Source organism: Salmo trutta, unplaced genomic scaffold (genome assembly GCF_901001165.1).
Source record: "Salmo trutta unplaced genomic scaffold, fSalTru1.1, whole genome shotgun sequence".
Taxonomy (NCBI): Eukaryota; Metazoa; Chordata; class Actinopteri; order Salmoniformes; family Salmonidae; genus Salmo; species Salmo trutta.
In genome coordinates, this window is record NW_021822911.1 from 18,426,233 (window position 1) to 18,570,411 (window position 144,179).

A 144,179-nucleotide genomic window follows, 5' to 3' on the forward strand; every position below is an offset into this window, starting at 1 on the left:
TCTCAAGTCAGTGAGTCAACACAGGAAGGAGCAATGGATGGATAGTTCATTTATTTCCAAAGCTGCAATGATGGGACACACACAGTATGGATGAATGATCAGTAGTGACGGGATATAAATAGCACTCCGATAGTAATTCTCCACAAATCTGCCGTATAATATACTAACTTTTTTGTTGTTGAAATGTCTATCAAAGTTTTTGTGAACGCATGGTGGATTTAACAATTCCTACTAATTCCTAATGTACTATAATAAAATAAATACAACATCAGAATAAACTGTCATCCATTTTAGTATCAAAATATATCAAATTAACCTGGAATATTACTCAACGTACCCCTCTGGTGGTGAAGAAGTATAATCCACCTAAACTAACAGAACCGGGCTGATAAACTGGCTGGTGTTCATGAGTTTATTAAACACATACTTTATACATGTCATAAATTACCTGCATTGATGAGACACACAGTGTGGATGAATGATCAGGATATAAATAGCACTCCTATAGAAGATGCAGTGTGGATGAATGATCAGTAGTGACAGGATATAAATAGCACTCCTATAGAAGATGCAGTGTGGATGAATGATCAGGATATAAATAGCACTCCTATAGAAGATGCAGTGAGGATGAATGATCAGGATATAAATAGCACTCCTATAGAAGATGCAGTGTGGATGAATGATCAGGATATAAATAGCACTCCTATAGAAGATGCAGTGTGGATGAATGATCAGTAGTGACAGGATATAAATAGCACTCCTATAGAAGATGCAGTGAGGATGAATGATCAGGATATAAATAGCACTCCTAAAGAAGATGCAGTGTGGATGAATGATCAGTAGTGACAGGATATAAATAGCACTCCTATAGAAGATGCAGTGTGGATGAATGATCAGGATATAAATAACACTCCTATAGAATATGCAGTGTGGATGAATGATCAGGATATAAATAGCACTCCTATAGAAGATGCAGTGTGGATGAATGATCAGGATATAAATAGCACTCCTATAGAAGATGCAGTGTGGATGAATGATCAGGTTATAAATAGCACTCCTATAGAAGATGCAGTGTGGATGAATGATCAGGATATAAATAGCACTCATATAGAAGATGCAGTGTGGATGAATGATCAGGATATAAATAGCACTCCTATAGAAGATGCAGTGTGGATGAATGATCAGGATATAAATAGCACTCCTATAGAAGATGCAGTGTGGATGAATGATCAGGATATAAATAGCACTCCTATAGAAGATGCAGTGTGGATGAATGATCAGGATATAAATAGCACTCCTATAGAAGATGCAGTGGGGATGAATGATCAGGATATAAATAGCACTCCTATAGAAGATGCAGTGAGGATGTATGATCAGGATATAAATAGCACTCCTATAGAAGATGCAGTGTGGATGAATGATCAGGATATAAATAGCACTCCTATAGAAGATGCAGTGTGGATGAATGATCAGGATATAAATAGCACTCCTATAGAAGATGCAGTGTGGATGAATGATCAGGATATAAATAGCACTCCTATAGAAGATGCAGTGTGGATGAATGATCAGGATATAAATAGCACTCCTATAGAAGATGCAGTGTGGATGAATGATCAGGATATAAATAGCACTCCTATAGAAGATGCAGTGTGGATGAATGATCAGGATATAATAGCACTCCTATAGAAGAATGCAGTGTGGATGAATGATCAGGATATAAATAGCACTCCTATAGAAGATGCAGTGTGGATGAATGATCAGGATATAAATAGCACTCCTATAGAAGATGCAGTGTGGATGAATGATCAGGATATAAATAGCACTCCTATAGAAGATGCAGTGTAGGATGAATGATCAGGATATAAATAGCACTCCTATAGAAGATGCAGTGTGGATGAATGATCAGGATATAAATAGCACTCCTATAGAAGATGCAGTGTGGATGAATGATCAGGATATAAATAGCACTCCTATAGAAGATGCAGTGTGGATGAATGATCAGGATATAAATAGCACTCCTATAGAAGATGCAGTGTGGATGAATGATCAGGATATAAATAGCACTCCTATAGAAGATGCAGTGTGGATGAATGATCAGGATATAAATAGCACTCCTATAGAAGATGCAGTGTGGATGAATGATCAGGATATAAATAGCACTCCTATAGAAGAGCAGTGTGGATGAATGATCAGGATATAAAATAGCACTCCTAATAGAAGATGCAGTGTGGATGAATGATCAGGATATAAATAGCACTCCTATAGAAGATGCAGTGTGGATGAATGATCAGGATATAAATAGCACTCCTATAGAAGATGCAGTGTGGATGAATGATCAGGATATAAATAGCACTCCTATAGAAGATGCAGTGGGGATGAATGATCAGGATATAAATAGCACTCCTATAGAAGATGCAGTGTGGATATGATCAGATATAAATAGCACTCCTATAGAAGATGCAGTGTGGATGAATGATCAGGATATAAATAGCACTCCTATAGAAGATGCAGTGTGGATGAATGATCAGGATATAAATAGCACTCCTATAGAAGATGCAGTGTGGATGAATGATCAGTAGTGACAGGATATAAATAGCACTCCTATAGAAGATGCAGTGTGGATGAATGATCAGGATATAAATAGCACTCCTATAGAAGATGCAGTGTGGATGAATGATCAGTAGTGACAGGATATAAATAGCACTCCTATAGAAGATGCAGTGTGGATGAATGATCAGGATATAAATAGCACTCCTATAGAAGATGCAGTGTGGATGAATGATCAGGATATAAATAGCACTCCTATAGAAGAGGCAGTGGGATGAATGATCGGATATAAATAGCACTCCTAAAGCTCCTGATAATAACACTCCTATAGAAGATGCAGTAGTGGATGAATGATCAGGATATAAATAGCACTCCTATAGAAGATGCAGTGTGGATGAATGATCAGGATATAAATAGCACTCCTATAGAAGATGCAGTGTGGATGAATGATCAGGATATAAATAGCACTCCTATAGAAGATGCAGTGTGGATGAATGATCAGGATATAATAGCACTCCTATAGAAGATGCAGTGTGGATGAATGATCAGGATATAAATAGCACTCCTATAGAAGATGCAGTGTGGATGAATGATCAGGATATAAATAGCACTCCTATAGAAGATGCAGTGTGGATGAATGATCAGGATATAAATAGCACTCCTATAGAAGATGCAGTGTGGATGATGATCAGGATATAAATAGCACTCCTATAGAAGATGCAGTGAGGATGAATGATCAGGTATAAATAGCACTCCTAGAAGAATGCAGTGGGGATGATATCAGGATATAAATAGCACTCCTATAGAAGATGCAGTGTGGATGAATGATCAGGATATAAATAGCACTCCTATAGAAGATGCAGTGTGGATGAATGATCAGGATATAAATAGCACTCCTATAGAAGATGCAGTGTGGATGAATGATCAGGATATAAATAGCACTCCTATAGAAGATGCAGTGTGGATGAATGATCAGGATATAAATAGCACTCCTATAGAAGATGCAGTGTGGATGAATGATCAGGATATAAATAGCACTCCTATAGAAGATGCAGTGTGGATGAATGATCAGGATATAAATAGCACTCCTATAGAAGATGCAGTGTGGATGAATGATCAGATATAAATAGCACTCCTATAGAAGATGCAGTGTGGATGAATGATCAGGATATAAATAGCACTCCTATAGAAGATGCAGTGTGGATGAATGATCAGGATATAAATAGCACTCCTATAGAAGATGCAGTGTGGATGAATGATCAGGATATAAATAGCACTCCTATAGAAGATGCAGTGTGGATGAATGATCAGGATATAAATAGCACTCCTATAGAAGATGCAGTGTGGATGAATGATCAGGATATAAATAGCACTCCTATAGAAGATGCAGTGTGGATGAATGATCAGGATATAAATAGCACTCCTATAGAAGATGCAGTGTGGATGAATGATCAGGATATAAATAGCACTCCTATAGAAGATGCAGTGTGGATGAATGATCAGGATATAAATAGCACTCCTAAAGAAGATGCAGTGTGGATGAATTATCAGGATATAAATAGCACTCCTATAGAAGATGCAGTGTGGATGAATGATCAGGATATAAATAGCACTCCTATAGAAGATGCAGTGTGGATGAATGATCAGGATATAAATAGCACTCCTATAGAAGATGCAGTGGGGATGAATTATCAGGATATAAATAGCACTCCTATAGAAGATGCAGTGAGGATGTAATGATCAGGATATAAATAGCACTCCTATAGAAGATGCAGTGTGGATGAATGATCAGGATATAAATAGCACTCCTATAGAAGATGCAGTGTGGATGAATGATCAGGATATAAATAGCACTCCTATAGAAGATGCAGTGTGGATGAATGATCAGGATATAAATAGCACTCCTATAGAAGATGCAGTGGGGATGAATGATCAGGATATAAATAGCACTCCTATAGAAGATGCAGTGTGGATGAATGATCAGGATATAAATAGCACTCCTATAGAAGATGCAGTGTGGATGAATGATCAGGATATAAATAGCACTCCTATAGAAGATGCAGTGTGGATGAATGATCAGGATATAAATAGCACTCCTATAGAAGATGCAGTGTGGATGAATGATCAGGATATAAATAGCACTCCTATAGAAGATGCAGTGTGGATGAATGATCAGGATATAAATAGCACTCCTATAGAAGATGCAGTGAGGATGAATGATCAGGATATAAATAGCACTCCTAAAGAAGATGCAGTGAAGATGATGATCAGGATATAAATAGCACTCCTATAGAAGATGCAGTGAGGATGAATGATCAGGATATAAATAGCACTCCTATAGAAGATGCAGTGTGGATGAATGATCAGGATATAAATAGCACTCCTATAGAAGATGCAGTGTGGATGAATGATCAGGATATAAATAGCACTCCTATAGAAGATGCAGTGAGGATGAATGATCAGGATATAAATAGCACTCCTATAGAAGATGCAGTGTGGATGAATGATCAGGATATAAATAGCACTCCTATAGAAGATGCAGTGTGGATGAATGATCAGGATATAAATAGCACTCCTATAGAAGATGCAGTGTGGATGAATGATCAGGATATAAATAGCACTCCTATAGAAGATGCAGTGTGGATGAATGATCAGGATATAAATAGCACTCCTAAAGATGATGCATTTTCCAGTTTGCTACCAACTTGAAAGAGGGAACTTCTGCATATAACCCACATGGAAAACTGAGATTCGGCAAATAACATATAAAGAGAGGCCAAACCAACAACAGAAGTTACTAAAACCTAAATTGCTAATGTATGATTTAAAAGGTGGATTTTATGATGTAATGTCAACTTCATACATTTCTATCCCAGGACCACTCAATTTCCAAATTCTCCATAAATCTGCTGTGGGTTACCCAGAATCCCATACCTTTATCACTGACTGTAATGTAAACACACGAGCAGCAGTCTAAGGCCCTGCATCTCAGTGCTAGAGGCGTCACTACAGACCCTGGTTCAAAACTAGGCTGTATCATAACAGGCCGTGATAGGGAGTCCCATAGGGCAAGCACAGTGGTCCAGCATCGTCTGGGTTAGGGTTTGGCCGGGGTAGACAGTCATTGTAAATAAGAATTTGTCCTTAGCTGGCTTGCCTGGTTAAATAAAGGTTAAATACATTTAAAAAATCTAACTTTATTACACCGTTACACTGGCATACAAACTCGGTAGCATAGAGTTGATCATCCATATGACGTTGAGAAATACTGCATTGTGGGTAGTTTAGAAGATTTCCCGAAATAAGTTAATCAATTTGTAATAATGCAAAAACATAACTGTTTGTACTTATAGGAAACCAGATCGTGGCTACAACTAAGTTACTAAGTCTTTAACCACACTGTGTTGTTACACTGGTGAGTAAAAACTCATGCTTCCTACCCTTTAACTTGTTATCTGAAGATAAAATGTACATTTTACTGAACTGCGTCCAGTCAGCAGATGGACAGATGCCTCTTAGGCCGCCCATTGTGACTCCATCAAGAATTCAGCAGAGCAAGTTTGTATGAAGGTCTGGTTATTAAATGGGTACATAGTTCAATAGTAATATCCTCTAAAACGCCCTGGTGACAAACTTTACTGCCCTGTTTCCAGTTGTCCACATGTCTGGGAGAACCTATTCAAGTAATTAAGTAAGTAAATAGATTTTGAAAATGTAAAAAACAACAATGTATTATTAGCTACAGTGCAGGCTAACTCAAATGAGCTGCTAAATGAGCTAGCTAGTTGGCTTGCTAGCTATCTAACCAACTTCAAATACTGTATAGATAGATAGATAGCTAGCTAAGTGAATTAAATATCAGCATCTACCTAACTTCATATTAGCTAGCTATCTTGATGTATTTATCACTGTAAAAAACAAACTCCAAATGCATTTGTAGGTAGCTAGCTAACAGCCATGGAGGAGGGTGAAAGGATAGCAGCCCCAACTGTCAGTGAGAGAGGAGGCTATTCTGGATAGGGCAGGTGCTTTTGTGTAGTTACTGTCCCTAGAAGTGAGGACGGAGATAATAGTAACATAATATTCTGTGTGGTGTAATTTGACTATAATGAAGTCTGTTTCTTGTGAGGTTTTCTGTCCTCAGATAAAGAGCTCTATGAAAGCCAGTCTACATATGAAGAGGTCCCAATGAAGAGCAGTGGTTCTCAGTCCTGGGGACTCAAAGAGGGGCACATTTTTGTTTTTGCCTTCACACTGCACAGCTGATTCAAATGATCAACTCATTATCAAGCTTCAAGTGGTATTTATGTATTCATTTGTGCTGCTGTCCTTGATATGATCCTGTTATTGTCACATGCTACACATGTACATATGTGTGCCCATGCATCTATCAATCCAATGTTATCATGATTTGTTATCAGGGATATTATACTTTAGTAATCCACAATGACCTGGTGATGTAACAGTCTAATAATTACATTGCCTTCCATATTCCTACAGATACCTTGTAACTGGAGATTCCTTCAGAACGATTGCCTACAGTTACCGTGTAGGGCACTGCAAGGTTGGGTGACCAGGGTCATCTGGGACTGCCTCCAGGAGGAATTCAGGTGTGTGAAGGCTACCTGTGTCCTGCGTAACTTCATGAGGATGGACACGAGGACCAGGAGGGGATCTGCAGCTCTCCACTGTGTGCCAGAGGAGGAGTCTGCTGCTCTGCAGGATGTTTCAAGGATGGGGTCCAACAACGCAGCAAGAGAGGCAATCCGTGTGCAGGAGATCTTCACCTCCTACTTCTTCAAAGAGGGTGCTGTTCCCTGGCAACACCATAGACTACACTATGCACAACCAAAGGCTCTTTTAAGAGCCATTCACATTGCAATAAGAGTATTCTTCCATTTACTGAGCTATGTCAACTGCAGTTATTCAATTCACAGTTTCTCTCCCTTTGATTTCTACTTCTCAGGTGAGGGTGCTGTTTAGGTAAGGGTGTGATGTCTGTGCAAAAACAAAACAGGCTATTTTAAATCCCCCATATTGAAAAAATGTAGAACAATTAGACACCCTATAACCCACACCTACACACTCATGTATCAATCTGATTGATGGATTGTGTTGTGCAGTAAACAGGCTCAGGTGTATAACTGTGGCTCCTTCCACCTTCAAAGAATAGGCAAGAGGGCCAACCATGGAGAATAGTAAGACACTTCATTATTTCTATAACTACGCTATATTGTTTGTCCTCCTGTGTCCGTTCATGTTTTTCAGCATAAAGTCCTCTGCAGCCACTTAGTGTGGTGTGGACACCAGGTGAGGCCACACAGAGATTCCTGTTGAACACTGTCGCTTTAACTACCTTATTTTCTCAATAACAGTCTCTCTCCTTCACTTCATCCCTCTCTCCCCTTCTCCCAAAATCCTCTAGGTTATATCAGCTGTGTCGGTGAACCCCTCCTGCATCTGAACTGGCTACATAGAGGGCACAGCATGATCAGAGGTGAGAGGTCACTTGGTCAGGTCAACAGGAAGTATTATTAAAGAGATGCTTTACATTGAAATACAGATAGAAATGCAGTCGTCCCAGAATTAATGATCCAAGGTCAGTTTTTTATTTCACCTCCTGATTGATGACTAACAATGTTAGAATAAAAAATATAAACACAAGGTTTAAACATGCTCTATCTCTCTCCATCTGTCTCTCGTCTGCAGATATGTTTTGATTTGAGAGGATGCCAACCCCCAGTCCCATCATCACCACCTCACCTGCTTTTAAGAACCTTTGTGCCGACGAGAGACACTATTATGTAATTGTGATGAACTGAGAGAATATTTATGTAGCACTGTGATTCATTAATCATGTGCTGCCTTCCCTGCTCCTATGTGCTTACCTCTTTCCCTTTCTGTCTTTTACACCTCTCTCACCACCTCCTCTTTCTTCCTCTGTTTTTATAATGCTCAACAGATGTGCATTGAAGTACAGATTGAACTTGTATTTATAACACTTGTATAATGAGCTTTTCAATAAAGCGTTTCACATTCTCTACTGGTTGAAATGAAGTGTAATGTGATGAAATACTCCACCTATCCTGTGTTTATCAGATCAATGCAGATGAAGGACATTAGATGTTGAGATGAACCAGTGTTAGAGTATTTACATGATGCATAGGAAGTGTAGTGTTCTGTTTTTTAACATTATATTTCTGTATATATGAATTAACTAGTTAAATCCTGTTTCTAGTCTATTAGTTACAATGTGTAACCATTGATGTCCCAGGACCAAGATTGGTAAACACTGTTGAAGTGTATAATTGTAAAACACATGCAGACACAGCGTCATTCAAAGACTGGAATTTGATACTCCTGGTATTGGATATGACTGAAAAATAATCTCAAAGACATCCATACCTAAACTGCACCTTTATTTGCCAAGGTAGAGTACATGATCAGTGAATATATTAAATGTACAGGCTACAATGTGGGGATCTCATGCATGGTAATAACTACATGTATATACGACTTGCATCCTTGGCATAAAGTTACATTATATTCTACTCAATCCATAGGCTTCATTAATGTCATTCAGGCTGTTTTGAAGTTGATACAACTGGCTATGATAGCTGAGGTTCATAGGTTCTGAACTAATATGTATACCAAACGTTTGGGTTCATACACAGATCGGCTAGATAGCTAGCTACACATCCATAGGCATACAGGTATTATAATCATCCACTGCACAATAAGCAAGAACATAGCTAGCTACGTTATTTCATCTATCTGCATGGCAAATATCAGCAAGGCAAGCTAACACAATTGTACATTCAATTTGCAGTAAATTCTTCAGCTAGCTAGATTCTATACATCCACTGTTTCACAAAACGACAGCCTGGTTTGCTGGTTGTTTCAGGAGTCCCTAAAACAACCAGAATTACAATTTCATACTCATGTCACAACACCCATAAAGCTAGTCAGCTAGCTGGCTAATGTTAGCTAGTCAGCTAGCTGGTTAATGTTAGCTAGTCAGCTAGCTGGTTAATGTTAGCTAGTCAGCTAGCTGGTTAATGTTAGCTAGCTGGCTATTGTTAGCTAGTCAGCTAGCTGGTTAATGTTAGCTAGTCAGTTAGTTGGTTAATGTTAGCTAGTCAGCTAGCTGGTTAATGTTAGCTAGTCAGCTAGCTGGCTAATGTTAGCTAGTCAGCTAGTTGGTTAATGTTAGCTAGTCAGCTAGCTTGCTAAATCGCGATTTTCGTAAATGAACTTTACGATTAAAAAAAGCATAATCGTTTGTCTCTACATTAACTAACATTCCTGTAAACTGTACATGTTTCTGCATGATTCGTTATGACGTTATAATCCCTTACATTTGCTTCCATCCTAGTATATCTGTCCGCCATCTTTGATCCGGTTCAGTTCTGTGTAGGGGTACCCCTCTCTCCTAGTATTTCTGTCCGCTGTAATAAATATATTGCATAAGCTGGTCTATTGCGCAACACTTATCTGCTGATACAAAAGACACATTCTGTGTTGAACGGATACTAGCTATACACGCACACCCAGAAACAGATGGCCGACTTAGACCTTACACAGCACTGATAAAACAGGAAATGCCCTGATCACAGGGGCCAGCGGCCAGTCTCGCAATAACATCTTGTGACTACAGAGACACACAGACAATGACTCAGCACAAAACACACACGTACACACACACACAAACCCATCCCTGAGGGCTGGGTTAGAGGAACAGAGAACACACTCATGGACCAATGGGGAGTCGACACCGACCCGAGACCGGATCAACCCTCCACTCAACGACCAGTCAGGAGGACGAATCTACAAGACTCAACCTACGTCATAGCATTACAATCATGTTGTATAAAACAGATGCACACTATGTTTTGGGGCTCTCTTCTGCTAGTTCCCTAAGAGCTAAACGAACGAGTCCGTGCACGCTTTGCCAAATATCTTTGTCTCTTAATAAAACTGCCTTACTATAATTGAATCCACCCTGTCCAGCGTCTTGACTTGGTCTCCTTCTCAAGTAACTGATCATCAACAAAACTTGGTAGCAGAGGATGGTTTCATACTTCTGAATTCGGTCCATAAATGGTTGATGTGAGAGGAGACAAGTCCAGGACAATCTCGTGAGGACGGGTGACCTGTCCGCAGGAGCCATCGGCGATTCTACTTGCCCCGGGAAACTGATCAACGAGCTCGACTAAAAAAAGGTAAGCAGAGCCTGTTAAAACAAAATCTGCATATTATATTATAGTCTTTATCCAAATTTTGATCAGTAGTACTGGGCGTGAGTATGAATTGTTGTTAAATTGTATGTAAATTGTGTTAACAAATGTTAAGGCTGAATACAAAGATATTTGACTGAATAGAGAGCCTGTGTGGCGATCCTGTGTGGATCTGTGAGCCTGTGTGGCGATCCTGTGTGGGTCAAAGTCTGTGTGACTCCCCGTGTAGACTGTGAGCCTGTGTGGCACGTCATTGATAGAATATATCCGTTAACTTGGGAGGGCTACTGGAATGGCAACCAGATGAGACCACCCATGTACATGTGGAGGAATTAAAGTAAATATAACTCATTGTAACTAACCCTAACCCTGATGACTGCATGATTTGGGGGTTCGTTCCATGAGACCTCCAATACCAAGGTGATATTTAAACAATTTGAGGGCCGCCGTGCTGTTGGGGTTGTGGGGAACAAATAAAATATAACCACATAACACTTTGTTTACGAGGGTGGGACACCAGAGATAAGTCGGTGTCCGCGCCGTGAATACATCGCTGGTCTTTACCAGCGACGGGCTAAGTATACAAAGATAGAGAGACACTTATACAGATAATAAGATGGCAACTACTCCACCAACCAAGCTCAAATTTAGTGAATATTTGGAACAAAAAATACAGGATAGAGCTGGGGGAAAGGAACAGTATAAAGCAATTGGTGGGAGAGATTCGGGATTGTACACAAATTTGGGCCGGTGTGCAGGCCCCAATCTCAGGGCCTCGTGGAACGCGCCAATCAATCCCTTAAGGCTAAAATAGCTAAGGTATGTGCAGGATCGAAGTTGACTTGGGTGGAAGCCCTGCCCCTGGCGTTGATGGCTATGAGAGCCTCTCCAGGTGCAAGCACCCATCTCTCTCCTCATGAGATAATGACTGGTAGAGTCATGCCTGGTCCACCAAGGGAGGGAGGTCATATGCCCGCCCTTGATGTACAACATATTGCAATGTCTGACTATGTGAGAAAACTGACGGAACTTTCTGCAGCTCTCTCCACACAGATCCGCAAGGTCCAAGAGGGGGAGCTGTCGGGAGATTCGCCACCACTGAAGGTAAAAGTTGGGGACTGGGTGAGGGTCAAAGTCCACAAGAGAAAGTGGCTAGAACCCAGGTGGACTGGACCGTACGAAGTGAAGGAAGTTACTTCACACTCTGTCCAGGTCAAAGGTAAATCAGGCGCGCCTTGGCACCACCTTACACACTGCACTCCGGCCCCAACCCCTTCCAGAACTTTGACTGAAACCAGGGCCGATTTGCGCGCCCTAAAATTCGATTCCAACCACTGAAACCTTAGTTGGGGAAAATGGGACCACAGCTCCCGTTTCCACGACCTAAGGCGCCACGCCCAGGGTCGGGTTATCTCCCTCCCTGGGAGAGGCTGGGGATATCAGCTCCCCTGTTTGTTATTTTCATAATCATTGCCGGAGTATCCTTAGGAACTCTCACTGGTGGGGATTTGAACATTGCATGGAAAAATATTAAGTTAGTAAAGTGAATTGCAGGTGGAGTTAATTTTATTTTTACAGGGACGGTGCACATTAAACACAGTTGTGTATAATGGCAGGGTATTCTTAGCAAACAGAAATGGGCCGGTTTGCAGACAAACTGAAGGGGTTTAAGGTTTTAAGCAATCTTGGGTTAAATTAGTCAAGTAGTATGTTAAAGTAGGGGAGTTTAATAGGTTTGAAGTACAGTATTGTATCCAAGGGTAGCGCATGTTCAATTAAGTTTAAAACTAATGATTGGGGGGAGTATAATGGAATTATAAAGTATTTTTAGGTTTTGTTTGTAGTTAACGTTTGGGTTTTTGAATCGGTGTAGTATGAGGAAATGCTGACCAAGTGGTTATTTTATGGAAAAGGGAGCGCTTAACTATCTTTGGGAAAAATACCTAGGGACAGGATATCTTAAAGGGGTATACACACATGGCATTTTGAAGTTTTGGTTTCTGAGTTTTAATTAAGCACGTGAAATTCCTCTCATAGGGATTGTTCTGGGAAATTGAGATACAAAATGTAGATAAAGTTCTTAGCCTTCATTTGTCTAAATGTAGTAAGAAACACGGTTCTGAAAGGGTGGTAGGACTTTCGACCCCTCTGGTGACTTTTCCTTTTGTGGTCTGATCAGCCGCAATGAAAAGCCATTTGGGTGGTGAATTTAAGGTCATTTGTGATACTGACTTTAAGGAAATTTGTAGAACTGGTAATTATGATGGAATTAAAGTTTTTACACACAATTGGATAATTTGAACCAATGAGAATGACGATAAGGGTACAATAATTTTTCTTTGTGGAGTAGTTCAGATTAGTCATTTTGATCTGATTATGTTATGTGAATATCGTTTGATAATTAGGGGTACTTTTTACATTATCTAGATAAGTTTATTTTCCCTTAGAAAGTCAGCGGTGGTTGTATTCAGTGTAAGAGATTTAACACAACAAGGCTATGGAATCGACATAATAGTATTATTATATTTTGTTGTGAATAAGTTTAATAAGGGTAGACTTTTGTCAACAGGACAGGAATATATGACATCAGTAGGTAATCCAGGATCATTGAGGGTATCGAGATAAATTTAAGTAGCTATGGAATAAGACAATGAGACCTCTAGTACTCCCCTGCACTGCTGAGACCTTGATGGGTTGGAAGCAGGAGGAGAGCATAAGCAAGGAAGAGAAGATAAAAGGGACACAGAAGAATTAGATAACAGTTAGTGAGTGGAGACCAGCATAGTTAAATTATAAACAGGTGAGGACAGAAATAACACTGGGAGAGACAGAAAAGACATAAGAATAGAAGATAGAAGGATAATTTAGTTAGGTTCATTTAGTTAGGATATTAATACATGGAGAGACTATCGGCTCCATAGGCATGTATTATAGTTTTGATTTTAAGTTATGTTTGGTAAAATTCGCTAGGAAAAGATATGATAATTTAGTGGAAAGTAGGTAAATCTTAAAGAAGATAAGACACTTGATAGAGGAATGCACAGGGTAGCTAAGGATGAATGCCCCAGGGAGAATTGGACATGTGGTAAATGGAAGGGGGCAATCCTAAAAGAGAAGGGCTGACATAAGGATAATTTACTGATCTTACCAAAGACATTGTTAAGAAATGCAGCAGAATTGATACATGGCTTGAGCCATGTATAAAAAGGGGGAGTATAGTAGAGCAGGCGATAGAACAGGATAGAATTACTACTTGAACAAAAACATTTTTGTAGAATGTCCATTCCAACATTTGGAAATGGACTTATTGAACTATTCCGAATTGAGGGGAAGAAGGGGTGTTTAACAATAACAGATAAGTATAGCAAATGGGTAGAAGCGTTCCCAACTTACTTGGTGGACATGATTATGGTAGCTAGAATATTAGGACAAGAGATCCCAGTATCAACACTAGGGATTATATCTCTTTAAATGATGGATGACAGTTTAGCTAATCAGGTAGAGCCTATAGAATGCCAGAGTTAGAGAGACCAGAACAGGTAGACATATAAGTTAAAGATATACTAGCAGAGCACATGAGAAGACTGTTAACCAAACCCGTATGTCCAAGATTTTGTGTCCAACAGGTGAATTACAGGAGAAGGTGATTCACTCAATCCAACTAGGAGACTGGGTGTGGATCCACTCCCTGAGGAGAAAAAACTGGAAGCAGTCCCGTTGGGAAGGCCCATACCAGGTGCTATTAAACCATTGCCTTTGCCAGTAGGAAAGCTGAGAGAGTCACATGGGTCCACGTTACCCACTGCAAGAAGGTATGTACACATATGAGCACTGATGATCACACACAGAGTTAGGAGAAGAACCGAGAACCAATAAGGTCCGGGGGTTACCTCCTTAACGAAGATTTCCTATCCCGACCGTTCATCACTGTGTGTGCTCCTAGAGGTGTGAGTATGGGGTGGTACCTAGCAGATCGACTAAGGGCAGGAGAGGGTTGACGGTTTTTGGGAAGAGTAGAGGCTCTGAGCTGCATCATAATCTAATCTTTCTGATACATTCAGATCCAACACCTTCGGGTACTAATCATACGATACCGTTGTCATTGAGAAGAAGTAGAAGATAAACTATATAATACACTGATGAGTGATGTACAGAATAAGGAATCAAAGAAGATCAAGATGTAGAATTTTAGGTGAGCATTAAACAATTCCTTGGGGAAGCAGACAACTGTACAGGAATTGGGGTTGGCCAGATTGAAGTACTCAGCCAACCCACCTCGGTTCACCTGGATTCCTGATGAGCACCAGTGTTATAGATACAAGAATGGCGCCGAGAATTGAGATGATTTTAACGGCTGGAAAGGTAATCGTTAATGTGACTGACTTAGGTTTGAAAGCACAGGAGAAAATGTGTAACCTCATAGCACCTATGGCTGATGAAGGGTGGGCTAGTACCAGCAAAGGACGCATACGACAAGAATTACCACAAAGGGTGGTTAGGAACTTGCGCCCTGGGGTTATTGGTCCAACCAGTTTGAATTAGTGATAAGAGACCAGTTATAGGAGGCTAAAGTAGGTACAGGAGGAGTTTTGATAAGGATGGGAATGGCTTTGTCTAGATGGATGCTATTGGCATCCTCAGGGAGGTTCCAGATGAATACAAAGTTATGAATCAAATATGTGAAGGCTTTAACACTACATTATGTTGGTTGTTGACAATAAATAATAATGTGGATTGAATTAATGACATCATTTAATCAACAGAGATTCATGAATGAAACAGGGGATGCAGTAAAGAGGTTCTCTGACCAATTATCCGCCACCTCCCTCATGACCTGGTAAAATAGACTGACTCTCGATAGGTTACGGGCAAAGAGGATGGTGTAGGTAGAATGATTAGGTTCATTGCTGTACGTACATTTTTGATAACACAGCTCATGTTTGGGAAATGGAAAAGTGTTGCAAGAACTGTATTATGGGCTGCTTTAACCTGTATGAGTGTGTTTGGGTTGTGTGGTTGTTGTTTGGTCCCGTGTGCAAGAGGTTTAATAACCAGAACTTTAGAGAGATGATAACGGAGCAGATGGTGAGCTACGGACCGAGTGAAAGTTCAGATCAATGAGACGACAAGTACCTACCGCCGAGCAAGCCTGTTCCCCTTTTTCTTTGTCACGTCTTGCAGACGTGAAGAGGGGGATTTGTAATAAAGATAATCTAACGTTTTACCTAATGATCTATAAGGAGGGCATTTGCACAACATGCTTCACAACAGCACACAACAAAATTCCAGAGACATATTGAGCAACCAACTGATACCAATCACGACCACACCCAGAGACAGATGGCTGACTTAAGCACTCACACAAAAATGTCAAGACATGAAAGCGCACTAGCCACACGAACTGACCACTGGTGTAAAAAACAACATTCCATGAATATCGTAACCAACCAGACACGAATTAGCAGAAAAACACACTTAGGGGTGTTGGACTCCGAGGACAAAGGACACTGCCCAGGGCCAATGGGAAGTCGACACCACCTGGAGAATGGACCGTCCCTCCACTCATCGACCAGTCAGGAGAGCGGACCTACTAGACTCAACCTATGTCAAAACACTGTTATTTCATTGTATAAATTGGATGCACACCATGTTTCGGGGCTCTCTTCCGCTAGTTCCCTATGAGCTAAACGAAGGAGTCCGTGCACGCTTTGCCAAATATCTTTGTCTCATAATAAAATGCCTTACTATAATTGAATCCACCCGGTCCAGCGTCCTGACTTGGTCTCCATCTCAAGTAACTGCTCATCAACACGTGTCAAAGAGCACTGTTTCCGCCCGGTTTCGAACCGAGGACCTTTCGCGTGTTAAGCGAACGTGATAACCACTACACTACAGAAACCGCTGCTCGATCTTTCTGCAAGTGGTAAACCGAATTTTACCGATATTCATGGCACGTATTCGAATTTCCAACATAAGGTACTAATGAATTTCTCTGTTACCACTATGATACTTCTTGAATGTGTCAATGAGCGTTGTCCCCGCCCGGTTTCGAACCAGAGACTTTTCGCGTGTGAAGCAAACGTGATAACCACTACACCACAGAAACTGCTGCTACATTTAGCTACAAGGAGTAAACCGAATTTTACAGATATTCATGGCACGCGTTCGAATTTCCAAAATTAGGCATTTATGAAAATAACTATTCTCTGTTAAAAGTACAGTACCTACTGCACGTGTCAAAGAGCACTGTTTCCGCCCAGTTTCAAACCGAGGACCTTTCGCGTGTAAAGCAAACGTGATAACCACTACACTACAGAAACTGCTACTTAATTTTTCTGCAAGGAGTAAACCGAATTTTACAGATATTCATGGCACGTATTCAAATTTCCAAAATAATGAATTTCTCTGTTACCACTATGGTACTTCTTGAATGTGTAAATGAGCGTTGTCCCCGCCCGGTTTCGAACCGTGGACTTTTCGCGTGTGAAGCAAACGTGATAACCACTACACTACAGAAACTGCTGCTACATTTAGCTACAAGGAGTAAACCGAATTTTACAGATATTCATGGCACGTATTCGAATTTCCAAAATACAGAATTTATGAAAATAACTATTCTCTGTTAAAAGTACGGTACCTACTGCACTTGTCAAAGAGCACTGTTTCCGCCCGGTTTCGAACAGAGGACCTTTCGCGTGTAAAGCAAACGTGATAACCACTACACTACAGAAACTGCTATTTAATTTTTCTGCAAGGTGTAAACCGAATTTTACAGATATTCATGGCACGTATTCGAATTTCCAAAATAAAGAATTAATGAAATTCTCTGTTACCACTATGATACTTCTTGAATGTGTCAATTAGCGTTGTTCCCGCCCGGTTTCGAACCAGGGACCTTTCGCGTGTGAAGCAAACGTGATAACCACTACACTACAGAAACTGCTGCTTGATTTTTCTGCAAGGAGTAAACTGAAATTTACAGATATTCATGGCACGTATTCAAATTTCCAAAATAAGTCATTAATGAAATTCTCTGTTATCGCTATAGTACTTCTTGAATGTGTCAATGAGCGTTGTTTCCGCTCGGTTTCGAACCAGGGACCTTTCGCATGTGAAGCAAACGTGACAACCACTACACTACAGAAACTGCTGCTTGATTTTTCTGCAAGGAGTAAACTGAAATTTACAGATATTCATGGCACGTATTCAAATTTCCAAAATAAGGCATTAATGAAATTCTCTGTTACCGCTATAGTACTTCTTGAATGTGTCAATGAGCATTGTTTCCGCCCGGTTTCGAACCAGGGACCTTTTGCGTGTGAATCAAACGTGATAACCACTACACTACAGAAACTGCTGCTACATTTAGCTACGAGGAGGAAACCGAATTTTACTGATATTCATGGCACGTATTGGAATTTCCAAAATACAGAATTTATGAAAATAACTTTTCTCTGTTAAAAGTACAGTACCTACTGCACGTGTCAAAGAGCACTGTTTCCACCAGGTTTCGAACCGAGGACCTTTCGCGTGTTAAGCAAACGTGATAACCACTACACTACAGAAACTGCTGCTACAGTTTGCTACAAGGAGTAAACCGAATTTTACAGATATTCATGGCACGTATTCGAATTTCCAAAATAAGGCATCAATGAAATTCTCTGTTACCGCTATAGTACTTCTTGAATTTGTCAATGAGCGTTGTTTCCACCCGGTTTCGAACCAGGGACCTTTCACGGGTGAAGCAAACGTGATAACCACTACACTACAGAAACTGCTGCTACAATTGTCTGCAAGGAGTAAACCGAATTTTACTGATATTCATGGCATGTATTCAAATTTCCAAAATAAGTCATTAATGAAATTCTCTGTTATCGCTATAGTACTTCTTGAATGTGTCAATGAGCGTTGTTTCCGCTCGGTTTCGAACCAGGGACCTTTCGCATGTGAAGCAAACGTGACAACCACTACACTACAGAAACTGCTGCTTGATTTTTCTGCAAAGAGTAAACCGAATTTTACAGATATTCATGGCACGTATTCGAATTTCCAAAATTAGGTATTTATGAAAATAATTATTCTCTGTTAAAAGTATAGTACCTACTGCACGTGTTAAAGAGCACTGTTTCCAGCCGTTTTTTCGAACCGAGGACATTTCGCGTGTAAAGCGAACGTGAAAACCACTAGACTACAGAAACTGCTGCTTGATTTTTCTGCAAAAAGTAAACCGAATTTTACAGATATTCATGGCAGATGTTCGAATTTCAAAAATAAGGCATTTATGAAAATAATTATTCTCTGTTTAAAGTACTGTACCTACTGTATATGTCAAAGAGCACTGTTTCTGCCCGGTTTCAATCCGAGGACCTTTCGCGTGTAAAGCGAATGTGATAACCAATACAGTACAGAAACTGCTGGTACAATTAGCTGCAAGGAGTAAACCGAATTTTAAAGATATTCATGGCAGGTATTCGAATTTCCAAAATAAGGCACTAATGAAATTCTCTGTTACCACTACGGTACTTCTTGAATTTGTCAATGAGCGTTGTTTCCGCCTGGTTTCGAACCAGGGACCTTTCGCGTGTTTTTTTTTTTTTTTTTAATTATCAAAAATGTTTGTTTACAATATTTACAGTACAATCTACTGTTTACAGTACAATCCACAGAGAACAATACAGAAGACACTAGACTAACAGAAGCTGGTGAACAATTCACCCCCTATCAAATTCAAGGGACCCAATGAAAAACAAAGTAAATATCAAAACAGTGCTTTCAAAAATTATAAGTGATACCTCCACTCTCCTCTCGTGAAATTAACCCACTCCCTTCAACAAAAGATTGATCAAAATGTTCCATCCCATAATTAAACAACATATCTATGTGTTTACTGAACAGTGCTATAAAGATACTTCACACCTGAACCCTCTTTCTGAGGAAAAGAAACATAATTCCTCCTACAAAAAATAGCATACCTCACAAAACTCAAAACCATATTCAACAAACACACATTAACACCCTCACATTTACCAGACACTCCAAATAACAAAAGTTCCTCCCACGCATACTTTTTCACGAAATCTCCCCCCCAGGGACCTTTCGCGTGTGAAGCAAACGTGATAACCACTACACTACAGAAACTGCTGCTACAGTTTGCTCCAAGGAGTAAACCGAATTTTACAGATATTCATGGCACGTGTTCAAATTTCCAAAATTAGGTATTTATGAAAATAACTATTCTCTGTTAAAAGTAAAGTACCTACTGCACGTGTCAAAGAGCACTGTTTCTGCCCGGTTTCGATCCGAGGACCTTTCGCGTGTTAAGCAAACGCGATAACCACTACACTACAGAAACTGCTTCTACAATTAGCTGCAAGGAGTAAACCAAATTTTACCGATATTCATGGCACATATTCGAATTTCCAAAATACAGAATTTATGAAAATAACTATTCTCTGTTAAAAGTATAGTTCCTACTGCACGTGTCAAAGAGCACTGTTCCAACCCGGTTTCGAACCGAGGACCTTTAGCGTGTTAAGCAAACGTGATAACCACTACACTACAGAAACTGCTGCTACAGTTTGCCACAAGGAGTAAACCGAATTTTACAGATATTCATGGCACGTGTTCAAATTTCCAAAATTAGGTATTTATGAAAATAACTATTCTCTGTTAAAAGTAAAGTACCTACTGCACGTGTCAAAGAGCACTGTTTCTGCCCGGTTTCAAACCGAGGACCTTTCGCGTGTTAAGCGAACGTGATAACCACTACACTACAGAAACTGCTGCTTGATTTTTCTGCAAGGAGTAAACCGAATTTTACAGATATTCATGGCACGTATTCGAATTTCCAAAATAAGGCATTAATGAATTTCTCTGTTACCACTATGATACTTCTTGAATGTGTCAATGAGCATTGTTTCCGCTGGTTTCGAACCAGGGACCTTTCGTGTGTGAAGCTAACGTGATAAACACTACACCACAGAAACTACTGCTACAATTAGCTGCAAGGAGTAAACCGAATTTTAAAGATATTCATGGAACGTATTCGAATTTCCAAAATAAGGGATTCATGAAATTCTATGTGGTACTAATTGAATATGTCAATTAGCGTTGTTTCCGCCTGGTTTCGAACCAGGAACCTTTCGCGTGTGAAGCAAACGTGAATTTATATATTTTTATTTATTTTTTATTTTTTTATTATCAAAAATGTTTGTTTACAATATTTACAGTACAATCTACTGTTTACAGTACAATCCACAGAGAACAATACAGAAGACACTAGACTAACAGAAGCTGGTGAACAATTCACCCCCTATCAAATTCAAGGGACCCAATGAAAAACAAAGTAAATATCAAAACAGTGCTTTCAAAAATTATAAGTGATACCTCCACTCTCCTCTCGTGAAATTAACCCACTCCCTTCAACAAAAGATTCATCAAAATGTTCCATCCCATAATTAAACAACATATCTATGTGTTTACTGAACAGTGCTATAAAGATACTCCACACCTGAACCCTCTTTCTGTCAAAAGAAACATAATTCCTCCTACAAAAAATAGCATACCTCACAAAACTCAAAACCATATTCAACAAACACACATTAACACCCTCACATTTACCAGACACTCCAAATAACAAAAGTTCCTCCCACGCATACTTTTTCACGAAATCTCCCCCCCAGTTTTTACATAACATTTCCTTAACTTTACAAAAAAAATATTTTAAATCCTCACATTCTATAAACAAATGCATTAGAGTTTCCGGGAAACGTCCACATACATCGCATTCCCTTTCTATCTCACCATTAATTTGCTTTAACACCACCTTTGTAAATATTCTATTATGTCTTAATTTGAAATCATTATTTTCACACTCCTTACTATTATATTTTACATTTAAATTTTCCCATATCTTTTTTTCATCTAATTCCGGAAAAACTACTTTCCAAAATTTCTCAGCAGCCGGCCTTCTACACACTTTTCCTACCATTATTCTATACAATCTTTTCACTGGTATACTAGATAAATGTACTTTCTTCTTACTGCTACCAATGAACAAATTAGGAAATACAAATAAATCTTCTCTTTCAACTTCACTATTTATTAAATCAACCCATTCTCTTGGTATACTATTCTTTATCTTGTTATACATATTATTCACTGTTCCCCTTCCCACCTCTTCATCCCATTCATTGATTATGTCAAAAATAGCTTCCCCAGGTAAAAACCCTGGAATTACCTCATATGTATAATCTTTTATTTGCCGTAGACCTGCACTCATAAATACTTTATTATACAAAACTTTTTCTTTGTTCTTGATTTTCTCATTCAGAAATAGAGGTTGATTCATAATCAGGTCAATATGTCCACATTCATAATATACATTAGGCAACAACTCTGCCCATGCATTTAGCACCTCTTTATAAAAATCTGGTACCTTTTCAAACATTGCCCTTTTAAGCCCCATCAATAAACCATTATCCTCACAACCACCACTCTCCTCTAAGTAGACTTTAAAGAAGTGTTTCCAGCCATAATCTTCACTGTCATACAAATATTTCTTTACTGTTTTTATCCTAATAGCTTTTCTTTTGACATCTAAATCTACAAGTTTTAAACCTCCATCCACATAGTCAGCAATCAATGTTTTCTGAGCTATTCTCACTCCTTTACCATCCCATATAAAATTTGACACCACATTATTCAATTCATTTAGGACCCACTCCGGCATGTCCAGGACTCCCAAAACATACACACATTTGGATAATACCAAAGCATTTGCAACAATTACTTTCCCTTGTAACTTAAGTTTTCTATTTTTCCAGAAATTCAACGTTAGCTTGACTTTATTAAGGATCCCAGTCCAAGTTATATCTTTTGACTCTTTCTCCTTTACACCAATGTTTACTCCCAGCACTTTAATAAAATCCTTTGCGCTCTTGAATGGAATCTCACACCCTTTTACATTGATATCCCCAACAAACATTATTTCAGTCTTCTCTATATTAACTTTAGCACCCGATGCCTTGCCATATATATCTATGATTTCCATAATGCTTCCAATACTTTCTATATCCTTCACAGTACAAGTAGTGTCATCAGCGTACTGATGTACAACACTGACACCGCCACCTGGGATTCCAACACCCCTTACTTCTTTATTACTATTTATCAATGTAGCTAACGGTTCTGTAGAAACACTGTACAGCAGAGCTGACAAAGGACAGCCCTGCCTTACTGACCTCTCCACAGGGAAAGTATCTGTTAACACTCCGTTACATTTCACACAACTTTTAGCCCCACTATACAACAGGTTGATCCAAGATACAAACTTTGGCCTAAACCCAAACCTCTCCATAGTTTGTAATAAAAAGCTGTGCTCCACTCTATCAAAAGCTTTGTTAAAATCCAAACTTAAAACTATACCACCTTCATTTTTCATTTGATTAACAACATCCCTAATTGTACAAATTACATCTGCAATATCTCTTCCAGGTATGCCGTAGGCTTGTGTTGATTCAATAATACTCCCAATCACCTTTTTCATCCTATTCGCTAACACTTTAGTCAGTATCTTATAGTCCGAATTTAGAAGGCTAATAGGCCTATAATTTTCTAACTTTAATCTACTGCCCCTATTTTTGAATAAGATCGTTAACATTCCAGTTGACATAGACTCAGGGATTTCCTTATTCTCTTCCATATAATGAAACACCCTCACTAAAATGGGTGCCAAAATATCTACAAAGACTTTATAGAACTCATTTGTTAAACCGTCCAAACCCGGACTTTTATTACCTTGCGTGCTAACAATTGCTTCCTTGATTTCCATAATCGAAATCTCGTCATCACACATCATTCTCTCTGCCTGCGATACTTTGGCACTAATTGTATCCAACACTTTTACAACACACACTTTATCAAATCAAATCAAATGTATATATATGGCCCTTCGTACATCAGCTGAAATCTCAAAGTGCTGTACAGAAACCCAGCCTAAAACCCCAAACCCACACTTTATCTACATCATTCTTTTTGTAAAGATTTCTGTAAAAGTTTTCAACTGTCTCTAAGATCCCAACAAAATCGTTTACCTTTACACCTCTTTCATCTTCCAACTCTACAATGTAACTCTTAGTTTGTTTTCTTTTTTCCAGACCCAAAAAAAAGGATGTACATTTCTCTCCCTCCAAAGCGTACTGTGCCCTGCTCCTAACAATAGCACCCAAACATTTCTTTTTTTCATAACTACCCAGTTCTGCATGGATTTTCAAATAATTCACAACATCATAGTCTGGATCCATATCAGCCTTTTCAAGTTCATGCAACATCCTATTCCTAAGCATTATTTCTTTCTGCTTATCTAACCGGTTATGATTTTTTGCGTACCTAATACTCCTATTTTTTACTTTTACTTTCACTTCCTCCCACCATAAACACACATTCTCTTTTAACAGTACATTAGACTTTTCATCATTAATACATTCAACAATTTCATTTCTATATCCTTCCTCCTTTAACAGACTGGCATTTAAACACCATACACCTCCCCCTCTCCTCTCCACACCAAAACCCATTTCAAATGACATTACTGCATGATCACTATATGCTGTAAAGGTATATGACACCTTCTTAACATTCTGCACCAATTCTTGTTTTGCTAGACATAAATCAATTCTGCTTTGTTTTAATTCCTTTAGAACCACCTGCCTTCTAGAGAATACTCTTCTGTTTGGATTTTCAGCCCTCCATATATCTACTAGATTCTCCTCATTCATAAGTTTCCATAATGCATTTCTAGAAGAGTCATATCTGAATTTAGCACAACTAGAGGCATCCATTCTACTACACCTCACATTAAAATCTCCTATCAGTATACAGTTTTCTGAGCACAGTGTTTTTAATTTGTGAAACATTTCTCTCCTTTCAGATTCAATATTTGAAGCATAAACATTAATTAAACGAAAAACTACATTTTGAACTTCAAATTCAATTACAATAAGTCTACCATCATTGTCAGCATATATTTGTTTTACATTCTGCACCACATCATTTTTTATCAAAATAGCCACACCACATGTTTTATCTCCTCCATGACTACAAAAAATTAAATCAGACCATTTACTCTTAATCTCCTGCATTTTGGATTCTGTCCAATTGGTCTCTTGAAAACACAACATGTCTGCCTTAACAGACACTAATACCTGCTCAAATTTTCTCATGTTTCTCAAACTGTTATCGTTTAGGGATGCGACTGTAATCATTATTAATGTTTGCAGAAGTATAATCAGAGTCAAACAAGTCCTTTCAAATCCTACTTTTTCTTTTTTCCAAATCCCATCATCTCCCTGGTTTTCGACAATGACCTCTTATTTTTTACAAACAACTGAAGATCCTCACCATCTATTTCATCATCCGTCTCTTTATTCGGATTTTTTGGGGGGAGCGGCTGTGAAGCCTTTTGAAAAGTGCGCTTTAACAGTGCCCGTGACTTCAGTGGACCCAACCCACTCTTTGGTGTAATTCTCACACAGGCTTAAAGCTGGCTCAGGCACCTGAGAAGCACCTTGCACCATCTCCACCTATTTCACCCATCATGTGCTGCTGTTCCACCTTGTCAGCAGCAGAGACTAAAACCCCGTCTCGTGCTTTGCCATAAGACATTACAGGCTCTTCAAGCTTATCTGCCATTGTCTCTGGAGTCACACTCTCCATGTCACTCTCATCCTCTCTCTCCATCGGCACACTCCCCTCCCCTTCCTCAGACGTGAGGTCCATTGTTTGCAAAAGTAAGTGATCTTCTCCCTTATTACAGCTACATCTAACTTTGGGTCTGTCACACATTTTGCACACATTTCCTATGTTCCGACATTCTCTGGCATAATGCCCTTGTTCACTACATTTGTGGCATGTGAATTCCGGACATTCCTTTAGTATGTGCCCCGGCTGAATACATAATCTACATACCTTCACTTGATTGTCGTGGATTACACGAAAATATTCAGATCCCTCGACAGTGTTAAATTTAGTAGAATATGGCAAGGATTGCACATTGTCTGTAAACTTTACCTTGCAAAATCTCGTCCCATCTACAATGTCCGTTCCTGGCCACATCCTCCTCTTGATTGGCGTGGTCGCCTTCACATTCCAGCCTTTTAGTTTCTCTTCTATCTCCTCATCCGTAATGTATGCGGGCAAGTTCAAAAAGGACACCACTAGCTCATCGTTCCCTAATTCTTTAGCCATGATTTGACAGTTCTTTATCTTTAGCCCGTCTATTAGTCTTTCTTTTCCATTTACATGAGACATTGTTATTTCATACTTATTTCCGTCTTTCATTCGACATCCCAGTATTGCTCCGCAAACTTCCTTTATTCCTCTCAGCAATTCCATTGTTGTTATTTTCCCTTTTCCACTTATTTCCACGTTCACCGTCAGTTCCTTCTCATATGTTCTTTTTTTCAGTTCTTCGTTTAACATTCTGATTTCACTGTTGTCCTTTCTCGTCGTCGTTTGTATTCTTGATGTCGAAGCCATGTTGTCTGTCCGGTTATTTTAAGCAATATCCCCCAAACAGCTCACGCTGATGGGGGACAATAGCAAAAAAGTTTCACAGAAACTTCACTACAGTCACTCACAAACTTTCAAACTTATAAAGCAAATAGACCTCCAAAAACAACGATATTCTCTCTCAAGCACTCAGACACCTGCTTCTCTTCCACTTCTGAAACTCCAAAAAGGGGCGTGTGAAGCGAACGTGATAACCACTACACTACAGAAACTGCTGCTACAATTATCTGCAAGGAGTAAACCGAATTTTACAGATATTCATGGCACGTATTCGAATTTCCAAAATAAGGCATCAATGAAATTCTCTGTTACCGCTATAGTACTTCTTGAATGTGTCAATGAGCGTTGTTTCCGACCGGTTTTGAACCAAAGACTTTTCGCATGTGAAGCAAACGTGATAACCACTACACTACAGAAACTGCTGCTACATTTAGCTACAAGGAGTAAACCGAATTTTACAGATATTCATGGCACGTATTCAAATGTCCAAAATACAGAATTTATGAAAATAACTTTTCTCTTTTAAAAGTACAGTACCTTACAGGACGTGTCAAAGAGCACTGTTTCCACCCGGTTTCGAACCGAGGACCTTTCGCGTGTTAAGCAAACATGCTAACCACTACACTACAGAAACTGCTGCTACAGTTTGCTACAAAGAGTAAACCGAATTTTACAGATATTCATGGCACGTATTCGAATTTCCAAAATAAGGCATCAATGAAATTATCTGTTACCGCTATAGTACTTCTTGAATTTGTCAATGAGCGTTGTTTCCTCCAGGTTTCGAACCAGGGACCTTTCGCATGTGAAGCAAACGTGATAACCACTACACTACAGAAACTGCTGCTACAATTAGCTGCAAGGAGTAAACCGAATTTTACCGATATTCATGGCACGTATTCAAATTTCCAAAATAAGTCATTAATGAAATTATCTGTTACCGCTATAGTACTTCTTGAATTTGTCAATGAGCGCTGTTTCCGCCAGGTTTCGAACCAGGGACCTTTCGCGTGTGAAGCAAACATGATAACCACTACACTAAAGACACTGCTGCTACAATTATCTGCAATGAGTAAAGCGAATTTTACAGATATTCATGGCACGTATTCGAATTTCCAAAATACAGAATTTATGAAAATAACTTTTCTCTGTTAAAAGTACAGTACCTACTGCACGTGTTCAAATTTCCAAAATTAGGTATTTATGAAAATAACTATTCTCTGTTAAAAGTAACGTACCTACTGCACGTGTTAAAGAGCACTGTTTCCGCCCGGTTTCGATCCGAGGACCTTTTGCGTGTTAAGCAAACGTGATAACCACTACACTACAGAATCTGCTGCTATAGTTTGCTACAAGGAGTAAACCGAATTTTACAGATATTCATGGCACGTGTTCGAATTTCCGAATTAAGGGATTAATGAAATTCTCTGTTACCACTATGGTTCTTCTTCATTGTGTCAATGAGCGTTGTTTCCGCCTGGTTTCGAACAAGGGACCTTTCGCGTGTGAAGCAAACGTGATAACCACTACACTACAGTAACTGCTGCTACAATTTTTGCAAGGAGTAAACCGAATTTTACTGATATTCATGACACGTATTGGAATTTCCAAAATACACAATTTATGAAAATAACTATTCTCTGTTAAAAGTACAGTGCCTACTGCACGTGACAAAGAGCACTGTTTCCACCCGGTTTCGAACCGAGGACCTTTCGCGTGTTAAGCAAACGTGATTACCACTACACTACAGAAACTTTTTCTACAAGGAGTAAACCGAATTTTACAGATATTCATGGCACGTATTCGAATTTCCAAAATAAAGCATTTATGAAAATAACTATTCTCTGTTTAAAGTACAGTACCTACTGCATGTGTCAAAGAGCACTGTTTCTGCCCGGTTTCAAACCAAGGACCTTTCGCGTGTAAAGCGAATGTGATAGCCACTACAGTACAGAAACTGCGGGTACAATTAGCTGCAAGGAGTAAACTGAATTTTACCGATATTCATGGCACGTATTCTAATTTCCAAAATAAGGTATAAACGAATTTCTCTGTTATCACTATGATACTTCTTGAATGTGTCATTGAGCGTTGTTTCCGACCGGCTTCGAACCAGGGACCTTTCGCATGTGAATCAAACGTGATAACCACTACACTACAGAAACTGCTGCTACAATTATCTGCAAGGAGTAAACCGAATTTTACAGATATTCATGGCACGTATTCGAATTTCCAAAATACAGAATTTATGAAAATAACTTTTCTCTGTTAAAAGTACAGTACCTACTGCACGTGTCAAATAGCACTGTTTCCACCCGGTTTCAAACCGAGGACCTTTCGCGTGTAAACCGAACGTGATAACCACTACACTACAGAAACTGCTGCTTGATTTTTCTGCAAGGAGTAAACCGAATTTTACAGATATTCATGGCACGTATTCGAATTTCCAAAATAAGGCATCAATGAAATTCTCTGTTACCGCTATAGTACTTCTTGAATTTTCAATGAGCGTTGTTTCCGCCCGGTTTCGAACCAGGGACCTTTCGCATGTGAAGCAAATGTGATAACCACCACACTACAGAAACTGCTGCTACAAATATCTTGCAAGGAGTAAACCGAATTTTAATAATATACATGGCACGTTTTCAAATTTCCAAAATTAGGTATTTATGAAAATAACTCTTCTCTGTTAAAAGTAAAGTACCTACTGCACGTGGTAAAGAGCACTGTTTCCGCCAGGTTTCGATCCGAGGAACTGTCGCGTGTTAAGCTAACGTGATAACCACTACACTACAGAAACTGCTTCTACAATTAGCTGCAAGGAGTAAACCGAATTTTACCGATATTCATGGCACGTATTCGAATTTCCAAAATAAGGCATGAACGAATTTCTCTGTTACCACTATGATACTTCTTGAATGTGTCATTGAGCGTTGTTTCTGACCGGTTTCGAACCGAGGACCTTTCGCATGTTAAGCAAACATGATAACCACTACACTACAGAAACTGCTGCTACATTTAGTTATGAGGAGGAAACCAAATTTTACTGATATTCATGGCACGTATTGGAATTTCCAAAATACAGAATTTATGAAAATAACTTTTCTCTGTTAAAAGTACAGTACCTACTGCACGTGTCAAAGAGCACTGTTTCCACTCGGTTTCGAACCGAGGACCATTACCATGTTAAGCAAACGTGATAACCACTACACTACAGAAACTGCTGCTCAGTTTGTTACAAGTAGTAAACCGAATTTTACTGATATTCATGAAGAGAAGTTCATGAATCCCTTACTTTGGAAATTCGAATACGTTCCATGAATATCTTTAAAATTCGGTTTACTCCTTGCAGCTAATTGTAGCAGTAGTTTCTATGGTGTAGTGTTTATCACGTTCGCTTCACACATGAAAGGTCCCTGGTTCGAAACCAGCGGAAACAATGCTCATTGACACATTCAAGAAGTACTATAGCGGTAACAGAGAATTTCATTAATGTCTTATTTTGGAAATTCGAATACGTGCCATGAATATCTGTAAAATTCGGTTTACTCCTTGCAGAAAAATCAAGCAGCAGTTTCTGTAGTGTAGTGGTTATCGCTTTTGCTTAACACGCGAAAAAGGTCCTCGATTCGAAACCGGGTGGAAACAGTGCTCTTTGACACTTCCAATAAGGTACTGTACTTTTAACAGAGAATAGTTATTTTCATAAATTCTGTATTTTTGAAATTCGAATATGTGCCATGAATATCTGTAAAATTCGGTTTACTCCTTGCAGAAAAATCAAGCAGCAGTTTCTGTAGTGTAGTGGTTATCACGTTCGCTTCACACGCGAAAGGTCCCCGGTTCGAAACCAGGCGGAAACAACGCTCATTGACACGTCCAATAAGGTACTGTACATTTAACAGAGAATAGTTATTTTCATAAATTCTGTATTTTTGAAATTCGAATATGTGCCATGAATATCTGTAAAATTCGGTTTACTCCTTGCAGAAAAATCAAGCAGCAGTATTTTGGAAATTCGAATACGTGCCATGAATATCTGTAAAATTCGGATTACTCCTTGTAGCTAAATGTAGCAGCAGTTTCTGTAGTGTAGTTGTTATCACGTTTGCTTCACATCCGAAAAGTCCTTGGTTCGAAACCGGGCGGAAACAACGCTCATTGACACATTCAAGAAGTATCATAGTGGTAACAGAGAAATCCGTTAATGCCTTATTTTGGAAATTTGAATACGTGCCATGAATATCGGTAAAATTCGGTTTACTCCTTGCAGCTAATTGTAGAAGCAGTTTCTATAGTGTAGTGGTTATCATGTTTCCTTCACACACGAAAAGTCCCTGGTTCGAAACCGGGTGGAAACCAACCTCATTGACACATTCAAGAAGTACTATAGCGGTAACAGAGAATTTAATTAATGCCTTATTTTGGAAATTCGAATACGTGCCATGTATATCTGTAAAATTCGGTTTACTCCTTGCAGCTAATTGTAGAAGCAGTTTCTGTAGTGTAGTGGTTATCACGTTCACTTAACACGCGAAAGGTCCTCGGATCGAAACCGGGCGGAAACAGTGCTCTTTAACACGTGCAGTAGGTACTTTACTTTTAACAGAGAATAGTTATTTTCATAAATACCTAATTTTGGAAATTTGAACACGTGCCATGTATATCAGTAAAATTCGGTTTACTCCTTGCAAGATAATTGTAGCAGCAGTTTCTGTAGTGTAGTGGTTATCACGTTCGCTTTACACGCGAAAGGTCCTCGGTTCGAAACCAGGTGGAAACAGCGCAATTTGATGCGTGCGGTAGGTACTGTACTTTTAACAGAGAAAAGTTATTTTCATAAATTCTGTATTTTTGAAATTCGAATACGTTCCATGAATATCTGTAAAATTCGGTTTACTCCTTGCAGATAATTGTAGCAGCAGTTTATGTAGTGTAGTGGTTATCATGTTTGCTTAACACGCGAAAGGTCCCTGGTTCGAAACCGGGCGGAAACAATGCTCATTGACACATTCAAGAAGTACTATAGCGGTAACAGAGAATTTCATTAATGCCTTATTTTGGAAATTCGAATACCTGCCATGAATATCTGTGAAATTCGGTTTACTCCTTGCAGAAAAATCAAGCAGCAGTTTCTGTAGTGTAGTGGTTATCACGTTTGCTTCACACGCGAAAGGTTCCTGGTTCAAAACCAGGCGGAAACAACGCTAATTGACATATTCAATTAGTACCACATAGAATTTCATGTATCCCTTATTTTGGAAATTCGAATACGTTCCATGAATATCTTTAAAATTCGGTTTACTCCTTGCAGCTAATTGTAGCAGTAGTTTCTGTGGTGTAGTGTTTATCACGTTCGCTTCACACACGAAATGTCCCTGGTTCGGAAACAATGCTCATTGACACATTCAAGAAGTATCATAGTGGTAACAGAGAAATTCATTAATGCCTTATTTTGGAAATTTGAATACGTGCCATGAATATCGGTAAAATTCGGTTTACTCCTTGCAGCTAATTGTAGAAGCATTTTCTGAAGTGTAGTGGTTATCACGTTTGCTTAACACGCAAAAGGTCCTCGGATCGAAACCAGGCGGAAACAGTGCTCTTTGACACGTGCAGTAGGTACTTTACTTTTAACAGAGAATAGTTATTTTCATATATACCTAATTTTGGAAATTTGAACACGTGCCATGAATATCTGTAAAATTCGGTTTACTCCTTGCAAGATAATTGTAGCAGCAGTTTCTGTAGTGTAGTGGTTATCACGTTTGCTTCACACGCGAAAGGTCGCTGGTTCGAAACCGGGCGGAAACAACGGTCATTGACAAATTCAAGAAGTACTATAGCGGTAACAGAGAATTTCATTGATGCCTTATTTTGGAAATTCGAATACGTGCCATGTATATCAGTAAAATTCGGTTTACTCCTTGCAAGATAATTGTAGCAGCAGTTTCTGTATTGTAGTGGTTATCACGTTTGCTTCACAAGCGAAAAGTCTTTGGTTCGAAACCGGTCGGAAACAACGCTCAATGACACATTCAAGAAGTATCATAGTGGTAACAGAGAAATTCGTTCATGCCTTATTTTGGAAATTCGAATACGTGCCATGAATATCGGTAAAATTCGGTTTACTCCTTGCAGCTAATTGTAGAAGCAGTTTCTGTAGTGTAGTGGTTATCACATTCGCTTAACACGCGAAAGGTCCTCGGATCGAAACCGGGCGGAAACAGTGCTCTTTAACACGTGCAGTAGGTACTTTACTTTTAACAGAGAATAGTTATTTTCATAAATACCTAATTTTGGAAATTTGAACACGTGCCATGTATATCAGTAAAATTCGGTTTACTCCTTGCAAGATAATTGTAGCAGCAGTTTCTGTAGTGTAGTGGTTATCACGTTTGCTTCACACGCGAAAGGTCCCTGGCCCGAAACCGGGCAGAAACAACGCTCAATGACACATTCAAGAAGTATCATAGTGGTAACAGAGAAATTCGTTAATGCCTTATTCTGGAAATTTGAATATGTGCCATGAATATCTGTAAAATTCGGTTTACTCCTTGTTGCAAAATGTAGCAGCAGGTTCTGTAGTGTAGTGGTTATCACGTTTGCTTAACATGCGAAAGGTCCTCGATTCAAAACTGGGCGGAAACAACGCTCATTGACAAATTCAAGAAGGACTGTAGTGGTAACAGAGAATTTCATTAGCGCCTTATTTTGGAAATATGAATATCTTTAAAATTCGGTTTACTCCTTGCAGCTAATTGTACCAGCAGTGTATGTACTGTAGTGGTTATCACATTCGCTTTACACGCGAAAGGTCCTTGGTTTGAAACCGGACAGAAACAGTGCACTTTGACACATGCATTAGGTACTGTACTTTAAACAGAGAATAATTATTTTCATAAATGCCTTATTTTGGAAATTCGAATACGTGCCATGAATATCAGTAAAATTCGGTTTACTCCTTGCAGCTAATTGTAGCAGCAGTTTCTGTAGTCTAGTGGTTATCAAGTTCGCTTAACACGCAAAAGGTCCTCGGATCGAAACCGGGTGGAAACAGTTCTCTTTAACACGTGCAGTAGGTACTTTACTTTAAACAGAGAATAGTTATTTTCATAAATACCTAATTTTGGAAATTTGAACACGTGCCATGAATATCAGTAAAATTCGGTTTACTCCTTGCAGCTAATTGTAGTACTAGTTTCTGTGGTGTAGTGTTTATCTCGTTTGCTTCACACTCGAAAGGTCCCTGGTTCGAAACCGGGCGAAAACAACGCTCATTGACACATTGAAGAAGTACTATAGCGGTAACAGAGAATTTCAATAATGCCTTATTTTGGAAATTCGAATACGTGCCATGAATATCTGTAAAATTCGGTTTACTCCTTGCAGCAAAACGTAGCAGCAGTTTCTGTAGTGTAGTGGTTATCACGTTCGCTTAACATGCGAAAAGTCCTCGGTTTGAAACCGGGCGGAAATAGTGCACTTTGACACATTCAAGAAGTACTATAGTGGTAACAGAGAATTTCATTAATGCCTTATTTTGGAAATTCGAATACGTGCCATGAATATCTGTACATTTCGGTTTACTCCTTGCAGATAATTGTAGCAGCAGTTTCTATAGTGTAGTGATTATCATGTTTGCTTCACACGTGAAAAGTCCCTGGTTCGAAACCCGGCGGAAACAACGCTAATTGACACATTCAAGAAGTATCATAGTGATAACAGAGAAATTCATTAATGACTTATTTTGGAAATTTGAATACGTTCCATGAATATCTGTAAAATTCGGTTTACTCCTTGCAGGTAATTGTAGAAGCAGTTTCTGTAGTGTAGTGGTTATCAAGTTCGCTTAACACGCAAAAGGTCCTCGGATCGAAACTGGGCGGAAACAGTGCTCTTTGACACGTCCAGTAAGGTACTGTACTTTTAACAGAGAAAAGTTATTTTCATAAATTCTGTTTTTTGGAAATTCTAATACGTGCCATGAATATCAGTAAAATTCGGTTTCCTCCTCGTAGCTAAATGTAGCAGCAGTTTCTGTAGTGTAGTGGTTATCACGTTCGCTTAACATGCGAAAAGTCCTCTGTTTGAAACCGGGCGGAAATAGTGCTCTTTGACACGTGCAGTAGGCACTATACTTTTAACAGAGAATAGTTATTTTCATAAATTCTGTATTTTGGAAATTCGAATACGTGCCATGAATATCAGTAAAATTCGGTTTACTCCTTGTAGATAAATGCAGCAGCAGTTTCTGTAGTGTAGTGATTATCATGTTTGCTTCACATTCGAAAAGTCTTTGGTTCGATACCGGTCGGAAACAACGCTCATTGACACATTCAAGAAGTACTATAGCAGTAACAGAGAATTTCATTAGTGCCTTATTTTGGAAATTCCAATAACTGCCATGAATATCTTTAAAATTCGGTTTACTCCTTGCAGCTAATTGTACCAGCAGTTTCTGTACTGTAGTGGTTATCACATTCGCTTTACACGCGAAAGGTCCTCGGTTTGAAACCGGGCAGAAACAGTGGTCTTTGACACATGCAGTAGGTACTGTACTTTAAACAGAGAATAATTATTTTCATAAATGCCATATTTTGGAAATTCGAATACGTGCCATGAATATCTGTAAAATTCGGTTTACTACTTGTAGCTAAATGTAGCAGCAGTTTCTGTAGTGTAGTTGTTATCACGTTTGATTCACATCCGAAAAGTCCTTGGTTCGAAACCGGGCAGAAACAACGCTCATTGACACATTCAAGAAGTATCATAGTGGTAACAGAGAAATTCGTTAATGCCTTATTTTGGAAATTTGATTATGTGCCATGAATATCGGTAAAATTCGGTTTACTCCTTGTAGCTAATTGTAGAAGCAGTTTCTGTAGTGTAGTGGTTATCACGTTTGCTTAACACACAAAAGGTTCTCGGATCGAAACCGTGCGGAAACAGTGCTCTTTAACACGTGCAGTAGGTACTTTACTTTTAACAGAGAATAGATATTTTCATAAATACCTAATTTTGGAAATTTGAACACGTGCCATGAATATCTGTAAAATTCGGTTTACTCCTTGCAGCTAATTGAAGCAGCAGTTTCTGTAGTGTAGTGGTTATCAAGTTTGCTTCACATGCGAAAGCTCCCTGGTTCGAAACCGGGCGGAAACAAAGCTCATTGACACATTCAAGAAGTACTATAGCGGTAACAGAGAATTTCATTGATGCCTTATTTTGGAAATTCGAATACGTGCCATGAATATCTGTAAAATTCGGTTTACTCCTTGTAGCAATATGTAGCAGCAGGTTCTGTAGTGTAGTGGTTATCATGTTTGCTTAACACGCGAAAGGTCCTTGGTTCGAAACCGGGCGGAAACAACGCTCATTGACAAATTCAAGAAGTACCGTAGTGGTAACAGAGAATTTCATTAGCGCCTTATTTTGGAAATATGAATATCTTTAAAATTCGGTTTACTCCTTGCAGCTAATTGTACCAGCAGTGTCTGTACTGTAGTGGTTATCACATTCGCTTTACACGCGAAAGGTCCTTGGTTTGAAACCGGACAGAAACAGTGCTCTTTGACACATGCAGTAGGTACTGTACTTTAAACAGAGAATAATTATTTTCATAAATGCCTTATTTTGGAAATTCGAATACGTGCCATGAATATCAGTAAAATTCGGTTTACTCCTTGCAGCTAATTGTAGCAGCAGTTTCTGTAGTCTAGTGGTTATCACGTTCGCTTAACACGCGAAAGGTCCTCGGATCGAAACCGGGTGGAAACAGTTCTCTTTAACACGTGCAGTAGGTACTTAACTTTAAACAGAGAATAATTATTTTCATAAATGCCTTATTTTGGAAATTTGAATACGTGCCATGAATATCAGTAAAATTCGGTTTACTCCTTGCAGCTAATTGTAGCAGCAGTTTCTGTAGTCTAGTGGTTATCAAGTTCGCTTAACACGCAAAAGGTCCTCGGATCGAAACCGGGTGGAAAAAGTTCTCTTTAACACGTGCAGTAGGTACTTTACTTTAAACAGAGAATAGTTATTTTCATAAATACCTAATTTTGGAAATTTGAACACGTGCCATGAATATCAGTAAAATTCGGTTTACTCCTTGCAGCTAATTGTAGTACTAGTTTCTGTGGTGTAGTGTTTATCTCGTTTGCTTCACACTCGAAAGGTCCCTGGTTCGAAACCGGGCGAAAACAACGCTCATTGACACATTGAAGAAGTACTATAGCGGTAACAGAGAATTTCAATAATGCCTTATTTTGGAAATTCGAATACGTGCCATGAATATCTGTAAAATTCGGTTTACTCCTTGCAGCAAAATGTAGCAGCAGTTTCTGTAGTGTAGTGGTTATCACGTTCGCTTAACATGCGAAAAGTCCTCGGTTTGAAACCGGGCGGAAATAGTGCACTTTGACACATTCAAGAAGTACTATAGCGGTAACAGAGAATTTCATTAATGCCTAATTTTGGAAATTCGAATACGTGCCATGAATATCTGTACAATTCGGTTTACTCCTTGCAGATAATTGTAGCAGCAGTTTCTATATTGTAGTGATTATCACGTTTGCTTCACACGTGAAAAGTCCCTGGTTCGAAACCCGGCGGAAACAACGCTAATTGACACATTCAAGAAGTATCATAGTGATAACAGAGAAATTCATTAATGACTTATTTTGGAAATTTGAATACGTTCCATGAATATCTGTAATATTCGGTTTACTCCTTGCAGGTAATTGTAGAAGCAGTTTCTGTAGTGTAGTGGTTATCAAGTTCGCTTAACACGCAAAAGGTCCTCGGATCGAAACTGGGCGGAAACAGTGCTCTTTGACACGTCCAGTAAGGTACTGTACTTTTAACAGAGAAAAGTTATTTTCATAAATTCAGTTTTTTGGAAATTCTAATACGTGCCATGAATATCAGTAAAATTCGGTTTCCTCCTCGTAGCTAAATGTAGCAGCAGTTTCTGTAGTGTAGTGGTTATCACGTTCGCTTAACATGCGAAAAGTCCTCGGTTTGAAACCGGGCGGAAATAGTGCTCTTTGACACGTGCAGTAGGCACTATACTTTTAACAGAGAATAATTATTTTCATAAATACCTAATTTTGGAAATTTGAACACATGCCATGAATATCAGTAAAATTCGGTTTACTCCTTGTAGATAAATGCAGCAGCAGTTTCTGTAGTGTAGTGGTTATCACGTTTGATTCACACGCGAAAGGTCCCTGGTTCGAAACCGGGCGGAAACAATGCTCATTGACACGTTCAAGAAGTAACAGAGAATTTCATTATTTCCTTATTTTGGAAATTCGAATACGTGCCATGAATATCTGTAAAATTCGGTTTACTCCTTGTAGCAAACTGTAGCAGCAGTTTCTGTAGTGTAGTGGTTATCACGTTCGCTTAACACGCGAAAAGTCCTCGGTTCGAAACCGGGCGGAAACAGTGCTCTTTGACACGTGCAGTAGGCACTATACCTTTAACAGAGAATAGTTATTTTCATAAATTCTGTATTTTGGAAATTCGAATACGTGCCATGAATATCTGTAAAATTCGGTTTACTCCTTGTAGATAAATGTAGCAGTAGTTTCTGTAGTGTAGTGGTTATCACGTTTGCTTCACATGCGAAAAGTCTTTGGTTCGAAACCGGTCGGAAACAACGCTCAATGACACATTCAAGAAGTATCATAGTGGTAACAGAGAAATTCGTTCATGCCTTATTTTGGAAATTCGAATACGTGCCATGAATATCGGTAAAATTCGGTTTACTCCTTGCAGGTAATTGTAGAAGCAGTTTCTGTAGTGTAGTGGTTATCAAGTTTGCTTTACACGCAAAAGGTCCTCAGTTCGAAACTGGGTGGAATCAGTGCTATTTGACATGTGCATTAGGTACTGTACTTTTAACAGAGAATAGTTATTTTCATAAATGCCTAATTTTGGAAATTTGAACGCATGCCATGAATATCTGTAAAATTTGGTTTACTCCTTGCAGATAATTGTAGCAGCAGTTTCTGTAGTGTAGCGGTTATCACGTTTGCTTCACACGTGAAAAGTCCCTGGTTCGAAACCGGGCGGAAACAACGCTCATTGACACATTCAATAAGTATCAAAGTGGTAACAGAGAATTTCATTAATGCCTTATTTTGGAAATTCGAATACGTGCCATGAATATCAGTAAAATTCGGTTTCCTCCTCGTAGCTAAATGTAGCAGCAGTTTCTGTAGTGTAGTGGTTGTCACGTTTGCTTAACATGCGAAAAGTCCTCGGTTCGAAACCGGGCGGAAATAGTGCTCTTTGACACGTGCAGTAGGCACTATACTTTTAACAGAGAATAGATATTTTCATAAATTCTGTATTTTGGAAATTCGAATACGTGCCATGAATATCAGTAAAATTCGGTTTACTCCTTGTAGATAAATGTAGCAGTAGTTTCTGTAGTGTAGTGGTTATCACGTTTGCTTCACATGCGAAAAGTCTTTGGTTCGAAACCGGTCGGAAACAACGCTCAATGACACATTCAAGAAGTATCATAGTGGTAACAGAGAAATTCGTTCATGCCTTATTTTGGAAATTCGAATACGTGCCATGAATATCGGTAAAATTCGGTTTACTCCTTGCAGGTAATTGTAGAAGCAGTTTCTGTAGTGTAGTGGTTATCAAGTTTGCTTTACACGCAAAAGGTCCTCAGTTCGAAACTGGGTGGAATCAGTGCTATTTGACATGTGCATTAGGTACTGTACTTTTAACAGAGAATAGTTATTTTCATAAATGCCTAATTTTGGAAATTTGAACGCATGCCATGAATATCTGTAAAATTTGGTTTACTCCTTGCAGATAATTGTAGCAGCAGTTTCTGTAGTGTAGCGGTTATCACGTTTGCTTCACACGTGAAAAGTCCCTGGTTCGAAACCGGGCGGAAACAACGCTCATTGACACATTCAATAAGTATCAAAGTGGTAACAGAGAATTTCATTAATGCCTTATTTTGGAAATTCGAATACGTGCCATGAATATCAGTAAAATTCGGTTTCCTCCTCGTAGCTAAATGTAGCAGCAGTTTCTGTAGTGTAGTGGTTGTCACGTTCGCTTAACATGCGAAAAGTCCTCGGTTCGAAACCGGGCGGAAATAGTGCTCTTTGACACGTGCAGTAGGCACTATACTTTTAACAGAGAATAGATATTTTCATAAATTCTGTATTTTGGAAATTCGAATACGTGCCATGAATATCAGTAAAATTCGGTTTACTCCTTGTAGATAAATGTAGCAGCAGTTTCTGTAGTGTAGTGGTTATCATGTTTGCTTCACATGCGAAAAGTCTTTGGTTCGAAACCGGTCGGAAACAACGCTCATTGACACATTCAAGAAGTACTATAGCGGTAACAGAGAATTTCATTAATGTCTTATTTTGGAAATTCGAATACGTGCCATGAATATCTGTAAAATTCGGTTTACTCCTTGCAGAAAAATCAAGCAGCAGTTTCTGTAGTGTAGTGGTTTTCACGTTCGCTTTACATGCGAAAGGTCCTGTGTTCGAAACTGGGTGGAAACAGTGCTATTTGACACGTGCAGTAGGTACTGTACTTTTAACAGAGAATAGTTATTTTCATAAATGCCTAATTTTGGAAATTTGAACGCATGCCATGAATATCTGTAAAATTCGGTTTACTCCTTGCAGATAATTATAGCAGCAGTTTCTGTAGTGTAGTGGTTATCACGTTTGCTTCACACGTGAAAAGTCCCTGGTTCGAAACCGGGCGGAAACAACGCTCATTGACACATTCAAGAAGTACTATAGCAGTAACAGAGAATTTCATTATTGCCTTATTTTGGAAATTCGAATACCTGCCATGAATATCTTTAAAATTCGGTTTACTCCTTGCAGCTAATTGTACCAGCAGTTTCTGTACTGTAGTGGTTATCACATTCGCTTTACACGCGAAAGGTCCTCGGATTGAAACCGGGCAGAAACAGTGCTCTTTGACACATGCAGTAGGTACTGTACTTTTAACAGAGAATAATTATTTTCATAAATGCCTTATTTTGGAAATTCGAATACGTGCCATGAATATCTGTAAAATTCGGTTTACTCCTTGCAGATAATCGTAGCAGCAGTTTCTGTAGTGTAGTGATTATCACGTTTGCTTAACACACGAAAGGTCCCTGGTTCGAAACCGGGTGGAAACAATGCTCATTGACACATTCAAGAAGTACTATAGTGGTAACAGAGAATTTCGTTAATGCCATATTTTGGAAATTCGAATACGTGCCATGAATATCTGTAAAATTCGGTTTACTCCTTGCAGAAAAATCAAGCAGCAGTTTCTGTAGTGTAGTGGTTATCACGTTCGCTTTACACGCGAAAGGTCCTCGGTTTGAAACCGGGCGAAAACAGTGCTCTTTGACACATGCAGTAGGTACTGTACTTTTAACAGAGAATAGTTATTTTCATAAATGCCTTATTTTGGAAATTAAAATACGTGCCATGAATATCTGTAAAATTCGGTTTACTTCTTGCAGAAAAATCAAGCAGTAGTTTCTGTAGTGTAGTGGTTATCACGTTTGCTTCACACGCGAAAAGTCCCTGGTTCGAAACCGGGTGGAAACAACACTCATTGACACATTCAAGAAGTGTCATAGTGGTAACAGAGAAATTCATTAATGACTTATTTTGGAAATTCGAATACGTGCCATGAATATCTGTAAAATTCGGTTTACTCCTTGTAGCTAAATGTAGCAGCAGTTTCTGTAGTGTAGTGGTTATCATGTTTGCTTCACACGCGAAAAGTCCACGGTTCGAAACCGGGCGGGGACAACGCTCATTGACACATTCAAGAAGTATCATAGTGGTTACAGAGAAATTCATTAATGCCTTATTTTGGAAATTCGAATACGTGCCATGAATATTGGTAAAATTCGGTTTAGCACTTGCAGAAAGACCGAGCAGCGGTTTCTGTACTGTAGTGGTTATCACATTCGATTTACACGCGAAAGGTCCTCGGTTCGAAACCGGGCGGAAACAGTGCTCTTTGACACGTGTTGATGATCAGTTACTTGAGAAGGAGACCAAGTCAGGACGCTGGACCGGGTGGATTCAATTATAGTAAGGCATTTTATTATGAGACAAAGATATTTGGCAAAGCGTGCACGGACTCCTTCGTTTAGCTCATAGGGAACTAGCGGAAGAGAGCGCCGAAACATGGTGTGCATCCAATTTATACAATGAAATAACAGTGTGTTGACGTAGGTTGAGTCTAGTAGGTCCGCTCTCCTGACTGGTCGATGAGTGGAGGGACGGTCCATTCTCCAGGTGGTGTCGACTTCCCATTGGCCCTGGGCAGTGTCCTTTGTCCTCGGAGTCCAACACCCCTAAGTGTGTTTTTCTGCTAATTCGTGTCTGGTTGGTTACGATATTCATGGAATGTTGTTTTTTACACCAGTGGTCAGTTCGTGTGGCTAGGGCGCTTTCATGTCTTGACATTTTTGTGTGAGTGCTTAAGTCAGCCATCTGTCTCTGGGTGTGGTCGTGATTGGTATCAGTTGGTTGCTCAATATGTCTCTGGAATTTTGTTGTGTGCTGTTGTGAAGCATGTTGTGCAAATGCCCTCCTTATAGATCATTAGGTAAAACGTTAGATTATCTTTATTACAAATCCCCCTCTTCACGTCTGCAAGACGTGACAAAGAAAAAGGGGAACAGGCTTGCTCGGCGGTAGGTACTTGTCGTCTCATTGATCTGAACTTTGACTCGGTCCGTAGCTCACCATCTGCTCCGTTATCATCTCTCTAAAGTTCTGGTTATTAAACCTCTTGCACACGGGACCCAACAACAACCACACAACCCAAACACACTCATACAGGTTAAAGCAGCCCATAATACAGTTCTTGCAACACTTTTCCATTTCCCAAACATGAGCTGTGTTATCAAAAATGTACGTACAGCAATGAACCTAATCATTCTACCTACACCATCCTCTTTGCCCGTAACCTATCGAGAGTCAGTCTATTTTACCAGGTCATGAGGGAGGTGGCGGCTAATTGGTCAGAGAACCTCTTTACTGCATCCCCTGTTTCATTCATGAATCTCTGTTGATTAAATGATGTCATTAATTCAATCCACATTATTATTTATTGTCAACTACCAACATAATGTAGTGTTAAAGCCTTCACATATTTGATTTATAACTTTGTATTCATCTGGAACCTCCCTGAGGATGCCAATAGCATCCATCTAGACAAAGCCATTCCCATCCTTATCAAAACTCCTCCTGTACCTACTTTAGCCTCCTATAACTGGTCTCTTATCACTAATTCAAACTGGTTGGACCAATAACCCCAGGGCGCAAGTTCCTAACCACCCTTTGTGGTAATTCTTGTCGTATGCGTCCTTTGCTGGTACTAGCCCACCCTTCATCAGCCATAGGTGCTATGAGTTTACACATTTTCTCCTGTGCTTTCAAACCTAAGTCAGTCACATTAACGATTACCTTTCCAGCCGTTAAAATCATCTCAATTCTCGGTGCCATTCTTGTATCTATAACACTGGTGCTCATCAGGAATTTAGGTGAACCGAGGTGGGTTGGCTGAGTACTTCAATCTGGCCAACCCCAATTCCTGTACAGTTGTCTGCTTCCCCAGGAAATTGTTTGTTTACCTTAAATTCTACATCTTGATCTTCTTTGATTCCTTATTCTGTAAGTCACTCATCAGTGTATTATATAGTTTATCTTCTACTTCTTCTCAATGACAACGGTATCGTATGATTAGTACCAGAAGGTGTTGGATCTGAATGTATCAGAAAGATTAGACTATGATGCAGCTCAGAGCCTCTACTCTTCCCAAAAACCGCCAACCCTCTCCTGCCCTTAGTCTCTCTGCTAGGTACCACCCCATACTCACACCTCTAGGAGCACACACAGTGATGAACGGTCGGGATAGGAAATCTTCGTTAAGGAGGTAACCCCCGGACCTTATTGGTTCTCGGTTCTTCTCCTAACTCTGTGTGTGATCATCAGTGCTCATATGTGTACATACCTTCTTGCAGTGGGTAACGTGGACCCATGTGACTCTCTCAGCTTTCCTACTGGCAAAGGCAATGGTTTAATAGCACCTGGTATGGGCCTTCCCAACGGGACTGCTTCCAGTTTTTTCTCCTCAGGGACTGGATCCACACCCAGTCTCCTAGTTGGATTGAGTGAATCACCTTCTCCTGCAATTCACCTGTTGGACACAAAATCTTGGACATACGGGTTTGGTTAACAGTCTTCTCATGTGCTCTGCTAGTATATCTTTAACTTATATGTCTACCTGTTCTGGTATTTCTATTCTCCCTAACTCTGGCATTCTATAGGCTCTACCTGATTAGCTAAACTGTCATCCATCATTTAAAGAGATGGCTCTTAGTAAACCAACTCTAGGGATAATATCTTGACTTAATATTTTAGCTACCATAATCATGTCCACCAAGTAAGTTGGGAATGCTTCTACCCATTTGCTATACTTATCTGTTATTGTTAAACACCCCTTCTTCCCCTCAATTCGGAATAGTTCAATAAGTCCATTTCCAAATGTTGGAATGGACATTCTACAAAAAATGTTTTTGTTCTAGTAGCATCCTATCCTGTTCTATCACCTGCTCTACTATACTCCCCCTTTTTATACATGGCTCAAGCCATGTATCAATTCTGCTGCATTTCTTAACAATGTCTTTGGTAAGATCAGTAAATTATCCTTATGTCAGCCCTTCTCTTTTAGGATTGCCCCCTTCCATTTACCACATGTCCAATTCTCCCTGGGGCATTCATCCTTAGCTACCCTGTGCATTCCTCTATCAAGTGTCTTATCTTCTTTAAGATTTGCCTACTTTCCACTAAATTATCATATCTTTTCCTAGTGAATTTTACCAAACATAACTTAAAATCAAAACTATAATACTTGCCTATGGAGCCGATAGTCTCTCCATGTATTAATATCCTAACTAAATGAACCTAACTAAATTATCCTGTAATCTTCTATTCTTATGTCTTTTCTGTCTCTCCCAGTGTTATTTCTGTCCTCACCTGTTTATAATTTAACTATGCTGGTCTCCACTCACTAACTGTTATCTAATTCTTCTGTGTCACTTTTATCTTCTCTTCCTTGCTTATGCTCTCCTCCTACTTCCAACCCATCAAGGTCTCAGCAGTGCAGGGGAGTACTAAATGTCTCATTGTCTTATTCCATAGCTACTTAAATTTATCTCGATACCCTCAATGATCCTGGATCACCTACAGATGTCATATATTCCTGTCCTGTTGACAAAAGTCTACCCTTATTAAACTTATTCACAACAAAATATAATAATACTATTATGTCGATTCCATAGCCTTGTTGTGTTAAATCTCTTACACTGAATACAACCACCGCTGACTTTCTAAGGGAAAATAAACTTATCTAGATAGTGTAAAAAGTACCCCTAATTATCAAACGATATTCACATAACATAATCAGATCAAAATGACTAATCTGAACTACTCCACAAAGAAAAATTATTGTACCCTTATCGTCATTCTCATTGGTTCAAATTATCCAATTGTGTGTAAGAACTTTAATTCCATCATAATTACCAGTTCTACAAATTTCCTTAAAGTCAGTATCACAAATGACCTTAAATTCACCATCCAAATGGCTTTTCATTGCGGCTGATCAGACCACAAAAGGAAAAGTCACCAGAGGGGTCGAAAGTCCTACCACCCTTTCAGAACCGTGTTTCTTACTACATTTAGACAAATGAAGGCTAAGAACTTTATCTACATTTTGTATCTCAATTTCCCAGAACAATCCCTATGAGAGGAATTTCACGTGCTTAATTAAAACTCAGAAACCAAAACTTCAAAATGCCATGTGTGTATACCCCTTTAAGATATCCTGTCCCTAGTTATTTTTCCCAAAGATAGTTAAGCGCTCCCTTTTCCATAAAATAACCACTTGGTCAGCATTTCCTCATACTACACCGATTCAAAAACCCAAACGTTAACTACAAACCAAACCTAAAAATACTTTATAATTCCATTATACTCCCCCCGGTCATTAGTTTTAAACTTACTTGAACATGCGCTACCCTTGGATACAATACTGTACTTCAAACCTATTAAACTCCCCTACTTTAACATACTACTTAACTAATTTAACCCAAGATTGCTTAAAACCTTAAACCCCTTCAGTTTGTCTGCAAACCGGCCCATTCTGTTTGCTAAGAATACCCTGCCATTATACACAACTGTGTTTAATGGGCACCGTCCCTGTAAAAATAAAATTAACTCCACCTGCAATTCACTTTACTAACTTAATATTTTTCCATGCAATGTTCAAATCACTGGTGTCAATTAACGAATCAACATTCTCCACCAGTGAGAGCTCCTAAGGATACTCCGGCAATGATTATGAAAATAACAAAACAGGGGAGCTGATATCCCCAGCCGCTCCCAGGGAGGAAGGTACCCCGACCCTGGGCGTGGCGCCTTAGGTTGTGGAAACAGGAGCTGTGGTCCCATTTTCCCCAACTAAGGTTTCAGTGGTTGGAATCGAATTTTAGGGCGCGCAAATCGGCCCTGGTTTCAGTCAAAGTTCTGGAAGGGGTTGGGGCCGGAGTGCAGTGTGTAAGGTGGTGCCAAGGCGCGCCTGATTTGCCTTTGACCTGGACAGAGTGTGAAGTAACTTCCTTCACTTCGTACGGTCCAGTCCACCTGGGTTCTAGCCACTTTCTCTTGTGGACTTTGACCCTCACCCAGTCCCCAACTTTTACCTTCAGTGGTGGCGAGTCTCCCGACAGCTCCCCCTCTTGGACCTTGCGGATCTGTGTGGAGAGAGCTGCAGACAGTTCCGTCAGTTTTCTCACATAGTCAGACATTCCAATCCTCAGCACATCAAGAGGGGGCATATGACCTCCCTCCCTTGGTGGGCCAGGCATGACTCTCCCCGTCATTATCTCATGGGGAGAGAGATGGGTCCCCGCCCCTGGCGAGGCCCTCATGGCCATCAGTGCCAGTGGTAGGGCTTCCACCCAGGTTAGCTTCGAACCTGCACATACCTTAGCAATCTTAGTCTTAAGAGTTTGATTTGCACGTTCCGCTAGGCCCTGAGATTGTGGCCTGTACACTGACCCGAATTTGTGCACAATTCCAAACCTTTCCTCCACCTGTCTCAGGTGTTTATTGCTGAAATGGGATCCGTTTTCGGAACGGATTTGTCTCGGAACCCCATACCTAGGGATGAGGTCTCTTTGCAGCCATTTGATGACTTATTTGGCATCTTCCCGTGCCGTTGGTATTGCCTCTACCCACCTAGAGAACCTGTCTACCATTACTAACAGGTACCTTTTTCCTCCCCCCCCGTTATCTGCTCCCATGTCTGTGTAATCTATACTAATGTCTTGGAAACAGGCATTGGGTACTGGGTAAGCATATCTGGTTTTTTATATAGAAGCGCCCTTCTAGTCTCCTCTATAGCCCAAACTCCTATTCTCAATTCTGCTTCTGCCTTTTCTCTGTTCTTAGTCCCTTTTTTCTTAAACATATGCTTTCTGTTACCTTCTATCTCACCTTCTATTCCTTTCTGAACTGCCTCCTTCAAACCTTCCTCCATCACCATCAGCTGGCCTTTAGTGGGAGCTCCCCCGCTAAAATAGCCCGCATGTGTCCATCTCAACTTCACTTCCTCCCACACTTTTCTTATTACTTTATATTGTTCCTCTCCTCCAGCTCTATCCTGTATTTTTTGTTCCAAATATTCGCTGAATTTAAGTTTGGTGGGCGGAATAGCTGCCATGTTATTATTTGTATAAATGTCCCTCTATCTTTGTATACTTAGCTCGTCGTTGGTCAAGACCAGCGATGTATTCACGGTGCTGACTCAGACTTATCTCTGGTGCCCCACCCTCGTAAACAAAGTTTTTTGAAATATTAGGACTAATATTTTGAATAGGCTAAAACATTAACCTGGTCAATACCAACTCCCCGGTGATTACCCCAATTTGGTGTTCAATGTTATTTAGGTCCCCCGCAGTACTTGCAAATCAAATCCTCACTCAGTTCTATAGACAGACAGATCGCACACCCGGGCTGAAACCCAAACAATTGGTATAGTTTCGAACCTTCGGGGTACGTACAAACAAGCACACTCAAACAGGGCTGGAAACAAATTCCAGACGCACTGGAGGCGCACAAATCCCTCCCTAAACAAAGTCAAAACCGGAACTATTTCTAGATCTCCGGGACGAAACTAAACACGTTATTACAATGTACAGGACTTCCGACCAAAATCGGTTTATCTACCTACTTGCTACTTCAATTATTCCCTAAGCAAAGTCAAAACCGGAACCAGAATAAATTCCAGATCTCCGGGACGAAACTAAATAATTTTACAATGTACGGGACTTCCGACCAAAATCGGTTTATCTACCTACTTGCTACTTCAATTATTCCCTAAGCAAAGTCAAAACCGGAACCAGAATAAATTCCAGATCTCCGGGACGAAACTAAAAAATTTTAACAGGATTAATATGTTTAAGTTATATTTACTTTACTGAATCCGCTTGTTCTGAGTGTTCCCTTCTGGTCAGCTATTCCAGTAGGCCTTCTCTAGTTAGCAGATGTATACTATCAATGTTGCGCCACACAGGCTTTTAATTTAGCATGGGCGATCGACACACGGTCTCTCTGTTCACTCTATTCACTATCCACACACGATCTCTCTATTCCATTTTTATGTATCCGACTTTCTATTGATGTCCCTTATCCACACGCCACGGTGAATGGTCATAATCTCACGGTATACATTTGTACCAATCCCAGTTTCTACTGATGCTACTTGGTATCAAGCCTATTACCACAAATATCCTTGTACTCAGCCCTTACATTTTGTTATTACAATCCTATACAATATTAACAGTAATTCATACTCACGCCCGGTACTTCTGATCAAAATTTGGATAAGACTATAATACAATATGCAGATTTTGTTTTAACAGGCTCTGCCTACCTTTTATTAGTCGAGCTCGTTGATCAGTTTCCCGGGGCAAGTAGAATCACCGATGGCTCCTGCGGACAGGTCACCCGTCCTCACGAGATTGTCCTGGACTTGTCCCCTCTCACATCAACCATCTATGGACCGAATTCAGAAGTATGAAACCGTCCTCTGCTACCAAGTTTTGTTGATGATCAGTTACTTGAGAAGGAGACCAAGTCAAGACGCTGGACCGGGTGGATTCAATTATAGTAAGGCAGCTTTATTAAGAGACAAAGATATTTGGCAAAATGTGCATGGACTCGTTCTTTTAGCTCTTATGGAACTAGCAGAAGCGAGCCCCTACACATAGTGTGCATCTGTTTTATACAACATGATTGTTATGTAATGACGTATGTTGAGTCTTGTAGATTCGTCCTCCTGACTGGTCGATGAGTGGAGTGACGATCTGGTCTCGGGTCGGTGTCGACTCCCCATTGGTCCATGAGTGTGTTCTTTGTTCCACTGACCCAGCCCTCTGGGATGGGTTTGTGTGTGTGTGTACGTGTGTATTTTGTGCTGAGTCCTTGTCTGTGTATCTCTGTAGTCACAAGATGTTATTGCGAGACTGGACGTTGACCCCTGTGATCAGGTCATTTCCTGTTTTATCAGTGCTGTGTAAGGTCTAATTCGGCCAATCTGTTTCTGGGTGTGCGTGTATAGCTAGTTTCAGTTCAACACAGAATGTGTCTTTTGTATCAGCAGATAAGTGTTGCGCAATAGACCAGCTTATCAAATATATTTATTACAGAGTAAACCGAATTTTAAAGATATTCATGGCAGGTATTCGAATTTCCAAAATAAGGCACTAATGAAATTCTCTGTTACCACTACGGTACTTCTTGAATTTGTCAATGAGCGTTGTTTCCGCCTGGTTTTGAACCAGGGACCTTTCGTGTGTGAAGCAAACGTGATAATTTCTACACTACAGAAACTGCTGTTACATTTTGCTACAAGGAGTAAACTGAATTTTACAGATATTCATGGCACGTATTCGAATTTCCAAAATAAGGCATTAATGAAATTCTCTGTTAACGTTATAGTACTTCTTGAATGTGTCAATGAGTGTTGTTTCCGCCCGGTTTCGAACCAGGGACCTTTCGAGTGTGAAGCAAACATGATAACCACTACACTACAGAAACTGCTGCTACAATTATCTGCAATGAGTAAACCGAATTTTACAGATATTCATGGCACGTATTCGAATTTCCAAAATACAGAATATATGAAAATAACTTTTCTCTGTTAAAAGTACAGTGCCTACTGCACATGTCAAAGAGCACTGTGTCCACCCGGTTTCGAACCGAGGACCTTTGCGTGTTAAGCAAACGTGATAACCACTAGACTACAGAAACTGCTGCTACAAATAGCTGCAAGGAGTAAACCGAATTTTACAGATATTCATGGCACGTATTCGAATTTCCAAAATAAGGCATCAATGAAATTCTCTGTTACCGCTATAGTACTTCTTGAATATGTCGATGAGCGTTGTTTGTGCCTGGTTTCGAACCAGGGACCTTTCGCGTGTGAAGCAAACGTGATAACCACTACACTACAGAAACTGCTGCTACAATTAACTGCAAGGAGTGAACCAAATTTTACAGATATTCATGGCACGTATTCAAATTTCCAAAATTAGGCATTTATGAAAATAACTATTCTCTGTTAAAAGTACAGTACCTACTGCACTTGTCAAATAGCACTGTTTCCACCCGGTTTCGAACCTTGGACCTTTCACGTGTAAAGCAAACGTGATAACCACTACACTACAGAAACTGCTGCATGATTTTTCTGCAAGGAGTAAACCGAATTTTACAGATATTCATGGCACGTATTCGAATTTCCAAAATAAGGCAGTAATGAAATTCTCTGTTACCGCTATAGTACTTCTTGAATGTGGCAATGAGCGTTGTTTCCACCCGGTTACGAAACAGGGACCTTTCGCGTGTGAAGCTAACGTGATAACCACTACACTACAGAAACTGCTGCAACTCTTATCTGCAAGAAGTAAACCGAATTTTACTGATATTCATGGCACGTGTTCAAATTTCCAAAATTAGGCATTTATGAAAATAACTATTCTCTATTAAAATAACAGTACCTACTGCACGTGTCAAAGAGCACTGTTTCCGCCCGGTTTCGAACCGAGAACCTTTCGCATGTTAAGCGATCGTGATAACCACTACACTACAGAAACTGCTGCTTGATTTTTCTGCAAGGAGTAAACCGACTTTTACAGATATTCATGGCACGTATTCGAATTTCAAAAGTAAGTCATTAATGAATTTCTCTGTTATCACTATGATACTTCTTGAACGTGTCAATTAGCGTTGTTTCTGCCTGGTTTCGAACCAGGGACCTTTCGCGTGTGAAGCCAACGTGATAACCACTACACTACAGAAACTGCTGCTACATTTAGCTACAAGGAGTAAACCGAATTTTACAGATATTCATGGCACGTATTCGAATTTCCAAAATACAGAATTTATGAAAATAACTATTCTCTGTTAAACGTATAGTGCCTACTGCACTCGTCAAAGAGCACTGTTTCCGCCCGGTTTCGAACCGAGGACCTTTCGCGTGTTAAGCAAACGTGATTACCACTACACTACAGAAACTGCTGCTACATTTAGCTACAAGGAGTAAACCGAATTTTACTGATATTCATGGCACGTATTCGAACTTCCAAAATACAGAATTTATGAAAATAACTTTTCTCTGTTAAAAGTACAGTACCTTAGTGGACGTGTCAAAGAGCACTGTTTCCACCCGGTTTCGAACCGAGGACCTTTCGAGTGTTAAGCAAACGTGATAACCACTACACTACAGAAACTGCTGCTACATTTTGCTACAAGGAGTAAACCGAATTTTACAGATATTCATGGCACGTATTCGAATTTCCAAAATAAGGCATTAATGAAAGTCTCTGTTAACGTTATGGTACTTCTTGAATGTGTCAATGAGCGTTGTTTCCGCCCGGTTTCGAACGAGGGACCTTTCGCGTGTGAAGCAAACATGATAACCACTACACTACAGAAACTGCTGCTACAATGATCTGCAATGAGTAAACCGAATTTTACAGATATTCATGGCACGTATTCAAATTTCCAAAATACAGAATATATGAAAATAAATTTTCTCTGTTAAAATTACAGTACCTACTGCACATATCAAAGAGCACTGTGTCCACCCGGTTTCGAACCGAGGACCTTTGCGTGTTAAGCAAACGTGATAACCACTAGACTACAGAAACTGCTGCTACAAATAGCTGCAAGGAGTAAACCAAATTTTACCGATATTCATGGCACGTATTCGAATTTCCAAAATAAGGCATCAATGAAATTCTCTGTTACCGCTATAGTACTTCTTGAATGTGTCGATGAGCTTTGTTTCCGCCCGGTTTCGAACCAGGGACCTTTCGCGTGTGAAGCAAACGTGATAACCACTACACTACAGAAACTGCTACTACAATTAACTGCAAGGAGTAAACCGAATTTTACTGATATTCATGGCACGTGTTCAAATTTCCAAAATTAGGTATTTATGAAAATAACTATTCTCCATTAAAAGTACAGTACCTACTGCACGTGTTAAAGAGCACTGTTTCCGCCTGGTTTCGATCCGAGGACCTTTCGAATGTTAAGCAAACGTGATAACCACTACACTACAGAAACTGCTGCTACAATTATCTGCAAGGAGTGAACCGAATTTTACAGATATTCATGGCACGTATTCAAATTTCCAAAATTAGGCATTTATGAAAATAACTATTCTCTGTTAAAAGTACAGTACCTACTGCACTTGTCAAATAGCACTGTTTCCACCCGGTTTCGAACCAAGGACCTTTCGCGTGTGAAGCTAACGTGATAACCACTACACTACAGAAACTGCTGCAACACTTATCTGCAAGAAGTAAATCGAATTTTACAGATATTCATGGGACGTATTCGAATTTCCAAAATAAGGCATTAATGAATTTCTCTGTTACCACTATGATACTTCTTGAATGTGTCAATGAGTATTGTTTCCGCTGGTTTCGAACCAGGGACCTTTCGTGTGTGAAGCGAACGTGATAAATACTACACCACAGAAACTACTGCTACAATTAGCTGCAAGGAGTAAACCGAATTTTAAAGGTATTCATGGAACGTATTCGAATTTCCAAAATAAGGGATTAATGAAATTCTCTGTGGTACTAATTGAATGTGTTAATGAGCGTTGTTTCCGCCTGGTTTCGAACCAGGGACCTTTCGCGTGTGAAGCGAACGTGATAACCACTACACTACAGAAACTGCTGCTTGATTTTTCTGCAAGGAGTAAACCGAATTTTACAGATATTCATGGCACGTATTCAAATTTCCAAAATAAGGCATTAATGAAATTATCTGTTACCGCTACAGTACTTCTTGAATGTGTCAATGAGCATTGTTTCTGACTGGTTTCGAACCAGGGACCTTTCGCGTGTGAAGCAAACATGATAACCACTACACTACAGAAACTGCTGCTACATTTAGCTACAAGGAGTAAACCGAATTTTACTGATATTCATGGCGCGTATTCGAACTTCCAAAATACAGAATTTATGAAAATAACTATTCTCTGTTAAAGGTATAGCGCCTACTGCACGTGTCAAAGAGCACTGTTTCCGCCCAGTTTCGAACCGAGGACCTTTCGCGTGTTAAGCGAAAGTGATAACCACTACACTACAGAAACTGCTGCTACATTTAGCTACAAGGATTAAACCGAATTTTACTGATATTCATGGCGCGTATTCGAACTTCCAAAATACAGAATTTATGAAAATAACTTTTCTCTGTTAAAAGTACAGTACCTTCCTGGACGTGTCAAAGAGCACTGTTTCCACCCGGTTTCGAACCGAGGACCTTTTGCGTGTTAAGCGAACGTGATAACCACTACACTACAGAAACTGCTGCTACAGTTTCCTACAAGGAGTAAACCGAATTTTACCGATATTCATGGCACGTATTCGAATTTCCAAAATAAGTCATTAATGAATTTCTCTGTTATCACTATGATACTTCTTGAACGTGTGAATTAGCGTTGTTTCCGCCTTGTTTCGTACCAGGGACCTTTCGCGTGTGAAGCCAACGTGATAACCACTACACTACAGAAACTGCTACTACGTTTTGCTACAAGGAGTAAACCGAATTTTACAGATATTCATGGCACGTATTCGAATTTCCAAAATACAGAATTTATGAAATTAACTATTCTCTGTTAAACGTATAGTGCCTACTGCACGTGTCAAAGAGCACTGTTTCCACCCGGTTTCGAACCGAGGACCTTTCGCGTGTTAAGCGAACGTGATTACCACTACACTACAGAAACTGCTGCTACATTTAGCTACAAGGAGTAAACCGAATTTTACTGATATTCATGGCACGTATTCGAACTTCCAAAATACAGAATTTATGAAAATAACTTTTCTCTGTTAAAAGTACAGTACCTTACTGGACGTGTCAAAGAGCACTGTTTCCACCCGGTTTGGAACCGAGGACCTTTCGCGTGTTAAGCAAACGTGATAACCACTACACTACAGAAACTGCTGCTACATTTAGCTACAAGGAGTAAACCGAATTTTACTGATATTCATGGCGCGTATTCGAACTTCCAAAATACAGAATTTATGAAAATAACTTTTCTCTGTTAAAAGTACAGTACCTTACTGGACGTGTCAAAGAGCACTGTTTCCGCCCGGTTTCGATCCGAGGACCTTTCGCGTGTTAAGCAAACGTGATAACCACTACACAACAGAAACTGCTGCTACAATTATCTGCAAGGAGTGAACCGAATTTTACAGATATTCATGGCACGTATTCAAATTTCCAAAATTAGGCATTTATGAAAATGACTATTCTCTGTTAAAAGTACAGTACCTACTGCACTTGTCAAATAGCACTGTTTCCACCCGGTTTCGAACCGAGGACCTTTCGCGTGTAAAGCTAACGTGATAACCACTACACTACAGAAACTGCTGCTTGATTTTTCTGCAAGGAGTAAACTGAATTTTACAGATATTCATGGCACGTATTCGAATTTCCAAAATAAGGCATTAATGAATTTCTCTGTTACCACTATGATACTTCTTGAATGTGTCAATGAGCATTGCTTCCGCTGGTTTCAAACCAGGGACCTTTCGTGTGTGAAGCGAACGTGATAAATACTACACCACAGAAACTACTGCTACAATTAGCTGCAATGAGTAAACCGAATTTTAAAGATATTCATGGAACGTGTTCAAATTTCCAAAATTAGGCATTTATGAAAATAACTATTCTCTATTAAAAGAACAGTACCTACTGCACGTGTCAAAGAGCACTGTTTCCACCCAGTTTCGAACCGAGGACCTTTCGCATGTTAAGCGAACATGATAACCACTACACTACAGAAACTGCTGCTTGATTTTTCTGCAAGGAGTAAACCGAATTTTACAGATATTCATGGCACGTATTCGAATTTCCAAAATAAGGCATTAATGAATTTCTCTGTTACCACTATGATACTTCTTGAATGTGTCAATGAGCATTGCTTCCGCTGGTTTCAAACCAGGGACCTTTCGTGTGTGAAGCGAACGTGATAAATACTACACCACAGAAACTACTGCTACAATTAGCTGCAAGGAGTAAACCGAATTTTAAAGATATTCATGGTACGTGTTCAAATTTCCAAAATTAGGCATTTATGAAAATAACTATTCTCTATTAAAAGAACAGTACCTACTGCACGTGTCAAAGAGCACTGTTTCCGCCCAGTTTCGAACCGAGGACCTTTCGCATGTTAAGCGAACGTGATAACCACTACACTAGAGAAACTGCTGCTTGATTTTTCTGCAAGGAGTAAACCGAATTTTACAGATATTCATGGCACGTATTCGAATTTCCAAAATAAGGCATTAATGAATTTCTCTGTTACCACTATGATACTTCTTGAATGTGTCAATGAGCATTGCTTCCGCTGGTTTCAAACCAGGGACCTTTCGTGTGTGAAGCGAACGTGATAACCACTACACAACAGAAACTACTGCTACAATTAGCTGCAAGGAGTAAACCGAATTTTAAAGATATTCATGGAACGTGTTCAAATTTCCAAAATTAGGCATTTATGAAAATAACTATTCTCTATTAAAAGAACAGTACCTACTGCACGTGTCAAAGAGCACTGTTTCTGCTCAGTTTCGAACCGAGGACCTTTCACATGTTAAGCGAACGTGATAACCACTACACTACAAAAACTGCTGCTTGATTTTTCTTCAAGGAGTAAACCGAATTTTACAGATATTCATGGCACGTATTCGAATTTCCAAAATAAGGCATTAATGAATTTCTCTGTTACCACTATGATACTTCTTGAATGTCTCAATGAGCATTGCTTCCGCTGGTTTCAAACCAGGGACCTTTCGTGTGTGAAGCGAACGTGATAAATACTACACCACAGAAACTACTGCTACAATTAGCTGCAAGGAGTAAACCGAATTTTAAAGATATTCATGGAACGTATTCGAATTTCCAAAACAAGGGATTAATGACATTCTCTGTGGTACTAATTGAATGTGTTCATGAGCGTTGTTTCCGCCTGTTTTCGAACCAGGGACCTTTCGCGTGTGAAGCAAATGTGATAACCACGACACTACAGAAACTGCTGCTTGATTTTTCTGCAAGGAGTAAACCGAATTTTACAGATATTCATGGCACGTATTCAAATTTCCAAAATAAGGGATTAATGAAATTCTCTGTTACCATTATGGTACTTCTTCAATGTGTCAATGAGCGTTGTTTCCGCCTGGTTTCGAACCAGGGACCTTTCGCGTGTGAAGCAAACATGATAACAACTACACTACAGAAGCTGCTGCTACATTTAGCTACAAGGAGTAAACCGAATTTTACTGATGTTCATGGCGCGTATTCGAACTTCCAAAATACAGAATTTATGAAAATAACTATTCTCTGTTAAAAGTACAGTACCTACTGCACGTGTCAAATAGCACTGTTTCCAACCTGTTTCGAACCGAGGACCTTTCGCATGTAAAGCGAACGTGATTTATTTTTTATTTTTTTTCAATTATTATCAAAAATGTTTGTTTACAATATTTACAGTACAATCTACTGTTTACAGTACAATCCACAGAGAACAATACAGAAGACCTGGACTAACAGAAGCTGGTGAACAATTCACCCCCTATCAAATTCATTGGACCCAATGAAAAACAAAGTAAATATCAAAACAGTGCTTTCAAAAATTATAAGTGATACCTCCACTCTCCTCTCGTGAAATTAACCCACTCCCTTCAACAAAAGATTCATCAAAATGTTCCATCCCATAATTAAACAACATATCTATGTGTTTACTGAACAGTGCTATAAAGATACTCCACACCTGAACCCTCTTTCTGTCAAAAGAAACATGATTCCTCCTACAAAAAATAGCATACCTCACAAAACTCAAAACCGTATTCAACAAACACACATTAACACCCTCACATTTACCAGACACTCCAAATAACAAAAGTTCCTCCCACGCATACTTTTTCACGAAATCTCCCCCCCAGTTTCTACATAACATTTCCTTAACTTTACAAAAAAAATATTTTAAATCCTCACATTCTATAAACAAATGCATTAGAGTTTCCGGGAAACGTCCACATACATCGCATTCCCTTTCTATCTCACCATTAATTTGCTTTAACACCACCTTTGTAAATATTCTATTATGTCTTAATTTGAAATCATTATTTTCACACTCCTTACTATTATATTTTACATTTAAATTTTCCCATATCTTTTTTTCATCTAATTCCGGAAAAACTACTTTCCAAAATTTCTCAGCAGCCGGCCTTCTACACACTTTTCCTACCATTATTCTATACAATCTTTTCACTGGTATACTAGATAAATGTGCTTTCTTCTTACTGCTACCAATGAACAAATTAGGAAATACAAATAAATCTTCTCTTTCAACTTCACTATTTATTAAATCAACCCATGCTCTTGGTATACTATTCTTTATCTTGTTATACATATTATTCACTGTTCCCCTTCCCACCTCTTCATCCCATTCATTGATTATGTCAAAAATAGCTTCCCCAGGTAAAAACGCTGGAATTACCTCATATGTATAATCTTTTATTTGCCGTAGACCTGCACTCATAAATACTTTATTATACAAAACTTTTTCTTTGTTCTTGATTTTCTCATTCAGAAATATAGGTTGATTCATAATCAGGTCAATATGTCCACATTCATAATATACATTAGGCAACAACTCTGCCCATGCATTTAGCACCTCCTTATAAAAATCTGGTACCTTTTCAAACATTGCCCTTTTAAGCCCCATCAATAAACCATTATCCTCACAACCACCACTCTCCTCTAAGTAGACTTTAAAGAAGTGTTTCCAGCCATAATCTTCACTGTCATACAAATATTTCTTTACTGTTTTTATCCTAATAGCTTTTCTTTTGACATCTAAATCTACAAGTTTTAAACCTCCATCCACATAGTCAGCAATCAATGTTTTCTGAGCTATTCTCACTCCTTTACCATCCCATATAAAATTTGACACCACATTATTCAATTCATTTAGGACCCACTCCGGCATGTCCAGGACTCCCAACACATACACAAATTTGGATAATACCAAAGCATTTGCAACAATTACTTTCCCTTGTAACTTAAGTTTTCTATTTTTCCAGAAATTCAACGTTAGCTTGACTTTATTAAGGATCCCAGTCCAAGTTATATCTTTTGCCTCTTTCTCCTTTACACCAATGTTTACTCCCAGCACTTTAATAAAATCCTTTGCGCTCTTGAATGGAATCTCACACCCTTTTACATTGATATCCCCAACAAACATTATTTCAGTCTTCTCTATATTAACTTTAGCACCCGATGCCTTGCCATATATATCTATGATTTCCATAATGCTTCCAATACTTTCTATATCCTTCACAGTACAAGTAGTGTCATCAGCGTACTGATGTACAACACTGACACCACCACCTGGGATTCCAACACCCCTTACTTCTTTATTAGTATTTATCAATGTAGCTAACGGTTCTGTAGAAACACTGTACAGCAGAGCTGACAAAGGACAGCCCTGCCTTACTGACCTCTCCACAGGAAAAGTATCTGTTAACACTCCGTTACATTTCACACAACTTTTAGCCCCACTATACAACAGGTTGATCCAAGATACAAACTTTGGCCCAAACCCAAACCTCTCCATAGTTTGTAATAAAAAGCTGTGCTCCACTCTATCAAAAGCTTTGTTAAAATCCAAACTTAAAACTATACCACCTTCATTTTTCATTTGATTAACAACATCCCTAATTGTACAAATTACATCTGCAATATCTCTTCCAGGTATGCCGTAGGCTTGTGTTGATTCAATAATACTCCCAATCACCTTTTTCATCCTATTCGCTAACACTTTAGTCAGTATCTTATAGTCCGAATTTAGAAGGCTAATAGGCCTATAATTTTCTAACTTTAATCTACTGCCCCTATTTTTGAATAAGATCGTTAACATTCCAGTTGACATAGACTCAGGGATTTCCTTATTCTCTTCCATATAATGAAACACCCTCACTAAAATGGGTGCCAAAATATCTACAAAGACTTTATAGAACTCATTTGTTAAACCGTCCAAACCCGGACTTTTATTACCTTGCGTGCTAACAATTGCTTCCTTGATTTCCATAATCGAAATCTCGTCATCACACATCATTCTCTCTGCCTGCGATACTTTGGCACTAATTGTATCCAACACTTTTACAACACACACTTTATCAAATCAAATCAAATGTATTTATATGGCCCTTCGTACATCAGCTGAAATCTCAAAGTGCTGTACAGAAACCCAGCCTAAAACCCCAAACCCACACTTTATCTACATCATTCTTTTTGTAAAGATTTCTGTAAAAGTTTTCAACTGTCTCTAAGATCCCAACAAAATCGTTTACCTTTACACCTCTTTCATCTTCCAACTCTACAATGTAACTCTTAGTTTGTTTTCTTTTTTCCAGACCCCAAAAAAAGGATGTACATTTCTCTCCCTCCAAAGCGTACTGTGCCCTGCTCCTAACAATAGCACCCAAACATTTATTTTTTTCATAACTACCCAGCTCTGCATGGATTTTCAAATAATTCACAACATCATAGTCTGGATCCGTATCAGCCTTTTCAAGTTCATGCAACATCCTATTCCTAAGCATTATTTCTTTCTGCTTATCTAACCGGTTATGATTTTTTGCGTACCTAATACTCCTATTTTTTACTTTTACTTTCACTTCCTCCCACCATAAACACACATTCTCTTTTAACAGTACATTAGACATTTCATCATTAATACATTCAACAATTTCATTTCTATATCCTTCCTCCTTTAACAGACTGGCATTTAAACACCATACACCTCCCCCTCTCCTCTCCACACCAAAACCCATTTCAAATGACATTACTGCATGATCACTATATGCTGTAAAGGTATATGACACCTTCTTAACATTCTGCACCAATTTTTGTTTTGCTAGACATAAATCAATTCTGCTTTGTTTTAATTCCTTTAGAACCACCTGCCTTCTAGAGAATACTCTTCTGTTTGGATTTTCAGCCCTCCATATATCTACTAGATTCTCCTCATTCATAAGTTTCCATAATGCATTTCTAGAAGAGTCATATCTGAATTTAGCACAACTAGAGGCATCCATTCTACTACACCTCACATTAAAATCTCCTATCAGTATACAGTTTTCTGAGCACAGTGTTTTTAATTTGTGAAACATTTCTCTCCTTTCAGATTCAATATTTGAAGCATAAACATTAATTAAACGAAAAACTACATTTTGAATTTCAAATTCAATTACAATAAGTCTACCATCATTGTCAGCATATATTTGTTTTACATTCTGCACCACATCATTTTTTATCAAAATAGCCACACCACATGTTTTATCTCCTCCATGACTACAAAAAATTAAATCAGACCATTTACTCTTAATCTCCTGCATTTTGGATTCTGTCCAATTGGTCTCTTGAACACACAACATGTCTGCCTTAACAGACACTAATACCTGCTCAAATTTTCTCATGTTTCTCAAACTGTTACCGTTTAGGGATGCGACTAATCATTATTAATGTTTGCAGAAGTATAATCAGAGTCAAACAAGTCCTTTCAAATCCTACTTTTTCTTTTTTCCAAATCCCATCATCTCCCTGGTTTTCGACAATGACCTCTTATTTTTTACAAACAACTGAAGATCTTCACCATCTATTTCATCATCCGTCTCTTTATTTGGATTTTTGGGGGGAGCGGCTGTGAAGCCTTTTGAAAAGTGCGCTTTAACAGTGCCCGTGACTTCAGTGGACCCAACCCACTCTTTGGTGTAATTCTCACACAGGCTTAAAGCTGGCTCAGGCACCTGAGAAGCACCTTGCACCATCTCCACCTGTGTATGTATTTCACCCATCATGTGCTGCTGTTCCACCTTGTCAGCAGCAGAGACTAAAACCCCGTCTCGTGCTTTGCCATAAGACATTACAGGCTCTTCAAGCTTATCTGCCATTGTCTCTGGAGTCACACTCTCCATGTCACTCTCATCCTCTCTCTCCATCGGCACACTCCCCTCCCCTTCCTCAGACGTGAGGTCCATTGTTTGCAAAAGTAAGTGATCTTCTCCCTTATTACAGCTACATCTAACTTTGGGTCTGTCACACATTTTGCACACATTTCCTATGTTCCGACATTCTCTGGCATAATGCCTTTGTTCACTACATTTGTGGCATGTGAATTCCGGACATTCCTTTAGTATGTGCCCCGGCTGAATACATAATCTACATACTTTCACTTGATTGTCGTGGATTACACGAAAATATTCAAATCCCTCGACAGTGTTAAATTTAGTAGAATATGGCAAGGATTGCACATTGTCTGTAAACTTTACCTTGCAAAATCTCGTCCCATCTACAATGTCCGTTCCTGGCCACATCCTCCTCTTGATTGGCGTGGTCGCCTTCACATTCCAGCCTTTTAGTTTCTCTTCTATCTCCTCATCCGTAATGTATGCGGGCAAGTTCAAAAAGGACACCACTAGCTCATCGTTCCCTAATTCTTTAGCCATGATTTGACAGTTCTTTATCTTTAGCCCGTCTATTAGTCTTTCTTTTCCATTTACATGAGACATTGTTATTTCATACTTATTTCCGTCTTTCATTCGACATCCCAGTATTGCTCCGCAAACTTCCTTTATTCCTCTCAGCAATTCCATCGTTGTTATTTTCCCTTCTCCACTTATTTCCAAGTTCACCGTCAGTTCCTTCTCATATGTTCTTTTTTTCAGTTCTTCGTTTAACATTCTGATTTCACTGTTGTTTTTTCTCGTCGTCGTTTGTATTCTTGATGTCGAAGCCATGTTGTCTGTCCGGTTATTTTAAGCAATATCCCACAAACAGCTAACGCTGATGGGGGACAATAGCAAAAAAGTTTCACAGAAACTTCACTACAGTCACTCACAAACTTTCAAACTTATAAAGCAAATAGACCTCCAAAAACAACGATATTCTCTCTCAAGCACTCAGACACCTGCTTCTCTTCCACTTCTGAAACTCCAAAAAGGGGCGTGTGAAGGGAACGTGATAACCACTACACTACAGGAACTGCTGCTTGATTTTGCTACAGGGAGTAAACCGAATTTTACAGATATTCATGGCACGTATTCGAATTTCCATAATAAGACATCAATGAAATTCTCTGTTATCGCTATAGTACTTCTTGAATGTGTCAAATAGCACTGTTTCCACCCGGTTTCGAACCGAGGACCTTTCGCGTGTTAAGCAAACGTGATTACCACTACACTACAGAAACTGCTGCTACAATTTGCTACAAGGAGTAAACCGAATTTTACAGATATTCATTGCACGTATTCGAATTTCCAAAATAAGGCATTAATGAAATTATCTGTTACTGCTATAGTACTTCTTGAATGTGTCAATGAGCATTGTTTCCGCCCGGTTTCGAACCTGGGACCTTTCGCGTGTGAATCAAACATGATAACCACTACACTACAGAAACTGCTGCTACAATTATCTGCAAGGAGTAAACCGAATTTTACAGATATTCATGGCACGTATTCGAATTTCCAAAATACAGAATTTAAGAAAATAACTTTTCTCTGTTAAAAGTACATTACCTACTGCACGTGTCAAATCGCACTGTTCCCACCCGGTTTCGAACCGAGGACCTTTCGCGTGTAAAGCGAACATGATAACCACTACACTACATAAACTGCTGCTTGATTTTTCTTCAAGGAGTAAACCGAATTTTACAGATATTCATGGCACGTATTCGAATTTCCAAAATAAGGAATCAACGAAATTCTCTGTTACCGCTATAGTACTTCTTGAATGTGTCAATGAGCATTGTTTCCGCCCGGTTTCGAACCAGGCACCTTTCGAGTGTGAAGCAAATGTGATAATCGCTACACTACAGAAACTGCTGCTACAATTATCTTGCAAGGAGTAAACCGAATTTTACTGATATACATGGCACGTGTTCAAATTTCCAAAATTAGGTATTTATGAAAATAACTATTCTCTGTTAAAAGTAAAGTACCTACTGCACGTGTTAAAGAGCACTGTTTCCGCCCGAGGACCTTTCGCGTGTTAAGCGAACGTGATAACCGCTACACTACAGAAACTGCTTCTACAATTAGCTGCAAGGAGTAAACCGAATTTTACCGATATTCATGGCACGTATTCAATTTCCAAAATAAGGTATCAATGAAATTCTCTGTTACCGCTATAGTACTTCTTGAATGTGTCAATGAGCATTGTTTCCGCCCGGTTTCGAACCAGGGACCTTTCGCGTGTGAAGCAAACGTGATAACCACTACACTACAGAAACTGCTGCTACATTTTGCCACAAGGAGTAAACCGAATTTTACAGATATTCATGGCACGTATTCAAATTTAAAAAATACAGAATTAATGAAAATAACTATTCTCTGTTAAAAGTATAGTGCCTACTGCACGTGTCAAAGAGCAATGTTTCCACCCGGTTTCGAACCGAGGACCTTTCGCGTGTTAGGCAAACGTGATAACCACTACACTACAGAAACTGCTGCTTCCTTTTTCTGCAAGAAGTAAACCGAATTTTACAGATATTCATGGCACGTATTCAAATTTCCAAAATAAGGCATTTATGAAAATAACTATTCTCTGTTAAAAGTACTGTACCTACTGCACGTGTCAAATAGCACTGTTTCCACCCGGTTTCGAACCGAGAACCTTTCGCGTGTAAAGCAAACGTGATAACCACTACGCTACAGAAACTGCTGCTTGATGATTCTGCAAGGAGTAAACCGAATTTTAAAGATATTCATGGAACATATTCGAATTTCCAAAATAAGGGATTCATGAAATTCTCTTTGGTACTAATTGAATGTGTTAATGAGCGTTGTTTCCACCCGGTTTCGAACCAGGGACCTTTCGTGTGTGAAGCTAACGTGATAACAACTACACTACAGAAACTGCTGCTAGAATTAGCTGCAAGGAGTAAACCGAATTTTACAGATATTCATGGCACGTATTCGAATTTCCAAAATTAGGCATTTATGAAAATAACTATTCTCTATTAAAAGAACAGTACCTACTGCACGTGTCAAAGAGCACTGTTTCCGCCCGGTATCGAACCGAGGAACTTTCGCATGTTATGCGAACGTGATAACCACTACAGTACAGAAACTGCTGCTTGATTTTTCTGCAAGGAGTAAACCGAATTTTACAGATATTCATGGCACTTATTCGAATTTCCAAAATACAGAATATACGAAAATAACTTTTCTCTGTTAAAAGTACAGTACCTACTGCACATGTCAAAGAGCACTGTGTCCACCCGGTTTCGAACCGAGGACCTTTGCGTGTTAAGCAAACGTGCTAACCACTAGAATACAGAAACTTCTGCTACAAATAGCTGCAAGGAGTAAACCGAATTTTACCGATATTAATGGCACGTATTCGAATTTCCAAAATAAGGCATCAATGTAATTCTGTTACCGCTATAGTACTTCTTGAATGTGTCGATGAGCGTTGTTTCCGCCCGGTTTCGAACCAAGGACTTTTCACGTGTAAAGCGAACGTGATAACCACTACACTACAGAAACTGCTGCTACATTTAGCTACGAGGAGGAAACCGAATTTTACTGATATTCATGGCACGTATTCGAATTTCCAAAATACAGAATTTATGAAAATAACTTTTCTCTGTTAAAACTACAGTACCTACTGCACGTGTCAAACAGCACTGTTTCCACCCGGTTTCGAACCGAGGACCTTTCGCTTGAAAAGCAAACGTGATAACCACTACACTACAGAAATTGCTGCTAAAATTATCTTTCAAGGAGTAAACCGAATTTTACTGATATACATGGCACGTGTTCAAATTTCCAAAAATTAGGTATTTATGAAAATAACTATTCTCTGTTAAAAGTAAAGTACCTATTGCACGTGTTAAAGAGCACTGTTTCCGCCCGGTTTCGATCCGAGGACCTTTCGCGTGTTAAGCAAACGTGAAAACCACTACACTACAGAAACTGCTTCTACAATAAGCTGCAAGGAGTAAACCGAATTTTACCGATATTCATGGCACGTACTCGAATTTCCAAAATACAGAATTTATGAAAATAACTATTCTCTGTTAACCGAATATCTGTAAAATTCGGTTTACTCCTTGCAAAAATTGTAGCAGCAGTTTCTGTACTGTAGTGGTTATCACGTTTGCTTCACACGCGAAAGGTCCCTGATTCGAAAACAGGCAGAAACAACGCTCATTGACACAATGAAGAAGAACCATAGTGGTAACAGAGAATTTCATTAATCCCTTAATTCGGAAATTCGAACACGTGCCATGAATATCTTTAAAATTCGGTTTACTCCTTGCAGCTAATTGTAGTACTAGTTTCTGTGGTGTTGTGGTTGTCACGGTCGCTTCACACGCAAAAGGTCCCTGGTTCGAAGCCAGGCGAAAAAAACGCTCATTGATACATTCAAGAAGTACTTTCGCGGTAAAAGAGAATTTCATTAATGCCTTATTTTGGAAATTCGAATACGTGCCATGAATATCTGTAAAATTTGGTTTACTCCTTGCAGAAAAATCAAGCAGCAGTTTCTGTAGTGTAGTGGTTATCACGTTCGCTTCACACGCGAAAGGTCCCCGGTTCGAAACCAGGCGGGAACAACGCTCATTGACACATTCAATTAGTACCACAGAGAAGTTAATGAATCCCTTACTTTGGAAATTCGAAAACGTTCCATGAATATCTTTAAAATTCGGTTTACTCCTTGCAGCTAATTGTAGCAGTAGTTTCTGTGGTGTAGTGTTTATCACGTTCGCTTCACACACGAAAGGTCCCTGGTTCGAAACCAGCGGAAACAATGCTCATTGACACATTCAAGAAGTACTATAGCGGTAACAGAGAATTTCATTAATGCCTTATTTTGGAAATTCGAATACGTGCCATGAATATCTGTAAAATTCGGTTTACTCCTTGCAGAAAAATCAAGCAGCAGTTTCTGTAGTGTAGTGGTTATCATGTTTGCTTAACACGCGAAAGGTCCTCGGTTCGAAACGGGTGGAAACAGTGCTCTTTGACATGTCCAATAAGGTACTTTACTTTTAACAGAGAATAGTTATTTTCATAAATTCTGTATTTTGGAAATTTGAATACGTGCCATGAATATCTGTAAAATTCGGTTTACTCCTTGTAGATAAATGTAGCAGCAGTTTCTGTAGTGTAGTGGTTATCACGTTTGCTTCACAAGCGAAAAGTCTTTGGTTCGAAACCGGTCGGAAACAACGCTCAATGACACATTCAAGAAGTATCATAGTGGTAACAGAGAAATTCGTTCATACCTTATTTTGGAAATTGAATACGTGCAATGAATATCGGTAAAATTCGGTTTACTCCTTGCAGCTAATTGTAGAAGCAGTTTCTGTAGTGTAGTGGTTATCACGTTCGCTTTACACGCGAAAGGTCCTCAGTTCGAAACCGTGTGGAAACAGTGCGATTTGACACGTGCAGTAGGTACTGTACTTTTAACAGAGAAAAGTTATTTTCATAAATTCTGTATTTTGGAAATTCGAATACGTGCCATGAATATCTGTAAAATTCGGTTTACTCCTTGCAGATAATTGTAGCAGCAGTTTCTGTAGTGTAGTGGTTATCACGTTTGATTCACACGTGAAAGGTCCAAGGTTCGAAACCGGGCGGAGACAATGCTCATTGACACATTCAAGAAGTACTATAGCGGTAACAGAGAATTTCATTAATGCCTTATTTTGGAAATTCGAATACGTGCCATGAATATCTGTAAAATTCGGTTTACTCCTTGCAGAAAAATCAAGCAGCAGTTTCTGTAGTGTAGTGGTTATCATGTTTGCTTAACACTCGAAAGGTCCTCGGTTCGAAACCGGGTGGAAACAGTGCTCTTTGACATGTCCAATAAGGTACTTTACTTTTAACAGAGAATAGTTATTTTCATAAATTCTGTATTTTGGAAATTTGAATACGTGCCATGAATATCTGTAAAATTCGGTTTACTCCTTGTAGATAAATTTAGCAGCAGTTTCTGTAGTGTAGTGGTTATCACGTTTGCTTCACAAGCGAAAAGTCTTTGGTTCGAAACCGGTCGGAAACAACGCTCAATGACACATTCAAGAAGTATCATAGTGGTAACAGAGAAATTCGTTCATACCTTATTTTGGAAATTGAATACGTGCAATGAATATCGGTAAAATTCGGTTTACTCCTTGCAGCTAATTGTAGCAGTAGTTTCTGTGGTGTAGTGTTTATCACGTTCGCTTCACACACAAAAGGTCCCTGGTTCGAAACCAGCGGAAACAATGCTCATTGACACATTCAAGAAGTACTATAGCGGTAACAGAGAATTTCATTAATGCCTTATTTTGGAAATTCGAATACGTGCAATGAATATCTGTAAAATTCGGTTTACTCCTTGCAGAAAAATCAAGCAGCAGTTTCTGTAGTGTAGTGGTTATCATGTTTGCTTAACACGCGAAAGGTCCTCTGTTCGAAACCGGGTGGAAACAGTGCTCTTTGACATGTCCAATAAGGTACTTTACTTTTAACAGAGAATAGTTATTTTCATAAATTCTGTATTTTGGAAATTTGAATACGTGCCATGAATATCTGTAAAATTCGGTTTACTCCTTGTAGATAAGTGTAGCAGCAGTTTCTGTAGTGTAGTGGTTATCACGTTTGCTTCACAAGCGAAAAGTCTTTGGTTCGAAACCGGTCGGAAACAACGCTCAATGACACATTCAAGAAGTATCATAGTGGTAACAGAGAAATTCGTTCATACCTTATTTTGGAAATTGAATACGTGCAATGAATATCGGTAAAATTCGGTTTACTCCTTGCAGCTAATTGTAGAAGCAGTTTCTGTAGTGTAGTGGTTATCGCGTTCGCTTTACACGCGAAAGGTCCTCAGTTCGAAACCGTGTGGAAACAGTGCGATTTGACACGTGCAGTAGGTACTGTACTTTTAACAGAGAAAAGTTATTTTCATAAATTCTGTATTTTGGAAATTCGAATACGTGCCATGAATATCTGTAAAATTCGGTTTACTCCTTGCAGATAATTGTAGCAGCAGTTTCTGTAGTGTAGTGGTTATCACGTTTGATTCACACGTGAAAGGTCCAAGGTTCGAAACCGGGCGGAGACAATGCTCATTGACACATTCAAGAAGTACTATAGCGGTAACAGAGAATTTCATTAATGCCTTATTTTGGAAATTCGAATACGTGACATGAATATCTGTAAAATTCGGTTTACTCCTTGTAGCAAATTGTAGCAGCAGTTTCTGTAGTGTAGTGGTAATCACGTTTGCTTAACACGCGAAAGGTCCTCGGTTCGAAACCGGGTGGAAACAGTGCTCTTTGTCACTTGCAGTAGGCACTGTACTTTTAACAGAGAATAGTTATTTTCATAAATTCTGTATTTTGGAAATTCGAATCCGTGCCATGAATATCTGTAAAATTTGGTTTACTCCTTGTAGCAAACTGTAGCAGCAGTTTCTGTAGTGTAGTGGTTATCATGTTTGCTTAACACGGGAAAGGTCCTCTGTTCGAAACCGGTTGGAAACAACGCTCAATGACACATTCAAGAAGTATCAAAGTGGTAACAGAGACATTCGTTAATGCCTTATTTTGGAAATTAGAATACGTGCCATGAATATCGGTAAAATTCGGTTTACTCCTTGCAGCTAATTGTACCAGCAGTTTCTGTACTGTAGTGGCTATCACATTCGCTTTACACGCGAAAGGTCCTTGGTTTGAAACCGGGCAGAAACAGCGCTCTTTGACACATGCAGTAGGTACTGTACTTTAAACAGAGAATAATTATTTTCATAAATGCCTTATTTTGGAAATTCGAATACGTGCCATGAATATCTGTAAAATTCGGTTTACTTCTTGCAGAAAAATCAAGCAGCAGTTACTGTAGTCTAGTGGTTATCACGTTCGCTTAACACGCAAAAGGTCCTCGGATCGAAACCGGGCGGAAACAGTGCTCTTTAACACGTCCAGTAGGTACTTTACTTTTAACAGAGAATAGTTATTTTCATAAATACCTAATTTTGGAAATTTGAACAAGTGCCATGTATATCAGTAAAATTCGGTTTACTCCTTGCAAGATAATTGTAGCAGCAGTTTCTGTAGTGTAGTGGTTATCACATTTGCTTCACACGCAAAAGGTCCCTGGTTCGAAACCGGGCAGAAACAACGCTCATTGACACATTCAAGAAGTACTCTAGCGGTAACAGAGAATTTCATAAATTCTGTATTTTGGAAATTCGAATACGTGCCATGAATATCGGTAAAATTTGGTTTACTCCTTGTAGCAAAATGTAGCAGCAGTTTCTGTAGTGTAGTGGTAATCACTTTTGCTTAACACGCGAAAGGTCCTCGGTTCGAAACCGGGTGGAAACAGTGTTCTTTGTCACGTGCAGTAGGCACTGTACTTTTAACAGAGAATAGTTATTTTCATAAATTCTGTATTTTGGAAATTCGAATACGTGCCATGAATATCTGTAAAATTCGGTTTACTCCTTGTAGCAAACTGTAGCAGCAGGTTCTGTAGTGTAGTGGTTATCATGTTTGCTTAACACGCGAAAGGTCCTCGGTTCGAAACCGGTCGGAAACAACGCTCAATGACACATTCAAGAAGTATAATAGTGGTAACAGAGACATTTGTTAATGCCTTATTTTGGAAATTAGAATACGTGCCATGAATATCGGTAAAATTCGGTTTACTCCTTGCAGCTAATTGTACCAGCAGTTTCTGTACTGTAGTGGCTATCACATTCGCTTTACACGCGAAAGGTCCTTGGTTTGAAACCGGTCAGAAACAGTGCTCTTTGACACATGCAGTAGGTACTGTACTTTAAACAGAGAATAATTATTTTCATAAATGCCTTATTTTGGAAATTCGAATACGTGCCATGAATATCTGTAAAATTCGGTTTACTTCTTGCAGAAAAATCAAGCAGCAGTTTCTGTAGTCTAGTGGTTATCACGTTCGCTTTACACGCGAAATGTCCTCGGTTCGAAAAACGGGTGGAAGCAGTGCTCTTTAACACGTGCAGTAGGTACTATACTTTTAACAGAGAATAATTATTTTCATAAATACCTAATTTTGGAAATTTGAACACATGCCATGAATATCAGTAAAATTCGGTTTACTCCTTGCAGACAATTGTAGCAGCAGTTTCTATAGTGTAGTGGTTATCACGTTTGCTTCACACGCGAAAGGTCCCTGGTTCGAAACCCGGGTGGAAACAACGCTCATTGACAAATTCAAGAAGTAATATAGCGGTAACAGAGAATTTCATTGATGCATTATTTTGGAAATTCGAATACGTGCCATGAATATCTGTAAAATTCGGTTTACTCCTTGCAGCTAATTGTAGAAGCAGTTTCTGTAGTGTAGTGGTTATCAGTTCGCTTAACACGCGAAAGGTCATTGGATCGAAACCGGGCGGAAACAGTGCTCTTTAACACGTGCAGTAGGTACTTCGTTTTTAACAGAGAATAGTTATTTTCATAAATACCTAAAAATGGAAATTTGAACACGTGCCATGTATATCAGTAAAATTCGGTTTACTCCTTGCAAGACAATTGTAGCAGCAGTTTCTGTAGTGTAGTGGTTATCACATTTGCTTCACACGCGAAAGGTACCTGGTTCGAAACCGGGCGGAAACAGTGCGATTTGACACGTGCATTAGGTACTGTACTTTTAAAGAAGTAATATAGCGGTAACAGAGAATTTCATTGATGCCTTATTTTGGAAATTCGAATACGTGCCATGAATATCTGTAAATTCGGTTTACTCCTTGTAGCTAAATGTAGCAGCAGTTTCTGTAGTGTAGTGGTTATCACGTTCGCTTAACACGCAAAAGGTCCTCGGATCAAAACCGGTTAGAAACAGTGCTCTTTGACACGTGCAGTAGGCACTATACTTTTAACAGAGAATAGTTATTTTCATAAATTCTGTATTTTGGAAATTCGAATACGTGCCATGAATATCTGTAAAATTCGGTTTACTCCTTGTAGATAAACGTAGCAGCAGTTTCTGTGGTGTAGTGTTTATCACGTTCGCTTCACACAAGAAAGGTCCCTGGTTCGAAACCAGCGGAAACAATGCTAATTGACACATTCAAGAAGTACTAAAGCGGTAACAGAATATTTCATTAATGCCTTATTTTGGAAATTCGAATACGTGCCATGAATATCTGTAAATTCGGTTTACTCCTTGTAGCTAAATGTAGCAGCAGTTTCTGTAGTGTAGTGGTTATCAAGTTCGCTTCACACGCCCCTTTTTGGAGTTTCAGAAGTGGAAGAGAAGCAGGTGTCTGAGTGCTTGAGAGAGAATATCGTTGTTTTTGGAGGTCTATTTGCTTTATAAGTTTGAAAGTTTGTGAGAGACTGTAGTGAAGTTTCTGTGAAACTTTTTTGCTATTGTCCCCCATCAGCGTGAGCTGTTTGTGGGATATTGCTTAAAATAACCGGACAGACAACATGTCTTCGACATCAAGAATACAAACGACAACGAGAAAGGACAACAGTGAAATCAGAATGTTAAACGAAGAACTGAAAAAAAGAACATATGAGAAGGAACTGACGGTGAACGTGGAAATAAGTGGAGAAGGGAAAATAACAACGATGGAATTGCTGAGAGGAATAAAGGAAGTTTGCGGAGCAATACTGGGATGTCGAATGAAAGACGGAAATAAGTATGAAATAACAATGTCTCATGTAAATGGAAAAGAAAGACTAATAGACGGGCTAAAGATAAAGAACTGTCAAATCATGGCTAAAGAATTAGGGAACGATGAGCTAGTGGTGTCCTTTTTGAACTTGCCCGCATACATTACGGATGAGGAGATAGAAGAGAAACTAAAAGGCTGGAAGGTGAAGGCGACCACGCCAATCAAGAGGAGGATGTGGCCAGGAACGGACATTGTAGATGGGACGAGATTTTGCAAGGTAAAGTTTACAGACAATGTGCAATCCTTGCCATATTCTACTAAATTTAACACTGTCGAGGGATTTGAATATTTTCGTGTAATCCACGACAATCAAGTGAAGGTATGTAGATTATGTATTCAGCCGGGGCACATACTAAAGGAATGTCCGGAATTCACATGCCACAAATGTAGTGAACAAGGGCATTATGCCAGAGAATGTCGGAACATAGGAAATGTGTGCAAAATGTGTGACAGACCCAAAGTTAGATGTAGCTGTAATAAGGGAGAAGATCACTTACTTTTGCAAACAATGGACCTCACGTCTGAGGAAGGGGAGGGGAGTGTGCCGATGGAGAGAGAGGATGAGAGTGACATGGAGAGTGTGACTCCAGAGACAATGGCAGATAAGCTTGAAGAGCCTGTAATGTCTTATGGCAAAGCACGAGACGGGGTTTTAGTCTCTGCTGCTGACAAGGTGGAACAGCAGCACATGATGGGTGAAATACATACACAGGTGGAGATGGTGCAAGGTGCTTCTCAGGTGCCTGAGCCAGCTTTAAGCCTGTGTGAGAATTACACCAAAGAGTGGGTTGGGTCCACTGAAGTCACGGGCACTGTTAAAGCGCACTTTTCAAAAGGCTTCACAGCCGCTCCCCCCAAAAATCCAAATAAAGAGACGGATGATGAAATAGATGGTGAGGATCTTCAGTTGTTTGTAAAAAATAAGAGGTCATTGTCGAAAACCAGGGAGATGATGGGATTTGGAAAAAATAAAAAGTAGGATTTGAAAGGACTTGTTTGACTCTGATTATACTTCTGCAAACATTAATAATGATTACAGTCGCATCCCTAAACGGTAACAGTTTGAGAAACATGAGAAAATTTGAGCAGGTATTAGTGTCTGTTAAGGCAGACATGTTGTGTTTTCAAGAGACCAATTGGACAGAATCCAAAATGCAGGAGATTAAGAGTAAATGGTCTGATTTAATTTTTTGTAGTCATGGAGGAGATAAAACATGTGGTGTGGCTATTTTGATAAAAAATGATGTGGTGCAGAATGTAAAACAAATATATGCTGACAATGATGGTAGACTTATTGTAATTGAATTTGAAGTTCAAAATGTAGTTTTTCGTTTAATTAATGTTTATGCTTCAAATATTGAATCTGAAAGGAGAGAAATGTTTCACAAATTAAAAACACTGTGCTCAGAAAACTGTATACTGATAGGAGATTTTAATGTGAGGTGTAGTAGAATGGATGCCTCTAGTTGTGCTAAATTCAGATATGACTCTTCTAGAAATGCATTATGGAAACTTATGAATGAGGAGAATCTAGTAGATATATGGAGGGCTGAAAATCCAAACAGAAGAGTATTCTCTAGAAGGCAGGTGGTTCTAAAGGAATTAAAACAAAGCAGAATTGATTTATGTCTAGCAAAACAAGAATTGGTGCAGAATGTTAAGAAGGTGTCATATACCTTTACAGCATATAGTGATCATGCAGTAATGTCATTTGAAATGGCTTTTGGTGTGGAGAGGAGAGGGGGAGGTGTATGGTGTTTAAATGCCAGTCTGTTAAAGGAGGAAGGATATAGAAATGAAATTGTTGAATGTATTAATGATGAAATGTCTAATGTACTGTTAAAAGAGAATGTGTGTTTATGGTGGGAGGAAGTGAAAGTAAAAGTAAAAAATAGGAGTATTAGGTACGCAAAAAATCATAACCGGTTAGATAAGCAGAAAGAAATAATGCTTAGGAATAGGATGTTGCATGAACTTGAAAAGGCTGATACGGATCCAGACTATGATGTTGTGAATTATTTGAAAATCCATGCAGAGCTGGGTAGTTATGAAAAAAATAAATGTTTGGGTGCTATTGTTAGGAGCAGGGCACAGTACGCTTTGGAGGGAGAGAAATGTACATCCTTTTTTTTGGGTCTGGAAAAAAGAAAACAAACTAAGAGTTACATTGTAGAGTTGGAAGATGAAAGAGGTGTAAAGGTAAACGATTTTGTTGGGATCTTAGAGGCAGTTGAACTTTTACAGAAATCTTTACAAAAAGAATGATGTAGATAAAGTGTGTGTTGTAAAAGTGTTGGATACAATTAGTGCCAAAGTATCGCAGGCAGAGAGAATGATGTGTGATGAAGAGATTTCGATTATGGAAATCAAGGAAGCAATTGTTAGCACGCAAGGTAATAAAAGTCCGGGTTTGGACGGTTTAACAAATGAGTTCTATAAAGTCTTTGTAGATATTTTGGCACCCATTTTAGTGAGGGTGTTTCATTATATGGAAGAGAATAAGGAAATCCCTGAGTCTATGTCAACTGGAATGTTAACGATCTTATTCAAAAATAGGGGCAGTAGATTAAAGTTAGAAAATTATAGGCCTATTAGCCTTCTAAATTCGGACTATAAGATACTGACTAAAGTGTTAGCGAATAGGATGAAAAAGAATTTTGGGAGTATTATTGAATCAACACAAGCCTACGGCATACCTGGAAGAGATATTGCAGATGTAATTTGTACAATTAGGGATGTTGTTAATCAAATGAAAAATGAAGGTGGTATAGTTTTAAGTTTGGATTTTAACAAAGCTTTTGATAGAGTGGAGCACAGCTTTTTATTACAAACTATGGAGAGGTTTGGGTTTGGGCCAAAGTTTGTATCTTGGATAAACCTGTTGTATAGTGGGGCTAAAAGTTGTGTGAAATGTAACGGAGTGTTAACAGATACTTTCCCTGTGGAGAGGTCAGTAAGGCAGGGCTGTCCTTTGTCAGCTCTGCTGTACAGTGTTTCTACAGAACCGTTAGCTACATTGATAAATAGTAATAAAGAAGTAAGGGGTGTTGGAATCCCAGGTGGTGGTGTCAGTGTTGTACATCAGTATGCTGATGACACTACTTGTACTGTGAAGGATATAGAAAGTATTGGAAGCATTATGGAAATCATAGATATATATGGCAAGGCATTGGGTGCTAAAGTTAATATAGAGAAGACTGAAATAATGTTTGTTGGGGATATCAATGTAAAAGGGTGTGAGATTCCATTCAAGAGCGCAAAGGATTTTATTAAAGTGCTGGGAGTAAACATTGGTGTAAAGGAGAAAGAGGCAAAAGATATAACTTGGACTGGGATCCTTAATAAAGTCAAGCTAACGTTGAATTTCTGGAAAAATAGAAAACTTAAGTTAGAAGGGAAAGTAATTGTTGCAAATGCTTTGGTATTATCCAAATTTGTGTATGTTTTGGGAGTCCTGGACATGCCGGAGTGGGTCCTAAATGAATTGAATAATGTGGTGTCAAATTTTATATGGGATGGTAAAGGAGTGAGAATAGCTCAGAAAACATTGATTGCTGACTATGTGGATGGAGGTTTAAAACTTGTAGATTTAGATGTCAAAAGAAAAGCTATTAGGATAAAAACAGTAAAGAAATATTTGTATGACAGTGAAGATTATGGCTGGAAACACTTCTTTAAAGTCTACTTAGAGGAGAGTGGTGGTTGTGAGGATAATGGTTTATTGATGGGGCTTAAAAGGGCAATGTTTGAAAAGGTACCAGATTTTTATAAAGAGGTGCTAAATGCATGGGCAGAGTTGTTGCCTAATGTATATTATGAATGTGGACATATTGACCTGATTATGAATCAACCTATATTTCTGAATGAGAAAATCAAGAACAAAGAAAAAGTTTTGTATAATAAAGTATTTATGAGTGCAGGTCTACGGCAAATAAAAGATTATACATATGAGGTAATTCCAGGGTTTTTACCTGGGGAAGCTATTTTTGACATAATCAATGAATGGGATGAAGAGGTGGGAAGGGGAACAGTGAATAATATGTATAACAAGATAAAGAATAGTATACCAAGAGAATGGGTTGATTTAATAAACAGTGAAGTTGAAAGAGAAGATTTATTTGTATTTCCTAATTTGTTCATTGGTAGCAGTAAGAAGAAAGTACATTTATCTAGTATACCAGTGAAAAGATTGTATAGAATAATGGTAGGAAAAGTGTGTAGAAGGCCGGCTGCTGAGAAATTTTGGAAAGTAGTTTTTCCGGAATTAGATGAAAAAAAGATATGGGAAAATTTAAATGTAAAATATAATAGTAAGGAGTGTGAAAATAATGATTTCAAATTAAGACATAATAGAATATTTACAAAGGTGGTGTTAAAGCAAATTAATGGTGAGATAGAAAGGGAATGCGATGTATGTGGACGTTTCCCGGAAACTCTAATGCATTTGTTTATAGAATGTGAGGATTTAAAATTTTTTTTTTGTAAAGTTAAGGAAATGTTATGTAGAAACTGGGGGGGAGATTTCGTGAAAAAGTATGCGTGTGAGGAACTTTTGTTATTTGGAGTGTCTGGTAAATGTGAGGGTGTTAATGTGTGTTTGTTGAATATGGTTTTGAGTTTTGTGAGGTATGCTATTTTTTGTAGGAGGAATTATGTTTCTTTTGACAGAAAGAGGGTTCAGGTGTGGAGTATCTTTATAGCACTGTTCAGTAAACACATAGATATGTTGTTTAATTATGGGATGGAACATTTTGATGAATCTTTTGTTGAAGGGAGTGGGTTAATTTCACGAGAGGAGAGTGGAGGTATCACTTATAATTTTTGAAAGCACTGTTTTGATATTTACTTTGTTTTTCATTGGGTCCCTTGAATTTGATAGGGGGTGAATTGTTCACCAGCTTCTGTTAGTCTAGTGTCTTCTGTATTGTTCTCTGTGGATTGTACTGTAAACAGTAGATTGTACTGTAAATATTGTAAACAAACATTTTTGATAATAAAAAAAAAAAAAAAAAAAAATCACGTTCGCTTAACACGCGAAAGGTCCTCGGTTCGAAACCGGGCGGAAACAGTGCTCTTTGTCACGTGCAGTAGGTACTGTACTTTTAACAGAGAATAGTTATTTTCCTAAATTCCTAATTTTGGAAATTTGAACACGTGCCATGAATATCAGTAAAATTCGGTTTACTCCTTGCAGCTAATTGTAGCAGCAGTTTCTGTAGTGTAGTAGTTATCACGTTTGCTTCACACGCGAAAGGTCCCTGGTTCGAAACCGGGCGGAAACAACGCTCATTGACAAATTCAAGAAGTACTATAGCGGGAACAGAGATTTTCATTGATGCCTTATTTTGGAAATTCGAATACGTGCCATGAATATCTGTAAAATTCGGTTTACTCCTTGTAGCAAAATGTAGCAGCAGTTTCTGTAGTGTAGTGGTTATCACGTTCGCATAACACGCGAAAGGTCCTCGGTTCGAAACCGGGCGGAAACAGTGCTCTTTGTCACGTGCAGTAGGTACTGTACTTTTAACAGAGAAGAGTTATTTTCATAAATTCTGTATTTTGGAAATTAAAATACGTGCCATGAATATCTGTAAAATTCGCTTTACTCCTTGCAGCTAATTGTAGCAGCAGTTTCTGTAGTGTAGTGGTTATCACGTTCGCTTTACACGCGAAAGGTCCTCGAATCAAAACGGGTGGAAATAGTGCTCTTTGACACGTGCAGTAGGTACTGTACTTTTGACAGAGAATAGTTATTTTCATAAATTCTGTATTTTGGAAATTCGAATACATGCCATGAATATCTGTAAAATTCGGTTTACTCCTTGCAGATAATTTTAGCAGCAGTTTCTGTAGTGTAGTGGTTATCACGTTTGCTTCACATGCGAAAGGTCCCTGGTTGGAAAACGGGCGGAAACGATGCTCATTGACACATTCAAGAATTACTATAGCGGTAACAGAGAATTTCATTAATGCCTTATTTTGGTAATTCGAATACGTGCCATGAATATCTGTAAAATTCGGTTTCCTCCTCGTAGCTAAATGTCGCAGCAGTTTCTGTAGTGTAGTGGTTATCACGTTCGCTTAACATGCGAAAAGTCCCTGGTTCGAAACCGGGCGGGAACAACGCTCATTGACACATTCAAGAATTACTATAGCGGTAACAGAGAATTTCATTAATGCCTTATTTTGGTAATTCGAATACGTGCCATGAATATCTGTAAAATTCGGTTTCCTCCTCGTAGCTAAATGTAGCAGCAGTTTCTGTAGTGTAGTGGTTTTCACGTTTGCTTTACACGCGAAAGATCCTCTGTTCGAAACCGGGCGGGGACAACGCTCATTGACACATTCAAGAAGTATCATAGTGGTAACAGAGAAATTCATTAATGCCTTATTTTGGAAATTCGAATACGTGCCATGAATATCGGTAAAATTCGGTTTACCACTTGCAGAAAGATTGAGCAGCGGTTTCTGTAGTGTAGTGGTTATCACGTTCGCTTTACACGCGAAAGGTCCTCGGTTCGAAACCGGGCGGAAACAGTGCTCTTTGACACGTGTTGATGATCAGTTACTTGAGAAGGAGACCAAGTCAGGATGCTGGACCGGGTGGATTCAATTATAGTAAGGCATTTTATTATGAGACAAAGATATTTGGCAAAGCGTGCACGGACTCCTTCGTTTAGCTCATAGGGAACTAGCGGAAGAGAGCCCCGAAACATGGTGTGCATCCAATTTATACAATGAAATAACAGTGTGTTGACGTAGGTTGAGTCTAGTAGGTCCGCTCTCCTGACTGGTCGATGAGTGGAGGGACGGTCCATTCTCCAGGTGGTGTCGACTTCCCATTGGCCCTGGGCAGTGTCCTTTGTCCTCGGAGTCCAACACCCCTAAGTGTGTTTTTCTGATAATTCGTGTCTGGTTGGTTATGATATTCATGGAATGTTGTTTTTTACACCAGTGGTCAGTTCGTGTGGCTAGGGCGCTTTCATGTCTTGACATTTTTGTGTGAGTGCTAGAGTCAGCCATCTGTCTCTGGGTGTGGTCGTGATTGGTATCAGTTGGTTGCTCAATATGTCTCTGGAATTTTGTTGTGTGCTGTTGTGAAGCATGTTGTGCAAATGCCCTCCTTATATATCATTAGGTAAAACGTTAGATTATCTTTATTACAAATCCCCCTCTTCACGTCTGCAAGACGTGACAAAGAAAAAGGGGAACAGGCTTGCTCGGCGGTAGGTACTTGTCGTCTCATTGATCTGAACTTTCACTCGGTCCGTAGCTCACCATCTGCTCCGTTATCATCTCTCTAAAGTTCTGGTTATTAAACCTCTTGCACACGGGACCAAAGAACAACCACACAACCCAAACACACTCATACAGGTTAAAGCAGCCCATAATACAGTTCTTGCAACACTTTTCCATTTCCCAAACATGAGCTGTGTTATCAAAAACGTACGTACAGCAAAGAACCTAATCATTCTACCTACACCATCCTCTTTGCCCGTAACCTATCGAGAGTTAGTCTATTTTACCAGGTCATGAGGGAGGTGGCGGCTAATTGGTCAGAGAACCTCTTTACTGCATCCCCTGTTTCATTCATGAATCTCTGTTGATTAAATGATGTCATTAATTCAATCCACATTATTATTTATTGTCAACTACCAACATAATGTAGTGTTAAAGCCTTCACATATTTGATTCATAACTTTGTATTCATCTGGAACCTCCCTGAGGATGCCAATAGCATCCATCTAGACAAAGCCATTCCCATCCTTATCAAAACTCCTCCTGTACCTACTTTAGCCTCCTATAACTGGTCTCTTATCACTAATTCAAACTGGTTGGACCAATAACCCCAGGGCGCAAGTTCCTAACCACCCTTTGTGGTAATTCTTGTCGTATGCGTCCTTTGCTGGTACTAGCCCACCCTTCATCAGCCATAGGTGCTATGAGGTTACACATTTTCTCCTGTGCTTTCAAACCTAAGTCAGTCACATTAACAATTACCTTTCCAGCCGTTAAAATCATCTCAATTCTCGGTGCCATTCTTGTATCTATAACACTGGTGCTCATCAGGAATCCAGGTGAACCGAGGTGGGTTGGCTGAGTACTTCAATCTGGCCAACCCCAATTCCTGTACAGTTGTCTGCTTCCCCAAGGAATTGTTTAATGCTCACCTAAAATTCTACATCTTGATCTTCTTTGATTCCTTATTCTGTACGTCACTCATCAGTGAATTATATAGTTTATCTTCTACTTCTTCTCAATGACAACAGTATCGTATGATTAGTACCCGAAGGTGTTGGATCTGAATGTATCAGAAAGATTAGATTATGATGCAGCTCAGAGTCTAAACTCTTTCCAAAAACCGTCAACCCTCTCCTGCCCTTAGTCGATCTGCTAGGTACCACCCCATACTCACACCTCTAGGAGCACACACAGTGATGAACGGTCGGGATAGGAAGTCTTCGTTAAGGAGGTAACCCCCGGACCTTATTGGTTCTCGGTTCTTCTCCTAACTCTGTGTGTGATCATCAGTGCTCATATGTGTACATACCTTCTTGCAGTGGGTAACGTGGACCCATGTGACTCTCTCAGCTTTTCTAATGGCAAAGGCAGTGGTTTAGCAGAACCTGGTATGGGCCTTCCCAACTGTGTTGCTTCCAGTTTTTTCTCCTCAGGGACTGGATCCACACCCAGTCTCCTGGTTGGATTGAGTGAATCACCTTCTCCTGTAATTCACCTGTTGGACACAAATTCTTGGACATACGGGTTTGGTTAACAAACAGTCTTCTCATGTGCTCTGCCAGTATATCTTTAATTTCTATGCCTACCTGTTCTGGTCTCTCTAACTCTGGCATTCTATAGGCTCTACCTGATTAGCTAATCTGTCATTCATTCTTTAAAGAGATATATCCCAGTAAACCAACTCTAGGGATAATATCTTGACCTAATATTCTAGCTACCATAATCATGTCCACCAAGTAAGTTGGGAACGCTTCTACCCATTTGCTATATTCTACAAAAAATGTTTTTGTTTAAGTAATTATCCTAACCTGTTCTATTGCCTGCCCTACCATACTCCCCCTATTTATACATGGCTCAGGCCATGTATCAATATTGCTGCATATCTAAACAGTGTCTTTGGTAAGGTTAGTAAATTATCCTTATGTCAGCCCTTCTCTTGTAGGATTGCCCCCTTTCATTTTCCACATGTCCAATTCTCCCTGGGGCATTCCTCCTTAGCTACCCTGTAACAATTCTCTATCAAGTGTCTTATCTTCTTTAAGATTTAACTACTTTCCATTAAATTATCATATATTTTCCTAGCGAATTTTACCAAACATAAACTTCAAATCAAAACTAAAATACATGCCTGCCAATGGAGCCGATAGTCTCTCCATGAATTAATATCCTAAAGCTAAGTGAACCAAATTCTCTCCATGAATTAATATCCTAAAGCTAAGTGAACCAAATTCTCTTCCTATCTACTCCTGCTGGCCCCCTTTCTTTCTTCCTGCTACTCCCCAACCCTCAAGGTTACAGCAGTGCAGGGGAGGATCTCTCTGTCTGCCCTTCTATCTGTCTCCAGCTTTTTCTCATAACAGAAAGTATCAAATCTGGGTTGTTTCCAAATATTGACTAAATGTCTCATTGTCTCCTTGGTTGCACTCCTGAACTTTAGAAAAATCAACCCGTCTAGATATTGCATATCTACTTACATTTATCTCGATACCCTCAATAATCCTGGATCACCTAAAGATGTCATGTATCCCTGTCCTGTTGACATAAGTCTACCATTATTAAACTTATTCACAACAAAATATAGTAATACTAGTATATCAATTTCACAGCCTTGTTGTGTTAAATCTCTTACACTGAATTCAACAACAGCTGACTTTCTAAGGGAAAATAAACGTATCTAGATCATGTAAAAAATACCCCTGCTACTGGTCAAAATATTTTCAAATCACATAATCAGATCAAAATGACTCATCTGATTTACTCCACCCAGAAAAAATATTTTACCCTTATTGTTCTAGGAAAATAGACTTAAGGAAGCCTACCCTTAGTCTAAGGCTTTACCCTTTTAGTCCTATCATTGGTTCAAATTATCAATTGTGTCTAAGAGCTTTAACTCCATCATTATTATCAGTTCTACAAATTCCCTTAAAATCAATATCACCAATGCCCTTAAATTCACCATCCAAATGGCTTTTCAATGTGGCTGATCAGACCACACAGGAAAAGTCACCAGAGGGGTTAAAAAGTCATACCACCCTTTCAGAACCGTGTTTCTTACTACATTAAACAAATTAAAGCTAAGAACTTTATCTACATTTGTATCCCAGGTTCCCAGAACATCCCTTATCAAAAGAATTTCGTGTGTTTATTAAAACTCAGAAAACAAAACTTCCAAAATGCCATGTGTGTATACCCCTTTAAGATATCCTGTCCCTAGGATTTTTTCCAAAGACAGTTAAGCGCTCCTTTTTCCATAAAATAACCACTTTGTCAGCATTTCCTCATACTACACCGATTCAAAAACCCAAACGTTAACTACAAACCAAACCTAAAAATACTTTATAATTCCATTATACTCCCCCCGGTCATTAGTTTTAAACTTACTTGAACATGCGCTACCCTTGGATACAATACTGTACTTCAAACCTATTAACTTCTTGAGGCTACCTGGGACGTTAGCGTGCCCCCCGTGGCGCACCCTATCAACAGCAGGTGCATTTCAAGAGCGGCAAATTTGAAACCAAATAAATGTACAAATTCAAATTTCTCAAACATACAACTAACTTACAGCCTTTGAAAGATAAACATCTTCTTAATCTAACCACGTTTACCGATTTCAAAAAGGTTTTACGGGGAAAGCATAAAGTTAGGTTATGTTAGGAGAGTACATTGACAATAGTGGTGTGCAATGCATTGTCGATTCAAAGACAGGCTTCCCAAAACCATACAATCAGCTAAAATTATGCACTAACCTTTTACAATCTCCATCAGATGACACTCCTAGGACATTATGTTAGACAATGCATGCATTTTTAGTTCTATCAAGTTCATATTTATATCTAAAAACAGTGTTTTACTATGACGTTGATGTTCAGGAAATCGTTTCCCTCCAATACCGGCAGTCAAGTCATGACAACAAAATAATTAATTAATATTAGAAAACATTGCTAAAATATTATATTGTCATTCAAAGAATTATAGATTTACATCTCTTGAACGCAATGGACTTGTCAGATTTTAAATTAACCTTACTGGGAAATCACACTTTGCAATAATCTGAGCACTGCGCCAGAAAAATACGCATCGCGATACAGACTAACCGCCATGTTGGAGGAATCTAAAATCGAAAATACTATATAAATAATCCATTACCTTTGATTCTCTTCATCAGATGTCACTTCCAAAGAGTCCCAGGTCCATAACGAATGTAGTTTTGTTCAAAAAAGCTAATCATTTATGTCGAAAAACCTCCGTGTTGTAGCGCATGATCTAAGCCAGCCGGACTTCACTTCACTTCAAGAACGGAAAAAATATATTTCCGTTCGTTCAAACATGTCAAACGTTGTATCGCATAAATCATTAGGGCCTTTTTTAACCAGAACATGAATAAAATTCAAGGCGGACCATTGGGTTTTCTTTTAAAACGTTTCGGAATGAGAGTACCCACCATCAAATCGCGCGCCAGGGTGAATAATGGACCATCACGTTCCATGGCTCTTATTCGGTCAGATCTCACTGTAGAACACTCAAAACACTTTGTAAAGGCTGGGGACATCTTGTGGAAGCAATAGGAAGTGCCAGAATATACCTCACCCCCTTTGTTTTTCAATGGCATAGGCTCAAAGTCAATTCAACACATCAGGTATCCACTTCCTGTCAGAATCTGTCTCAGGGTTTTGCCTGCCAAATGAGTTCTGTTATACTCACAGACACCATTCAAACAGTTTTTGAAACTTTAGGGTGTTTTCTATCCATATATAATAAGTATATGCATATTGTAGTTACTGGGTAGGTGTAGGAGGCAGTTAAAAATGGGCACATATTTTTTCAAAAAATTCTCAATACTGCCCCCTATACCCTAACAGGTTAAACTCCCCTACTTTAACATACTACTTAACTAATTTAACCCAAGATTGCTTAAAACCTTAAACCCCTTCAGTTTGTCTGCAAACCGGCCCATTCTGTTTGCTAAGAATACCCTGCCATTATACACAACTGTGTTTAATGGGCACCGTCCCTGTAAAAATAAAATTAACTCCACCTGCAATTCACTTTACTAACTTAATATTTTTCCATGCAATGTTCAAATCACTGGTGTCAATTAACGAATCAACATTCTCCACCAGTGAGAGCTCCTAAGGATACTCCGGCAATGATTATGAAAATAACAAAACAGGGGAGCTGATATCCCCAGCCTCTCCCAGGGAGGGAGATAACCCGACCCTGGGCGTGGCGCCTTAGGTCGTGGAAACGGGAGCTGTGGTCCCATTTTCCCCAACTAAGGTTTCAGTGGTTGGAATCGAATTTTAGGGCGCGCAAATCGGCCCTGGTTTCAGTCAAAGTTCTGGAAGGGGTTGGGGCCGGAGTGCAGTGTGTAAGGTGGTGCCAAGGCGCGCCTGGTTTGCCTTTGACCTGGACAGAGTGTGAAGTAACTTCCTTCACTTCGTACGGTCCAGTCCACCTGGGTTCCAGCCACTTTCTCTTGTGGACTTTGACCCTCACCCAGTCCCCAACTTTTACCTTCAGTGGTGGCGAGTCTCCCGACAGCTCCCCCTCTTGGACATTGCGGATCTGTGTTGAGAGAGCTGCAGACAGTTCCGTCAGTTTTCTCACATAGTCAGACATTCCAATCCTCAGCACATCAAGAGGGGGCATATGACCTCCCTCCCTTGGTGGGCCAGGCATGACTCTCCCCGTCATTATCTCATGGGGAGAGAGATGGGTCCCCGCCCCTGGCGAGGCCCTCATGGCCATCAGTGCCAGTGGTAGGGCTTCCACCCAGGTTAGCTTCGAACCTGCACATACCTTAGCAATCTTAGCCTTAAGAGTTTGATTTGCACGTTCCGCTAGGCCCTGAGATTGTGGCCTGTACACTGACCCGAATTTGTGCACAATTCCAAACCTTTCCTCCACCTGTCTCAGGTGTTTATTGCTGAAATGGGATCCGTTTTCGGAACGGATTTGTCTCGGAACCCCATACCTAGGGATGAGGTCTCTTTGCAGCCATTTGATGACTGATTTGGCATCTTCCCGTGCCGTTGGTATTGCCTCTACCCACCTAGAGAACCTGTCTACCATTACCAGCAGGTACCTTTTTCCTCCCCCCACGTTATCTGCTCCCATGTCTGTGTAATCTATACTTATGTCTTGGAAACAGGCATTGGGTACTGGGTAAGCATATCTGGTTTTTTATATAGAAGCGCCCTTCTAGTCTCCTCTATAGCCCAAACTCCTATTCTCAATTCTGCTTCTGCCTTTTCTCTGTTCTTAGTCCCTTTTTTCTTAAACATATGCTTTCTGTTACCTTCTATCTCACCTTCTATTCCTTTCTGAACTGCCTCCTTCAAACCTTCCTCCATCACCATCAGCTGGCCTTTAGTGGGAGCTCCCCCGCTAAAATAGCCCGCCTGTGTCCATCTCAACTTCACTTCCTCCCACACTTTTCTTATTACTTTATATTGTTCCTCTCCTCCAGCTCTATCCTGTATTTTTTGTTCCAAATTTTCGCTGAATTTAAGTTTGGTGGGCGGAATAGCTGCCATGTTATTATTTGTATAAATGTCCCTCTATCTTTGTATACTTAGCTCGTCGTTGGTCAAGACCAGCGATGTATTCACGGTGCTGGCTCAGACTTATCTTTGGTGCCCCACCCTCGTAAACAAAGTTTATTGAAATATTAGGACTAATATTTTGAATAGGCTAAAACATTAACCCGGTCAATACCAACTCCCCGGTGATTACCCCAATTTGGTGTTCAATGTTATTTAGGTCCCCCGCAGTACTTGCAAATCAAATCCTCACTCAGTTCTATAGACAGACAGATCGCACACCCGGGCTGAAACCCAAACAATTGGTATAGTTTCGAACCTTCGGGGTACGTACAAACAAGCACACTCAAACAGGGCTGGAAACAAATTCCAGACGCACTGGAGGCGCACAAATCCCTCCCTAAACAAAGTCAAAACCGGAACTATTTCTAGATCTCCGGGACGAAACTAAACACGTTATTACAATGTACGGGACTTCCGACCAAAATCGGTTTATCTATCTACTTGCTACTTCAATTATTCCCTAAGCAAAGTCAAAACCGGAACCTGAATAAATTCCAGATCTCCGGGACGAAACTAAATAATTTTACAATGTACGGGACTTCCGAACAAAATCGGTTTATCTACCTACTTGCTACTTCAATTATTCCCTAAGCAAAGTCAAAACCGGAACCAGAATAAATTCCAGATCTCCGGGACGAAACTAAATCATTTTAACAGTATTAATATGTTTAAGTTATATTTACTTTACTGAATCCGCTTGTTCTGAGTGTTCCCTTCTGGTCAGCTATTCCAGTAGGCCTTCTCTAGTTAGCAGATGTATACTATCAATGTTGCGCCACACAGGCTTTTAATTTAGCATGGGCGACCGACACACGGTCTCTCTGTTCACTCTAATCACGATCTCTCTATTCCATTTTTATGTATCCGACTTTCTATTGATGTCCCTTATCCACACGCCACTGTGAATGGTCATAATCTCACGGTATACATTTGTACCAATCCCAGTTTCTACTGATGCTACTTGGTATCAAGCCTATTACCAAAAATATCCTTGTACTCAGCCTTAACATTTATCAATATAATTTTATACAATTTTAACAGTAATTCATACTCACGCCCAGTACTTCTGATCAAAATTTGGATAAGACTATAATACAATATGCAGATTTTGTTTTAACAGGCTCTGCCTACCTTTTTTTTTTTTTTTTCGAGCTCGTTGATCAGTTTCCCGGGGCAAGCAGAATCGCCGATGGCTCCTGCGGACAGGTCACCCGTCCTCACGAGATTGTCCTGGACTTGTCCCCTCTCACATCAACCATCTATGGACCGAATTCAGAAGTATGAAACCGTCCTCTGCTACCAAGTTTTGTTGATGATCAGTTACTTGAGAAGCAGACCAAGTCAAGACGCTGGACCGGGTGGATTCAATTATAGTAAGGCAGCTTTATTAAGAGACAAAGATATTTGGCAAAACGTGCACGGACTCGTTCTTTTAGCTCTTATGGAACTAGCGGAAGCGAGCCCCGTAAACATAGTGTGCATCTGTTTTATACAACATGATTGTAATGACGTATGTTGAGTCTTGTAGATTCGTCCTCCTGACTGGTCGATGAGTGGAGTGACGATCTGGTCTCGGGTCGGTGTCGACTCCCCATTGGTCCATGAGTGTGTTCTTTGTTCCGCTGACCCAGCCCTCTGGGATGGGTTTGTGTGTGTGCGTACGTGTGTATTTTGTGCTGAGTCCTTGTCTGTGTATCTCTGTAGTCACAAGATGTTATTGCGAGACTGGACATTGGCCCCTGTGATCAGGTTATTTCCTGTTTTATCAGTGCTGTGTAAGGTCTAAGTCGGCCAATCTGTTTCTGGGTGTGCGTGTATAGCTAGTATCAGTTCAACACAGAATGTGTCTTTTGTATCAGCAGATAAGTGTTGCGCAATAGACCAGCTTATCAAATATATTTATTACAAATCCCCCTCTTCACGTCTCACAAGAGACGTGACACATCTAGTCTTGGAATATGTAAGTAGGTTCTGCTTCCTCAACAGTAAACCAAGGATCATTGCCCAGAGCTGGATTCAGTGTCCTCTGGGGTCACTTCCATCAAAGGCATCATTCCGGATGCCCATCTGCTCCGTTATCAATCTCTCCAGAATCCTGGAAATAAGACCTCTCGCACACGGGACCAAACAACAACCACACAACACAAACACACTCATACCGGTGAAAGCAGCCCATAATACAGTTCCTACAACACTTTTCCATTTCCCAAACATGGGCTGTGTTATCAGGAATGTACGTACAGCAATGAACCTAATCATTCTACCTACACCATCCTCCTTTGCCAATAACATATCGAGAGTCAGTCTATTTTACCAGGTCATGAGGGGGGTGGCGGATAATTGGTCAGAGAACCTCTTTACTGCATCCCCGGTTTCATTCATGAATATATTTGATTCATAGCTTTGTATTCATCTGGAACTTCCCTGAGGATGCCAATAGCATCCATCTAGACAAAGCTACTCCCATCCTTATCAAAACTCCTCCTGTACCTACTTTAGCCTCCTATAACTGGCCTCTTATCACTAATTCAAACTGGTTGGACCAATAATCCCAGGGCGCAAGTTCCTAACCACCCTTTGTGGTAATTCTTGTCGTATGCGTCCTTTGCTGGTACTAGCCCACCCTTCATCAGCCATAGGTGCTATGAGGTTACACATTTTCTCCTGTGCTTTCAAACCTAAGTCAGTCACATTAACGATTACCTTTCCAGCCGTTAAAATCATCTCAATTCTCAGTGCCATTCTTGTATCTATAACACTGGTGCTCATCAGGAATCCAGGTGAACCGAGGTGGGTTGGCTGAGTACTTCAATCTGGCCAACCCCAATTCCTGTACAGTTGTCTGCTTCCCCAAGGAATTGTTTAATGTTTACCTTAAATCCTACATCTTGATCTTCTTTGACTCCTTATTCTGTATGTCACTCATCAGTGTATTATATAGTTTATCTTCTACTTCTTCTCAATGACAACGGTATCGTATGATTTGTACCAGAAGGTGGTGGATCAATGTATCAGTCAGATTAGACTATGATGAGGCTCAGAGTCTCTACTCTTCCCAAAAACCGCCAACCCTCTCCTGCCCTTAGTCTCTCTGCTAGGTACCACCCCATACTCACACCTCTAGGAGCACACACAGTGATGAACGGTCGGGATAGGAAATCTTCGTTAAGGAGGTAACCCCCGGACCATATTGGTTCTCGGTTCTTCTCCTAACTCTGTGTGTGATCAACAGTGTTCATATGTGTACATACCTTCTTGCAGTGGGTAACGTGGACCCAAGTGACTCTCTCAGCTTTTGTAATGGCAAAGGCAGTGGTTTAACAGAACCTGGTATGGGCCTTCCCAACGGTGTTGCTTCCAGTTTTTTCTCCTCAGGGACTGGATCCACACCCAGTCTCCTAGTTGGATTGAGTGAATCACCTTCTCCTGTAATTCACCTGTTGGACACAAAATCTTGGACATACGGGTTTGGTTAACAAATAGTCTTCTCATGTGCTCTGCTAGTATTTCCTCAACTTCTATGTCTACCTGTTCTGGTCTCTCTAACTCTGTCATTCTATAGGCTCTACCTATTTAGCTAAAATGTCATCCATCATTTAAAGATATAGATCCCAGTAAATCAACACTAGGGATATTATCTTGACCTCATTTTTTAGTTACCATAATCATGTCCACCAAGTAAGTTGGGAACACTTCTACCCATTTGCTATACTTATCTGTTATTGTTAAACACCCCTTCTTCCCCTCAATTCGGAATAGTTCAATAAGTCAATTTCCAAATGTTGGAATGGACATTCTACAAAAAATTATCCTGTAATCTTCTATTCTTATGTCTTTTCTGTCTCTCCCAGTGTTATTTCTGTCCTCACCTGTTTATAATTTAACTATGCTGGTCTCCATTCACTAACTGTTATCTAACTCTTCTGTGTCCCTTTTATCTTCTCTTCCTTTCTTATGCTCTCCTCCTCCTACTTCCAACCCATCAAGGTCTCAGCAGTGCAGGGGAGTACTAAATGTCTCATTGTCTTATTCCATAGCTACTTAAATTTATCTCGATACCCTCAATGATCCTGGATCACCTACAGATGTCATATATTCCTGTCCTGTTGACAAAAGTCTACCCTTATTAAACTTATTCACAACAAAATATAATAATACTATTATGTCGATTCCATAGCCTTGTTGTGTTAAATCTCTTACACTGAATACAACCACCGCTGACTTTCTAAGGGAAAATAAACTTATCTAGATAATGTAAAAAGTACCCCTAATTATCAAACGATATTCACATAACATAATCAGATCAAAATGACTAATCTGAACTACTCCACAAAGAAAAATTATTGTACCCTTATCGTCATTCTCATTGGTTCAAATTATCCAATTGTGTGTAAGAACTTTAATTCCATCATAATTACCAGTTCTACAAATTTCCTTAAAGTCAGTATCACAAATGACCTTAAATTCACCATCCAAATGGCTTTTCAATGCGGCTGATCAGACCACAAAAGGAAAAGTCACCAGAGGGGTCGAACGTCCTACCACCCTTTCAGAACCGTGTTTCTTACTATATTAGACAAATGAAGGCTAAGAACTTTATCTACATTTTGTATCTCAATTTCCCAGAACAATCCCTATGAGAGGAATTTCACGTGCTTAATTAAAACTCAGAAACCAAAACTTCAAAATGCCATGTGTGTATACCCCTTTAAGATATCCTGTCCCTAGGTATTTTTCCCAAAGATAGTTAAGCGCTCCTTTTTCCATAAAATAACCACTTGGTCAGCATTTCCTCATACTACACCGATTCAAAAACCCAAACGTTAACTACAAACCAAACCTAAAAATACTTTATAATTCCATTATACTCCCCCCAATCATTAGTTTTAAACTTAATTGAACATGCGCTACCCTTGGATACAATACTGTACTTCAAACCTATTAAACTCCCCTACTTTAACATACTACTTGACTAATTTAACCCAAGATTGCTTAAAACCTTAAACCCCTTCAGTTTGTCTGCAAACCGGCCCATTCTGTTTGCTAAGAATACACTGCCATTATACACAACTGTGTTTAATGTGCACCGTCCCTGTAAAAATAAAATTAACTCCACCTGCAATTCACTTTACTAACTTAATATTTTTCCATGCAATGTTCAAATCCCCACCAGTGAGAGTTCCTAAGGATACTCCGGCAATGATTATGAAAATAACAAACAGGGGAGCTGATATCCCCAGCCTCTCCCAGGGAGGGAGATAACCCGACCCTGGGCGTGGCGCCTTAGGTCGTGGAAACGGGAGCTGTGGTCCCATTTTCCCCAACTAAGGTTTCAGTGGTTGGAATCGAATTTTAGGGCGCGCAAATCGGCCCTGGTTTCAGTCAAAGTTCTGGAAGGGGTTGGGGCCGGAGTGCAGTGTGTAAGGTGGTGCCAAGGCGCGCCTGATTTACCTTTGACCTGGACAGAGTGTGAAGTAACTTCCTTCACTTCGTACGGTCCAGTCCACCTGGGTTCCAGCCACTTTCTCTTGTGGACTTTGACCCTCACCCAGTCCCCAACTTTTACCTTCAGTGGTGGCGAATCTCCCGACAGCTCCCCCTCTTGGACCTTGCGGATCTGTGTGGAGAGAGCTGCAGAAAGTTCCGTCAGTTTTCTCACATAGTCAGACATTGCAATTTGTTGTACATCAAGGGCGGGCATATGACCTCCCTCCCTTGGTGGACCAGGCATGACTCTACCAGTCATTATCTCATGAGGAGAGAGATGGGTGCCTGCACCTGGAGAGGCTCTCATAGCCATCAACGCCAGGGGCAGGGCTTCCACCCAAGTCAACTTCGATCCTGCACATACCTTAGCTATTTTAGCCTTAAGGGATTGATTGGCGCATTCCACGAGGCCCTGAGATTGGGGCCTGCACACCGACCCAAATTTGTGTACAATCCCGAATCTCTCCCACCAATTGCTTTATACTGTTCCTTTCCCCCAGCTCTATCCTGTATTTTTTGTTCCAAATATTCACTAAATTTGAGCTTGGTTGGTGGAGTAGTTGCCATCTTATTATCTGTATAAGTGTCTCTCTATCTTTGTATACTTAGCCCGTCGCTGGTAAAGACCAGCGATGTATTCACGGCGCGGACACCGACTTATCTCTGGTGTCCCACCCTCGTAAACAAAGTGTTATGTGGTTATATTTTATTTGTTCCCCACAACCCCAACAGCACGGCGGCCCTTTATTTGTTTAAATATCACCTTGGTATTGGAGGTCTCATGGAACGAACCCCCAAATCATGCAGTCATCAGGGTTATATAGTTACAATGAGTTATATTTACTTTAATTCCTCCACATGTACATGGGTGGTCTCATTTGGTTGCCATTCCAGTAGCCCTCCCAAGTTAACGGATATATTCTATCAATGACGTGCCACACAGGCTCACAGTCTACACGGGGAGTCACACAGACTTTGACCCACAAAGGATCGCCACACAGGCTCACAGATCCACACAGGATCGCCACACAGGCTCTCTATTCAGTCAAATATCTTTGTATTCAGCCTTAACATTTGTTAACACAATTTACATACAATTTAACAACAATTCATACTCACGCCCAGTACTACTGATCAAAATTTGGATAAAGACTATAATATAATATGCAGATTTTGTTTTAACAGGCTCTGCTTACCTTTTTTTAGTCGAGCTCGTTGATCAGTTTCCCGGGGCAAGTAGAATCGCCGATGGCTCCTGCGGACAGGTCACCCGTCCTCACGAGATTGTCCTGGACTTGTCTCCTCTCACATCAACCATTTATGGACCGAATTCAGAAGTATGAAACCATCCTCTGCTACCAAGTTTTGTTGATTATCAGTTACTTGAGAAGGAGACCAAGTCAAGACGCTGGACAGGGTGGATTCAATTATAGTAAGGCAGTTTTATTAAGAGACAAAGATATTTGGCAAAGCGTGCACGGACTCGTTCGTTTAGCTCTTAGGGAACTAGCAGAAGAGAGCCCCAAAACATAGTGTGCATCTGTTTTATACAACATGATTGTAATGCTATGAGGTAGGTTGAGTCTTGTAGATTCGTCCTCCTGACTGGTCGTTGAGTGGAGGGTTGATCCGGTCTCGGGTCGGTGTCGACTCCCCATTGGTCCATGAGTGTGTTCTCTGTTCCTCTAACCCAGCCCTCAGGGATGGGTTTGTGTGTGTGTGTACGTGTGTGTTTTGTGCTGAGTCATTGTCTGTGTGTCTCTGTAGTCACAAGCTGTTATTGCGAGACTGGCCGCTGGCCCCTGTGATCAGGGCATTTCCTGTTTTATCAGTGCTGTGTAAGGTCTAAGTCGGCCATCTGTTTCCGTATCCGTTCAACACAGAATGTGTCTTTTGTATCAGCAGATAAGTGTTGCGCAATAGACCAGCTTATGCGATATATTTATTACAGCGGACAGAAATACTAGGAGAGAGGGGTACCCCTACACAGAACTGAACCGGATCAAAGATGGCGGACAGATATACTAGGATGGAAGCAAATGTAAGGGATTATAACGTCATAACGAATCATGCAGAAACATGTACAGTTTACAGGAATGTTAGTTAATGTAGAGACAAACGATTATGCTTTTTTTAATCGTAAAGTTCATTTACGAAAATCGCGATTTAGCAAGCTAGCTGACTAGCTAACATTAACCAACTAGCTGACTAGCTAACATTAGCCAGCTAGCTGACTAGCTAACATTAACCAGCTAGCTGACTAGCTAACATTAACCAACTAACTGACTAGCTAACATTAACCAGCTAGCTGACTAGCTAACAATAGCCAGCTAGCTAACATTAACCAGCTAGCTGACTAGCTAACATTAACCAGCTAGCTGACTAGCTAACATTAGCCAGCTAGCTGACTAGCTTTATGGGTGTTGTGACATGAGTATGAAATTGTAATTCTGGTTGTTTTAGGGACTCCTGAAACAACCAGCAAACCAGGCTGTCGTTTTGTGAAACAGTGGATGTATAGAATCTAGCTAGCTGAAGAATTTACTGCAAATTGAATGTACAATTGTGTTAGCTTGCCTTGCTGATATTTGCCATGCAGATAGATGAAATAACGTAGCTAGCTATGTTCTTGCTTATTGTGCAGTGGATGATTATAATACCTGTATGCCTATGGATGTGTAGCTAGCTATCTAGCCGATCTGTGTATGGACCCAAACGTTTGGTATACATATTAGTTCAGAACCTATGAACCTCAGCTATCATAGCCAGTTGTATCAACTTCAAAACAGCCTGAATGACATTAATGAAGCCTATGGATTGAGTAGAATATAATGTAACTTTGTGCCAAGGATGCAAGTCGTATATACATGTAGTTATTACCATGCATGAGATCCCCACATTGTAGCCTGTACATTTAATATATTCACTGATCATGTACTATACCTTGGAAAATAAAGGTGCAGTTTAGGTATGAATGTCTTTGAGATTATTTTTCAGTCATATCCAATACCAGGAGTATCAAATTCCAGTCTTTGAATGACGCTGTGTCTGCATGTATGTATTACAATTATACACTTCAACAGTGTTTACCAATCTTGGTCCTGGGACATCAATGGTTACACATTGTAACTAATAGACTAGAAACAGGATTTAACTAGTTAATTCATATATACAGAAATATAATGTTAAAAAACAGAACACTACACTTCCTATGCATCATGTAAATACTCTAACACTGGTTCATCTCAACATACATTTACATTTACATTTAAGTCATTTAGCAGACGCTCTTATCCAGAGCGACTTACAAATTGGTGCATTCACCTATAATATCCAGTAGAACAAACACTTTACAATAGTGCATCTAAATCCTTTAAAGGGGGGGGGGGGGGGGTAGAAGGATTACTTTATCCTATCCCAGGTATTCCTTAAAGAGGTGGGGTTTCAGGTGTCTCCGGAAGGTGGTGATTGACTCCGCTGTCCTGGCATCGTGAGGGAGATTGTTCCACCATTGGGGTGCCAGAGCGGCGAACATCTAATGTCCTTCATCTGCATTGATCTGATAAACACAGGATAGGTGGAGTATTTCATCACATTACACTTCATTTCAACCAGTAGCGAATGTGAAACGCTTTATTGAAAAGCTCATTATACAAGTGTTATAAATACAAGTTTCAATCTGTCCTTCAATGCACATCTGTTGTGCATTATAAAAACAGAGGAAGAAAGAGGAGGTGGTGAGAGAGGTGTAAAAGACAGAAAGGGAAAGAGGTAAGCACATAGGAGCAGGGAAGGCAGCACATGATTAATGAATCACAATGCTACCTAAATATTCTCTCAGTTCATCACAATTACATAATAGTGTCTCTCGTCGGCCCAAAGGTTCTTAAAAGCAGGTGAGGTGGCGATGATGGGACTGGGGGTTGGCATCCTCTCACATCAAAACATACCTGCAGACGAGAGACAGATGGAGAGAGAGAGCATGTTTAAACCTTGTGTTTTTATTTTTTATTCTAACATTGTTAGTCATCAATCAGGAGGTGAAATGTAAAACTGACCTGGGATCATTAACTCTGGGACTACTGCATCTCTATCTGTATTTCAATGTGAAGCATCTCTTTAATAATACTTCCTGTATAATATAAACTGACCTGGGATCATTAACTCTGGGACTACTGCATCTCTGTCTGTATTTCAATGTAAAGCATCTCTTTAATAATACTTCCTGTTGACCTGACCAAGTGACCTCTCACCTCTGATCATGCTGTGCCCTCTATGTAGCCAGTTCAGATGCAGGAGGGGTTCACCGACACAGCTGATATAACCTAGAGGATTTTGGGAGAAGGGGAGAGAGGGATGAAGTGAAGGAGAGAGACTGTTATTGAGAAAATAAGGTAGTTATAGAGACAGTGTTCAACAGGAATCTGTGTGTGGCCTCACCTGGTGTCCACACCACACTAAGTGGCTGCAGAGGACTTTATGCTGAAAAACATGAACGGACACACGAGGACAAACAATATAGTGTAGTTATAGAAATAACAAAGTGTCTTACTATTCTCCATGGTTGGCCCTCTTGTCTATTCTTTGAAGGTGGAAGGAGCCACAGTTATACACCTGAGCCTGTTTACTGCACAACACAATCCATCAATCAGATTGATACATGAATGTGTGGGTTATAGGGTGTCAAATTTTTTCAATATGGGGGATTTAAAATAGCCTGTTTTGTTTTTGCACAGACATCACACCCTTACCTAAACAGCACCCTCACCTGAGAAGTAGAAATCAAAGGGAGAGAAACTGTGAATTCAATAACTGCAGTTGACATAGCTAAGTAAATGAAAGAATACTCTTATTGCAATGTGAATGGCTCTTAAAAGAGCCTTTGGTTGTGCATAGTGTAGTCTATGGTGTTGCCAGGGAACAGCACCCTCTTTGAAGAAGTAGGAGGTGAAGATCTCCTGCACACGGATTGCCTCTCTTGCTGCGTTGTTGGACCCCATCCTTGAGTCCTCCTCTGGCACACGGCGGCGAGCTGCAGATCACTTCCTGGTCCTCGTGTCCATCCTCATGAAGTTACGCAGGACACAGGTAGCCTTCACACACCTGAATTCCTCCAGGAGGCAGTCCCAGATGACCCTGGTCACCCAATCTTGCAGTGCCCTACACGGTAACTGTAGGCAATAGTTTTGAAGGAATCTCCAGTGACAAGGTATCTGTAGGAATATGGAAGACAATGTAATTATTAGACTGTTACATCACCAGGTCATTGTGGATTACTAAAGTATAATATCCCTGATAACAAATCATGATAACATTGGATTGATAGATGCATGGGCACACATATGTACATGTGTAGCATGTGACAATAACAGGATCATATCAAGGACGGCATCCTTCTTGACCTATCTGCTGCCTTTGATACCGTGAACCATCAGATCCTCCTCTCCACCCTCTCCGAGCTGGGCATCTCCGGCGCGGCCCACGCTTAGATTGCTTCCAACCTGACAGGTCGCTCCTACCAGGTGGCGTGGCGAGAATCTGTCTCCGCACCACGTGCTCTCACCACTGGTGTCCCCCAGGGCTCTGTTCTAGGCCCTCTCCTATTCTCACTATACACCAAGTCACTTGGCTCGGTCATATCCTCACATGGTCTCTCCTATCATTGCTACGCAGACGACACACAATTAATCTTCTCCTTTCCACGTTCTGATAACCAGGTGGCGAATCGCATCTCTGCATGTCTGGCAGACATATCAGTGTGGATGACGGCTCACCACCTCAAGCTGAACCTCGGCAAGACGGAGCTGCTCCTCCTCCCAGGGAAGGACTGCCCGTTCCATGATCTCGCCATCACGGTTGACAACTCCCTTGTGTTCTCATTCACAGAGTTCTAAGAACCTTGGCGTGACCCTGGACAACACCCTGTCGTTCTCCACTAACATCAAGGCGGTGACCCGATCCTGTAGGTTCATGCTCTACAACATTCGCAGAGTACGACCCTGCCTCACACAGGAAGCGGCGCAGGTCCTAGTCCAGGCACTTGTCATCTCCCGTCTGGATTACTGCAACTCGCTGTTGGCTGGGCTCCCTGCCTGTGCCATTAAACCCCTACAACTCATCCAGAACGCCGCAGCCCGTCTGGTGTTCAACCTTCCCAAGTTCTCTCACGTCACCCCGCTCCTCCGCTCTCTCCACTGGCTTCCAGTTGAAGCTCGCATCCGCTACAAGTCCATGCTGCTTGCCTACGGAGCTGTGAGGGAACGGCACCTCCGTACCTTCAGGCTCTGATCAGGCCCTACACCCAAAACAAGGGCACTGCGTTCATCCACCTCTGGCCTGCTCGCCTCCCTACCTCTGAGGAAGCACAGCTCCCGCTCAGCCCAGTCAAAACTGTTCGCTGCTCTGGCACCCCAATGGTGGAACAAGCTCCCTCACGACGCCAGGACAGCGGAGTCAATCACCACCTTACGGAGACACCTGAAAACCCACCTCTTTAAGGAATACCTGGGATAGGATGAAGTAATCCTTCTACCCCCCCCCCCCGAAAGATTTAGATGCACTATTGTAAAGTGGTTGTTCCACTGGATATCTTAAGGTGAATGCACCAATTTGTAAGTCGCTCTGGATAAGAGCGTCTGCTAAATGACTTAAATGTAAATGTAAATGTAATGTACATGTGTAGCATGTGACAATAACAGGATCATATCAAGGATAGCATCACAAATGAAAACATAAATACCACTTGAAGCATGATGATGAGTTGATCATTTGAATCAGCTGTGCAGTGTGAAGGCAAAAACAACAATGTGCCCCTCTGAGTCCCCAGGACTGAGAACCACTGCTCTTCATTGGGACCTCTTCATATGTAGACTGGCTTTCATAGAGCTCTTTATCTGAGGACAGAAAACCTCACAAGAAACAGACTTCATTATAGTCAAATTACACCACACTGAATATTATGTTACTATTATCTCCGTCCTCACTTCTAGGGACAGGAACTACACAAAAGTACCTGCCCTATCCAGAATAGCCTCCTCTCTCACTGACAGTTGGGGCTGCTATCCTTTCACCCTCCTCCAAGGCTGTTAGCTAGCTACCTACAAATGCATTTGGAGTTTGTTTTTTACAGTGATAAATACATCAAGATAGCTAATATGAAGTTAGGTAGTTGCTGATATTTAATTCACTTAGCTAGCTATCTATCTATACAGTATTTGAAGTTGGTTAGATAGCTAGCAAGCCAACTAGCTAGCTCATTTAACAGCTCATTTGAGTTAGCCTGCACTGTAGCTAGTTAGCTAATAATACATTGTTGTTTTTTACATTTTCAAAATCTATTTACTTACTTAATTACTTGAATAGGTTCTCCCAGCCATGTGGACAACTGGAAACAGGGCAGTAAAGTTTGTCACCAGGGCGCTTTAGAGGATATTACTATTGAACTATGTACCCATTTAATAACCAGACCTTCATACAAACTTGCTCTGCTGAATTCTTGACGGAGTCACAATGGGCGGCCTAAGAGGCATCTAGTCCATCTGCTGACTGGACGCAGGTCAGTACACACAAACGACAACATATTAACATTAACTACATCACACCTTCCCAGACCCACTAGCACACATCTTCAGCGCACGCATCTCAACACTGACACACCCCCATCTCCAGCTCCTGCATCACTCTCCACCACATGGCCTCAAACTGCACCATTTTATTTCTCTCCGTCGCCCAGAACTTTACATTTTTAGATAATAAAGCATTTGACCTTTCTATTGCGTTAACAGTAATATTGTACTTCTGACAGCCAACTTTCTAACTCCTCCCATAACTTTATGACATCATAACATTCCCAGAAGGATTTTTGAGTCATTGTTAGTTTTACACTGAAGACATGATTCTGCCGTTGTGCTGTAGAATTAGGGGATTTTGTCTCTTGTATAATAAGGGACTATCATTTGTCCCAACATCACAGGCAACAGACTTTGTTATAGTTAAAGACTTCCAAAAGTGTTTTAATGGGGTTTCTCCCTGTGCACCTGCCAATGTAAATCCATTGAACGAGACAAGTTACCAGACAGGACATATTGCTAATGCTCTTCCTATTGATAACCTGAATGACAATTAACTTGTGGGTGGTGGTGGTGATGACGGCCTATTCGATGACGTCGTCCATCGGGATTCTCTAAAAAAGAAGATGCTCTGGATTGATCACTGGAGTCAGATGTGAAGGAGGAGGTTGATCATCAGGAGTCAGATGTGAAGGAGGAGGTTGATCATCAGGAGTCAGATGTGAAGGAGGAGGTTGATCATCAGGAGTCAGATGTGAAGGAGGAGGTTGATCATCAGGAGTCAGATGTGAAGGAGGAGGTTGATCATCAGGAGTCAGATGTGAAGGAGGAGGTTGATCATCAGGAGTCATATGTGAATGAGGAGGTTGATCATCAGGAGTCAGATGTGAAGGAGGAGGCTGATCATCAGGAGTCAGATGTGAAGGAGGAGGTTGATCATCAGGAGTCAGATGTGAAGGAGGAGGTTAATCATCAGGAGTCAGATGTGAAGGAGGAGGTTGATCATCAGGAGTCAGATGTGAAGGAGTAGGTTGATCATCAGGAGTCAGATGTGAAGGAGGAGGTTGACCATCAGGAGTCAGATGTGAAGGAGTAGGTTGATCATCAGGAGTCAGATGTGAAGGAGGAGGTTGATCATCGGGAGTCAGATGTGAAGGAGGAGGTTGATCATCGGGAGTCAGATGTGAAGGAGGAGGTTGATCATCAGGAGTCAGATGTGAAGTAGGAGGTTGATCATCAGGAGTCAGATGTGAAGGAGGAGGTTGATCATCAGGAGTCAGATGTGAAGGAGGAGGTTGATCATCAGGAGTCAGATGTGAAGGAAGAGGTTGATCATCAGGAGTCAGATGTGAAGGAGGAGGTTGATCATCAGGAGTCAGATGTGAAGGAGGAGGTTGATCATCAGGAGTCAGATGTGAAGGAGGAGGTTGATCATCAGGAGTCAGATGTGAAGGAGGAGGTTGATTATCAGGAGTCAGATGTGAAGGAGGAGGTTGATCATCAGTGAACCTCTAGGATTGTGGCTGGGCTGGCGTTTACACTTCCAGCTTGGTCATATATTTTGATACATTGAATGTTGATATTGTGAAACTATGTTATATATTTGCACCTCCTGTTTCAGGAAGTGATGTCACTAAGTACTGCCCCTATATATACAGTGCATTCAGAAAGTATTCAGACCCCTTCACTTTTTACACATTTTGTTACATTATTCAAACATTTATGAGGAAAACATTGATTTAATCCATCTACACACAATACCCCATAATGACATCACAATACCCCATAATGACATCACAATACTGTCACGCCCTGACCCGGTGAACTCGGGTATTTTGGGTCAGGGTGTGTCATGTTGGGTATTTTTCCTTGGTTTGTTTTCTATGTTTGCGTTATAGCCTTGTGTTAGCTCTATGTGGTTTATTTCTATGTTGGGTTCTGTCGATTCCCAATCAGAGACAGCTGTCGCTAGTTGTCTCTGATTGGGATCACATTTAAGTTCCTTTTTCCCCCATGCTGTTTGTGGGGTGTTGCCTCTTTGTGTTTTGAGCAGTTAACGTATCGGCATTTTCTTGGTTTTGTGTACGTGTTTATTTCAGTGTGAAGAATAAACATGTGTTCGCTCCCAGCTGCGCTTTGGTCCGCTTCCTCATCACCCGACGACGATCGTTACAAATACCCCGTAATGACAAAGCAAAAACAGGTTTTTATAAATGTTTCAAATGTAACAAAAACAACAACTGAAATATCACATTTACATACAGTACCAGTCAAACGTTTGGACACACCTCCTCATTCAAGGGTTTTTATTTTTACTATTTTCTACATTGTAGAATAATAATGAAGATATTAAAACTATGAAATAACACATATGGAATCATGTAGTAACCAAAAAAGGGTTAAACAAATCAAAATATATTTTCTATTTGAGATTCTTCAAAGTATTCACAATTTGCCTTGATGACAGCTTTGCACACACTTGGCATAGTTGTGTTGTCTTCACTATTATTCTACAACATAGAGAATAGTTAAAATAAAGAAAAAACATTGAATTTGTAGGTGTGTCCAAACAATTGACCGGTACTGAATATGCATTGTGGAGGAGAACTGATCCTAGATCTGTACAAAGGCATAACATCTACAGCAGGAACAACTGTCTGTGTTAAAAAGGCCCAGCTGGATTGAATTGAGCTATTTAAAATGACATATTTGAATGTGAAATGATTTGTTCTGTTTGTCAATACAAGACAGGGTCTGTGGAGGCTTGGTCTATTAGTGGTAGATTTGGGGGAGAATTTGAGTTGGAATAGTGATAGATTTTTGGAGGGACCCTTGTCACTACAGCCAATCAGTGAGCAGCGTCCCTTCCCCCACACCGTAGGCAGTTCTGTTACTCACAACACTTCCCCTGCTTTCCTCAACAATGGAAAAGCCCACTGAACTAAAGCCTTGACATTTTTTACAATTAGGAAATAATATTTCATGTTTTACTCGTACATCAGCCAGCATTGTGAATGGTTAGGAAATAATATGTCATGTTTTACTAGTACCTCAGCCAGCATTGTGAATGGTTAGGAAATAATATGTCATGTTTTACTCATACCTCAGCCAGCATTGTGAATGGTTAGGGAATAATATGTCATGTTTTACTCGTACCTCAGCCAGCATTGTGAATGGTTAAGAAATAATATGTCATGTTTTACTCGTACCTCAGCCAGCATTGTGAATGGTTAGGAAATAATATGTCATGTTTTACTCGTACCTCAGCCAGCATTGTGAATGGTTAGGAAATAATATGTCATGTTTTACTCGTACCTCAGCCAGCATTGTGAATGGTTAGGAAATAATATTTCATGTTTTACTCGTACCTCAGCCAGCATTGTGAATGGTGTCTGATGCAGTGACATACTAGACCATGGCAGTAAATCTAATACTTAGGTGTTTTTAGTCAGGCATGAAAGGTCTGGGGTGGTTCTGATGTTATAAGTTACTGACCTTGGAATACATTTCTGGCCATGCTGACAGGGTCTGAATCAAACCCAATGTCCACCTGGTACACTGGCAGGGTCTGAATCAACCCCAATGTCCACCTGGTACACTGGCAGGGTCTGAATCAACCCCAATGTCCACCTGGTACACTGGCAGGGTCTGAATCAACCCCAATGTCCACCTGGTACACTGACAGGGTCTGAATCAACCCAATGTCCATCTGGTACACTGACAGGGTCTGAATTAAATCCAATGTCCACCTGGTACACTGACAGGGCCTGAATCAACCCAATGTCCACCTGGTACACTGACAGGGTCTGAATTAAACCCAATGTCCACCTGGTACACTGACAGGGTCTGAATCAACCCAATGTCCACCTGGTACACTGACAGGGTCTGAATCAACCCAATGTCCATCTGGTACACTGACAGGGTCTGAATCAACCCAATGTTAAGGGGAGGGAAGATTGGTCAAGAGGGTGATGATTATTGTTGTTCTACTGCCTGATTGTTATGCAACAACACTGTTTACAAAAGCTTTGTTAAATCAGCACAACAGTTTTCAGCTGTGCTAACATAATTGCAAAAGGGTTTTCTAATGATCAATTAGCCTTTTAAAATGATAAACTTGGATTAACTAACACAACGGCCATTGGAACCCAGGAGTGATGGTTGCTGATAATGGGCCTCTGTACACCTATGTAGATATTCCATAAAAAATCTGCCGTTTTCAGCTACAATAGTCATTTACAACATTAACAATGTCTACACTGTATTTCTGATCAATTTGATGTTATTTTAATGGACAATCTTTTTGATTTTCTTTGAAAAACAAGGACATTTCTAAGTGACCCCAAACTTTTGTTACACCATGTAGGAGCAGTATTGACCTAGTCTGTTCATTATATACATCTACATGATGTATTGTTACACCATGTAGCAGCAGTATAGACCTAGTCTGTTCATTATATACATCTACATGATGTATTGTTACACCATGTAGGAGCAGTATAGACCTAGTCTGTTTATTATATACATCTACATGATGTATTGTTACACCATGTAGGATCAGTATAGACCTAGTCTGTTCATTATATACATCTACATGATGTATTGTTACACCATGTAGCAGCAGTATAGACCTAGTCTGTTCATTATATACATCTACATGATGTATTGTTACACCATGTAGGAGCAGTATAGACCTAGTCTGTTTATTATATACATCTACATGATGTATTGTTACACCATGTAGGAGCAGTATAGACCTAGTCTGTTCATTATATACATCTACATGATATATTGTTACACCATGTAGGAGCAGTATAGACCTAGTCTGTTCATTATATACATCTACATGATATATTGTTACACCATGTAGGAGCAGTATAGACCTAGTCTGTTCATTATATACATCTACATGATGTATTGTTACACCATGTAGCAGCAGTATGGAGGTCAGTGGGGGACAAAATTGTTGATAAAGATGAGCAAAAACGACTCTATACAATCAAGAATTAAAATACTGATCTATATTGTATAAAAAATAATAAAGGGAAATTATATTATTTTATACTAATACAATTGCTCAGAGAAAGAGATTTATTTTAACGTGTAATTCTCAAAAGGGAGGGGTCTGAATTATTGCTACCCTTGTTTTCAATACTCCAACACCCTCCCCTTGGGAGGATAACGACACTGAAATGTTTTGAGATTAGAGAACATATTGGAAGGGATCTTAGACCCTTCCTCCATACAGAATCTCTCCAGGTCCTTGTTTTATTTAGTCTGTCTTATGGACTGCCCTGTTCAATTCAAACCACAGGTTTTCAATGGAGTTCAAGTCCGAAGACTGAGTTGGCCATAGAATTTTTTTGATTTTGTGCCCAATTTACAGTTTCTTTGTTTTGCTGGAAGACCCACTTATGGCCAAGAAGACCCACTTATGGCCAAGTTTCAGCCTCCTTATGGCCAAGTTTCAGCCTCCTAGCAGAGAGGTAACCAGGTTTTGGGCTACAGGATCGGGTCACCGCCTGAACCTACAGGCGGTGACCCGATCCTGTAGGTTCATGCTCTACAACATTCGCAGAGTACGACCCTGCCTCACACAGGAAGCGGCGCAGGTCCTAGTCCAGGCACTTGTCATCTCCCGTCTGGATTACTGCAACTCGCTGTTGGCTGGGCTCCCTGCCTGTGCCATTAAACCCCTACAACTCATCCAGAACGCCGCAGCCCGTCTGGTGTTCAAACTTCCCAAGTTCTCTCACGTCACCCCGCTCCTCCGCTCTCTCCACTGGCTTCCAGTTGAAGCTCGCATCCGCTACAAGTCCATGGTGCTTGCCTACGGAGCTGTGAGGGGAACGGCACCTCCGTACCTTCAGGCTCTGATCAGGCCCTACACCCAAACAAGGGCACTGCGTTCATCCACCTCTGGCCTGCTCGCCTCCCTACCTCTGAGGAAGCACAGTTCCCGCTCAGCCCAGTCAAAACTGTTCGCTGCTCTGGCACCCCAATGGTGGAACAAGCTCCCTCACGACGCCAGGACAGCGGAGTCAATCACCACCTTCCGGAGACACCTGAAACCCCACCTCTTTAAGGAATACCTGGGATAGGATAAAGTAATCCTTCTAACCCCCCCCCCAAAAAAGATTTAGATGCACTATTGTAAAGTGGTTGTTCCACTGGATATCATAAGGTGAATGCACCGATTTGTAAGTCGCTCTGGATAAGAGCGTCTGCTAAATGACTTAAATGTAATGTAAATGTAAAATATCCTGGTAGTGGTTAAAGTTGATTTATTTTATACATTTTTGCTCGTCTTTATCAAGGGTATTAACAACTAGGTGATTATTTTGATATCTTGTTTTTTGACTGAGTCAGGAATACAGATGTGGAGTAGATGTAGAGTTTGTTTTAAATTCTCATAAAAAATCGGAACTAATCAAACAACACTTGTTGCTCTTTGCACGTGTTGATATAATATTAATATTTAATGAAGAAGGAAAAACGTTTCCCTAAACTGCTTTATAATATTATAATTCAATGAAGAAGAAAAAAAGTGTTCCCTCCTCAACTGCGTTTCCTCCATCCAGACAGCAGATGGCGATATGTGTCTTTCAGGCGATGTTTCTAGTGTGACGTATAATCTAGTGGACGGAACGCTTCTTCAACAACTGCAGCCACCTCGGTAGCTCGCTAGCCAACAAAGTCTGAACATTCAAGCTCTTTAGACAATTTCCTGGTTTAATTGTAACTGTGATTTAAACATAGTACTACATTTTATGTAATATTTACGTTGTAAGTCACCTAGCTCGCTGGTTAAGTTAGCACTAGTCTAGTCGCTAATGCTAACTAGCTATTATCCCCGACCATGAGTTCACTAAGCTACTCTCCTCCTGTTAAAGAAGAGGAGGTCTGCTGGACGGAGAAAGAAGCTCTGGTGAAAGAGGAGGAGGAAGAGGAGGCTGTTACAATACAAAAACAAGTAGAGGGTGAGGCTGTTACAGTGAAAGAAGAAGAGAAAGACGTTACAGTGAAAGAAGAGGAAGACGCGTTCAGAGTGAAAGAGGAGGAGGATGTTACAGTGAAAGAGGAGGAGGAAGAGGAGGCTGTTACAATACAAAAACAAGTAGAGGGTGAAGCTGTTACCGTGAAAGAAGAAGAGAAAGACGTTTCAGAGAAAGAAGAGAAAGACGCATTCAGAGTGAAAGAGGAGGAGGATGTTACTGTTAAAAGAAGAAGAGAAAGACGTTTCAGTTAAAGAAGAGGAGGAGGATGTTACAGTAAAAGAAGAGGAGGAAGATGCTGTTTTTGGAGTGGAGGATGAAGTGAAAGAAGATGAAGACGTTTTTGGAATGAAGGATGAAGAGGGGGAGATTACTGTCACATTAGAGGAGGACGAAGAAGAGAAGACTGGAGAACTGATTAACACCAGTAAATACAGTGAGTACTATCTTATAAAACAGGGACATTGATCTGATTAACACCAGTAAATACAGTGAGTACTATCTAATAAAACAGGGACATTGATCTGATTAACACCAGTAAATACAGTGAGTACTATCTAATAAAACAGGGACATTGATCTGATTAACACCAGTAAATACAGTGAGTACTATCTAATAAAACAGGGACATTGATCTGATTAACACCAGTAAATACAGTGAGTACTATCTTATAAAACAGGGACACAAACTCTGCAGTTGTTGAACTAATGTGTGATTTTTAAAAGGACATTCTACACTTGAATATGTTTTTGTACTGTCGGAATTGTTCATGACGTCCTACAGTGATTTTTTAAAAACTTTTCCTGTTGAAAAGTGATAAATACAGTGAAGTATAAACACACTAAAGGGAAACAAATAAATGTTTTGAGCAAAATAGTGTTTTTTTAACAACTGCAAACTAGAAGGAGTGAGTGATGTCATAGTAAGGCCTTCAAGGAGTTGGCTTGATGGGAAGTCATGATGTCATCCAATAGGAGACTGATCTTCATGTGAATATTCATTATTCTTTTTAAAACCCTTCATGTTCTGTCAAGTTGGTTGTTGATCATTGCTAGAAAGCCATTTTCAAGTCTTGCTATAGACTTCCAAGACGATTTAAGTCCAAACTGTAACAAGGCCACTCAGGAACATTCAATGTCATCTTGGTAAGCTCCTCCAGTGTAGATTTGGCCTTGTGGTTTAGGTTATTGTCCTGTTAGGACAGTTTTTTGTATTCAGATCTCTGAAATCCTCTCTACCTACGTAACATTTAGTGTCTCCTTATATTACGCTGGAAAAACAGTTTTCATGGGCACAGAAATCCTAAATCATTTCAGAGTTTGCTAAATCCAGTGGTTCAAACCAAGAGTCACCTTAACTTTATTGACACCCAAATGGATACTGTCATTAACGAAGTTCTTCAATAATTACACATAATACTTAATACTGTAGCTGTTTAGTTACAGTCACATGTTCAACTATCATCAGCTGATCCAGGAAATCCTTTTCTGAATGACAGTTACATGACAAACATCACAACATGCAACAACAACCACAGTGCTTCTTCATTCATTACTCTGGTAAAGACAGTTATGCCGTGCTCCACGTTGGATCCAACATCCCTAACAAATTGATGTTTATAATGTGTTATTGTCTGCTTGATTTACAGTAGGGTCTCGTTAGTCTGTCTGGACACAGAGATACTTAGCTCATAATGTGTAGAGAACTGTTCCTTGATGGATAGGCTATTGTTCAACACACAGAGCTATTTTCCTTTATTCAGGACATTTAGAATGACAACACATTACAGAGTAGCCTAGTGGGATTATTCACAAAATTATCTGGTGATCAGGTTATGAAATGTCATGACAAAGACATTTTAGTTTCCATGTTTCACCTGAAATATTAAATATATAGTCCTAGGTCTATGTTATTGTTAGGTGAAGTTATGGGTCCTACAGTAGGTCTATGTTATTGTTAGGTGAACTTATGGGTCCTACAGTAGGTCTATGTTGTTGTTAGGTGAAGTTATGGGTCCTACAGTAGGTCTATGTTATTGTTAGGTGATGTTATGGGCAAATTTGCCAAATACTTAGTGTAAAACCCTCTGTCAGACTGATGGCAAAGCTAGCCAAAGAGCATTTTACAGGTTTAAGTGTTTATGTATAAAGCAGTTGATTTGCGACAATAACACAAACATATTAAGCAGGAAATTCAAACAAGCATTACAATTATAATCCAAAAGTAATGTGAAATGCACTGATAAACAACCTGTAAATGGAGGCTATTTTTGCAGTCATCCTATGAGAACTCCCCTGAGTTTCCCCCCACGGTGGTGAATTAGTGAATAGACACAGAGCTTAATGTGAGTTTCCTTCAGTAGCACTCCTGATCTTGTGCTGTAATATTCAGAATACATTGTGAAAAACCAAAATCTTTGCTCACCATTTTTGCTCCATGCAGATATACTACATCCATAACTAGTGGTTTCCTCATTACCAGATATACTACATCCATAACTAGTGGTTTCCTCATTACCAGATATACTACATCCATAACTAGTGGTTTCCTCATTACCAGATATACTACATCCATAACTAGTGGTTTCCTCATTACCAGATATACTACATCCATAACTCGTGGTTTCCTCATTAGCAGGGAGGAGTTTCTGCAACCAAATTGTGTGTGCTTTGCCCTCGTGACGCAATTTTAGCAAACACAGAAAGGGGCCAAAATTGGAGACCAAAAGTCGTCTTAACTTATTTCTAGCCTACAATCATCGATTTTATGACTAATGTGAAAACAATACAAAATTGTTACTAACTTGACTATATTAAGACAATTGTCAAATAATTTAACAGACGTCAATTGTTGTACAACTTCATGGGTACGATCTGGGCATCAACTTTTACCTCAAATAAACAGTGGATTTCTGCTGTTGTGGACCTTTAATCATCTGTCTGACTTTGTCGTTCACACAGGAGAGAGACGTGACTATCGTGGATCCTCTGGGGAGCCTCAACAACATCATGATGCTGACGAGGCAGAGAAGAGTCTCTCCAGATCAGAACACCTCAAGAAACACCAGCAGAGACCCACAGGGAAGACACCTCATTGCTGCTCTGACTGTGGGAAGAGTTACTCAACATCAGATTCACTAAAAGTACACAAGAGAATACACCAGCGAGTACACACAGGAGAGAAACCTCACCACTGTTTTGACTGTGGGAAGAGTTACTTAAAATCAGATTCACTGAAACTACACCTGAGAATTCACACTGGAGAGAAACTTCACTGCTGCTCTGACTGTGGGAAGAGATTCACCTCTTCAGTAGACCTTAAAATACATCGGAGAATTCACACTGGAGAGAAACCTTATAGCTGTGATCAATGTGGGAAGAGTTTTATTCGGCTACAAACCCTGAAATCACATCAGAGAATACACACTGGAGAGAAACCTTATGGCTGTGATCAATGTGGGAAGAGTTTTACTACATCTAGCTATCTAACTATACACCAGAGAACACACACAGGAGAGAAATCTTATGGCTGTGATCAATGTGGGAAGAGTTTTATTCGGCTACAAACCCTGAAATCACACCAGCGAATACACACTGGAGAGAAACCTTATGGCTGTGATCAATGTGGGAAGAGTTTTACTCAGTCAAGCGGCCTGATATCACACCAGATAACACACACAGGAGAGAAATCTTATAGCTGTACTCAATGTGGGAAGACTTTTGCTACATCTGTCTATCTGAAGATACACCAGAGAATACACACAGGAGAGAAACCTTATAGATGTGATCAATGTGGGAAGAGTTTTGCTACATCTGTCTATCTGAAGATACACCAGAGAATACACACAGGAGAGAAACCTCATAGCTGTAATCAATGTGGGAAGAGTTTTACTCAGTCAAGCAGCCTGAAATCACACCAAAGAACACACAGTAGAGAAACCTCATAGCTGTAATCAATGTGGGAAGAGTTTTACTCAGCCAAACAGCTTGATATCACACCAGTGGACACACACATCAGAGAAACCTAATGGCTGTGATCAATGTGATGAGATACTCTGATAAAAGATCTCTGATCAAACAGAAAATACATGAAGGAATTGTTTCATGATATCAATGAATTAATGTCACAATGTAGAATGTTTTAACATTGTAGAAGGAGTATTTTAATGATGTCACAATGTAGAACCCTAAACGTTTGTCCCCTGTTCTATTGATTTCAACATGATATGGATATTAGCCTCAGGGGGAAAATCCAGGCTCTGAAATGGAAGAGTTACTATTTATGTGATTTAACAAAAAGTGACTAACAAAAAAAGAGTTGTTACACTTACCACGTTGGTGACCCACTGGAATCAAAATGCAACACTTCAAAATGTAGCTAGCTTTTTACCACAAGTTGTCCTCTAACCAGTGATGTACACATTATTCCCTCCTCTCACAAATGATTTTAGCATGATATTGATGAGTGATGACAAATAAGTGTTGCGTTCCTTTGTTTAGCGACCCCTACATTTAAATGTATCACTCCAAAATGTAGCTGCCTGTCTTCTGCAGGTTGTCCTCTAACCTCTAACCAGTGAGGTAAAATATATCTCCCATTTCCATGTGTTTTGTTTAGTTGTGTTAGTTTCAACAGCACATACAACCTGATTTCCCCCCTAATCGATATCAGTGATTTATTGCTACTTGTCAAAACAACAGCGTTTTTGGTGCTTGTGCAGTTTATAAGGTGCTTGTTTTAAAAAATACAAGTAATATGATTATTGTGGCAGATGTTTGTGTACATAGCACATTTTATGTTTAGGTTTTCACTTTATCCCAAACTGTCTGCATATTGGTTATTGATTTAGACATGTTAAAACTGTGTTTTGACATTGGGATATCCCACCTAGCAAAATGTCATTGAAAAGACGTTGAAAATAAGGCTATGCAACCAAATATGTTTAATATTTACATTTCATGTAACATTTAGTAATGATAATTATTTATGTAACCAACTGACCATTGTATTGACATTGTTGCCCTGCTTTTAGTGAACCCTGAAAAGAGAGAAACTCTGCAGTGAGGTGGAAAGTTACTACGGATATTGCAGGAGTTTCCTCTTGAAATCAGACATGTCCGTGGTAAGGACAACTTGGTTGCTGATTGTCTCAAGGGTGGACAGTCAAAAAGTTTTGTGTTTTCCTTTTTTGGATGACTTGGTTCCTGATTGGGGTGATGAAAGTTCTAGAAGCTAGTGAGTTTTTCAAAAAATAAGGTTGTAGAAAAATATATATTTAGAAATATGTTTTTTCCTGTTTTTAATTGTTGACAGCCAGTAGACACCATGTTTATATTGTAGGAGGTGAAGCATTGTAGTTGATTATAATGTCAAATCGAAGCTTTCTGTTGGTGGTGAGCAAACTTGTCCAACAAAAATTCTCTTAAGGTGTTACTGTCTTTGTTTTTTCCATTTATGTTTTGAGGTTGGACTGTAGCACGTCTAGCTCGTTAGCCCGTCTAGCTCGTTAGCATGTAGGACGCACTGATTGGTGTCACCTCGTTAGTCAGTATGTGTTACACCTGTGCTGGCTTGTCCATCTCGTTAGTGGGAAGGTGTTTCACCTGAGCTGGTCCAGGTTCTATTTAAGAGTGTCTGGCCCAGTGCTCCAGTTGTCTTGATACATGTGGAGAGTCAACACCTTTAGTTGCTCCACCTTTTTGGTTTGCTTCCTGTCTTTAAGTTTGGTGTGTGTTTTTCTTTTGTTTTCCTCTTCTTGGGCAGATTTATTGGGTCTCATGGTGGGTGTCTTTTAGATCCCAGTTGTTGTTACTAGTCAACTTTCAGAACCCCTCCTAAAAAACATGCTTATATTTTGGGTTGGATATTGCATCCAAGTAATATTTTAATCAATGGCATTTCCTTAGAATGCTCATTAGTATTTCAGTTCTTATATTTGTTGTATTTTTTTATCCTCTTATGTTTGTGTACTAAAAATTTCTGTTTATTTTCATTGTTTTTTCCTGTGAAGCCATTGTGTTGCATCCATGTCTGACATGTGCTGTATAAATAAAGCTTGATTTGATTTTATCATACTATAAAACAAATGCACCCAATGACCAATCAACAGACTCTTCAATGAACAAATATGTGCAAAAGCAACACGTATCTTAGTATGAAAAACAGTATAAATTCAGTATATCTTCCACTATGTCAAAATAGTGCTGGTATGTAAGTGTAGTATTAATTTTCAACCAACCCAGTGCATTTGTTGAAACTGAAAAGTTTTGAAATCAACAATACATCAGAGGATTCAACTACTGAAAACTGAAACAAACAAATGGATCAACCAGATCAATCCCACTTTTCCAGCCTGCTGAAGGCGTGGTGGAGTGGTAAACACCACCCCCGGCTCTACCAGGGGCTTGAGGTGGTCTCCCACAGCGCTGCTTATGTCATGTTCTGTGGCCTTGCTGTTCCATTACTTGACTGCCCCTGCAACACAGAAACAAATTTAGTCATATTATATAAAACACTCAAAGTAATGGATATGGAGCATCTATGGCCTCAGTTACACCTGGCCCCTAAATGTGACTTCTGTTATCTGATGACTCCAAGCTGCATTAGGTTCAGATCTACCAGGATGGGCCTTTGACATAGTCTGGATGCAGCCAGGCCACCAAATATGCATCAGCAATGTTAAGAGATGGGGTGAATAAGTGGGGAAAGGTACATTTGACACAAATGACCTTCATAATATCAAAGGAATTTAACTTTCATACAGCCAAAAGGGGTGAGAAATTACACCAATATCAGTGGACAGTTTGCACTAATGTAAATAAGCATAGATGATGGAACATATTCCCTTTTGCTGACGTGATGAACCTCTAAGGGAACATAAATATTTACCATCTAAACCATGTGTGACCTCTCACCTCTCTGGCTGTAGAAGTGTTCTTCCTAACCAGTCCCTCAACAGCTCTCTGACTGAGCTCCACCCTCACTGGGTCTTCAGAGGAGAGGAAGGCTGAGGAGGGATGGAAGGATGAATGGATCAGTCAGTCAATAAAGTGTAGAGCTGCTGTCTATGCTGTCTGACAAAAATCACTATTTTAGTAGTTCATTAAAGTAAATAAGGCTTTATGACTGCTGAATACCAACTATCAATCACTTAGATCATGTATTTTCAGGTAGAGATACATCCTTGGGACGTCCCTAGCCCATTGAAGTTGACATTTAAAATGGTTAAGGTTAGGGGTTAAGGTTAGGGTTTAGGGTAGGGATGTCCCAAGGATCCCAGATAGCATTGACCATTGTGCATTCTTCTGTCTCTTTTACATAGCAGGTGATGAGTTCTGACTTCTGAACTTGAAAATATTAAATATCCTTATTATGTGAAATTGAATGAAACAATAATGTATGGTGATGCTAATATGATGTACAATATTCCGTTATGTTTCTATATGATAACAATAGCCTAATATATTTAATATGACATATACTATTTTTTAACAGTTTCACTAATTCATTTTAATTAACTTAATCATTATGATTCAACATCAGTTCACCGTCTCACCTCATACTGTATTGGAGCAGCAGCAGCTGACTGCCCAGTTCAACATCAGTTCACCGTCTCAACTCATACTGTATTGGAGCAGCAGCTGACTGCCCAGTTCAACATCAGTTCACCGTCTCACCTCATACTGTATTGGAGCAGCAGCAGCTGACTGCCCAGTTCAACATCAGTTCACCGTCTCACCTCATACTGTATTGGAGCAGCAGCAGCTGACTGCCCGATTCAACATCAGTTCACCGTCTCAACTCATACTGTATTGGAGCAGCAGCAGCTGACTGCCCGGTTCAACATCAGTTCACCGTCTCACCTCATACTGTATTGGAGCAGCAGCAGCAGCTAACTGCCCAGTTCAACATCAGTTCACCGTCTCACCTCATACTGTATTGGAGCAGCAGCAGGTGACTGCCCGGTTCAACATCAGTTCACCGTCTCACCTCATACTGTATTGGAGCAGCAGCAGCTGACTGCCCGGTTCAACATCAGTTCACCGTCTCACCTCATACTGTACTTGAGCAGCAGCAGCTGACTGCCCGGTTCAACATCAGTTCACCGTCTCACCTCATACTGTATTGGAGCAACAGCAGCTGACTGCCCGGTTCAACATCAGTTCACCGTCTCACCTCATCCTGTATTGGAGCAGCAGCAGCTGACTGCCCGGTTCAACATCAGTTCACCGTCTCACCTCATACTGTATTGGAGCAGCAGCAGCTGACTGCCCAGTTCAACATCAGTTCACCGTCTCACCTCATACTGTATTGGAGCAGCAGCAGCTGACTGCCCGGTTCAACATCATTTCACCGTCTCACCTCATACTGTATTGGAGCAGCAGCAGCTGACTGCCCGGTTCAACATCAGTTCACGGTCTCACCTCATACTGTATTGGAGCAGCAGCAGCTGACTGCCCAGTTCAACATCAGTTCACCGTCTCACCTCATACAGTATTGGAGCAGCAGCAGCTGACTGCCCGGTTCAACATCAGTTCACCGTCTCACCTCATACTGTATTGGAGCAGCAGCAGCTGACTGCCCAGTTCAACATCAGTTCACCGTCTCACCTCATACTGTATTGGAGCAGCAGCAGCTGACTGCCCGGTTCAACATCATTTCACCGTCTCACCTCATACTGTATTGGAGCAGCAGCAGCTGACTGCCCGGTTCAACATCAGTTCACGGTCTCACCTCATACTGTATTGGAGCAGCAGCAGCTGACTGCCCAGTTCAACATCAGTTCACCGTCTCACCTCATACAGTATTGGAGCAGCAGCAGCTGACTGCCCGGTTCAACATCAGTTCACCGTCTCATCTCATACTGTATTGGAGCAGCATCAGCTGACTGCCCGGTTCAACAACAGTTCACCGTCTCACCTCATACTGTAATGGAGCAGCAGCAGCTGACTGCCCAGTTCAACATCAGTTAACCATCTCACCTCATACTGTATTGGAGCAGCAGCAGCTGACTGCCCGGTTCAACATCAGTTCACCGTCTCACCTCATACTGTATTGGAGCAGCAGCAGCTGACTGCCCGGTTCAACATCAGTTCACCGTCTCACCTCATACTGTATTGGAGCAGCAGCAGCTGACTGCCCGGTTCAACATCAGTTCACCGTCTCACCTCATACTGTATTGGAGCAGCAGCAGCTGACTGCACCGTTCAACATCAGTTCACCGTCTCACCTCATACTGTATTGGAGCAGCAGCAGCTGACTGCCCAGTTCAACATCAGTTCACCGTCTCACCTCATACTGTATTGGAGCAGTAGCAGCTGACTTGATCGTTGATGCTAATCATCATGTTTGAATCTGAGAGTAAATAGAGCCGACTACACTCTAAAAATGAAGGGTTCAACTGGAGTTGTTCTTAGATCCCCTAAGAACCGTAGGGTTCTTGGTCAATGAAAAACAGCCCCAAAAGGTTCTTCAAAGAACTTGTTAGAAGGTGGGTTCATCGAGGAACCTCCGTTGTTGCTGGACTTCTTCCGGGAACTTCGCAATTACAACTGAAAACGATAGTGACAAGTTTGGATGCGACAACAGTTAAAAAGGTTAAGTTGGGTTGATGTTTGGCTCTGAATATGTCTCGAAATAATTTATTATAATAATATAACATACTAATAATGAATAACGAAGACAATGATGGTTTTCTGTGAATATCTTCCATAACGTCACTATAGTTAATTAACGTAAATATTAGAAAGCCGGGTTTGACCGTCGGCGTTGTATGAGCTACAGTACAGTACCGTTAGCTAGCTAGCTAACGTTATGTCCTAACTAGGCACAACTAGGTTTGGATTATTTCCTCAACTATATTCTTTCCCATATATTGTATATCGTTTCCATAAAGCCAACAACAGCTCTTATTCCTTCCCTTTCTCTAATGTATTTTGTAATAAAATTAGCAAGTGTAGTAAGATCATTGCTTTACTTTACTAGGACTGGAGACCACAGCAGCGATTCTGCTCTTGCCCAAACTCTTCAATGAGGACCCGAGTGGACTTTATGTCCGTGACAAGGTATGTCTATGCACCAATCATCTGTTTCTTCATAAACATAGGTGTGCATGCTTATATAAAACTACAGCTTAACATTTGTTATGTTCTTTGTTAATTGTATGTGTATTAATCTTTTCTTACTTTTGTTGACACAGATTTCACCGCTCTTCACTCCTTTACTGCACATCGGTGGAAATCCATTTCACCATGAGAGTGAAATCCCGCTGGCCTTTGACGGGGAGAACATCCACGCCCTCGAGGACGTCCCCATGAGAGTGAAATCCCACTGGCCTTTGATGGGGAGAACATCCACGCCCTCGAGGACGTCCCCATGAGAGTGAAATCCCGCTGGCCTTTGATGGGGAGAACATCCAGGCCCTAGAGGACGTCCCCATGAGAGTGAAATCCCACTGGCCTTTGATGGGGAGAACATCCACGCCCTCGAGGACGTCCCCATGAGAGTGAAATCCCACTGGCCTTTGATGGGGAGAACATCCAGACCCTCGAGGACGTCCCCATGAGAGTGAAATCCCACTGGCCTTTGATGGGGAGAACATCCAGGCCCTCGAGGACGTCACCATGAGAGTGAAATCCCGCTGGCCTTTGATGGGGAGAACATCCAGGCCCTCGAGGACGTCCCCATGGGACTTGGGGCTCTGCTACGGCTGGATTTTTATTTTCCCTTAAATTTCCCCAAAATGTCAGAAAAACAGTTATGTTGTTAAGTTACTGTGTTCTGGGGATCAGATGAGTTGGGGTGAAGTTACCAGGGCCGGTCATAAAGATGGAGAACTTCCTAACATAACTAAGTGGATACAATATACACACTAAAGCTGAAACATCTGTATTTAGCATCAAGTCTACAATGTTGTTAGTTGACCTGTGATTCATTTTTAATGTTTTTATTGTACATCATTATTTTATTTGTTTTAAATGTCATGAAAAGCACTATACAAAGTAAATGTATTATTTATTATGGTCTGACATGTCTGCAGAAATGTTGCAATTTTGTAATGTGTTTTGCTTGGTAAATTGTTTTGTAAATATTAATTCACATTTGTGGTGCCACTAAATAAACAATTAATTATTTAAATCAATATTGTCAATATTGTTATTAAAATATTTTTTTATCGGAGGGAGCGTGGACAGGGAGTTAAAAAATGAAACCCAAAAGGTTCTTCGAAGAACTTATAGGGGTTCTCACAAAATGTTCTTCAAATAACTTTTAGGGGTTCCCCCACAGTTTCAATTTGAAGAACCCCTACAGGATACTCCAGGAACCTTTACTTGTTAGAGTGTATATTGATAAAAGTCACTTTGTCCAAGAGACATTTACGTACTTATACATTATTATGCCCAATTTGGGATGACTATTTTGGGGTGAAATAGTGGCCACAACAGACAGACCTGATATCGACCATAATTCAACGTCCATGGACGTCACGGTACTGAGTGGGTATGACCAAAGTTATTCTATTTAGCTACACTTTGAAGTACATTTTTACACTATAATAAATGTTTCTGATGCCACATCGCCCGTTTTCAAAGGGAGTCGTTGGTTTTTCGGGGCAGTCCCTTTTGAGCTTTTTGTCTGAAAGTATTTTCTCAACTGCGATACCAACTCCAGTCAGCAGATGGCGATGTGCGTCTTTCAGGTGATTCTGCCACTGTGACGTATAATCTAGTGGACTAGACGCTTCTTCAACATCAACAGCTAGTCAGCCACCTTGGTTCACTCTAACTTTATGGAAAAAGGTTTATTCAATAAATCTAGCAACTCCTCTCATACTGGGAACAACCTCCCCAGGCCTTAAGGGCAGTTTTATTTCAAATGTAGTACCTGGAAGGAGAATAGTTTCATAAGTCCAAAAAGCGTTTTATAGTTTCATCCTTAGAGTAACCTAACCTAAAGTGGACACACTCCCATCAGTTTCAGACTTTGTAGACTGTTTAATTAATAATGCTTAAACCTCATCTTTATCAAATGATCCATTAAAGATACCAACTCAAAACCTACGTTCGTCTACATATGGGTTGTTTAAATTGTATCTAATTATATTCCCAGTATTACTTCATCAAATCTCTAGTAATCATTATACACACATATAATTCATCATATTTTCATATATTCACAGAATCCATATAAAACGTAAGAAATTCTCAGGTAGTCACGACAACCATTCCATTTGCTTTTTCAAGGACTCTCCATAGCTACGAAGCAGCTCTCCAAACATCCTCCCAGCAGAACAAAAAATAAACGTTTGTTTCCAGGACAATGACCATGGGATCATCAACGGTTCTCTAACCTCCCAGAGACCACGGCAAAATCAAGGCTTCCAAGAACTATAGACCTTCTGCTGCTTTCTAAAATATCATCCCGCTTATTATCCACATTTCAATCATCTGATTAAGCAAATGTCTATATGTTACTATCCAGACGACAGATTAAGACTCATTTCCACAACTCTCATATCACAGTCACACAACTCTCATATCACAGTTACACAACTCTCATATCACAGTCACACAACTCTCATATCACAGTCACACAACTCTCATATCACAGTCACACAACTCTCATTTCACAGTCACACAACTCTCATATCACAGTCACACAACTCTCATATCACAGTCACAACTCTCATACCACAGTCACACAACTCTCATATCACAGTCACACAACTCTCATATCACAGTCACACAACTCTCATATCACAGTCACACAACTCTCATACCACAGTCACACAACTCTCATATCACAGTCACACAACTCTCATATCACAGTCACACAATGCTATTCTCAAACATACCTAATCAATTAGTTGTTTTTCAACAATATTTTAAACTGCAGGAACATTTTCACATTTCTATTTCATGGTTAGTTCCTAGGATAATGTAACTCATACATTTACATCTTTCAATACTTCTAAAATGGTGTCCAGGTTTAAAACAATTACAGGGGCACCTTACTATCTTATACTCTATAATAAATGGTCTTAACTAGTAAACACAGATTCTACTGTTCATCCAGATAGCTGACTGGGCCCTGTTTACACCTCCACACAGGAATGCACACTCAGAGCCTCCTGACTGGGCCCTGTTTACACCTCCAAGGTGCCCCCTTCACACAGGAAAACACACTCAGAGCCTACGAGGATTTTCTAAAAACTCCACTTTGCGTGTTTCGCTCAACCCTTTCTTTTAAAGACTATGTTTGAGAAGTGGTATCCACTCGGCTCGCTGCCTCTCAGGTCAAAAGTGGGTCCATTTGCTCTGTTCCTGAAGTGTGGTCTCCCTGAGATCCCAAGTTTGAGGGATCCCTCGTGCACGATTTACCCAGGTCGTCAGGAGCGGACACCAAGTCAAGATTCACATCCCCATCGTCAAATGTGGTGATTAATTTTTTATAATATCAATTGAGGAGACAAACTTATCACACAAGTCTGAGTTAATCTTAAACTAAATCTTTATTCACTTATTAATAAGGGAGCAAGTCAATACAATGCATAAATACAGGGTGAATCAATTGAGTGCCCTATGATAATGATGGCTGGTGGACCCACCGGACAAAAGTACAAAGGTTTTTTACAGCCAAGATACCAACACCCCTTTGTCTTTTATAGCCCATTCAACCTACAGGACGAACAATAGATGTATAGAACGGGTCACAAGGTTAAGATTTGTATGAAAGATACTTATAATTCTCAGCAGAGAGTATCTGCTGTAAAAACAGTACTCTTTGTGTAGAGACCAGGGTCTGGCCCTGGGGTCATCTCTCCCTGGTACCATATAGCACAGAAACATTAACTCATGCTCTGGCATGCGGTCTCTTTAGGTTTTATCAACCAAAAGACATTGTAAATCTCCTGTCAGTGTTTTCTCCCAGAGGCCCATCCTCAGTAGAACACAGACACAATAGTTCTAAGAACCCTCTATTATGTTGCATAAAACAACCATTTGATGCAATAAAAGTATTATAATATAATGTTGCAGTTTTGCTCTCTCAGTGTCCACTGAAAGTTGACTAGTAACAACAACTGGGACATAAAAGACACCCACCATGAGACCCACTAAATCTGCCCAAGAAGAGGCAAACAAAAGAAAAACCCACACCAAACTTAACGACAGGTAGCAAACCAAAAAGGTGGAGCAACTAAAGGTGTTGACTCTCCACATGTATCAAGACAACTGGAGCACTGGACCAGACACTCTTAAATAGAACCTGGACCAGCTCAGGTGAAACACCTTCCCACTAACGAGATGGACAAGCCAGCACAGGTGTAACACATACTGACTAACGAGGTGACACCAATCAGTGCGTCCTACGAGCTAACGAGCTAGACGTGCTAACGAGCTAGACGTGCTAACGAGCTAGACGTGCTAACGAGCTAGACGGGCTAACGAGCTCGACGCGCTAACGAGCTAGACGTGCTAACGAGCTATACGCGCTAAAGTCCAACCTCAAAACAATAATGGAAAAACCAAAGCCTGTAACACCTTCCCCCTTAAGACACAAATATATCCTATATTTTTGTTGGACAAGTTTGCTCACCACCAACAGAAAACAACTTCAATTTCACATTATAATCAACTACAATGCTTCACCTTCACCAATATAAACATGGTGTCTACTGGCTGTCAACAATTAAAACAAAAAAATACGTATTTCTAAATAAAAATATACAATCGTATTATTTTTTTCTCATTTTTCTTTCTATAGAATAAAACTAACTAGCTTCTAGAACTAGCTCCTTAATATCCGTAGTAATTTTCCACCACTGCGGAGCTTCTCTCTCTTTTCAGGGTTCACTAGATAGGCATGTTGTTGGATCGGGGCCCAGTCCCCAATGTCATGCTTTAGTACATTTGGTTTGGCACATCTGAGAATAAACCCTGACATTCTAAAAGCAGGGCAACAATGTCAATATAATTGTACCAAAACTTGTCAGTTGGTTGCATAAATAATTATGATTACTAAACATTACATGAAATGTAAATATCAAAACCAAATGTACACTCCTTTGTTAATATCTATTGGCAATAATTAACTTAATGGTGAGGCATGGAATAATAAAACTTGTATCTTTTGTCAGGCTGGATGTTTGAAATATGAGGTGATTTGAGTCATGCTTCTTTAGTAGTGGAATAAAGACAATTAGCAATTGAATGTTGTAAAGAAATACTGGAGTGATGTAGGATTGTTAATAAAATTGATTATAGACTAATTTATTATACTGTGTCCATGTGAATAGACTGCAAGTACGTTGAAATGAAGTTGTTTTCAAGTCATTGAAAAAAACAACCCGAAAATACATATTTTTAACTTTCAACTAAAACCGAACGTATATTGGACTTCGAGCATAGTCTTCTTTTCAATTACATGTTGCTAGGTGGGATATTTCATTGATATCATGAAACAACTCCTTCATGTATGTATTTTCTGATGGTTGATCAGAGATCTTTTATCGGAGAATCTCTTGTCACATTGATCACAGCTATAAAGTTTCTCCCCTGTGTGTGTTCTCTGGTGTATAGTCAGATAACCAGATGTACTAAAAGTCTTCCCACATTGATTACAGCTAAAAGGTTTCTCTCCTGTGTGTCTTCTCTGGTGCACTGTCAGGTGGCCAGATTGACCAAAACTCTTCCCACATTGACCACAGCTATAACATTTCTCTCCTGTGTGTGTTCTCTGGTGCACTGTCAAATGGACAGATTGACCAAAACTCTTCCCACATTGACCACAGCTATAAGGTTTCTCTCCTGTGTGTGTCCTCTGGTGTACAATTAGATGGCTAGATGTATTACAATTCTTCCCACATTGATCACAGATAAAATATTTCTCTAATGTGTGTGTTCTCTGGTGTACAATTAGATGGCTAGATGTAGTACAACTCTTCCCACATTGACAACAGCTATAAGGTTTCTCTCCTGTGTGTATTCTCTGGTGCACTATCAAGGAGTTTGACACAGTAAATTTCTTCCCACATTGATCACAGCCAAAAGGTTTCTCTCCTGTGTGAATTCTCAGGTGTACTTTCAGTGCATCTGCTCTTGAGTAACTCTTCCCACAATCAAAACAGTGGTGAGCTTTCCCTCCTGTGTGTACTTGCTGGTGTATTTTAAGTTCTGACGACAATTTGCAGTAAGATTTCTTCCCTGTGGGTCTCTGCTGGTGTTTCTTGAGGTGTTCTGATGTGGAGAGACTCTTCTCTGCCTCGTCAGCATCATGAGGTTGTTGAGGCTCCCCAGAGGATCCACGATAGTCACGTCTCTCTCCTGTGTGAACAACAAAGTTAAACAGATGGTTAAAGGCCCACAACAGCCGAAATCCACTGTTTATTTGAGGTAAAAGGTGATGCCCAGAGCATACCCATGAAGTTGTACAACAATTGACGTCTGTTAAATGATTTGACAATTAAGACAGTCAAGTTAGCAACAAGTAATTTTGTCTTGTTTTCACATTAGTGGTAGCTAGAAATAAGTTAATAAAGTTGTTGACATCCTAAGCAGTGTGCCAGACGACTTTTGGTCTCCAATATAGGCCCCGTTCTGTGTTCAATAAAATCGGGGCATGAGGGCAATGCGCACACAATTTGATTGCAGAAACACCTCCCTGCTAATGAGGAAACCGCTAGTTATGGATGTAGTATATCTGGTAATGAGGAAACAACTAGTTATGGATGTAGAATATCTGGTAATGAGGAAACCACTAGTTATGGATGTAGTATATCTGGTAATGAGGAAACCACTAGTTATGAATGTAGTATATCTGGTAATGAGGAAACCGCTAGTTATGAATGTAGTATATCTGCCTCGAGCAAAAATGGTGAGCAAAGATTTTAGTTTTTCACAATGTATTCTGAATATTACAGCGCAATATCAGGAGTGCTACTCAAGGAAAGTCACATTAAGCTCTGTGTCTATTCACTAATTCACCACCGTGGGGGAAACTCAGGAGAGTTCTCATAGACTGACAGCAAAAATAGCCTCCAGGTTGCTTATGAGTGCATTTCACATTACTTTTGGATTATAATTGTTAGGCTTGCTTGAATCTCCTGCTTAATATAATGTTTGTGTTAGTGTCGCAAATCAACTGATTTATACTTTAAAAAACACTTCAACCAGTAAAATGCTCTATGGCTAGCTTTGCCATCAGCCTGACATTTACATTTACATTTTAGTCATTTAGCAGACACTCTTATCCAGAGCGACTTACATTAGTGAATGCATACATTTTATTTCAAGCATTTTATTTAATTTTTTTTGTACTGGCCCCCCGTGGGAATCGAACCCACAACCCTGGCGTTGCACACACCATGCTGGCGTTGCAAACACCATGCTCTACCAACTGAGCCACAGGGAAGGCTATGACAATGAGGGTTTGTACACTAAGTGTTTAACAAATTGGCCCATAACTTCACCAAACAATACCATAGACCTACTGTAGGACCCATAACTTCACCTAACAACAACATAGACCTAGGACTATAAATCATTTAATATTTCAGGTGAAACTAGGAAATTAAAATGTCTTTGTCATGACATTTCATAACCTGATCACCAGATAATTTTGTGAATAATCCAACTAGGCTACTCTGTAATGTGTTGTCATTCTAAATGTCCTGAATAAAGGAAAATAGCTCTGTGTGTTGTACAATAGCCTATCCATCAAGGAACAGTTCTCTACACATTATGAGCTAAGTATCTCTGTGTGCAAACAGACTAACGAGACCCTACTGTAAATCAAGCAGACAATAACGCAGTATAAAAATGAATTTGTTAGGGATGTTGGATCCAACGTGGAGCACGGCATAACTGTCTTTACCAGAGTAATGAATGAAGAAGCACTTTGGTTGTTGTTGCATGTCGTGATGTTTGTCATTCAGAAAATTATTTCCTGGATCAGCTGATGATAGTTGAACATGTGACTGTAACTAAACAGCTACAGTATTAAGAATGACGTGTAATTATTGAAGAACCACATTAATGACAGTATCCATTTGGGTGTTGTCAACAAAGTTAAGATGACTCTCGGTTAGAACCACTGGATTTAGCAAACTCTGAAATGATTTAGGATTTCTGTTCCCATGAAAACTGTTTTCCCAGCGTAACATAAGGAGACACTAAATGTTACGTAGTTAGAGAGCATTTCAGAGATCTGAATACAAAAAACTGTCCGACAGCAAAATCCAGTATTTAAGTTGAAGTTCATCATATGACAAGCGTAATGTTATGACTATAACTACTGTTCCCTGAAGAAGGGAAACTAGGTACAACATACTATTAAATCCACACGTTATGAATATAACTACTGTTCCCTGAAGGAGGGAAACTAGGTACAACATACTATTAAATCCACGTTGGATTAACAAGAAGTTTCTTTAACATGGTGTATAATACTTGTATGTTTGAGGAATTTTAATTATGAGATTTCTGTTGTTTGAATTTGGTGCCCTGCAATTTCACTGGCTGACTCTTGGTTGACAAATCCCAGAGAGGTTAACCAAGTTTAATTCTTCCCAAAGGGTCATTACAGCTGTAAGTCAGACAAAACATGTTCTCACCATCACAAGTATATATACCCCACTTTGGACACTCCTATCCAATCATTACATCTTCTGGTTTCGTCAGGAAGAGGGTAACAGGATACTAAACCCTTATTACTCGCTTCAGGGTATCTGACCTGACCTCCTGACCTCAACCCCTCCTTCGCCTAATCCACAGATGTCCATCCGCTCCCCCTAAAGCAATCCTGTGATCTCCTCCCGTCCACCCAGCAAATTCCACAGCCACTCTGTCTTTCTACAGATCTCAGTCCTTTATATACTCTGCGTCTGATCTATCATGTCTTTAATATGTTCAAAGTTTAGAATCCAACAATAGTCATTAACTTACACTCCCTTATAGTCGGTCAACTTCGGTACAACATACTATGGGGAAATACAATCATTCCCCATGCTGACCCAAACGGATACTAAATGAAACGGCCCATGGCAGACCACCCAGACCTGACCCCTCAAGACGCGTCAGTTTTGTCAATTTATTCATTGTCTTTTGTTTGAAACACTCCTGTCAATGTTGAGTAACGACGCACACCTGATTACACATATAGAAGTAGGACTAGTCTACCTGGCCTGTGTGCAAATGTAGGCCTATAACATGATTTTGGGGCTCCAGAGTGGCACAGTGGACACTGCATCTCAGTGCTTGAGGCGTCACTAGACGCCCTGGTTCAAATCCAGGCTGTATCACAACTGGCCTTGATTGGGAGTCCCTTAGGGCAGCGCACAATTGGCCCAGCGTCGTCCGGGGTAGGCAGTCATTGTAAATAAGAATTTGTTCTTAACTGACTTGCCTAGTTAAATAAAAGGTTACATTTAAATAAATAAAAAATGTGTTTTACGACAAACTGTTTTCTACAAATCCGTCAAGGGAACAACTTTGAGAAGGTTTTAAAACAAAGGTTTCAAACCAATTCATGAACGTAATTAAATCTAGGTATGTTTCGCCTTTAACGTAATGGCATGAAAAAAATTGGCTGAATATTATACAAATGACTTATCAACAGCTCTAATAATTTGCCTCCACAAGAAATCTACACTGGCAGTTCTAGAATACACTATATAGCCTAGAGACCTGGTTAAACTATCATTATGACATCATGGATGAATTCTAGAATATACTATATACCCTAGAAACCTGGTTAAACTATCATTATGACATCATGGATGAATTCTAGAATATACTATATAGCCTAGAAACCTGGTTAAACTATCATTATGACATCATGGATGAATTCTAGAATATACTATATAGCCTAGAAACCTGGTTAAACTATCATTATGACATCATGGATGAATTCTAGAATATACTATATAGCCTAGAAACCTGGTTAAACTATCATTATGACATCATGGATGAATTCTAGAATATACTATATTCTAGAAACCTGGTTAAACTATCATTATGACATCATGGATGATTCTAGAATATACTATATAGCCTAGAAACCTGGTTAAACTATCATTATGACATAATGGATGAATTCTAGAATATACTATATAGCCTAGAAACCTGGTTAAACTATCATTATGACATCATGGATGAATTCTAGAATATACTATATAGCCTAGAAACCTGGTTGAACTATCATTACGACATCATGGATGGCCAGTCCTTGTATTCATAGTGTAGTGAATTCAGGGGGTAGCCCTGAGCTGAACTCAAACCTGGGTCCAGTGACTGTCAAACCAACACCTAATAACTGTTACGCCAAGTTTCTGGGCAGCCATTTTGTTGCTGTTTAAAAAAAAACACATCAATCAATCAACCAATCTGCAGTTCAAACACTGTTTTGGTAATAAGCTGATGGATGGGTCTGGAGAAATGTAACTAGTCTCAAATGCATAGACAGAGGCTATACAGTGTTGATTTACATTGTTTCTAAACATTGGAGTAAAAAAGCTTATTTGGGGTTCTGATGGGGTACAACAGTTGAACTAAGCTCATGAGGCATGTGTTATATTCTTCAAGAATCAATGGCTATAAATAATTTAAAAGTCCAAAAATTGATGTAGTTAATGCAGATTTCCCCTTTAACACCACACATCAGTTCAACAACTGCAGAGTTTGTGCCTCTGTATTTAAGACAGTACTTACTAGTGTTAATCAGGGAACGGTTTCTCAAAACCATCTTATGGCTAAGTTCATTATTGGATGCCTTAAGATGCGTTTGGAAAACCGGGACCAGATGTCTAGTTTCCTCCTCTTCTTCCACCTCCTTTTTGGATGTGACAGCCATCTCCCCCTCCTCCTCCTCTTTCACTCTGAACGCGTCTTCCTCTTCTTTAACTGAAACGTCTCTCTCTTCTTCTTTCACTGTAACAGCCTCACCCTCTACTTGTTTTTGTATTTCAACAGCCTTCTCTTCCTCCTCCGCTTTGACGAGAGCTTCTTTCTCCGTCCAGCAGGCCTCTTCTTTAGCAGGAGGAGAGTAGCTTAGTGAACTCATGGTCGGGGATGTTAGCTAGCTAGGCTAATGCTAACTTAACCAGCCCGCTAGCTAACAAATAACAACAACGCCGTAAATATGAAATTAAATCGGATAACTAACTAGACAACAGAAATCTGAAGAGCTTTATTGGTTCGGCTAGTTTGTGTAGCGAGCTACCGAGGTATCTGATTAACTGTTGCTGTTGTTGAAAGAAGCGTTCCGTCCACTAGATTATACGTCACACCAACAGTATTACCTTAAATTCCCAGACCGCCATCTGCTGACTGGAGTGGGTAACGCAGTTGAGTAAAATGTATATTTTATTTTCAGACAACAAGTTAAAGTGTAGGAAGCATGAGTTTTTACTCACCAGTGTAACAACACAGTGTTGTTAAAGACTTAGTAACTGAGTTGTAGTCACAATCTGGTTCCCTATAAGGACAAACAGTTATGTTTTAATGTTATTACATATTTATTATATAACATAATATACACTACTGGTCAAAAGTCTTAGAACACCTACTCATTCAAGGGGCTTTCTTTATTTTTACTATTTTCTACATAGTAGATTAAATAATAGTGAAGACATCAAAACTATGAAATAACACATATGGAATCATGTAGTAAGCAAAAAAGTGTTAATCAATTCAAAATATATTTTATATTTGAAATTCTTCAAATAGCCACGCTTTGCCTTATTGACAGCTTTTCACACTCTTGGCATTCTCTTAACCAGCTTCACCTGGAATGCTTTTCCAACAGTCTTGAAGGAGTTCCCACATATGCTGAGCACTTGTTGGCTGCTTTTCCTTCACTCTGCAGTATGATTCAGGGAGCCGTCAGTTGGACTCATTTCTCAATGTGTCCACCTGACCCGTCAAATAGTAATTCAAGTAATTTGCAATGTCAGGTGGTTTTGGTAATGAATGTCATAATGGGTAGGAATTAAAACATGTCTGCCACTTGTGTTGAATCAAAGTTGTCCATAGATGTTGTCCATCAGCCTTGATTTAGTGATGATAATATCCTTTCTATTTACCTTGGTCACCAGATGTATTCATTTACAATAACTGGTCTAGCTTGGTCACTACATGTATTCATTTACAATAACTGGTCTAGCTTGGTACCTAGATGTATTCATTTACAATAACTTTGCTCATCAGACAGATCTGTCCTCTACCTTTTTGGTTTCATTACGTTGAACCGTTACATTTCTCAGCTCATCAATCCCTGGGGCATCGTTTGACCTCAGTCTGTTTTCTGAATGGGGCCTTGCTTATCAACAAAACTCATAAATCATTTCATGAACACACTCAGTGCCCTTTCAGGATCATCCTCACTACACACTTCCAGCCATCGCACATTCTGAACTTCATCCACAAATGAGTCCTGGCTGGACCTCTTGTAGGGCCTTGGGTAGGTTACTTTAGAATCAGCCTTTGGTATATGAGTCCTGACTGAACCTCTTGTAGGGCCTTGGGTAGGTTACTTTAGGATCAGTCTTTGGTATATGAGTCCTGGCTGAACCTCTTGTAGGGCCTTGGGTAGGTTACTTTAGGATCTTTGGTATTTGTGTTTTTCTCTTGAGTGTCACCAAGTTCTGATCACCACTGATACAGCTTTTGAATAATGTTCAGCCATGTTGGTAAAAATATGATCAATACAGGTTGATGATATGGTATCTGACTTAGTGAACATTCTGGTTGGTATTGTCACCTTGGGTTATGATCAATACAGGTTGATGATATGGTATCAGACTTAGTGAACATTCTGGTTGGTATTGTCACCTTGGGTTATGATCAATACAGGTTGATGATGTGGTATCAGACTTAGTGAACATTCTGGTTGGTAGTGTCACCTTGGGTTATGATCAATACAGGTTGATGATATGGTATCAGACTTAGTGAACATTCTGGTTGGTATTGTCACCTTGGGTTATGATCAATACAGGTTGATGATATGGTATCAGACTTAGTTAACATTCTGGTTGGTATTATCACCTTGGGTTATGATCAATACAGGTTGATGATATGGTATCAGACTTAGTGAACATTCTGGTTGGTAGTGTCACCTTGGGTTATGATCAATACAGGTTGATGATATGGTATCAGACTTAGTTAACATTCTGGTTGGTATTATCACCTTGGGTTATGATCAATACAGGTTGATGATATGGTATCAGACTTAGTTAACATTCTGGTTGGTATTGTCACCTTGGGTTATGATCAATACAGGTTGATGATGTGGTATCAGACTTAGTTAACATTCTGGTTGGTATTGTCACCTTGGGTTATGTTACCACCATTGGCCACAGAAAGAAGCTTTTTCCTCTGTGGACAGTTGGTGGTGGTAAACCAGTCAATATTCAAATCACCCCAAAAATACATATTCCTGTTTTCATCAGATACTTTATCCAACATTTGACAGATTCCATCAAGATATTTCCCATCAGCACAAGGAGGCCTGTAGCAGCAGCCAACTAGTATACGTTTCATATGTGGTAAATGTACCTGAACCTGTTTCATTCAGCACTAAAGGTGCTACATGTAGAATGTCTCCCCCATGTGGAAGTTAGGAGAACTGCTCAACTAGTCTGCATTCCAAACTCCCCCTATCACACTTCCCTGTAACATGGTGAACCACATCAACTAGTCTGTATTCCAAACTCCCCCCATCACACTTCCCTGTAACATGGTGAACTGCATCAACTAGTCTGCATTCCAAACTCCCCCCATCACACTTCCTGTAACATGGTGAACTGCATCAACTAGTCTGCATTCCAAACTCCCCCATCACACTTCCTTGTAACATGGTGAACTGCATCAACTAGTCTGCATTCCAAACTCCCCCCATCACACTTCCCTGTAACATGGTGAACTGCATCAACTAGTCTGCATTCCAAACTCCCCCCATCACACTTCCCTGTAACATGGTGAACTGCATCAACTAGTCTGCATTCCAAACTCCCCCCATCACACTTCCTGTAACATGGTGAACTGCATCAACTAGTCTGCATTCCAAACTCCCCCATCACACTTCCCTGTAACATGGTGAACTGCATCAACTAGTCTGCATTCCAAACTACCCCCATCATACTTCCTGTAACATGGTGGAGAGGTCAGTGGGGTAGGGACGTCTGAAGGATCCCAGATAGCACGGACTATAGTGGAGACTATTTTACTTTCAGTTTCGTCCACCAACTTCAAACAGCGGTAAAAACTACTTTTTTTAATTGAAAATATATTTTCGATTTAGATGGTACAGTAATTCCCTACGCTATTCAGTACTTGTTTTCTAACATAAACTGAAATTGATTGAAGAGTGTAGATTTCTACATTGGCTGCTTGCCCCAGTCTGCCATTGTTGGTTGAGAAAGAGATGAACGCGGCTTTCAGTGACACCGATGGCAGAGAGGGAGGGTTTTCACATCTTCACAACAGAAGACAGTCTAAATAGAGATTTTGACACAAAATAAAATACAAATGTGAAGGAATATTGTGAAATACTATCATTCCACTATTAATGTAGATATTGTGGACATTTTATTTAAAACATGTAATTAAATTGTCATAGTAGCTCATTTAATTTAGACCCAAAATGTATTTGCTATAATGTGGGCCATCGCCCGGCTATTAAAAGGGACAGGCGACTATTTGAGACTCAGCCTTTAAATGAACTTTTATGGAATGTTAACTTTGATTGTCTTCAATGAAAATGACAGACCTCTCAAACATGGAATACAACGTTGTATGGAACAGTGGTCACTAGATGTCTATGGTGCCAAACAGATTTATAGTTGAGAGTGTCAAGTGTGTTGATATAACAGAAATAATGGCAAAATCCCACTCCCGGGCTGTACCAGAACCTGCTGTGATCGGGAGTCCCATAGGGTGGCACACCATTGGCCAAGTGTCGCCTGGGTTAGGGGAGGGTTTGGCCAGGGGGGGGCTTTACTACTCTAGCGACTCCTTGTGGTTCCTGGGTTAGGGGAGGGTTTGGCCAGGGGGGCTTTACTACTCTAGTGACTCCTTGTGGTGCCTGGGTTAGGGGAGGGTTTGGCCAGGGGGGGCTTTACTACTCTAGTGACTCCTTGTGGTTCCTGGGTTAGGGGAGGGTTTGGCCAGGGGGGGCTTTACTACTCTAGCGACTCCTTGTGGTGCCTGGGTTAGGGGAGGGTTTGGCCAGGGGGGGCTTTACTACTCTAGCGACTCCTTGTGGTTCCTGGGTTAGGGGAGGGTTTGGCCAGGGGGGGCTTTACTACTCTAGCGACTCCTTGTGGTTCCTGGGTTAGGGGAGGGTTTGGCCAGGGGGGGCTTTACTACTCTAGTGACTCCTTGTGGTTCCTGGGTTAGGGGAGGGTTTGGCCAGGGGGGGCTTTACTACTCTAGTGACTCCTTGTGGTTCCTGGGTTAGGGGAGGGTTTGGCCAGGGGGGGCTTTACTACTCTAGCGACTCCTTGTGGTGCCTGGGTTAGGGGAGGGTTTGGCCAGGGGGGGCTTTACTACTCTAGCGACTCCTTGTGGCGCCTGCAGGCTGACCTCGGTTGTCAGGTGAACAGTGTTTCTTCCGACACATTGGTGCAGCTGGCTTCCGGGTTAAGCGGGCAGGTGTTAAGAAGCAGGTGTTAAGAAGCGCGGTTTGGCGGGTCATGTTTCAGAGGACGCATGACTCCACCTCCTGAGCCGTTGGGGAGTTTCAGCGATGAGACAATATAGATATTTTTTTTTTTACCTTTATTTATCCAGGTTTTTCTCATTGAGATAACATCTCTTTTCCAAGAGAGATCTGGTCCAATAGCAGCAGGGGGAACAAGGTTTCAGACAAAACAACTTACATTCACGAACACAACATTAAACACAACTATAAACACACATATACAAACATCTTGACTAAAAACAGCTGGCCTAAAAACAATTACACTCTTCTATGATATATACATCGATGACGTATTTAAACTCAACCAACGAAACTAGATCATCAAATTTTTAAATGTTCAGGAGAGAATTCCAGGACCACGGAGCTGAGTAACTAAAACTATTTCTACCATGACCTGTTCTAATTTTTGGTACTGTTAGAAGCAAATGAGAATGGGACCGTAATTGATATTTATTTACCTAAAAAAGAACAGAGATAAAACGGCATTTTACCCAATGTGGCCTTATAAATCAGTGTATACCAGTGTTTAAGCCTACGCAATATCACAATATCGAAATTGGGGAGAAAAAAACGGGGGTAAAATTATAAAAAATGCTAAAATTAGTTGGTCCCCACCATTTGCAACAATGTCACTGAGCACCATCACTATCTTTCCTTCTCCTGCATGTTAATAATGTTTACATATCTGGCATTACTCATCTCATATGTATATACTGTATTCTATCCTATTCTACTGTATCTGTCTATGCATTACTCATCTCATATGTATATACTGTATTCTATCCTATTCTACTGTATCTGTCTATGTATTACTCATCTCATATGTATATACTGTATTCTATCCTATTCTACTGTATCTGTCTATGTATTACTCATCTCATATGTATATACTGTATTCTACACTATTCTACTGTATCTGTCTATGTATTACTCATCTCATATGTATATACTGAATTCTATACTATTCTACTGTATCTTAGTCTATGTATTACTCATCTCATATGTATATACTGTATTCTATACTATTCTACTGTATCTTAGTCTATGTATTACTCATCTCATATGTATATACTGTATTCTATACTATCTACTGTATCTGTCTATGTATTACTCATCTCATATGTATATACTGTATTCTATACTATCTACTGTATCTGTCTATGTATTACTCATCTCATATGTATATACTGTATTCTATCCTATTCTACTGTATCTTAGTCTATGTATTACTCATCTCATATGTATATACTGTATTCTATCCTATTCTACTGTATCTGTCTATGCATTACTCATCTCATATGTATATACTGTATTCTATCCTATTCTACTGTATCTGTCTATGTATTACTCATCTCATATGTATATACTGTATTCTATACTATTCTACTGTATCTTAGTCTATGTGTTACTCATCTCATATGTATATACTGTATTCTATCCTATTCTACTGTATCTTAGTCTATGTATTACTCATCTCATATGTATATACTGTATTCTATTCTGCTGTATCTGTCTATGTATTACTCATCTCATATGTATATACTGTATTCTATCCTATTCTACTGTATCTGTCTATGTATTACTCATCTCATATGTATATACTGTATTCTACACTATTCTACTGTATCTTAGTCTATGTATTACTCATCTCATATGTATATACTGTATTCTATTCTGCTGTATCTGTCTATGTATTACTCATCTCATATGTATATACTGTATTCTATCCTATTCTACTGTATCTGTCTATGTATTACTCATCTCATATGTATATACTGTATTCTACACTATTCTACTGTATCTGTATTACTCATCTCATATGTATATACTGTATTCTATACTATTCTACTGTATCTTAGTCTATGTATTACTCATCTCATATGTATATACTGTATTCTATCCTATTCTACTGTATCTTAGTCTATGTATTACTCATCTCATATGTATATACTGTATTCTATCCTATTCTACTGTATCTGTCTATGTATTACTCATCTCATATGTATATACTGTATTCTATACTATTCTACTGTATCTTAGTCTATGTGTTACTCATCTCATATGTATATACTGTATTCTATCCTATTCTACTGTATCTTAGTCTATGTATTACTCATCTCATATGTATATACTGTATTATATTCTGCTGTATCTGTCTATGTATTACTCATCTCATATGTATATACTGTATTCTATACTATTCTACTGTATCTTAGTCTATGTGTTACTCATCTCATATGTATATACTGTATTCTATCCTATTCTACTGTATCTTAGTCTATGTATTACTCATCTCATATGTATATACTGTATTCTATTCTGCTGTATCTGTCTATGTATTACTCATCTCATATGTATATACTGTATTCTATCCTATTCTACTGTATCTTAGTCTATGTATTACTCATCTCATATGTATATACTGTATTCTATTCTACTGTATCTGTCTATGTATTACTCATCTCATATGTATATACTGTATTCTATCCTATTCTACTGTATCTGTCTATGTATTACTCATCTCATATGTATATACTGTATTCTACACTATTCTACTGTATCTGTCTATGTATTACTCATCTCATATGCATATACTGAATTCTATACTATTCTACTGTATCTTAGTCTATGTATTACTCATCTCATATGTATATACTGTATTCTATACTATTCTACTGTATCTTAGTCTATGTATTACTCATCTCATATGTATATACTGTATTCTATACTATCTACTGTATCTGTCTATGTATTACTCATCTCATGTGTATATACTGTATTCTATACTATCTACTGTATCTGTCTATGTATTACTCATCTCATATGTATATACTGTATTCTATCCTATTCTACTGTATCTTAGTCTATGTATTACTCATCTCATATGTATATACTGTATTCTATCCTATTCTACTGTATCTGCCTATGCATTACTCATCTCATATGTATATACTGTATTCCATCCTATTCTACTGTATCTTAGTCTATGTATTATTCATCTCATATGTATATACTGTATTCTCTTCTACTGTATCTGTCTATGTATTACTCATCTCATATGTATATACTGTATTCTATACTATTCTACTGTATCTGTCTATGTATTACTCATCTCATATGTATATACTGTATACTATTCTACTGTATCTGTCTATGTATTACTCATCTCATATGTATATACTGTATTCTATACTATTCTACTGTATCTTAGTCTATGTATTACTCATCTCATATGTATATACTGTATTCTATCGTATTCTACTGTATCTTAGTCTATGTATTACTCATCTCATATGTATATACTGTATTCTATTCTGCTGTATCTGTCTATGTATTACTCATCTCATATGTATATACTGTATTCTATTCTACTCTATCTGTCTATGTATTACTCATCTCATATGTATATACTGTATTCTATCCTATTCTACTGTATCTGTCTATGTATTACTCATCTCATATGTATATACTGTATTCTACACTATTCTACTGTATCTGTCTATGTATTACTCATCTCATATGTATATACTGTATTCTATCCTATTCTACTGTATCTGTCTATGTATTACTCATCTCATATGTATATACTGTATTCTACACTATTCTACTGTATCTGTCTATGTATTACTCATCTCATATGTATATACTGAATTCTATACTATTCTACTGTATCTGTCTATGTATTACTCATCTCATATGTATATACTGTATTCTATTCTACTGTATCTGTCTATGTATTACTCTTCTCATATGTATATACTGTATTCTATACTCTTCTACTGTATCTTAGTCTATGTATTACTCATCTCATATGTATATACTGTATTCTATCCTATTCTACTGTATCTTAGTCTATGTATTACTCATCTCATATGTATATACTGTATTCTATTCTGCTGTATCTGTCTATGTATTACTCATCTCATATGTATATACTGTATTCTATTCTACTGTATCTGTCTATGTATTACTCATCTCATATGTATATACTGTATTCTATCCTATTCTACTGTATCTGTCTATGTATTACTCATCTCATATGTATATACTGTATTCTACACTATTCTACTGTATCTGTCTATGTATTACTCATCTCATATGTATATACTGTATTCTATCCTATTCTACTGTATCTGTCTATGTATTACTCATCTCATATGTATATACTGTATTCTACACTATTCTACTGTATCTGTCTATGTATTACTCATCTCATATGTATATACTGAATTCTATACTATTCTACTGTATCTTAGTCTATGTATTACTCATCTCATATGTATATACTGTATTCTATACTATTCTACTGTATCTTAGTCTATGTATTACTCATCTCATATGTATATACTGTATTCTTTACTATCTACTGTATCTGTCTATGTATTACTCATCTCATATGTATATACTGTATTCTATACTATCTACTGTATCTGTCTATGTATTACTCATCTCATATGTATATACTGTATTCTATCCTATTCTACTGTATCTTAGTCTATGTATTACTCATCTCATATGTATATACTGTATTTTATCCTATTCTACTGTATCTGTCTATGCATTACTCATCTCATATGTATATACTGTATTCCATCCTATTCTACTGTATCTTAGTCTATGTATTACTCATCTCATATGTATATACTGTATTCTATTCTACTGTATCTGTCTATGTATTTCTCATCTCATATGTATATACTGTATTCTATACTATTCTACTGTATCTGTCTATGTATTACTCATCTCATATGTATATACTGTATACTATTCTACTGTATCTGTCTATGTATTACTCATCTCATATGTATATACTGTATTCTATACTATTCTACTGTATCTTAGTCTATGTATTACTCATCTCATATGTATATACTGTATTCTATCCTATTCTACTGTATCTTAGTCTATGTATTGCTCATCTCATATGTATATACTGTATTCTATTCTACTGTATCTGTCTATGTATTACTCATCTCATATGTATATACTGTATTCTATCCTATTCTACTGTATCTGTCTATGTATTACTCATCTCATATGTATATACTGTATTCTACACTATTCTACTGTATCTGTCTATGTATTACTCATCTCATATGTATATACTGTATTCTATCCTATTCTACTGTATCTGTCTATGTATTACTCATCTCATATGTATATACTGTATTCTACACTATTCTACTGTATCTGTCTATGTATTACTCATCTCATATGTATATACTGAATTCTATACTATTCTACTGTATCTTAGTCTATGTATTACTCATCTCATATGTATATACTGTATTCTATACTATTCTACTGTATCTTAGTCTATGTATTACTCATCTCATATGTATATACTGTATTCTATACTATCTACTGTATCTGTCTATGTATTACTCATCTCATATGTATATACTGTATTCTATACTATCTACTGTATCTGTCTATGTATTACTCATCTCATATGTATATACTGTATTCTATCCTATTCTACTGTATCTTAGTCTATGTATTACTCATCTCATATGTATATGCTGTATTCTATCCTATTCTACTGTATCTGTCTATGCATTACTCATCTCATATGTATATACTGTATTCCATCCTATTCTACTGTATCTTAGTCTATGTATTACTCATCTCATATGTATATACTGTATTCTATTCTACTGTATCTGTCTATGTATTACTCATCTCATATGTATATACTGTATTCTATACTATTCTACTGTATCTGTCTATGTATTACTCATCTCATATGTATATACTGTATACTATTCTACTGTATCTGTCTATGTATTACTCATCTCATATGTATATACTGTTTTCTATACTATTCTACTGTATCTTAGTCTATGTATTACTCATCTCATATGTATATACTGTATTCTATCCTATTCTACTGTATCTTAGTCTATGTATTACTCATCTCATATGTATATACTGTATTCTATTCTGCTGTATCTGTCTATGTATTACTCATCTCATATGTATATACTGTATTCTATTCTACTGTATCTGTCTATGTATTACTCATCTCATATGTATATACTGTATTCTATCCTATTCTACTGTATCTGTCTATGTATTACTCATCTCATATGTATATACTGTATTCTACACTATTCTACTGTATCTGTCTATGTATTACTCATCTCATATGTATATACTGTATTCTATCCTATTCTACTGTATCTGTCTATGTATTACTCATCTCATATGTATATACTGTATTCTACACTATTCTACTGTATCTGTCTATGTATTACTCATCTCATATTATATACTGAATTCTATACTATTCTACTGTATCTTAGTCTATGTATTACTCATCTCATATGTATATACTGTATTCTATACTATCTACTGTATCTGTCTATGTATTACTCATCTCATATGTATATACTGTATTCTATACTATCTACTGTATCTGTCTATGTATTACTCATCTCATATGTATATACTGTATTCTATACCATCTACTGTATCTGTCTATGTATTACTCATCTCATATGTATATACTGTATTCTATCCTATTCTACTGTATCTTAGTCTATGTATTACTCATCTCATATGTATATACTGTATTCTATCCTATTCTACTGTATCTGTCTATGCATTACTCATCTCATATGTATATACTGTATTCCATCCTATTCTACTGTATCTTAGTCTATGTATTACTCATCTCATATGTATATACTGTATTCTATTCTACTGTATCTGTCTATGTATTACTCATCTCATATGTATATACTGTATTCTATACTATTCTACTGTATCTGTCTATGTATTACTCATCTCATATGTATATACTGTATACTATTCTACTGTATCTGTCTATGTATTACTCATCTCATATGTATATACTGTATTCTATACTATTCTACTGTATCTTAGTCTATGTATTACTCATCTCATATGTATATACTGTATTCTATCCTATTCTACTGTATCTTAGTCTATGTATTGCTCATCTCATATGTATATACTGTATTCTATTCTACTGTATCTGTCTATGTATTACTCATCTCATATGTATATACTGTATTCTATCCTATTCTACTGTATCTGTCTATGTATTACTCATCTCATATGTATATACTGTATTATATCCTATTCTACTGTATCTTAGTCTATGTATTACTCATCTCATATGTATATACTGTATTCTATCCTATTCTACTGTATCTGTCTATGTATTACTCATCTCATATGTATATACTGTATTCTACACTATTCTACTGTATCTGTCTATGTATTACTCATCTCATATGTATATACTGAATTCTATACTATTCTACTGTATCTTAGTCTATGTATTACTCATCTCATATGTATATACTGTATTCTATACTATTCTACTGTATCTTAGTCTATGTATTACTCATCTCATATGTATATACTGTATTCTATACTATCTACTGTATCTGTCTATGTATTACTCATCTCATATGTATATACTGTATTCTATACTATCTACTGTATCTGTCTATGTATTACTCATCTCATATGTATATACTGTATTCTATCCTATTCTACTGTATCTTAGTCTATGTATTACTCATCTCATATGTATATACTGTATTCTATCCTATTCTACTGTATCTGTCTATGCATTACTCATCTCATATGTATATACTGTATTCCATCCTATTCTACTGTATCTTAGTCTATGTATTACTCATCTCATATGTATATACTGTATTCTATTCTACTGTATCTGTCTATGTATTACTCATCTCATATGTATATACTGTATTCTATACTATTCTACTGTATCTGTCTATGTATTACTCATCTCATATGTATATACTGTATACTATTCTACTGTATCTGTCTATGTATTACTCATCTCATATGTATATACTGTTTTCTATACTATTCTACTGTATCTTAGTCTATGTATTACTCATCTCATATGTATATACTGTATTCTATCCTATTCTACTGTATCTTAGTCTATGTATTACTCATCTCATATGTATATACTGTATTCTATTCTGCTGTATCTGTCTATGTATTACTCATCTCATATGTATATACTGTATTCTATTCTACTGTATCTGTCTATGTATTACTCATCTCATATGTATATACTGTATTCTATCCTATTCTACTGTATCTGTCTATGTATTACTCATCTCATATGTATATACTGTATTCTACACTATTCTACTGTATCTGTCTATGTATTACTCATCTCATATGTATATACTGTATTCTATCCTATTCTACTGTATCTGTCTATGTATTACTCATCTCATATGTATATACTGTATTCTACACTATTCTACTGTATCTGTCTATGTATTACTCATCTCATATGTATATACTGAATTCTATACTATTCTACTGTATCTTAGTCTATGTATTACTCATCTCATATGTATATACTGTATTCTATACTATCTACTGTATCTGTCTATGTATTACTCATCTCATATGTATATACTGTATTCTATACTATCTACTGTATCTGTCTATGTATTACTCATCTCATATGTATATACTGTATTCTATCCTATTCTACTGTATCTTAGTCTATGTATTACTCATCTCATATGTATATACTGTATTCTATCCTATTCTACTGTATCTGTCTATGCATTACTCATCTCATATGTATATACTGTATTCTATCCTATTCTACTGTATCTTAGTCTATGCATTACTCATCTCATATGTATATACTGTATTCTATTCTACTGTATCTGTCTATGTATTACTCATCTCATATGTATATACTCTATTCTATACTATTCTACTGTATCTGTCTATGTATTACTCATCTCATATGTATATACTGTATACTATTCTACTGTATCTGTCTATGTATTACTCATCTCATATGTATATACTGTATTCTATACTATTCTACTGTATCTTAGTCTATGTATTACTCATCTCATATGTATATACTGTATTCTATCCTATTCTACTGTATCTTAGTCTATGTATTACTCATCTCATATGTATATACTGTATTCTATTCTGCTGTATCTGTCTATGTATTACTCATCTCATATGTATATACTGTATTCTATTCTACTGTATCTGTCTATGTATTACTCATCTCATATGTATATACTGTATTCTATCCTATTCTACTGTATCTGTCTATGTATTACTCATCTCATATGTATATACTGTATTCTACACTATTCTACTGTATCTATGTATTACTCATCTCATATGTATATACTGAATTCTATACTATTCTACTGTATCTTAGTCTATGTATTACTCATCTCATATGTATATACTGTATTCTATACTATCTACTGTATCTGTCTATGTATTACTCATCTCATATGTATATACTGTATTCTATACTATCTACTGTATCTGTCTATGTATTACTCATCTCATATGTATATAATGTATTCTATCCTATTCTACTGTATCTTAGTCTATGTATTACTCATCTCATATGTATATACTGTATTCTATCCTATTCTACTGTATCTGTCTATGCATTACTCATCTCATATGTATATACTGTATTCTATCCTATTCTACTGTATCTTAGTCTATGCATTACTCATCTCATATGTATATACTGTATTCTATCCTATTCTACTGTATCTGTCTATGTATTACTCATCTCATATGTATATACTGTATTCTATACTATTCTACTGTATCTTAGTCTATGTATTACTCATCTCATATGTATATACTGTATTCTATACTATTCTACTGTATCTTAGTCTATGTATTACTCATCTCATATGTATATACTGTATTCTATCCTATTCTACTGTATCTGTCTATGCATTACTCATCTCATATGTATATACTGTATTCTATACTATTCTACTGTATCTGTCTATGCATTACTCATCTCATATGTATATACTGTATTCTATCCTATTCTACTGTATCTGTCTATGTATTACTCATCTCATATGTATATACTGTATTCTATCCTATTCTACTGTATCTGTCTATGTATTACTCATCTCATATGTATATACTGTATTCTATTCTATTATATCTTTGTCTATGTATTACTCATCTCATATGTATATACTGTATTCTATCCTATTCTACTGTATCTTAGTCTATGCATTACTCATCTCATATGTATATACTGTATTCTATCCTATTCTACTGTATCTGTCTATGCATTACTCATCTCATATGTATATACTGTATTCCATCCTATTCTACTGTATCTGTCTATGTATTACTCATCTCATATGTATATACTGTATTCTATCCTATTCTACTGTATCTGTCTATGTATTACTCATCTCATATGTATATACTGTATTCTACAACTATTCTACTGTATCTGTCTATGTATTACTCATCTCATATGTATATACTGTATTCTATCCTATTCTACTGTATCTGTCTATGTATTACTCATCTCATATGTATATACTGTATTCTACACTATTCTACTGTATCTGTCTATGTATTACTCATCTCATATGTATATACTGAATTCTATACTATTCTACTGTATCTTAGTCTATGTATTACTCATCTCATATGTATATACTGTATTCTATACTATCTACTGTATCTGTCTATGTATTACTCATCTCATATGTATATACTGTATTCTATACTATCTACTGTATCTGTCTATGTATTACTCATCTCATATGTATATACTGTATTCTATCCTATTCTACTGTATCTTAGTCTATGTATTACTCATCTCATATGTATATACTGTATTCTATCCTATTCTACTGTATCTGTCTATGCATTACTCATCTCATATGTATATACTGTATTCTATCCTATTCTACTGTATCTTAGTCTATGCATTACTCATCTCATATGTATATACTGTATTCTATTCTACTGTATCTGTCTATGTATTACTCATCTCATATGTATATACTGTATTCTATACTATTCTACTGTATCTGTCTATGTATTACTCATCTCATATGTATATACTGTATACTATTCTACTGTATCTGTCTATGTATTACTCATCTCATATGTATATACTGTATTCTATACTATTCTACTGTATCTTAGTCTATGTATTACTCATCTCATATGTATACTGTATTCAATCCTATTACTGTATCTTAGTCTATGTATTACTCATCTCATATGTATACTGTATTCTATTCTGCTGTATTGTCTATTATTACTCATCTCATATGTATATACTGTATTCTATTCTACTGTATCTGTCTATGTATTACTCATCTCATATGTATATACTGTATTCTATCCTATTCTACTGTATCTGTCTATGCATTACTCATCTCATATGTATATACTGTATTCTATCCTATTCTACTGTATCTTAGTCTATGCATTACTCATCTCATATGTATATACTGTATTCTATCCTATTCTACTGTATCTGTCTATGTATTACTCATCTCATATGTATATACTGTATTCTATACTATTCTACTGTATCTTAGTCTATGTATTACTCATCTCATATGTATATACTGTATTCTATACTATTCTACTGTATCTTAGTCTATGTATTACTCATCTCATATGTATATACTGTATTCTATCCTATTCTACTGTATCTGTCTATGCATTACTCATCTCATATGTATATACTGTATTCTATACTATTCTACTGTATCTGTCTATGCATTACTCATCTCATATGTATATACTGTATTCTATCCTATTCTACTGTATCTGTCTATGTATTACTCATCTCATATGTATATACTGTATTCTATCCTATTCTACTGTATCTGTCTATGTATTACTCATCTCATATGTATATACTGTATTCTATTCTATTATATCTTTGTCTATGTATTACTCATCTCATATGTATATACTGTATTCTATCCTATTCTACTGTATCTTAGTCTATGCATTACTCATCTCATATGTATATACTGTATTCTATCCTATTCTACTGTATCTGTCTATGCATTACTCATCTCATATGTATATACTGTATTCCATCCTATTCTACTGTATCTGTCTATGTATTACTCATCTCATATGTATATACTGTATTCTATCCTACTGTATCTGTCTATGTATTACTCATCTCATATGTATATACTGTATTCTACACTATTCTACTGTATCTGTCTATGTATTACTCATCTCATATGAATATACTGTATTCTACACTATTCTACTGTATCTGTCTATGTATTACTCATCTCATATGTATATACTGTATTCTATACTATTCTACTGTATCTTAGTCTATGTATTACTCATCTCATATGTAAATACTGTATTCTATCCTATTCTACTGTATCTGTCTATGTATTACTCATCTCATATGTATATACTGTATTCTTTCCTATTCTACTGTATCTGTCTATGCATTACTCATGTCATATGTATATACTGTATTCTATTCTACTGTATCTGTCTATGTATTTCTCATCTCATGTGTATATACTGTATTCTATCCTATTCTACTGTATCTGTCTATGTGTTACTCATCTCATATGTATATACTATATTCTATCCTATTCTACTGTATCTGTCTATGTATTACTCATCTCATATGTATATACTGTATTCTATCCTATTCTACTGTATCTGTCTATGTATTACTCATCTCATATGTATATACTGTATTCTATTCTACTGTATCTGTCTCTGTATTAGTCATCTCATATGTATATACTGTATTCTATACTATCTACTGTATCTGTCTATGTATTACTCATCTCATATGTATATACTGTATTCTATACTATCTACTGTATCTGTCTATGTATTACTCATCTCATATGTATATAATGTATTCTATCCTATTCTACTGTATCTTAGTCTATGTATTACTCATCTCATATGTATATACTGTATTCTATCCTATTCTAATGTATCTGTCTATGCATTACTCATCTCATATGTA

At 39.0% G+C, this 144,179-nt stretch overlaps 1 long non-coding RNA gene and 27 other non-coding genes across 28 annotated transcripts; 12 read left to right on the plus strand and 16 right to left on the minus strand.

The window, feature by feature from the left end:
* Positions 1 to 16,610: 16,610 nt before the first annotated feature.
* On the minus strand, positions 16,611 to 16,683 carry trnav-aac (transfer RNA valine (anticodon AAC)). Its single transcript has one exon. It is a non-coding gene; the product is annotated as a tRNA-Val (tRNA).
* A 761-nt stretch (positions 16,684 to 17,444) lies between these two features.
* On the minus strand, positions 17,445 to 17,517 carry trnav-uac (transfer RNA valine (anticodon UAC)). The gene has a single exon. It is a non-coding gene; the product is annotated as a tRNA-Val (tRNA).
* A 134-nt stretch (positions 17,518 to 17,651) lies between these two features.
* On the minus strand, positions 17,652 to 17,724 carry trnav-cac (transfer RNA valine (anticodon CAC)). Its single transcript has one exon. It is a non-coding gene; the product is annotated as a tRNA-Val (tRNA).
* A 341-nt stretch (positions 17,725 to 18,065) lies between these two features.
* On the minus strand, positions 18,066 to 18,138 carry trnav-cac (transfer RNA valine (anticodon CAC)). The gene has a single exon. It is a non-coding gene; the product is annotated as a tRNA-Val (tRNA).
* A 2,353-nt stretch (positions 18,139 to 20,491) lies between these two features.
* On the minus strand, positions 20,492 to 20,564 carry trnav-aac (transfer RNA valine (anticodon AAC)). Its single transcript has one exon. It is a non-coding gene; the product is annotated as a tRNA-Val (tRNA).
* A 9,580-nt stretch (positions 20,565 to 30,144) lies between these two features.
* On the plus strand, positions 30,145 to 30,217 carry trnav-cac (transfer RNA valine (anticodon CAC)). Its single transcript has one exon. It is a non-coding gene; the product is annotated as a tRNA-Val (tRNA).
* Positions 30,218 to 31,064: 847 nt separating this feature from the next.
* On the plus strand, positions 31,065 to 31,137 carry trnav-uac (transfer RNA valine (anticodon UAC)). Its single transcript has one exon. It is a non-coding gene; the product is annotated as a tRNA-Val (tRNA).
* A 1,373-nt stretch (positions 31,138 to 32,510) lies between these two features.
* trnav-aac (transfer RNA valine (anticodon AAC)) lies at positions 32,511 to 32,583 on the plus strand. Its single transcript has one exon. It is a non-coding gene; the product is annotated as a tRNA-Val (tRNA).
* A 5,152-nt stretch (positions 32,584 to 37,735) lies between these two features.
* Positions 37,736 to 37,808, plus strand: trnav-aac (transfer RNA valine (anticodon AAC)). Its single transcript has one exon. It is a non-coding gene; the product is annotated as a tRNA-Val (tRNA).
* Positions 37,809 to 40,682: 2,874 nt separating this feature from the next.
* On the plus strand, positions 40,683 to 40,755 carry trnav-uac (transfer RNA valine (anticodon UAC)). The gene has a single exon. It is a non-coding gene; the product is annotated as a tRNA-Val (tRNA).
* A 555-nt stretch (positions 40,756 to 41,310) lies between these two features.
* trnav-uac (transfer RNA valine (anticodon UAC)) lies at positions 41,311 to 41,383 on the plus strand. The gene has a single exon. It is a non-coding gene; the product is annotated as a tRNA-Val (tRNA).
* Positions 41,384 to 50,732: 9,349 nt separating this feature from the next.
* On the minus strand, positions 50,733 to 50,805 carry trnav-cac (transfer RNA valine (anticodon CAC)). The gene has a single exon. It is a non-coding gene; the product is annotated as a tRNA-Val (tRNA).
* Positions 50,806 to 51,788: 983 nt separating this feature from the next.
* On the minus strand, positions 51,789 to 51,861 carry trnav-cac (transfer RNA valine (anticodon CAC)). The gene has a single exon. It is a non-coding gene; the product is annotated as a tRNA-Val (tRNA).
* A 759-nt stretch (positions 51,862 to 52,620) lies between these two features.
* Positions 52,621 to 52,693, minus strand: trnav-cac (transfer RNA valine (anticodon CAC)). The gene has a single exon. It is a non-coding gene; the product is annotated as a tRNA-Val (tRNA).
* Positions 52,694 to 53,041: 348 nt separating this feature from the next.
* On the minus strand, positions 53,042 to 53,114 carry trnav-aac (transfer RNA valine (anticodon AAC)). The gene has a single exon. It is a non-coding gene; the product is annotated as a tRNA-Val (tRNA).
* Positions 53,115 to 54,321: 1,207 nt separating this feature from the next.
* On the minus strand, positions 54,322 to 54,394 carry trnav-uac (transfer RNA valine (anticodon UAC)). Its single transcript has one exon. It is a non-coding gene; the product is annotated as a tRNA-Val (tRNA).
* An 8,233-nt stretch (positions 54,395 to 62,627) lies between these two features.
* Positions 62,628 to 62,700, minus strand: trnav-uac (transfer RNA valine (anticodon UAC)). Its single transcript has one exon. It is a non-coding gene; the product is annotated as a tRNA-Val (tRNA).
* Positions 62,701 to 63,244: 544 nt separating this feature from the next.
* On the minus strand, positions 63,245 to 63,317 carry trnav-cac (transfer RNA valine (anticodon CAC)). The gene has a single exon. It is a non-coding gene; the product is annotated as a tRNA-Val (tRNA).
* Positions 63,318 to 63,458: 141 nt separating this feature from the next.
* Positions 63,459 to 63,531, minus strand: trnav-aac (transfer RNA valine (anticodon AAC)). Its single transcript has one exon. It is a non-coding gene; the product is annotated as a tRNA-Val (tRNA).
* Positions 63,532 to 64,502: 971 nt separating this feature from the next.
* Positions 64,503 to 64,575, minus strand: trnav-uac (transfer RNA valine (anticodon UAC)). The gene has a single exon. It is a non-coding gene; the product is annotated as a tRNA-Val (tRNA).
* A 141-nt stretch (positions 64,576 to 64,716) lies between these two features.
* On the minus strand, positions 64,717 to 64,789 carry trnae-uuc (transfer RNA glutamic acid (anticodon UUC)). Its single transcript has one exon. It is a non-coding gene; the product is annotated as a tRNA-Glu (tRNA).
* A 786-nt stretch (positions 64,790 to 65,575) lies between these two features.
* Positions 65,576 to 65,648, plus strand: trnav-cac (transfer RNA valine (anticodon CAC)). Its single transcript has one exon. It is a non-coding gene; the product is annotated as a tRNA-Val (tRNA).
* Positions 65,649 to 66,399: 751 nt separating this feature from the next.
* trnav-uac (transfer RNA valine (anticodon UAC)) lies at positions 66,400 to 66,472 on the plus strand. The gene has a single exon. It is a non-coding gene; the product is annotated as a tRNA-Val (tRNA).
* A 2,667-nt stretch (positions 66,473 to 69,139) lies between these two features.
* Positions 69,140 to 69,212, plus strand: trnav-cac (transfer RNA valine (anticodon CAC)). Its single transcript has one exon. It is a non-coding gene; the product is annotated as a tRNA-Val (tRNA).
* A 7,962-nt stretch (positions 69,213 to 77,174) lies between these two features.
* trnav-aac (transfer RNA valine (anticodon AAC)) lies at positions 77,175 to 77,247 on the plus strand. Its single transcript has one exon. It is a non-coding gene; the product is annotated as a tRNA-Val (tRNA).
* A 561-nt stretch (positions 77,248 to 77,808) lies between these two features.
* On the plus strand, positions 77,809 to 77,881 carry trnav-aac (transfer RNA valine (anticodon AAC)). The gene has a single exon. It is a non-coding gene; the product is annotated as a tRNA-Val (tRNA).
* Positions 77,882 to 78,222: 341 nt separating this feature from the next.
* Positions 78,223 to 78,295, plus strand: trnav-uac (transfer RNA valine (anticodon UAC)). The gene has a single exon. It is a non-coding gene; the product is annotated as a tRNA-Val (tRNA).
* Positions 78,296 to 128,272: 49,977 nt separating this feature from the next.
* LOC115186760 (uncharacterized) lies at positions 128,273 to 129,353 on the minus strand. The gene is made up of 2 exons (XR_003875884.1): positions 128,982 to 129,353; positions 128,273 to 128,910 (listed from the first exon to the last, which is right to left on the minus strand). It is a non-coding gene; the product is annotated as an uncharacterized LOC115186760 (long non-coding RNA).
* Between the last annotated feature and the right edge of the window lie 14,826 nt (positions 129,354 to 144,179).